The sequence below is a fragment of the Hirundo rustica genome, chromosome 8, assembly GCF_015227805.2.
Source record: "Hirundo rustica isolate bHirRus1 chromosome 8, bHirRus1.pri.v3, whole genome shotgun sequence".
Lineage (NCBI taxonomy): Eukaryota > Metazoa > Chordata > Aves > Passeriformes > Hirundinidae > Hirundo > Hirundo rustica.
The window spans coordinates 1,937,915-2,078,445 of NC_053457.1; the positions used below are offsets into that span (position 1 = coordinate 1,937,915).

Sequence of the window (140,531 nt, forward strand, 5' to 3'; positions counted from 1 at the left end):
AGAAACACCCGCATCGCTGGAGAAACGCGGGCCACGGGGCAAGGCCGAGGACTCGGAAAAGGCCGTGTGTGCCTATCTCTGTGTGCACTCTTATAGTCCTGAACGTGATCTATCTGTGTCGTAGATCAGATAGGCAGAATGAAAGACCTAATAGTATTCCTGCCCCTTCCCCCCTTTCTGGCTGAATTGTGTATTGTTTTCCTACTCTAACAGTCTGCAAAGTGCTCCAAGGCCTCTGTGTGTGGCCGTCAGGCGAAACGCCGTCATTATTTGGGTGATAAAATCATTTAATGTTTTCCCTGCTAGTGCAGCTCCACTCCCGTACCTCCCTCCAGGAGGTATCGTATTGCCCTCGCTATCTGTGTGTACCGTGGGACTGAGGAGGACCACAACACACTCGCTTATCTGCAAAAGTAGCCTTTTTGCAAAAAAATGGCAAAAGAGAACTCAGGGTGGACGTGGGCAAGAAAGGGAGCAAGAAGAGCACGGCAGTCCAGGGAAGCACAGGTGTTACAAAAGTTCACGAAGATGTCCGTGCTGCTGTATTTTCAGAAAGGGGTCACTACAGTGGGTTTTACAGCATTGCCGGTTCCTTTTTCTGGAGACTCAGGATGCTTCTGGTCTTCCAGCCGTGGGGCTGTAGGTTGGGGGTGGGGGGGGTGGGGGTGGGGGGGGGCAGATTTACTACCTCTAGAGAACTAGTGACTTCTTTAGCGGCTTGAATGCTTTTTTTTCCCCTTTGCCTCCACATTATTAGGTTAATCATTGCTTGAACTGGTTGCTATGGTTTTGGCCAACCCATGGAAACTTGATAATGAAGACTGAAAGACTCCTTTTCCATTTATCTTTTCTCTATGTTTAGTGCATGATGGTCTCATTTCTCTTGACGGGGCTGTCCCAGCGCCAGCGCCCGGCTTTTATAACCACGGTGGCTGTAATGGCCTCCGGACTTCTTGATGTGGGAGAAGCAGGTGGCTGCTGGGACCGCGGCCGTTTCAGAGGCTCAGGCTTGTGCCCTCACATACTTGCAGGGGACAGGATGAAAACCAACCTAACCCAGGCCCTGACATATTTTTTGGTTGCTGAAATCCCACGCCAGGTGAACTCAACTTTTATTTTTGCAGCCAGGGGAGAATGCTTCACTACAACCTGATGTTTTCATGCCCACAATATTTAGTTTGAGGACTCCTTCTGTTTAGACAAGACAGCCTAAACATCAGTTGGATCTGATGATTTTAAAGGTCTTTTCCAACCTTAACAATTCCACAGTTCTACGCTTATTTTTGAATAGGTGATATTATCATTTATTACAGAAATAAGGAGGCTTTATACCTGTCTCACTCTGAACCTTCCCTCTCCTCTGTGGCTGCTGAACTCTGGCTTTACAGATATTCAGCAAACTCTGGCTGTGGAGTCTCCTGCAACTGTCTCACCAACGCTCTGTTCCAGTCAAGGTTAAAACGGGGGACTGAGGATAACAAACGGCTGAAAACAGAGGCTTTAAATTATTGGCATGGTTCAGAGAGGCCAGGCTCATTGTCAGGGCCAGGGAATGGGAAACACCCAGGTCCTTTCCTCAGCAACCGACTCATCCCCCTCCTCCTTGCTCCTGGTCGGCTCCCTTGTGTCTGAAGACCGGCAAGAAAATGAAGGTGATTCCCATAATCCCAGGCCAATTCCTTTGACCTCAGGTCTCCATTCCATGCTCTAAATAAGGCTTTAAGTGAGTCGCTTCCTGCCCTCTCACATTGTCTGCCTCTGACACTGCAGTCAGGTTTCTCGGAGGAGGAGGCTGCAAGCTGCTGCCTGTCCCCTCCACGCCACCGGGAACCAGCGGGGGCTCCTGCAAGCAAAGCAGACCCTCTCACCTCTTCCAAAGTGCACGGAGGCACACCAGCATCCCCCAGAAGTGTTCCTGTGCCGGGCCACGCCAGGATGCTTGGCCGCGGCTGCACCGTCCGCACGTTTCGGTGTCGCCGTGCTTGCCGGCAGAGAAAAGGCAAAGAATCAGGATTCTTTCACATGATCAGCCTTCAAAAGTCTGCCTTCCCCCCACCTCCTCCCTGCTATAATGACAATCCAAAGAGTTCCTGATAGGGTTTTAAAAGATGCTTATTCATTCACCGTCCACCAAGCATGAAAATCCAGCTCATTTGTTCATTTGTAGCCATTCTTCACCCAAACGACCCCACAGGGGCTGAAGCCTGTTGCCGAAAACTTGTCACTCACACTTTTAACTTCTTTTTGTTGTACTTCTCTTTATTTCATTCTTCTGGGTCCCCACCTCCGCCACCACCCCACCCTCTCCTCCGGTCACAAAGGCAAGTCTGGGAAGCTCTTTAAAGCCGCAGTGCCCCCTTTTAAAAATCAATACAAAAAAGAGCAATGGCTGAAAGGAGATCCCAAGTTTGTGTAAGGAAGGGGGAAACTCCATCCTGTCTGCACAGCATAGACGGGGAGCGGAGGAGGGGGTGTGGTGCTGGGTGCCAGGACCCCTAAGCCACCTTAAGCCTTGCCTGGGCTTCGCGTGGTGCCCTAGCTGAAAGAGTTGGGCCTTTCTGTGTCAAGGGGAGCACAACCTGAGGGTCTATGGGGCTTTAATGAGAGGCCAAAAGCATCGACCAAGCAGGGATCTCCCCGAGGAGCAGCCGCTGCCGTGGCCTCTCTGCCACAGGGCCCTCCGCTCTGCTCGGAGGCTTTGCAGCCCAGGGCTGATGTGGCAGCATTGCTTTCTAGCAGGGCTGCTCTGCATTGCCCTTTGGGAGCTGTGCCCTTCACAGCGCCCCTGAAAAGGGTGCACCAGTGCCCACTTATATTTTGAACTGTGCCAGACTGTGCTAACTAATCTCTGAGCAGGTGCTGTGTGCTTGTGAATCCAAGTCCTTGGCCAGCTAGGTGGACTCTTCTCAGCTTAGGCTATTTAGTGATGCTCTTCCTTCCTACTAGAGGAGGTGTGTGATAACCCCCCAGCATCTCTGCATTCCTTGGCGACCTTTGGTGGGTTTTATGGCAAAAACTCAGTGTTGCCTTTGCTTGGATCCCTGCCTCCCTAGTTATTCTCTTACCTGGAATGTCCCTAGAAAACCTGTGTCGGGACGAGCAGGAGCGTGAGATTTCCCACGAGGACTTTCTGCCCCTCTGAGCTCCATACCCTCTGCTCCTCCACCCCCGTAGCGGTGTTTGCTGGGCCACAGGCGAGAGCAGAATGCTGGGGATGAGACATTTGGAATCATCTCAGCTGCCCCTTCGTCGCTGGGGATTCTGCATGGTCAAAGCTTCTCTCCCTTCTGTGTGAGGGACAAACAGAAGTTTTGTGCTTAATGGTCCCCACTGATATTTCTGACTGCTTTTAACCCTTGAAGCCAGGGGTTGTGCAGCTGCAGCCATGAAGAATCGCTGGCTTTTGTTTTCATTTCAGCCAGAGCTGTGAGGCTTTACCTCACTTTCCTGGGGCCTCAGATGTGATTTTTCCTGGACTTGGTGCAGCTCTGCCTGGAGCTGGCCCTGGCATGGGGAATCACATCTCCATCTTCAGCCTAGAGGCCGTGGATGAAATGTGGGCGCCCAGGTTCAGCTTGTTATTTCAGATCGAAACTGCAGGGAAATGATCTCTCCCCTCCTCCCTACCCTGTGTTCTAAGTGGAGCTCATTTTCTTTCTTCCTCAAGGCACCACATCCCCAGTCTACAGTACACACATCTCAGCGGAAAAAGTTGCTACCACTATGCCCTGGTATAAAGGTGTTCCCCTGTCTGGGGCAGGAGCAAGAGCACGAGCTGAAGGGGAAAAGAGAAACTTCTCCCTGTCATGTCCCAGGCACCAATCCATCATCCCCAGGTGCCAGGCAGCAGGGCCCAAGCCCTGGGCAGGTTGTTTCAGGCACCGAGACCTCACGCCTGCGGGACAGGGGGAAGATTAATGGGGCAGGTGCTGGTACCCAGAGCTGGCTCTTGCCCTGATAAGGTGGGAGCTGAGATAGCGCTGGGTCAATACTCAGCGGTGGCCACCTGCAGCTGTGGCTGGAGCCACCTGAGGGGCTCCAGGGAGGACAGGGCACAGGGGGTCTCTCCCCCCCACAGCCCAGCTGTGTCCCAGGGCAGACGCAGCTGCCGTACCTCACCGCACCTCCCTGCGCCGTGCTGGTGGAGAGCCCCCACCGCGGCTCCCGGCTGCGCCCCCGGGCCTCCCCCAGCCATCTGTTTCCCCTGCCCGCTCCCACCCTTTGGCTTTCTCCACGCAGCCTGGCTCCTGGGGCAAAGCCAAGGTTTCAGCCTCCCCCACCGTTAATAATTCCCGAGGGATCGCAGCGTTCCCATTTATCACCCTTCCTGCAAACCCCAGCTGTTATTTATGCGCGTGTCCCCCTCGCCTTTCCCAGTGCTCTGCTATGCCCTCGCTGCACCCGTCGATGCCCCAAAGTCCCCACGTTTTGGGAGGGGAGGGGTTCGTGTGTGTGGGGGTCCCACCATCAATCCTCCCCACTTGAGGCACCAGAGCTCGGAGATAAATGGCACTGCTGGCTGCCCGCGTTCAAACCGTGAAAAGGCACCTGTTGCTGGAAAAACTGCAGCCCAGGTTATCCAAAACCTTTTGTGGTTTGAAAAAGCTACTGTGGTAATAAACCCTGAAGCGGTTCATTCTTGCCTGCTCCTGGAACTTGGTTTTGTTGAATATTCGATAGTGGGTGGGTGCCATGGGAGGAGTTTGCCAAACTTTCTTAGTATTTCTTTGAGGAGCAGCATGCTTCTGGCTGAGGGTTATTTACCTCGCCCTGGGAATCCGTAGCTGGGAAATGTCCCTGCCTTGCTCAGCTCGCTTTGGGGCACTTTATCTCAGTGACCCGGGAGTCTGACAGACGGGACCCTGGGGGTGCAAATAGCAACGCTATAAATCCGTTTTCTGAGCGCACTCGCCATCCTGCAGTACGGCCTCTGCACTGTCACAAGCGGAATCTTTTGCAGAGTTTTCTTGTTTTCCCATGGTGCGTCCCTGCTCGCTCGCGGGCTGCCGAGCTGTCCCGGCTGCCCCACGCCGGGCTGCACGGCCGATTAGGGACCCTCTTTGTCCCCTAATTGGATTTTTCTCCCCTTGTTAGCCCGCAATGAAAAAGTCACGGGCTGCAGGGAGGTGCCCATTCATCTCAAATTTAATTCGGTCCCCTCTCGGGCGAGCCGCGCCGCTATTCACCCCCGGGCAGGCAGCTGCCGCTCATCGCCGGGGGATGCAAGCGGGCTCCTGCGGCCGCAGCCAGGGCGGGGCCGGCCGTGGTGCCAGCCAGAGGGGAAGATGCCCGTGCCTGGCAGCGGATTGAGGTCTGCGCGGCCCCGGCTCGCGTCTCCCGGCGATCCCAGGGCCTGCGGGGGGATTTGCGGGCCCGATTTGTGCATGGCGGTGCCTTACCAGGAGGTGGTGCTGGGATCCCGCGCCCTTGCCTCCGGCCGGACGCGGGCCAAGACGCCGGGCTTTGGGCACGCTGCCTTTTTCAGGGAGGCACCGGCTGGAGGGGGCTGCGAGGGGTCGGGAGAGGCGGTGCTGGGTCAAGGCCGGAGAGCGAGGAGCCCTCCACAAGGTCCCGATGGAAAAGCAGGGAGCCATGGTTCGGACAGGGAAGGACCCTTCTCCAGGAGCAACGTGGCGGGGAAGCCTCAGGGACGGACAGAGCACAACTCCTGGCCGGAGAGCAGTATTTTGGGGAGGTTTTTGGTTCCCTGCTGCTCTGACACTGCCTAAGCTCGCTCACGAACCCCCAAACCCCAGGGTTAGGGAAAGGGACCCCAGGGAAACGATGCTGCAGGCAGCATGGGTTCGAGACGGTTTCTGAGCTGAGCACCGAGATGTTTCTTGAGCTCCGGGTTGTGGAAGGGTGTTTCATAAACGGCGATTCCAGAGCTGTCAGCCCCCTAAATGCAGCCTGCAGAGGGGCAGCTCGTCTGTACAACCGCATCTCAGGTCAGGGGGTCCTGGCCACCCGGTGCTGGGGAGCAGGAAAGCGATGAGGTGATGGGAAACGGGCTCTGCCGCGGGGTGGCTCAGCCCAGCTACCTAAGCGCTGCACAATTGCCCCCGGTACGAGATGCTAAATTAAAAACCCCGGTACGAGATGTTAAATAAGAAAGAGCAGGGCTTTTTTTGAATGCGCCGTATGATTAGAGAAGGTGAAATTATTTGTGGCAAACAATGGTGTTGATAACTTTTTCCGTTCCTCGCTTTCCTACAAGTAAACATCTATTCTTACTTTTATAAAAGCCTCCAGCAGCCAGGATTGTTTCTGTCCTGACTGGATGCCTCCCAGCCGGGGAAGGAGCTTTCCTGTTGCCTCCCAAATCCCTCCTCAGTGATCTGCTAAAGCCCAGAGCGCCTTTGCCTTTCCCTGAACCGCGCTTGCACCCGAAAACCTCTGTGACCTAAACTTAGCAGAAAGCAGATGAAAGAGCTCTGGGGCTCCCCAGGAAGAATTAATGATCTGCAAACAGACGGATACTCACAAAATATTTTTTTTTCTTGCTCTCCCCCCCTCTCTGCTGCTGACACAAATATTTGGAGAGACACTTGGAAAAATGTACCCCTGGGTATATGGTCCACAAGAGAGATTTGGGATTTCGCAAGGGTTCACTAGTGCTCGAAGCAAGCGATGGACGGCGAGGGGAAGGAGGAGGAGGAGGGGTCCATGGGAGCATTGGGAAGGGAACGCCTTACTCATTAATTTCCTTACTCAAATGACTTCTGCCGATGCTGCCTGGGAACTGGGATCCTCAAAATCCACCCCATGGACAAGCAAAGCCAAGCGATGGAGGTGATCTCTCCGCTGCCTTGGCTCACAGCATGATTGTGTCACTGGCCAAGCCGTGAAGCCAGAGCTCCTGCTCCAAGATATTTTTATTGCCTGGGAACCAGGCTGAGGAAAGGTGTGGCTTGTTTTTATTTTTACTTTTTTTTCCCTTCCCCATCTTTATTTGACCAAATCCAGGAAAACTCAGGGGATGGATTACATTCTGGAGCAGCTCAGTGGGCTCTGCTTTGCAGACAGCTCCAGACAGTTCACAGGGCCACAGAGATGCTGCTCACAGTCCTCTCTCCCTCAAACTATCATTTTTCCCATGCCTCGGTTGTGTTAAAAGTGAATGCATCAGGTTCCCTGGAGCAGAGTGTGGGGGAGCCCTGGGGAGCCCTGGCTTCCCACTCCCGCAGGAAGGAGCGGCTGCCGGCCGCCTAAAACGGGCTGCTGCGTCACAGCCAGAGGTTTCTTGGCACACACTGGGAGCCCCCGAGTATGCTGCAGGACAATACATCGACGGGTGAAAAAAACCCAACAATACCTCAGGAAGCGGCCCGGGACACTGCAGGGAAGAAGCTGATTTAGACCATTTCCTGGCCTGAAGGTCTGTGCCATGGCATGGCTATGGCTGTCCTGTCCAGGCTGGTTGCTAGAGTGGTTGAATGAGGTGGTTTGCAGCTCCCCACCTTTCTTCATCTACCTGTTTGTCACTTATTTATTATATCACCAAACTGCTCGATTTTTGCGTTTGCGCTATTCCCAAGCAGGCCGGCCTAGGCAAAAATAAGATCTGCTAATGGTGTGTGGAGAAACCTGGGGGAGGTGTCTGAGAGGGGGAAAATATTTATTTCTTATAGCACTGGCCAGTTTTGCCTCCTGTGGCCTGAGTTTGTGCCCTGACAATGCTTGCCACCTCTCCTTCCCCCACTCCTGGCTTTGGTGGGGGGATTCCCGTGGGAGGGCAGCGTGTCTGTCCCCTCCGCCCTCTGGCACTGCTCCTGCTCTCTGCTCCTCCCCATCCCACCTTCCCCCTGGTAAGGCCACAGCAATGACCTGGCTTTGCTGCAGAAGAGGGGATTTGCAGAAAGCAAATTAAAACCCCAAGCAGCTGGGAGGGGAAGGGGCTGTGCTGCCTTTCCCTCTGCTCCCCCTGGACTTTCCACCCCGGCAAGGTCAGCCCTGTAAAACACAGACAGGGGAACCCTGGGGCTCCTTGATTACTGTTGGTGTAACCCCTTCCAGGATAATGTCACCAGTGGAAACAGGGTTTGGTAGAAGCAGGGGTGGGGAGCTGCTAGTTTTTTCTAGAGGGTGTTTTGGAGTAAAGCCCTGCTTTCACCCTCGGTGCCCTGTGCTCCTCCAAGACACCTCTGCCCTGTAGGACACCTTGGAAGGGCATCAGCCAGGTGTGGACTGGCCCAGCATTTTCACACTCTTAGAAGCCAGATATTGTTTTCCCAATTATTTCTATATCTTTACCTGTACAGGTAAGATTTTTAAAGAATAAAATTTAAAAAAAAGCCTTGGCCATGTGACTCATCTCTCCGGAGTCAAACTGCATGACCTCTGTCAGAACAGCCTGATGGGTGTACTTCAACCACTAATGCACAGCAATGTACTTTAATACTGGTATCAAAATAGAAGTTAAAGAGCCCTTTCTCAACACTTATTGCTCTTTATATGGCTTTCATGACTTTATTAACTCCAGTCGGCATTCCTAAGTATATTTTTTCTTACTTTTCAGCTGAAAAACTTTTTTCACCTGGACTAAATGGCCGTGTTCCTGCCCTGTGTGAGTCTGGACGCTTCTAGAGGCTCTGACAAGCTGGAGAGCTGGGTCTGGGGAGGAAGCAGCCCATGGCAGGCGGTCCCAAGCCTCTGCTAAGAGCTCCCCAGCTCACCTCTGCCTCGGGTCTGTGCAGAGAGGCTTCTCCGTGTCCCCCAAAGGCTGGGAAATGTTTATTGTCCAGCCAGAGCTTTTCCTGTCACAGTGAGATGGGATTGGAGCTCCTTTCCCGTGGCAGGGATGCTTCTAGAGAGGCCTTGTGCATTCCAGTAATTCCCCCCAATTACTTTAATTTCCCCGCCCTCCCACTTTCTGTAACTCTGCTCTGCTGTGCGTGATGATGAAAGGTATTTTAACTCCCGAAGAAAAAACAGACCACGGAAATCAAAGTCTCTTTTTAGAGCTTCTCGGAATCCGGGAGGCTGGGGGCTAATAAAACCCCGAGTTACGGAGTGCCTGGGGGCTGAAAGCTCCGGGAACAGGGAGCCATTCATCGCGTGTCCGTGCCCGTGGGACAGCCCGGGGGCAGCCTGCCGATACACGGCGGAAAGGCGAGGAACAGGCTGGGCTTTGGCAGGCGTGCCGCAGCCCGGGCTGGCTGCAGAGGTGGCTTTGCTGATGCTGGCACGGTCCGGGCCTGGCTGGCATCGCCGGGCCGGTGCCGGGGATTCCCGCGGCAGGAAGGGCAGCCAGAGCTTTTCCCTGCGCTCCAGGACTAGGGTCGTGCCCGAGCTGAGTTTCAGAGGCCTGGCAGGGTAAAGAAAGAGGCTTTTTGCCCCGAGGCCCTGCCCTACAGACCGCAGCAGGCTCAGCCGGTGAGGGCTCTGCAGAGCGAGGGTGACTTTAGACTACGCTTTGGGCACGGGCAAAGAAAGTCCGTGAGCACGGATCCCGCACGGGATCCAGCTGTCCGAGGGCGCTGCGTGTAGGATTAAGCAGGGCACAGGGAAACAGTGCAAGGGGTATGCACGGCTTAGGGACACACAGGTCTGCGAGGCCCCCAGGGACGAGCCCCAACAGGGACAGGGCCCCTGGGATAGTTATTAGTTGTGTCAAGTCTCGAGGGCATTAATTTGCATTAATGACCCTGAGCAGCCTCACCTGGACTCTCCCCACACCCATGGTCTGGCTCTATTTAAGCCCGGCCTAGGGGGATTGCTCTTTCTGTTCCTCCAGGTGGTGTCGAAGGGTGCAAATCTGGGGAGAGAGATGAGCTCTGCTCCGTGCAGGTGGGTCAGCTGCTGTACTGAAAGTCTATTTCACGGGTCCCTGTGCCCTGGCTGTTCTGGGGATTAGCACCCCTAATTCCTGGATTGTTGGAACACATCTGATGGAGGAACAGCTTTTTGTTAGGAAGAGGCTGGGTGGGGAAATGTCATCACGGAGTGAGGAAGGAGAGGGTTTCACCCAGCCAATGTGTTCTTGGGACAGGTGAGCTGTGCCCTGTGTGAGCAGGTGGGACTGTTTGGCGGGATGCTCCCCTTCCCACTCCTGGCTGTGACTGCGAAGGCAAACCTTTGTGGAGAGGACACGAGGTCCAGGCTTGCAGAATGGCTTCGTCTCTGCTGGCCTGGCTCAGGGAGGATGCAGTGCAGGTGGAGGGGAAGTGGTTCTTTTATCCAACCCCTGCCATCTGCACAAACACCCAGCAGACATTTCTAACTTCTCCTTCCATTTCCAGTCTGCTCCTGTGGGTCTCGCCCGATGGATGAGGAGTTCTGCTTTGGAGGCAGAGTGTAGAGGTAAACTAAGGTAACATTGCGTCAGCTGGGTCAACATGATGGTTCTTAAGACGCTAAATTACCATGGGCTATGATATCCCACTTAATGCAGGAGATTTACAGCACATTGGTTCTTAAACTGCCTTTCCAGAGCCTACCCCATCCACCTCTTCTTCTCAAACAAATCCATTCCCATATATGCACAGCCACACCCCAGAAAGAGCATATATGGGAAAGGATTTGCTTGGGAAAAATGTTCTGTGCAGTTGAGAGCCCCATGGGGTATTTATTTTACTTCATTTTTTAATTTAAGGTCATGATATTTTTTTCTATATTCTCTTTTTGGTTTTTTTGAAATTTGGCATCGGCCAGGGAACATTGCCTGGCCATGCTTTGCAAGGCTGAGTGTCTCTCTCCTGGCACGGGGCTGCTTTCTACTGTGATGCTAGACAAATCTGTTGAGCAGAAGGTGGTAAAGGAGGAATTAACTTCTAAAACATACAGACAGTGCATATGCAAAATGTTCCTCTCTAATGCAGCACCTGGGATTTGAGCAAATGGCAATAACAGAGTGGTGGGGCTGTGTGGGATGCGTGGCTGGCCTGGGCTGAAGGCAACAAGGGTCCAGCCAAACACAGGCAGCACTGAGGAGCTCCTGGCAGCCACTGAGGAAATGTTGAGAGTTTTTAAACCGTTATTTTTGCTACCGTGTCTCTGTTTTCCTGATGGTTCTCCCTGCCTGGGTACTCTGGGACTGTGCTCCCTTATGGCTGAGAGGAATGTAAGGACTTCACGAGCAGAATGTTTGATTTACCAGTTTTGAAAAAGCTTTCTCACTACGTGTTGCATTAGAAAGTACATATTTTTGGTAGCGAGCGAGGGACCTTGCCTGGCTGAGCAGGCGCTGCTCTATGATATGTCCACGGCCAGCAAAGCCCACCCGGTGAAGAGGGTTGGGGCAAAATTACCTGTTAACACAGGGATGTGCACGCTCCCACCTTGCAGGCGGCTCAGCCCCTGCCACACTGGCAGCACCCACCGGGGACAGTGACTGCAGTGGCATTTGGGACCAGTGACAAGGACGGGAACCCAGGAGCTGCTCTAGCGAGGGGCAGGTGCAGGGAAGAAGCACCATATGTTAAACGGCCTGGAGGGAGCTTTCAAGCCTCCGTTGTAAAAATCCCCCATCTTTCTCCCTGTATTTAATGCATCTTTGTATGGACACTAATTCCTCAAGTATCCACGCCAGGGTTGACTTTTAGTATGTTTGTCCAGGCAGGCTGCCAGCGAGCGGTTCCTACAAGGCTCCCGAGCTCTGACATTTGTTAACGCAGCAGTAAATCACAGCGGCTCTTTGGGCAAGCTTTTTCCTGACAAAACGGCGGAGACGAGCAAAAGAGAAAAGAAGGCACAAAAATGCAAAGGCTTTATTTACACCGGAGAAGAGTAACTGTCCTGAATGAGGCAGATGGGGCACAATGAGGGAAAACTCCATCTCGATCCCCTCCGCTCCCCCCATCTCCCCTGTTCATTGTTGGGCAAGAACTGAGAGGGGAAACAGTCTGAGGCTGATACTGGCGGCTGAGGAAGGGGACGAGGAAAGCTCAGCTGGCCAGGTCAGTCAGGGAGAAACTTACTGAGATGCCGAGGCCTTGGAAGCCTCAGAGTGAGTAGGAGCTTTGGTAATGGTGGGATTATAACCCGAAAATCTCTTGTCCTAAGCTCTTTTGGTTACTTTTGTCCCCCTGCACTGCATTTTGGGGGGAGGACATGTGACACACCCCCCTCACTTGGCAGCTGGCTGTGGTTTTGAGTGAGACGATGGTCTGGGGAGGAAACAACTCAGTGTTATCAAATGGCGGGGGGAACTCACTCCAAAACAGCCCCTTCTGTGCCACCATCTCCACCCCTTCCTCCTGTGCCTACCCCCAGCCCTGCTGCAGCATGGGTATTTATTTATCCCTGCCAGCTTTCTGTCTTCCCTCTTTCTCCTGGCTTATTTATGGCTGTCGCCTTTCAGCTCCCGGCCACTGCAGCCTGAACTTGGCCATTATGTGTGGCTCGTTGCAGAGGCCATCAATCTGCGGGGCCAGCACGCAGCCTGATGGACTTCCCTCATCATCATCAATTTTCCCCATCGTGCTGGTGCATCCCTTTGGATCTGGGGCAGCTGCACATCTGCCCCTGGTGGCCTCTGCACTCCCACCCCTGGACACCCGCTTCGTCCTCACAGAAGCCTTTTGTCCTGGCATGCTCACAGGCATCAGGTGGGCCTGAAGCATCCAAACATTCAAACGTGGCTTGAGGTGGCTTCAAAGAGGTGACAGGAATGCATTGCACAGAAAAAGGGACGTTATTTTGCTCTCCATAAGCACTGTGGAGTCCTGCTTAGCCAGCTGGACTTTTAAGCTCTCTCTAAGTTTAAACTCAAATTCTCTGTATTAAGTAGGCAGCAAAGTTTTCCCTGTGCTATATCCTGGGTGCAGACAGAGGCGGGCTCTGCTGCCTTTGCAGATGAGCCTCTCAAAGAGGCTGCTGAGCTGCAGCTGTTGCCTTTCTTGGCCCTGGGAATGCTCCCAAGGTGTTTTGTCCATCTTGCTGTGTGTGGGTGCTCTTGAAGCATTGCACCTTGATCTGTGAGGAGCCGGGCTGAGAGGGTGGCACTGCTTCAACTGCAAATGGCAAAGCTCCCCCTCGTTTCAGCGGTGTCGGGAGAATTATTTGGGTACCACCAGCAGCAGGGATCTGTTTTGAAGGGGAGGTAGAGTCGCTGCTGGGCTCTGCCTGCTCAGTGCTGGCAATGCGATAGCCCTGGGTTGTGCCAGTTTTTGAGAGGTGCAAATCTCCCAGGGGAACGACAGGGAGATGACACCCTGCTCAGCCCAGGTGTCTAATGTCTCCTCGGATTGTCCCAACCTTCTCTTCCTGTTAGGGGCATGAAAGCAGCTGAAAATGAGAAGGTAATTCTTAGTGACTTGCATGGTTTCATCCCGATTTATCCAGAATAAGTCAGAGCTGTAGTTCAGACTACAGTTCAGTACTGAAGTTCAGTAAAAAAAAAAAAAAAAAAAAAACGACACAAAAAATCAGGAGAGCTGGAGAGCTGCTCCTGTGGTCTACTGGGTGCATGTCTGGGGCTGAGGAATGCTTTTTGTGGCTCTGTTGATGCAAACAGGGCAGCTTGGCTCTGTGTGGGTGCCACTGCCCCATCTCTACTGGGGAGTGGAGGCTGTGGTTTTTGTGGAAGCCAGGGAGGTGCCTGGTATCTTTTGCCAGAGGGATCAAAATTTTTTTGGGCTGAAGCAATGCAGGGCTGACCGCTGGTCAGCCAGGAGCATTGCAGGAGCTTAATTTCATTAGAAGCACAGGTCAGAGTCCCTGGCGTGCCCCGTGGATGCCGAGAGCAGCTTCTGGGATGTTGACTCCTGCCAGTCTGAGTGTGTTACCGTGGCTCTGCTGCTGCCTTGTGGTGGGTGATGCTGGCCTGTCACCGCCCGACCCGTGTGGGGAGGAGCAAAAGCCCAGGCTAGGTCTCGCTCAGCTGCTTCACGTTGCTGCCTCATTTGAAAATAACCCTGTGGCTGCAGTGGGTGAGCGGCCGGTGACATCTCTCCTTCCCGTGGGTATTTTTAGGAGTGGCACTTAGACTTGGCACACGTACAAGCAGCTGGAAAATGCGCGGCATTTCCTCTTCCTGACAGGCAATCCGGGGAGGCTGGACGATGCTCGCAGTCCTGCTGCGCCCGCTGCCCGCAGGTGACGGCTACCAAGAGCAGGGGCACTGAAATAATGTCACCCCTGGCCCCGCTGCTGCCCAAGGGGTTTGGCCGGGCTGGTGCTCCCAGGTCTGGCTGAAATAGAGGCAGGGTGTTGCACAGTGCAGTGCCCCTGTGCAACTGAAACGCTGCTGAGTCCCAGCCTGGGCTATTGCTTCAAACCACCAAAACACTGGCACAAGGAGCTTCTCCGGGGGGCAGCTCCAGCTGCTGCCTGCTGCGATGGGGATTTCTGCTGCTGGTCTGGTACGGGCTGGGAGCGCAGAGCCTGGGCCGGCTTTGTGAGCGCTGTTGAGCCTGGCTGCCATCACGGCTTGAGAGGGAATAGCGGCCTGGCCGCTAGCTGGTCCTTCTGCCCAATGGGCATGCTGTGAGAAGAAAAGCGTGACCTGTGGTCCTGCCCTTACCAATCTCCCCACCTCTCCTTCCCTCCTCCTCTCTCCCTTCACCTGGAAAAAAAATCCACCATTGGAGACCCATCTGGAGAAGTCTTTTAGGAGGGGAAGCCCATAAATTTCCCTCTGGCTCCCCTGACCTTTGGTTTCCCAGGGGAGGTGCGTGGAAGGAGAGGAAGCGTTTTCCCCATGGCAGTGACACAGAGGACCGGGCTCTCCCCTTGCTGAGCCAGATGTTTTATAGATCTGCAGACCCAGGCCGTTGGGGTGGAAAGGTGCCCTGAGCTTTGCCTTGAAGTCTAGGAGAATGACGCTGGTAGGTGGGCTACGAAAGCTTTGCTCTGTCCTGCTGGGGCTGGCGCTGGGGGAGATGAAACCGCCCAGCTTTGTCCAGCAGCAGTGCCCCCAGCACACGTGCAGGAGGGGAGCGGAGGAGGCGAACTCCATCTCGCTATTTCCATTTCATGCGTTCCGAAGCGCATCGCTGTTCCGAAGCGATGCGAGGCTCGGAAGCGCAATTCTCTGGAGCCTGGCGGGGAGGAAACCTGCAGCTCTCTGTCAGCGCCGGCTGTGGCAGCAGCCCGGCCCACAGCACGCGCCTTGGGGCTTCGGCGCAGACGCTCCCGTGGCGTACCTGGGCCCGGGCTGAACAATACCCGCTTTCTTCCCTGGGAGCGGACTGGGGCTGCCCTGCTTTCCAGAGGGGAGATTTATGAGGTGCCCGGCTGCAGGGGACTCTGACACTGATCTCCCCTGCTCCCCCCCTGCTCGGGAAGGAAAAGAGCTCGTTTTCAGTAGAGTCGTTGTCACGGCGGCACCTGGATTTATCCTGCTCCGGAGTAATACGGTATGGGGCAGCACTGGGCAATGTCTCTTCCCGTAAAAGCTGGGCTTCAAAGCTAAACTCAGCTTTGATTTCTGGTAGTGAAGTATTAATGCTGGATGGATTAGTCCAAGGCTTCCTGTGTCCTTCCCATGAAAACCAGGCAAGTTGAAAACCAGGTGCTGCCACTGAATTGTGATTCCCAGGCCAGGCAGGCTCGAGGCACCGGGCTATTGCACTGTTAATCCTGGTACCACCCTTCATCTGTGCTAAGAAAAGCGAGTGTTGGCCAGTCAGCTGTGAACCTGCAGGTATCACCTGGTGCTCTCCCTTGATGTGTTTTTGGCTGCACAGATCTGGGAGCTGTTCCCAAACACAACCCAAATTGTGGCACCGCTGATCTGCTCAGTGAGGGCGCTTGACCCTTGTTTCAGCTGGCTTCAGGCTAAAAAACTACTGGTGTCTTCCAGTTGTCCCTCAATTTTGCCTTGGGAAGGTCTGGGTCAGGTTTATTTCAGGTTAGACAGGGACAACCTGACTGGGGGGAGGGCAATAACCTACCCATCCTGGGCCATGCTTCAATTCCAGTTCCCGGGAGGATGCTGTGGCTTGACTCTGGCTTGTGAAAAGGTATTTCCCTGGAAATTCCTCAAGGAAATGTGCCAACCATCTTCCTTCTAAGGGAGAAGAAGGGTAGCTTTCAGATGATCTCAAATGGGCAGAGCCTGGTCTGTCTCCAGAAGAGTTGTTTTATTCTGAAGGAGACAACTCTGCCTCTCTGCACAGGAATGACTGATTCACCCCAGCAGCTTGCCAGGGACTGCCAGCTGAGAAACACAGTAAGAGGTACAGGCCAAGCCCTAGGTACACCACTAATGGCCTTTCCACCCTGCTCTGAGCATCTCTGAGAGAGCACATCCCCCTAAGACTGCACTCCTGGGGTGGCAGTGGAAGGGCAGCAGTGATTTATTTGCTGAAGAAGCCAGAAAAGATCCCTGTAGGCACTTGGGGGTATCTGCAGCTGACTGTGACCCCTCTGAACTGCTGCATGATCTGAGGCAGGGTGTCCTTGTCACATTAATTGTGTTTAATCTACCCATCAGATCTTTGATATGGGTTGGTGTGTGTCCCCCTCCTGGACTGATTTCATCCACGACTTTGGCACGCAGCAGGGATTTAAAGGGTCCAGCTCTGTCCTCCCTCATGCGTGTGTCTGTGCTGCTGTATGTAACAGCTCAGGGCTTCGGGGGGGTGCTTGCTGGCCACTCTTTCACAGACAGCTCTGCACCTGTTTCTCCCCAATGGCTGAAAGCATAATAAAAGGATATAAATACCACAGTGACGTTTACTGGGGCCGGCTCAGAGCTCCTGGGCATAAGCAGCCCGGTGTTTACTCGGGCCATCAGCCGTGCCTTGGCGGGCGTTGCTCTGCGGGGAAGGCAATTGGAACTCCTCGGTCTCAGCAGCCCCAGGAAGAGATGGCTTAGATTTTTCTCTTTTTAGGGGAAAAAACAAAAGGCCATCCCAGCACTGTTTGCCAGATGTGCTTATGAAAATGCATATCAGTAGCAAAGAAAGGCTTCTGGGACTGCCGGTTATCTCTGTGTGGAGCTGTGGAAGTGGCAGGGTATATTCTGGGCAGCTATGCATAGCCCATGGGGTGCTGCAGGGGGAAGGAGACCCAGGGAGCACAATGATTTCCCCCTCAGCCTTCTGGAGGTGATGGGGTCCTGGTGCCTGGAGTGGGGGAATCTTCTTGTGCTGTTTCCTTTCCTCCAAAGCTCCGATTTTTCTCTCAGGAGGAGGAGAGAAGGAAGCCCTTGTGTGTTATGTTGTGCCTTGAGTCCTGTTTGTGCTGGTTAAAAATTCTCCTGGGAAGGAGCGTGTTCCTGAAGGCTATGCTGACATCAAGGGTGGCCCCAGCCCTTGTCCCCACGGTCCTCACCTGTTCTCTCGGCGGTACAAGCCTGGAATCCTGTTCTCTGACATCTCGCTGGGTCACGGGGCTGAGGTGTGACACGGTGCGGGGGGATCCGGCCATCCCTGGAGCAGCAGGTGCCGGTGGCCGCGGGTCCTCTCTGGCTTGTGTCCCGGCGGTGCCAGAGCGCTCTCGCCACTCTCCAGGGAAGGAGCCTCTTTCCAGGAGATGGCAGCAGCTTTTCGGAGCTGGGGCCGCATTTCCAGCCTGTTTCTGAGGACAGGCAGCTGGGAGGCAGGGTGAATGAATAGGCGGGTGAGAGGAAAGGGGTGCTCAGGAAGCTGCAGCAGTGACTCTCGTGACATCGGGGGCTCCTGGGTTGATGCTCAGTGCTGCCTGTCAGTACTTAAAGGGGGCTTATAAAAAGAGAGAGGGCGACTTTTTACATAGGAAAATAGTGATAGAACAAGGAGGAACATTTTTAAACCAAGAAAGAAGAGATTTCGATAAGATGTTAGAAAGAAATTCTTCCCTGTGAGAGTGGTGAGGCACTGGCCCGAGTTGCCAAGACAAACTGAGAGTGCCCCATCCTGGAAAGTGTTCAAGGTCAGGCTGGATTCAAGGGACTGGGAGCTGATCTAGTGGAAGGTGTCCCTGCCCATGGCTGGGGAGTGCAACTGGATGATACTCAGTGTCCCTGCCAACCCAGACCTTTCAGTGACGACGCTCTGTTCCTGGGCATGGTCACTCTTCCTGTGCGTGTCCCTGCTGCTGCGGTGGGATCATTCATCTCTGGCACCCTATTGCCTTCCTTTCACTTGGGCCACAGCCCCCAGTTTAGCTTCACTCCTGCTCGCTCCCTGTTTTGGCTATTTTGCTCTTCTGTGACAAGCAGGTACCAGCAGGCCTGTTGCTCCCCATGGCTGCCCTCCTCATCCTCCTCTGTCCCCACCAGCTGACTGTGCAATGAGACCCGAGGAGGGAGGGCTCCCCCAGCCCCAGCTGACACTTTCTGGCCTTGTGGCTTTGCAAGCAGCTCCAGAGACAGCTGGAGGCTCCCTGGGGTGCAGAGACATGGGCTGCTCATAAAACTCCCTGTCTGTCAGTCCTGGTGCCTGGCTGCCTGTCTGCTGCCTGACCTGGGGAAAAATGGGGATTAACAGAGCGCGGGGGGGGCTGGTTCCCTGCAGGGTGCACCACGGTCTTTCCCTGGGACACATCCCCGTGGGGTGCTGGGCTCTGATGCCCCTGAAGGCCTCCTCTATGATGGAGACTGTGCCATGAGCCACTGCTGGAGAGAGGGCTTAATGGGAAATTTCTCCGTGCTGAGTCAAATACTGTGTCACAGTCAGTGAACGTGGTCTGGCTTTTTTGGAAGCCCCTGCAGGTGTGAGCAGAACAGGCCTCAAACGCTGACAGTGAGGGACATGAAGGGAGGTGGGTGCTATGTGGATCTGTGGGACAGTCACTGCTCACCTGGTGCTCTTGATGCCTTACAAGCTCAAAGGCTTTGGGATCACGGCTTTTGAGTGTATATGTGCAGTCATTTGATTCCGTCGTGCCCCTGCTTTGCCTTTTATAAAATGAGAATAACGGTACAGAAATTCTTTTAAAAGGACTTTGAGGTCTAAGGCTTTGCAAGCAGGGATGGCTGGAGTTCGTAGTGATGAATTTTATTTAGTGCCCTGCCTTAGGTACACACTTTTACAGCAGGAGGCATCGACTTTTGCATACCAAGAATGAGATGAAGGCAAGGGCTTGGATTTTGGGATCACTGGCAAATTCTTATGCCTTTGACAAAGAAGAGTAAAGCCCTGCCTTTTTGCCTTTTAACCAAACAGCGCCTTGTGATGATCTCTTCTTTTTTTCTTTTAACAAAAACCAGTGAGTGGGAAGGGAGCAGCCCCCCAGGCTGTGGCAGGGGTGCTGCGGGCTGCCAGGAGACAGTTTGCAAAGCGAGGGGAGATAAGACATCCAGTGACAGCCGCTAGTGAGCTGTTTCCAGAGGGCAGGGTATAAATAGACAACAAAGAGATTTGGTGTCAGAGCGGCTCTCGCACCTTTCTGCTGCCCAGCCTGGCAGGCGCGAGTGGGGAAATGCAGCTGGGGAGCCAGTGAAATCTGCTCCGGGGCCGAAGTGCACGTGGATAACGTCATGACAAGACAAGGCATTTATCAGCCTGTTCTGGAGCCCTGTCCATCTGCAGCGGGCTCACTCTGCGGTGCTGACTGGCCATGGCAGGTGCCTGGACAGACCCCCCAGCGGAGCCCAGAGCTGCTGGCTCCTGCCTTGACTGCCCAGACAGCTCCTGCACAAGGATGTCGCTGTCCTAAGAAGGTGCCCTCCTTGTCTCAGCTCTATCCCTTGTAATTTATGGTGATACCTGCCAGGTGCTGCCCAGGTCGAGGCTCATCCAGCCTCACCCACTGCTCTTGCAGAGTGCCTGGGCTCTTTGTGGGGTCCTGGCTTGTCCTCCTGCCCACTGGTTATCCTGGGCAGCCTCACCTAGGTTTTTCATCTCCTGTTTCCCTCTCTGGCTTGGCCGTGCTTCCCCTCAGGTGCTGCTGTCCCCAGATGTTCCATTTCCTACCTGCTCTCAGGGTAGGGAAAACCCCACCGACCTAAAGATGCTTTGATGAGATGTTGCAATGTTTTGCCATAGCAGCGCTGGCAGTCCAAGGGTACTTAAAATACTAAGGGTGGTGTACCAGCAGGCAGCAAGCCCTTGCCAAGCTTGCTGGCTATTCTCAAAACTACCATAGCTTTTCATAATGTTGCCCGTGGCACCACTTTGATGCCTTTCAGGCAGCTTTGTGCTGTTAGGGGTCTGTGTCTGGCTCCCGGCTTTGCTGTCGGACTTGGCAGGCTTTGGCTCCTATGATGAGCATGTCCTGCCCTGAGTAGTTTGCACGGATGCTGTAAAGCACCCCCATAAAGACTACAACGACTTGGTGAAAAGAACAGATTTAGGCTGAAAAAGGAAAAGGAGTGGAAAATCAGCCCGGCCTGTGAGAATAAGAAAAGCCCAAGTTTTTTATGTGCTGGTGTAAATCCATGCTGGCTTTCTCGGCAGCGGGGTATGGGGAGAGGCATCTGCGGGGGCGTGTGGGGCTGCTGGGGCTTGCAGCGAGCTCAGCTGTGGGGATGCTGCGGTGCTGGGCAGGGACGGACGGGCTGACAGTGGTATTCGGGGCACAAAGCAGGGCTGCTCCCCTGTCTCTCAGCCATGCCGAATTCCTGGGATACGGAGGGCCCTTTGTGCGGGGATCAGCTGTCGAATGGCTGCCTATTTTTAGGGTGGCAGATCCCATGCTATGCGAGGAGAAGGCTGATGGTGAGAGAGGTGTGTGCTCCTGCACTCCAGGTAGCGTTTTCTACTGTAGCTCACACCCCCCTGCATCTGGATGTAGGTGCAGAACTGAGCAGAGACTCAGTATTTACACCCAGTTCTGGCTGGTGATGGGTTTGGGCCGCTTATTGCAGAAGTGAAGTGAGCTACGATGGCAGCACTTCTGTGCACAGGTGTCTGACGTGGCTTCCCCGCTGGCTGGCTTCAGCCTGAGCCAAGGGCAGGGAGGGAGGAAACCCCAAGGCTTTGCACTTCTCTCGGGATCTGAATAAAATGGGTGACCTTGTAAAAAGGTTAAAAAAAAGCACAATCTTTCCATGCGCTTGAGGGGAACGCTGTGTGAGTACAACTTGTATCAGACACCAGAGGGGCTAAGCCAGATGTCTGAGGACGTATCATAAACTCCACTGCTGCACAGCTGTGTACAACAGCGTGTATCTTCCTGTGCCGGTGGCTCTGTTCTGCGTAGATGGCCTCGTTCTTTTATGACCAGGTGTTTGCAAGTACATCCATGTGTACAAATACAGATTTTGGGGGTTTGTTCACTCATCTCCAGACACGACCTGAAAGCTTTGCTTAAGTGTAGCCGAGGGCAAGTCATTCATTGGGCAAAACCAGTTTTTGCATAGGTTTGGATTTATTTTTTTCTTTAGCTAATGTATGGAATAATGAAGTTTTTTCCACTGACCCAGCTCATGGATTCATCATCCACAATGGTGTTGCTGAGGGAGAGGAAAAGAGCCCAGAGCTGCTCTCTTTAATAAGAAATCCTTGCAACTGCTCTGACAGAGAAAGAACTTTGCCAACAGCCTGCACACTTTCTTTACATGTGCTAAACTGCTCGAGATGCAGCTGAATTTCTTTAAACAAAAGGCATTTGTTTAAAAACATTCTGACAAAAGTGTTACAAATGTTTTATGTTTGGGGGTTTTTTCCATGGGAATGAATTTATGGAAATATATTTACCTGAAGTAGGGTTTTCAGTTACGTGAAATTTACATGTATATGTTTCTTTCTTTGCCATTTTTCTTACAAAAATGTTTGGTTTTGTTTTGTCATTTCAGAGAAATTAATATTTTCTCTATTTTTCTTGTCTGCCTTCTAGTAGATAAGAAGAGAAAATGAGTACAAATGAAAACCTTGTAGCAATATTCTGGACAAGGGGGAATGGCTTAAGCCGAAGGAAAGTAGACTTAGGTTAGATATTAGAAATAGATTCTTTACTGTGAGGCACTTCTGCAAGTTGCTGAGAAAAGCTGTGGACACCACAATCCTGGAAGAGCTCAAGGCCAGGTGAAGCAATGTGGTCTAGCAGAAGGTGTCTCTGCCTGTGGCAGGGGTTTGGAACACAATGATTAAGGTACCTTCCAACCCAAACCATTCCAGGATTCTATGAACAATTCACCTGCCTCCCAAACTTGCTGCTGAACATTTTGGAAGCCTTTCTGACGGCTCTTTCCCTGTGGAAGGATCCTGCCTTCTGCACTCAGACGTGATTAGAAATTAGTACTCTTGGAAAGGACTTTCCCAAAAGGAAGACAGTTTGCCCTATTTTCTAAAGCTTCTCTAAAAACCCACAAAGGTCTAGGCTGATCAGGGTGTAAATGTACAGCAACATGCTACTGAGGTGTGGTTTGGAGAGCTGCTCAGTGCCACTCTGAGTAAAGACAAGGAACACTGTGATTGCTTTAATTTGCTAATTGCATACCTTGCCTATCAAGGCTGGAAAAATAAATCAGAAATCCTCTGCTCTCAGGCTGCAGTAATGCCTGAAGCAAGGGTGCCCTTGGTTTTTACCTGGTGTAAAGAAAGGGTTGTTTATAAAAGGAATGACAAATGCCTGTACTGCTGGGATGCAGCAGTGTTTTCCTGACTGCCAGAGCTGGGTGGGATGCAGCTCCCTGCCCTCCCACTCCGGGTGGCAGCGCTTGCTGTCAGCGCTCTGTCGTGTTATGGCTCTTTGTGGAAATCCTCTGCGTTTGTGGAAGGGGAGAGGGGGTGTGCTCTCCAAAAGCTGCTCTGTGAGGCTAATGTGTCTGTAGGTGTCCCTGTTCCCAGCTTCTGGGAGAGCAGTGGTGACCATGCAGTGTCTCAGAGGCTCTGAAGCCTCAACCTCCTGTCAGTTTTACTTTCTTGCTGATTTCTGCCCCCATCCTGGAATAAACATCTGCACATGTACAAGCCTTGGAAGGGGAGGCAGAGTCTGTACCTAAACCCTCTCCCGCACTGAGCCAGGAGCTCCTGGCTCACACAATTTTGGGGCACCTTCTACAAGAAACAAGACGGTCTGGGTGTCCCTTCCAAGCAGATGTAAGACAGCAGTAAAGCACAGAGCACTTTGTCAGCCTGCTGCTGAAATCTTGACATATGGGGATGTGATGGTCTTGGATCTTAGATCACCTCTGAATAATGTCAGCAATCAAAAACAATAATGGGGGAATGAGAAATTCAGGTCACCAACTGTTCCTCTTTGAAAAAACTCAAACAACTCAAGGAAAGCAATAGGAAAAAAAAAAAAAAGCCAACCAAAACCAAGAACCAAACAAACCCAAACCTCAGCCTTGGTCTGGGCAAAGAAACAGTGAGGGCTTGCCAGCACCAGTCGCTTGCAGCAAAGTCTCAGTGTTTGCAGAGCAGTGGCCAAGGTGTTACGGTTTTGACTCTAAATGAGGTTAATGAAAGTTGCATGTACTCGAATCCCTGAGCACCACTTTGAAAATGCAGGAGCTAACTGTGGTTATTTATTGATTTCATTTTGTCTCCTTGGCTCATGTGGGAGGTTGGAAGAGAGAGAGAGCAGTGGGCTGTATGTGTATGAGAAGGTGGGGGAGAAAGCGTGTATGGATACAGGGAATGTGGGGCTGGCACCTGAAGTTTGCCATCCCCCGATGTAGGGATTTTTTTTTTTTCTCAAGCACCGGTTCAGATGGTCCACAGGGGGCCCTGCTTTTGTGCCTGTGCCCTCATCCTCAACTAGGCAGCCATCCTGGCCAGCTCGTTCTACCTCGCCTGCAAGCTGCCCAAGGTTGCAAAAACTGGCAGGGCGAGGAGGAGAGGAGACCCACTGGGTAAGCTTCTCTCCACAGCGACACCAGGTCAGAAACCCACGGAAAAAGTAAACTTCAGTCATATTAAAAGGTCAGTTTTAAAAAATATATTTTCCTTTCCCTTCCCTCTCTTTCTAGTTTTTCAGAATTTCAGCCCATAGAACTTGGCAGTCCTTCAGGGTGGAGGAGGGTGACTCTTGGTTTACATGCAGCCGTTGGTACCCCAGCATGCCCAAAACATCTGTCATCGGTGGAAATGAGCATTGCTCTGGCAAGGCTCCTCCTTCTTTGCAGTAAAGAACAAGCAAATTTGCTTATTTGTGGTTAATGCTTCTTCCAGATGGACAGAAATAATACATGACACACAGCCCCAGTGTTGCCCAAACTGTTGAAGCACTGTGGAACATATTTGCATAGACAAGCTGGGGAGATTGTTTAGCTTACTGGTCTCCAGTTCGGAGCAGTCCTTCAGCCACAATATAAATGCAACCTCCCAGCAAGACTAAACTTTCTCATAGAAATGAGCAAAATTCTCAGAGAAGAGCTGCTCTCCTTTGTCCTCCTCCAAAGAGATGGCAACCTCCGTGACACCTTCTCGGTAGCCACTTTCCAGCCAGTGTTCGCTGTGGAAGCAGTTACACACCCCTTGTTTGCCACTGCAGACAGTGGTTTGCCTCTTGTGCTCACGCTGCGAAGAGGGGGCTTGAATGTACTTTGTATGTCACACCAATATGCCACACATCTATAGGAATGTTTGCATGGAACTGATGTTCTTGGTGAAGCTTGACCAATTTTTCCAGCTGTGTCGTTGCTAAAATTTATGAGAATGGGGGTGTCGTACCTTAGTGCCCCAATACTGGTTTAATTTACCATTCCTTTTTGCTAACTTAGGGTGGTTTGGGGTTTTATGGTGCCAAATCTTTTTCTGTGGATTTTATAGGAGTGGAATAGAGGTTTCAAAAGGAGAAAGTCTGACTTTTTGCTCTTCAGTTCACCTGGCAGATCTGCTATGAGGTGAGAGACCTTTTCCTGCACTTGGAACTGTCTTCCTGGCAGCAGTGATGTAGTGCAAGTAGTCTCAGTTGCCGTGTGGGGAGCAGAGAGGCTCTGGATGTGCAGCCCTCCCCTTGCTGTGGAAATGAGTCAGTGGCTTTTCTGGCCCAGTGTTCCCAGTGCAAGTCTCCTCTGTCCTGCCCTGCAAGAAGAGACCAGGAGAAGAGTCAGTTTTCACGTTTCAAAAGGGACTGGGAAGAGAGAAAAAGGGGCAAAGCTAAGTATCATTAGTGCCTTATGCCTGCAGTGTAACAGACATGCATGATAACCCCTGTGATACCCCAGTGTCTGTAAAATGCAACTTGTCTCTGGAGTATCCTTGAATAAAAAAGCACTTTCCTGGTTGATCTTTACCTTCCATGCCCTGGCCCTGCACCCTGCTAACTGGGGGTGATGTCTAGCCCAGGCTTTCAGAAGCCTGCTCCTGACTTCATCTTTTGTGCAGCACCCTTGCAGGCAAAGGGTTACTTGTTAAGGTGCAGCTCTGCCTAATTAAGAGTAACAGCATCTTTCCCTGCAGTGAGGTTTGGGATTTTTTGGAGAATTCATCACTCTGGAGCACGATGCTGAAAGAACTGCCTGGGCTGGACTTGGCCCTGCGTGCATTAACCCTTTGCTCCAGCCTGGCCTCTGGGACCTGCTGTCTTTTTCTCCCAGCTAAGTCCTTCACCATGCTGTGATGCAGAGCACTGCTGGCCGAGAATTGCAGCCGGGATGTCTCAGATGTGCTTGCAGGTTGGAGCAGAAATGAGGCAAAACCTCCATGTGTCTTATGGTTTTGACCCCAAACAATATGCTGGCTGCATAAATTAGGAGCTGGCTCAGGCTCACTTGAAGCTCAGCCCAGGTTTGCTTGAAACTCAGCCTAATTTTTCCTGAAAGCAAAGCTGAGTGGGAGAGAAGTTCTGGGTCAGGGAAAGGGGTGCTTGGCAGGTCACAGCAGCTCGACGAGCTGCAGTTTATCAGCTCACAGCAATTATCAGCCCACAGAAGCACGGCTGCCTGTATTTCTAATTTCTTGCCTATACAGAACCATGCAGATGATGGGCAAAAATGCCTCTGGCATCCTGGAGCAAGCTGGGGATTACTTCTGGCTGCTTGTGGATCATTAACACGGTTAGGTCCCTGAAAATCCACCCTGATCAACCCCCTGGCAAAAAGCTTTATTTCCCCTGTTGCTGCCTTTCCATGCAGGTGCTATGTGTCCTGGCTGATGACTGCACCAGCTCCTGGAGGCAATTCACATCCTCGGCAGTGCTGCGCTGGGAGAGAGGCAGGGAGCTGTGTGGACCCTAATCTCCAGAAACAGAGAGGACAAATGATGGAAAAAGTTTTGAGAGGGGCTTGCTGCTCTCGTGGTTTGCAGTTGAGCCCTCAAACAGGCTGTAATTTGGAGAGCTGGTCTATACTTTCATGACAGGAGCAAGCAGCCAAGCTGGGGGAAAACTTGCAAGCTGAAAAACCAAGTAGAGCTGGTAAGCTTCTTTTGTTTTGGGCTGAACCCAAAGCGGGCACGGTGCTACTGGGCACTGAGCAGCCGCAGCTCCCCAAGATGTGGAAAAATTTTTACTTTTAGGGTTAGAGTTCAGCCTCCAGGTTCCTATTGGGTTGGGGCTTGCGAGTGGAGGTAGAAGGAAATGCGTGGATGGGAAGGCACTTGAGGAAATGGGAGAGCTGATCTCATACTGCTCCAGTGTTGTGTGAAGGGTGCTAGTGGGATCAGGGCTGCTGGGTGTTTGGGGCAGAGGGGTCCAACAGTGCTTTTTTGGCAGCTCTTGCCTCAGTAAAACCCCTTTAGATTCCAAGCAAGCAGTTTCTACATTCTGCTTTCTGCAGTAATTTTGGTTTTATTGCCTAGAGGTGAGGGTTCCTGCAAACAAGTGAAACACAGGCGGGGGTAATAAAAGGTGCAAATTGAACTGGCCTCATGCGGTCCCTGGGAAGCAGCAGTGGATGAAGAGACTTCCAACTCTTTTACAGCTCTCTCTTCTTTGTTGTAAATTGAGCTTGAGGTGTTACTGTAAGGAAAACAATAATTTTTTGATGGCTCCATTACAGTTGTGACCATCCCCTGTGGAGAGCCCTACGGACTGGTGTTTTCTGTTCATTACACCTCACTTTGCCAAGACCTGGTTTCCTGCTGGCAGTCTCATATCCTATATCCTCCATCTTCGTTTTCCTTTATTTCCCTAAAAAAATAGGAAGGTAATTATGTTTTCCTTGCACCTTTGTTTACTTCTCCTTACCAAGGGAGACATGCAAAAGTGGTGTGGGCAGCAAGGAACCCTTGAGCTCTTGCTCTTGGTGTCTATGAGCCCCCTAGATTTAGGCTTTCCCTTTTTTTTTTTTTTTTTTTTTTTTTTTTTTTTTTTTTTTTTTTCCCCTGGGGGAGGATTTTGGAAAAACAGGAGGAAAGGAAGAAGAGGACCCTCTACCCATCCCTACCCAGGAAACTCCAGGGTCTGATGCTGCACCACATCTCTGGCAGGAATTATAATCCTAAAGGGATCTCTATCCCTGCTCGCCTTTGGCTCATCTTCAGCTTCGGGCCCTAGCAGATGCTTTGCAGCCTTTCCACAAATGTTTGGGACAAGAAGCCAAAGTTAGGCTCTTTTGGCAGGGTTTCCACAACAAATCCCTAGCTCCCAGGGAAGATGGATGTCATTAACCCAAGCTGAATCCATGGAGGGGTCCTCAGGCTGGTGCCAGGGGCTGCTGCTGGGGGCTCGCCTCCAGCCGGTGGTGTAAACTGAGGAGGAAATAAAGGCTCTCCTCCATCCTTGCCAGCTCTTGTTCTTCACAAAGAGCTGGAATCCTGGCTGTTCTGACAACCAGACAGAGTAGCAGGAGATCCCTTTCCTTCAGTGCTATTTGCTTTGCATTTAGTGGGATTTAAGGTCCACTGCCTGGCCCTGCTCGCTGTTTGTTTGTCCTTCCATGTTTTGGCAGGGCTCCTTGCTACTTGTTTCTTCTCTTTTAAGGTCTGTGTCCAGCCACAATGACGGGGTCCCGAATTTGGAGTCAAAAACGTTCTTACTGAGCCGTGCAAGGCTGACATGAGACAACAGGGAGGTGACTCAGTCCTTTCAGTACGTTTCCATGTTCCCAGCTGCTGTAGGAAATAAACAGTAAGTGGTTAACATCAATAGTAAGACACATATAGAAGAAAATGTTGTCCTAACAATGTTAAATCTATGGTTTAAATTGGGCAATGGCAGGAAATTTGGAATTAAGGACGGACGCTTGTCTCACGCTTCTCCATTTGCCTTGGGAAATAAAAATAATTCAGGCACAAAGTGAATGAAATGGCACTGGAAATGCCATATTACTGCATTTCCTGGTTTTTATGGCAGGGAACGAAGAAGTAAGACTATATGAGGTCTTTTGTGTCCTTCAGCTCAAAGTGATGGCAACAAAATCCATCCGGGTCTCAGGAGTCAACAGGGACTGAGACCAGTTTTACTCAGTTTTATCACTGTGTTGTGTAGCCATGACACTGGAGAGGTTCTTCCTTTGGGGACAATTATTTTTGTTCTGTTAGCTGAGCAGTTTATTGAAGTTTCTTTTGATTCAGATCCACTGGGACTACTTGGATGCCAGAGGACAAGTCCAGTCCAAAAAAAACCCCCTCACATTTACTGAGGTAGAGAGAGTCCTGAGGAGGAGGAATATTTCCAGGTCAAAAATCAAAGTGAAGCTGTTGCAGTCTATTTGCGAGCACTGTCTTGGCAGAAGGTCTGAAAGTCTTGCACTATCCCAATAGGTCTGTAAGTCCTGTGTGTTCCTACAAAGTCACCTTCTGATGCTCTTGTTGATGGCAAGGGGTGTTTGTTCAATGATCAGCTTCATGGAGGTCAGCAAGAGTGTTGCAGAACATGAACTGCAGGATAGGGGCTGAGAAAGTCAACTGAATGACTGAAAGATTTAGCGGCTTCAATGACCGAATTGTCTGCGTATTTCTGGAAGAAGGTGCTGGTCCAGAGGTGTTAAGAAATCCTGTTGACAAAAATCAAGATTCCATTCTGTAGACTGAAAATGCCTTATTTGCCTTCTGTTCAACAGCTAACCTGGGAGATCTCTACAAACAGCCCATTTCAGGGCATGTTTTAGGGTGGTTCCTAAAACCCAAGACAGGGAAAAATCAAGTTTGAGAAGTATGTTGGCTAGGCCTTGGGTCAGAGATACATGGGGTGAAAAAAGACCATCTCAGCATGGAGTGGTTTGGAACACAGACAGACAGAAGTGCAGGGAAGGCCTTTGGACTGGAAATGTGTTGTGCATGTTACATCCTTTGCTCTTTATCCTCCTTTTTCTGAAGAACTGTCTGTGGACATTTGGAGATTATGCTGTTAGCTGAACAAACAAAAGGGATTAAGACTTGGCTGGTTCATTTTTCCACCCTCCACCCATCTTGGAATTCATTACCATTCATTGCCACTAACCAAAATAACAAGGGGACCAGCCATGCACCGTGCTGCTTCCTCTGTCCCAATTTCTGTGTAGCGGCAGATTTGTCCATGAAGACCACCAAGCAGGCATAGCCATAGGAAAGGAGCTAAACTTCCCCAAAACGGCTTGGTCACGCCACAATCCCAACACAAGGCTAGCTTGCACGCTAATTCCTTTCCACTAGAATCAATAAGGGCTGAGGGATGTTAATTTTATGTTTGCCTGTATGTATTTAAATGTGTGCATGTGCTCACATTTAAATCGCATGTGTCTGTGGGAAAGGTCTAAGCTTGGTCTCATCTGACTTTTGGGCAAAATGTCACTGGAGTTGTTACCTGAGTCTGCCACAGTCCTCAAAACAGCCTTTCTGTGACCTGTTCTTCCTGCCGGGGTCAACTGGAAGAGCCACCCTTGAGGTCCTTTTTTCTGCCTCTACACAGAGGAAGGTATGAGCCTGAATGGGAGCGGATGATCGAAGAGCAGCTGTTACATTTCCAGATGCCAGGAAAGATGAAAGCAAACCTCCTTCCACTCTGCCTTTGTGGGGGGTATTGGATGGGCTGTGACATCTGAGCCTGTGGATGTCTGGTGAAGTAACTCCAGGCAGTGCATGGAGACACTCATCTCCCTGGGAGAACTGTAACCAGTGGGAGAGCAAAGGAGCTGCTCCTGCATGAGGTGAATCGCTCACAAGCTCACCAAGAACCTCGGAGATCCTCAGCATTTAATGTGTAACACCAACTTCCCTCCATGCTGACCCTACCTGCAGGTGAACTGGGTTGTGACCAGAAAGGCAGCGAGGTCCTGGAGAGTAAAACCAGCATCTGGCTCCCATGCTGGCATTCCATGAGAATATGTCACAGCCCCTCCAGTGCCAAGGCCTGAGTGTGTTTCCTGCACCACTCACCAGTGTGGAGATTCTGGTATGCTACTTGAGGTGGTCTGGGAATTTAGCTGCCTCTTGGACGTGGTGTCTGAAGCAGGGGTCCAAAACACTGGTGTGCATGTGCTCTGTGACCACTCAGAAAATGTTGCCGATGGACCCAAATTCCTTCCTCCAACTTGCATGCAAACAAGCCACTAATGTCACTGGCAGTTGAATGTGCATATCTGAGGGCAAAGTTTGGCCAAAAGCCTTTGTGCAGAAGTTTTAGCATAATCACCCAGAAAAAAAAAAAAAAAAAAAGGGTGGGGGGTGTGGGTGAATTGCAAGTAGCATTTTGCAGATAAAGAAGGATAAACAAAATTAGAAATCAAAGTTTTGGAAAGCTTTCCAGTAACAAAACTCTTCTGAGTTCTTTAAACAGCACAATAGCTATTGATGGGTAAAAAATAAAACAGGACAGTATATCCTCTTGAATTTATTCTGGTCCCAACAGGCTGTCCTTGGCATTTTTTTTTTGGAAGAAACCCTTGAGTAAACATGTTGTCCAACATGGAAAGACACTGAGCATGTCATAGAAGTAATTTGTAAAATGTTCTGGGAGACACACCAATGCTGTCAGGGCCAGGGAGCTGCTTAGCTTCACTTTGATTTACAGATAAATACAGTGTGTCTGGGGCTTCCAGTTGCCGGCTGTGCGGGCGAGCTCCTGATTATGTGCTGTGTTCTGGCTCCATGGGATTAATTGGGACCACCAGGAAGCGTGGCAGCAAGAGTAACCTTCCTGGTTGCATGCTGTTGTAAGGACTAAGGGGATGAGTTTGTGTGGCAAGGTGGGGCTCAGCTTCTCCCATCATGGGACTGAGGGCTTAGAAGAAGATGAAAGGTAAAGAGGATGTTGTAAAATTAGGATTTTCTGGGTGTTCCCGTGCAGGTAGAGCTCCGAGTATTGAATGAGGCTGGCTGTGTCTGCCTGTTTTTTAACTGTGAAGGCACACTTTAGTGTATTTGGGGGGGTTCTGCAGGATATTGAAGCGAAGCAAGTGCCCTGTTGAGATATTTTGTTTTTTGTGGCATAATGAAACCTGCATAGGACATTTGCCCTTCAAGCCTGTGGTGAAGCAAAATAAATGCTGGAAAGGGCTGGTTGGGACCTGGTTTTTATGGATGAGGGAATCAATAGAGGAGGGATGGGGCTGTCTGAAAATACAAGTGCAAATGTAACTCGTGCAGAGTGATTAACCGCCAAGGTTCTGATGGTTGTTAATTACCGGACTTCCCTCTGGAAATGGCTACTTCAGCATAGAGATTGGGACAGGGCAGGAGTGTGTTTCAAATGTAAATAAATGTCAGTTTATGGTACAAGGTCCCAGAAAAGCTGGGATTATAGAAAGCACAAGGGAAGCCAGGAAATTATGCCATGAAAAACAGGTTAGCTCAGAGTTGTTTCTTTATTTATTTTTAATAATTCAGCAAGGTTATGAAAAAAAGTACAAGTGGATCAGCTGGAAGTGTTGTAATATTGAAGAGAACCTCACGTACTGCAGAAGGAAAGAGAGGAAAATAAGGGCTCTGTGTGTGTGCATGGGAAGAATAGGGGTGAGGTGAAATCGCCTGCTTCACCGTATTGCTCTTGTGGTGCATGACAGTTCTGCACAGGAGTGTGATGCCATGAGCCCTTGTCCCCAAAGAAGAGCTGTAGAGTTTTTGTCTAGCTCCAAGTGCTCCTTGACACGCAGCAGGTTTGGATCATGATCTTTCACCTTGTAGCCCCTGATTTTTCTAGCCCTGATCTTCAGCTTCCAACGCATGCCTTCAGTGAACAAAGCCAAGACAGCATCTCTTTCTACCCCTTGCTGCCAGCAGGTTCTACACACCTCGTGCAGGAGATTGCCAGCTGGGAAGAGGCATTTCAGGGACACTTCAGGTTTCCGAGGCTTGGGAAGTAGTGTGTGAAAGCACCTCCTCACTCCTAAGACAGCAAACCATCTTTACCATCGTACAGTTTCTTGCACTTGGAGGGATTTGTCTGGAGGGTTCCTATTCCAGACAGGTTTCTGGAAAATTTCTTTACCTCTTATGAAGATCCTCTGATCCCAGCCATGGGAACTCACCTTGGTGCAGCTGCAGCAGGAGCTGTCATTTGCAGGGGAGACTGGATACACAGACTTTGCCATCAGAACCTGAGGTAATGGGGCTGATATTCATTGCCTGCCTTCCCCATGGCTGTCTGTAGCATTACTGACATCAAAAACTGAGTGAAACGCCTTTTTTTTTTTTTTTTTTTTTTTTTTTTTTTTTTTTTTTTTTTTTTTTTTTTTCTTCTTTCTTTCTTTCTTTCTTTCTTCTTCTGGAGAGGCTTGAAGAGTGTGTCCCTTCCACAGGTCTCCTCTCCACCAACTCACCTCCCTCCCTGTCCTCAATTGAAGACAGCTGCCAGGAAATATTTCTGCTGTTTAGCTGAAGTGAAAACACATGGAGGTGGTAGGGGGGAAAGAAGGGCAGTGTTTATAATGTAATTACTGTCATTTTGTGAAACTTGGGTTGAGCTGGGGAGAAGGGTGTGTTGAGCACGGGGATGCATCTGTGCACAGGGTGAGAGCCCCAGAGATGGTGGCTGAAGTGAAGCACTACAGCCCTCAGTGGTCCCCGTGAAGAACAGGCTGCTCCTGGAGCACAGACACCAGTTCATCCCAGGTATCCAGACAACCGAGGCTGAGCAGGTGCCCTCTGCCCAGGGATGGCAGTGGGGCTGAGGTGACAGGCTGGAATGCCCAGGGATGGCAGTGGGGCTGAAGGGTCTCTGAGGGAAGGCAGGAATGTCCAGGGATGGCAGTGGGGCTGAGGGGACGGGCAGGAATGCCCAGGGATGGCAGTGGGGCTGAGGGGACAGGCAGGAATGCCCAGGGATGGCAGTGGGGCTGAGGGGTTTCTGAGGGGACAGGCAGGAATGCCCAGGGATGGCAGTGGGGCTGAAGGGTCTCTGAGGGAAGGCAGGAATGCCCAGGGATGGCAGTGGGGCTGAGGGGTTTCTGAGGGGACAGGCAGGAATGCCCAGGGATGGCAGTGGGGCTGAAGGGTCTCTGAGGGAAGGCAGGAATGCCCAGGGATGGCAGTGGGGCTGAGGGGACGGGCAGGAATGCCCAGGGATGGCAGTGGGGCTGAGGGGACGGGCAGGAATGCCCAGGGATGGCAGTGGGGCTGAGGGGACGGGCAGGAATGCCCAGGGATGGCAGTGGGGCTGAGGGCTCTCCGAGGGGACAGGCAGGAATGCCCAGGGATGGCAGTGGGGCTGAGGGCTCTCTGAGGGGACAGGCAGGAATGTCCGGGGATGGCGAGGGATCGGCGGGAAGGCGGGAACCGCCTCAGTTCCGGCCGGTTCCGGCGGCTCAGCCCAGCCCCTCGGGCCTGCTGGTGTGACACCTTGGGGAAAGTGGAGTAAGGGGGCGGGAAAATGCTGGCAAGTAGAGAGAAATGAGGGGGAAAAAACCACGATGAACAGTAAGCAACAGGGGCATTGAGGAGGAGGTGGAGGTCCTACCCGGCTCCCTGTGGAGATGCCAGGATGGGGCAGGTACCTGCCCCTCCGATTTTCTCATCGTCCTGCTGAGGAGTGCGAATCCCTCTGTGAGTGACAGCTGGCACATCCAACCCGACACAACCTGAGTTTGGGTCACATCATTTATTTGAGGAAAAGGTGGAAAACGAGCCCAGAAACGTGAGTTTCATCTGTATGGCAGTGGGTTCAAGTGATGGACCCTGAGGGTGTCAGCTCAAGCCCTGCAGACCCCACTGCTGGATCCACACAGAGCTTTTTAGTTCTGTTTTCTCATTTCAAGGGAATTATTTGGGTGGGTTTTCAGTTTCAGACTACTGGATGCTCTGATGGCAACACAGGTTTCTCTTACCGTATAAGAAACCCTGTAATGTGTCCATTTTCTGGGGCGAGAATGTGTTTTGTCTAAGAAAGGAGGAAGAGAAGTTGCTTTGGCACTTGCAACTGATAACATGTATTTTGTGAGACAGTCGGTTTTGACTGTAGGATAGATTTGTGCAAAGTTAAATGAAAATAACATGATTTTATTGCAATTGTGATGTAAACTGAGACACAGCTCTGCCAAGAAAGGTATCCCTCCCTCCGGTATATTGCAGAATTGCGTATATATGGTTCATGACTTTGCAGATTAGTTGGCTTAGGGCTAAAAGGGGATTTTGAAGACTACTTCTTTGGATCATTCATTGGGGTTCTGTCCTCATGAGGCTGGGAGCATGAGGCAGCTTGCTGGACTGATTTGCTGTTAGCACAGCTCTGTTTTTTCACCAGAAGCATTATTTAACTGCTTAGTGTCTGGCTTTGAATTGAAAGAGGAGATACCTAGATTAGGAAGAAATTTTTAGTGATGAGGCTCTGGCACAAGTTGTCCAGAGAATCTGTGGCTGCTGCATCCCTGGAAGTGTTCAAAGCCAAGATGTACAGGGCTTGAAGCAACCTGATCTACTGGAAGATGTCTCTGTTCATGGGAGGGGGTTGGAATGAGATGATCTTTAAGGTCCCTTCCAGTCCAAATCCTTCTAGAATTCCTTCTGTGTTTCTATGCACTTTCCAACACCACTCCCCACAACAACCCTTGCTTGGTTCTTTGAAGGGTAGCCCCCAAAAAATCTGCCAGATGAGAGTACTTGGGAAATTGACAGAAGGAGGCTTTGATCCCCAGCAGGTGCTTCTTGGCATGGTAGGTGGGAGTGGAAAAACCTGAAAACTGGCCTCTGTCTAGATGGAGGCAGAGCACGAAGAGGGAGCTGGTGACCCTGGTGTGTGGCAGGAAACAGCTTGGCATTAACAGCTTGATAAATATGCCTGCTGTTGAGACCATACCGTTCTTAGAAACTGCACACAATTTTTATAAATAGCAGGGGTGTGAGCTCCAGGGCCAGAGTGGGATTTTTAATGGCTTTTGCCAGCAGTGGTCGTGAGGACTCTTGTTGATTCTGAGCTACGTCTGACAAAGACACAGCAGTGCAGCCAGCCAATATGCTTTTGTCAAAAAACATATTTAATTTTTCATTATTTCTTTCTGTATTTGGGCTATTCTTTTCATCAAAGCCATCACTGTTTTCTTTCATTTTTCCAAAGGCACCAAACTAACAAGCCTTCAAAGTGAAACAAGCCTGGGTTTTCTTTTCCCTCAGGAAACTTGTTTTCCCTATTTTCAGAAACTAGTTCTTGCAAGTCCCTACTGCTGGGCCTCCCAATCCCGTGCAAGGGGAGCATCAAAGGGGACACGGCCTGGTGGGAGCTGTTTACAACCTGAGAGGTTTTCGTGCTGCAGTCTCCATACTTTCCAATATGCCAGCTTTTGGGGAAAATTGCTGGAATTGGACTTGGATCCTACCGTGTAGCTGCATGGTCCTCCAGACTTTTAATTTTTTTCATCCAGTGGAGCAGTGAGTATCAGCCCTGGAGCTCTCTTGCACACCTGCAGTTATTGCTCATAGTTAAACATGTCAGTTCTTCTGCATATGTTATTTTTTTCACATCTGCTTTTGCACACATTATTTGATTTGCTCCACAGAGGAATCCAAGGACTTGGCCACAGCAGCACAGGAATCATAGGTAGAGCCTGTTAGGACCACAGTGTCCCTTGTGAAGTCAGCCAGGAAAACATTGCATGCCTGCAAATATCCCAGGTGTGGGCGGGGAAGTGAAACCAAAAGAAACTCTTCCTTTCGAGTAATACAGCGGCTTGGTCTTTGCTTGTGTGGACTCTGTGCAATTGTTTGGGCCTGAGCTGAAGTGGCTGTAAAGTGCAACCACTCAGATTTGATGGTGGTTTACACTTCTTTGCTAAATGTGTGTCCCTAGAAGAGGTACTGGGAAATGGAGACTGGGGAGATGTGTGCGTGCTGTTAGGCTGTGCAGTGGAGACCTGGCAGCAGATGTGCTGTCTCTGCTGGGTGTTGCTCAACACCTTGGCTCCCCCACACAACAAACGTGCCTGGCTGAGCCTCTCTTTCCAGGCCAGCCACTGTGGTCACGTTCTTGTGTAACACAGTGCTTGTTACAAGTGAGTCCACCCACTCAGCTGCAGTGTGGGCTTCACTAAAACTTTTCAGGAGTGATCTTGCCCATCCACAGAATGACTGACAATCCTCTGACCTTCTTTGCAAGCTCTGGCTGTCCAGAGATGATGGCCCCGAGAAAGCTTGTTCTTAACCTTTTCCCAAAGAGCTAATTTTGGTGCCGTGCATGCTGCTAGGCTGACAGAGCCCCTGAAAACGTGGAGGAACTTGGGAAGGGCACAGAGTCATTGCAATGGAATGGTTGTTCTTCTGTCAGCTTCAAAGCATTAAGAATGAGAGAAGCTTACTCACTGGTGTCCCTAAGGGCTTCTCGGGTCACTCTCAGCTCCACTCACTGCCTTTCCCTGGATGACACATGGCACATGTGTCTTGGAGCTGTGAGTTGAGCATAAACTGGCTTTTAAGTGATGTCCTGGTTGACAGGAACCTTTCCAGACCGGGAGGAAGATGCCTTTGTGGGCACCATGAGATTCAAGAATTGCAAAGTAAGAGTTTGATAACTTTGCTTTGAAACTCCTTGGGGCTGACTGCTTATTCATCTCTTTTTCCTTTGACCCTTCTCAGCAGTTTATCTTAAGATAAACTTAAACTCTTACTTAGAGTGGCCCTGTTTCCCTGAGGAGAAAAGGGAGGAATACTCCAAGAATGAAAAGCATTCATTGATCACCAAAGGCCATAGAGTGGCAGAGGTGGGAAAAACACCAAGTTGTCTATCCATCAGGCCACAGAGCCCAAGAAACAAAAAGGCTTAAAGAACAAAAAATGTGACAGGGACTGAGAGAAAGCCACAGACTGTCTATCTGAGGCCACCCTCTGCAGATTACACCTGTCTCAGCAGCAGACAATGGGCGTCTTCCAGTGCTATTTCCCGGCAGGTGGTCAGCCGCTGGCGCTGCGCCTGGCTGTGAGATACAGCCTGTGTCTCAGCCTGGGTTGCTGTTCCCACCAGCTCCCCAAGCTGGATGTGTGGAACAGTGCAACTCGGAGACCTGCTCCCAGCCGTGTTTGGGGGCTGCCTCAGGGCCCTTGCCACCTTGCCTCACCAGTCTCTAACAAAGCAAATGGCAGCTCAGGCTTGTTGCTGTCAATGGCAGGATTTTAACCCTTGTGGCTGTCAGCAATGTTAGTGTCCCATGTACAGCGTGCCACTGGCCATACTCTGGCTGTAACCTAAACCAGCCTTGAATGTATCCTTGATTCTGTCCTGGCAGGAGACAAGAGAATCCAAATCCAAAAGCAGCATGGTGTTTGCTTTCTTAGAATTGTTTTTGATCTGGGGTAGTGTTAAACAGGTTGACCAGGCCTAGCAGAGAGAGTCACCCTTGGAAAAGACCACTTGAAAGGACTTTCCTAGGAAGACCAATTCTGAATCTGGCAGTTATAAAGCTGCTGCAGCTGTCAGATAGGCTTCTAGGAAAAATAACAGGACAGTGGGGCAGAGTTGACAGCTGAACTGGTACAGGTGACAAAAAGCAATGCTGCCTCACCAGGGACTGAAGTGACCATTAGCCTCTCATAGGGTGTAAAAAAATCAAATCGCATGCCAGAGCATACTTTGGACAAAGCAGATTTGGGACCTGAGTGCACTGGGATATCTGCTGGTGAATGCAACTGGATTTTCCATCTGGAAGGCATGACTGTCTGGCCTAGAAGCCAATTTAAAGAACAAATTAGATCTGGCTGTTTGTCAGAGTCTCCTCCTCGAAATGCAATACGGACAGGGTGGTTATATAATGTAAACCATTCTTGGCAGTTCAGTGGTCCTGAAACAACAAACAAGCCAAGGAGGGAAAAATTGGTTTGCAGAATTCAAAGCCGAAGGACTTCAGCTGAGGAATTCAGCCCACATGATCCAGCAGAGATGTGTGCTGCTATTCCTGTATGTCTTGAAAGGAAACTGCCACCAGATCCTCTGCTATTTTCTGTCCACAGGGCCCTACTGATAGGCGTGATATTTCAGCCTCTGCACTAAACCCCCGTGCTCCAAGTATGCAGGGACAGTTGTGTGCAGAGCCAAGCAGTGTTCCCCACTGCTGGGGCACCAGTGGGAGGCAGCTCCTTCCTCACCAACACATATCAGAGCCCTCTGGAAAGGCAAACCTCTGTGGATAAACATGGGTTGTGGTGGCTTTGCCCTGATCCATTGCAACATCCAGTGACACAGGCAGGATGGGCAGTTCAGAAAGAATTTCTTTCCTTAGAGGGTTTCCAAGCATTGGAACGAGCTGCCCAGGGAGGTGGTGGAGTCACCGTTCCTGGAGGTTTTCAAGGATTGACTGAGTGTGTCACTTAGTGCTATGTTTTTGTTGACAAAGAGGTGATTGGACAAAGGTTAGACTCCGTAATCTTGGAGGTCTTTTCCAACCTAAATGATTCTGTGATTTGCAAGGTGCGTGGTAGGGAGCAGTCCCTGTAAACGAAAGGTTCCATGCTTTTTCCTTGCTGACCCCTCTTAAAGCAGAGAAGTTTATTTTAATCAGTGTATTGGTAGCAGTATGTGGCCAAATTAAAGAAAAATATTTTTTGAGCCTGAAGGAAGTGAACCACCATTTCAGACTGATGTCCTTCAAGGGCCATTGCAAGGGTCTGTTTACGACTTAATACTGGCCTAGTAATTATATATGCTTTACTTCCCATTGTTTGTGATGACCAACAGGCCTCTCAAACCTGAAGAAGGTATGAAGCATGCACATGAAGTGGACAGCACTGATTTATGGAGGAGAAAGGGGAAGAGGGTTACAATGTATCAAGATGAGGTTTCAGATGCCTGAGGTAAAAAAGGAGTGGCTGGCTTAGCCATGTGGACAGTGAGTTTTGTGGTCAGAGGACCCAGCTCTCCCCTCTTCTCATTGGGATTTGTCACAATGGATTCCCTTTTTCTGGACTGGCATAAATCTAGAGTGACTACGCTGACGTCGAGTTGGCACGAGACCTAAGTGGCAAAGACTAAGGAGGCTAAAAAGAGCTTCTTTTCCATAGACTTTCATGAGTCCCAAATGAGAAGGATTGGACCCTTTCTCTTAAAACAAGTTTGTTTATTGTCACTCAGCTTCTGACGTGCCCTTGGGGTGCCCAGCCTGATGGAGATGCTACATCCTGGAATACTGCAGCCATCGTGTGAACCAGTATTGCCAAGTGCGCCTTTGGGATAGAAAAGCACCTTTCCATAGTCCAAGTGATGCTGCTAAAAGGAGGTACAGCCCCCCAAGTGGCAGTGGAAAATCCAACAACCTGCAAGAGACTCCGTAGATGGCTGGAGGTTTACTGGTAGAGCTGCCAGGGAGGATTTACACCAGGTACTATGCAAGAAACGATGGTGGGAGGGAGAACTCTGCCATGGAGCCATGCTGCTGTGTGACACCATCAGTGTGCCCCCAGGCTCACATCCCTCCTGCTTCGCTTTGCTTTCCTCTCCCTCACACTGGTGTGCAGGAGTGACCCGTGGCGGGGCAGAGGACACGAGTGAGGGCTTTGCACTGCACAGGGGAAACAGTGGCACTGCAGAAGGACATTAGCAGTGCTCCTTGTCTCCTGGCTTTCCTCCATGAGTAATTTCCAGGGAAATTGAACCCGACTCTGCTCCATTAGCCACTAACCTCTTGTCCGCTGGGCCTGTCTTTTGCATTACGGTGGAGCAGAGCTGCCTTGCACGCTGCTGTCAGGGTCTGAATCAGCTTTGATAAAAGACCAAGTGTTGGAATGAGAGGAAGTATTTACCTAGAGTTGTTTTCAATTTCCTGAGCTTGCTATATCCATTCTCCCTCACTTCTGTATTCCAAAACAATCAGTGTTCTGGGGGAGCCTTGCTTCATTCCTTTTGCTTCCCCCAGTGCAGTTGACACTTAGTCTGGGTTTCCCAATCCTCCCGGCTTTGATTCATTAACTTCAAAGTTCATACAAAACTGCTGCGGGTTTCCCGGCTGCTTGCGCAGGGACACACACCTGCCCCAGCCCTGCAGCGTTTGCTTTTCCTAGACAGAGCTGTGACACAGCTCTGCCTCCCTCCACTATGCACGCTGGCCCTGGGCTGGACCCAAGATCCTGGGGTTTCCAGCTCACCCCATAGGGTGTTCACCCTACCTGTGTTGACTGCTTGTCCCGGATTGGTGGCAGCTTGAGCCTGATCTGCACTTGCCAAAGCTGAAGAGAAAGGGTGTTCTTAGCGATGCGTGTGGAAATAGGTAGTGGAGGATTAACAGAAACCCTCTGCCTGTCAGAGTGAGGGGGAGACAGGGGGAGGGTGCGCTTTGGGGTGGGTGGAGTAGCCCAGCTGTGCAGTGAGGCTGGGAGGCGTTCAGCAGTAGCCTTTCACTAAAGTGTTTAATGGTAAATCTAAATGCAAATCAGTGCTCTGGCTTATCAGTCCCACGCGTGCCAATGCACTGTGGCGAACGCCTCAGTGCACAAATAACTAACTGAGCATACGATGCCTGAGCTCGGTTTAAATAGAGGGAGGTTTTCTGCTCAGCGAGGGGCTGAGGGCATTGCTGTTGGGAAGAGAGGAGCTTTTCCTCAGAGCCCCAGCCTTGGGATGGAGAACCTTGTGCCCTGATGGCTTAATGCATGAAAATCTCACCCTTATTTTTCCACCTGGATGAGAAGATTTTGAGTGTTCAGTCTAAGAACCTCTTTGCTACATCTAAAGCTTCGTACTTTTGCCATTGTGCTGAGAGCCTGTAGCAATGCTTTGCACCAGGGATTTCCCAGGTTCACCAAAACAAAGAATTCCCAAAGTAGCTCTCCCGGTGTAGGCACATCTCTGTCATGAGCAAAACCCATCTTCCACAGGCTGCTGCAGGAATCCTTAGCCTTGCAGGATACTGGAGAATAGTGCCACAGCAATGGAGGCTTTTTCTTGTCTTGTTTGTAGCAATGTTGTCCTTCTTAATTTACCTTCTCTTTACCACCCAGGCTCTGCAGGAACTAAGATGAAAGCAAAAAACCAGCTAGCAGAAATTATCATCTCTGCAGACTCTAATGGTACTGAAAATTAAAAATCTGCTCCAAACAAAGAAGAAAAAGCCCAACAACAAACAAAAAACCAAACAACTGCTGCAAAGAAACAAAACTTCTTCCTGTGAGTTGCTTTTTGGCCGTGAAGGGCTTCTGCTGTGAGAAAAAAGTTCCTCCATGAAGAAGGGTGCAGAGCCTGGTTTGCTCAGAGCCATTTTCCTCATCATCTGAACAAAAGGTGAGAGGTCAGTTGAAAACACAAGGACGAGCGTGGGCAGTTTAACTTTGTGTCCACCACTTGTTGTCTCGTGCTCTCCTCTGGCAAAGCCTTAACCCTGCGGGGTGTGCGGGAGAAGGGGTGGCCCCAACTGTGCAAAACCTGTGTTTGCTCCATCCTCCCTTGGACACTCTGACTCAACCTCTGCAGGAGCTGCTGGTGGCCAGGCTCCCACCCTGGAAGCAGGTCAGCTCTGCTTGATTGTTCTCACACAGCTCTGGGGACAGGTTCCCACCGCTGCAGCTGCACAAAGCCACTTTGGCTTTGTTGGGAGGGAGGCAACAATGAGCTCAGGCATTTTAGGGTTATGAAAATATAAAACCCTAACCAGATACTACTAACTTTGCTTCTTGCTTACTTCCTTTGCTGCTACCAGTGCTAGGAGTTCATATTGTGCAGTGAGCCCCTTTGTTTGTAGGAGACCAAGTGATTGAAAACAGCCATGATATTACTATGCATGGACAGTACATTTTTTCCATGTATTTTCATAACCCTTTTCCCAAAGGATCAAATGTGTCTTTATTCTATAACTCCACAATGGGTTAGAGCAGCTCCTCAGGCGGGAATTGTTCTGCTCCATAGGCCACTTAATACTTCCTATAAGCAAATACCAAATTAAGTAGGTAATACTCAATATTCCTGACCCTACTTGCAGAATATGTGTAACCGCATCTCAGAGAGACAAGGATGGAGATACCAGTTGTGAACCTGAGGTTAAAGATGACAAAATACTTGTTATGGGGTTTTGTTTTCTTCTGGTTTAGTTTTTGGAGTTGTTTGTTGGCTTTAGTTTTATTTTAATAAAAAGCAAGGGTATGTGTGTATGTGTAAATCTGCATTTTGCACAAAAGAAATGCAGGGAAGCTTTGATCTCAGACCTCTGTTGTACCTTAGGCATCTCTGGTACCTAAACCAGAGTATATCTAGTTGAGAATGGAGTTTCACAATAATGCCATGGGATATATTTTTATGTATGCATGTGGATGCTTGCTTTTTGTCCCTAGTTAAGACTGTGTAATTTTCAAAATAGTCTAAATTTGAGCTGTAACATCGAGACTCCACATCAGAGCAGGACCCCTTGGTTCTTCAGAGTCCCTGGTATGGGAGGTTTCCACTCTGCTTACCTTTTGAGAACAGGCTGCTTGGGACAGCCAGGATACTGTGGGAGCCCTAGACCTTGCTTACACTATGGGCCCAGTGACAGATGCTGCCAAACTGTTAAGGACACTGTCCCACTACAAGCCTGGCAGCCTCTGGGATATAGAGCAGCTGAGGACTGGGACGGTCCATGACCAGAAAGGGAAAAAAATCCCCTAAATCTGTCTGCTCCAGTATCCCATTTGAGTGAGAGTGTTCTGACCTTTCCTCGCAAGGGCCTTGAAAGTTGATGTGAGTTTTTCTGTTCCCCCATTGCTGTTTCTGTCAGGCAGCCCCACTAAGACATTCTACTCTCACTGCCTTGCCTTGGAGGGACGTGGCTGCGCTTGCCTCAGCCCCTTGCAGTGCTCCATCTGAGCAGCATTTTGCAAAGGGATGGTCTGCAGACCATGTACTTCCACTTGTGAGAGCCTTTCCTACCCCCTTGTTTTGTTACCCTCCTTCCTCCTCTCTTCTCCGCTCAGAAAACATCTGTTTCCAGATGTTGTTCTTGAGTCTAATAAATGCAGCGAAAGGCCTTGAGTTAATATATTTACAATAGCTGGAGATGTCGGCTGCTAGTTAATGGCTCGTTTGAGCACACCAAGACCCCCATGTTTCCTGCAGGGGGTGGGGGGAAGGGGGAGAGCAGAGGAACAGAAAGAGAAATGGGGTGGGGTTTTTCTCCCTATAAATGGTCTGAAAAGGGGAAGGCTAGTGGTGGGATGGAGCCCGTGGCCATATCCAGGCAGTTGGCTTCAACTTTCAGTTAATGACAGGAAGAAACACGTTATTTTTTTAATGGAAGGTTGTCTTTTAAGTGAAGGAAGGTGAGGAAAGCCTGCTGCTGTCATCTATCTCTTTTCAGGTGAAGACTTGTTGTAGATGCCTTGCTGGTTTGAACTGAGCTTGTAGAAGCAAGAATCTCATCCATGCCCAGCTCTATCCATTTCTGGCCGGTGGCAATGGAGTGGCTCATGTCCACAGTTCCTGCCTCGGGTCAAAGAGGCTCATGGTCTATTGCAATGAGACCACATTGTGCCCTGTGAGGATTCCCCACATACTGTGAGCACTGTGTGTCTGTTGCAGAGTGGTGCTGGGAAAACTCTGTGAGGAGCTTTGCCCACGTACGGATGTCCCTGAGAAAGGCAAAGTGCCCGTGCCAGCTCGAGGCTGACCAAGGTGCAGTCTTGCCACACCCGCTTGTAACTGATCAATTGATCCAGTGCCACGTGCTAGATGTGAAACTTTTTCATTGCACAGAGGAGTTTCAGCCGCTTGGGGAGGTTATATACGAGTTCTGTTTGCTCCAGTTCTTTGGATGTTTGTGCTGAAGTCCCTAACCGCCCTGGAAGACCTGTTAGAAGCAACAGGAGTGTGTGGTTACTGTCCTTGCAAAGAATTTCATCATCCTCCCCGAGGAAAGTGGGATACAGCCTCAAGCTCAGGGTATGGAGGGCGTTCTAAGAGTCACCAGCCGGTGAAATCACTCCTGATTGCAAGTGAGTATTTGTTTCTACTCGGCCAACTTTGGGAGTCATGAACTTGCAGGAGGACTGGTTTCAGGCCAGTGCTCACCTCCTCTCAGGCCATTGAGAGAGTTGAGGTCTGAGCTGTGCCCAGCTCAGAGTGCTGAGATGATTCCACGTGCCAGGCCAGTCTCTGGAGGCAGCTTTTTTGTTGAGCAGTGCTGCAGGCTCGACGTGCACAGTTGGCTTAGGTTTATGTCTAAATTAGTCCATCTCTATTGGCATGGGACGACAGGGCTCCTTAATATCGCATGGATAGAAAAATTACCCTCCCGCACATCTGCGGCTAAGGCTTCTGCATGAAACCCATCTGAGTGCAGCCCCCCAGCCTGCAGCAACTATGACATACCCTCTAAATGAGCTGATCAGCTGGAGAGGGGCTGGCGGGGAGGCAGGAAAAGGCACTTATAGAGTCATTCAGGCGGTGCTTCTGTCTGGACAGCAGGATCTGTATCAGAAATCAGCGCAAGAGAACAGAGAGCTCTCCCCAGCCAGTGTGGGGGAAATGAGATGTAGACACCCAGTAGATTTCCATTTTTAGCTCAGAGGGTGCGTTTTTGTGATTCCAGTGCTTAGGTTAGTATAAAGGGGGGGAGACAGAGACGGCCTTAGGTGAAACTTCGTGTAGCACAGGCAGGTAGCTGCAGTCATCAGCAGTTCAACCCCAGTCTTTAGGCAGTGTACTGCAGCACTCCCTAGGACACTCAGCACCAGTTGCTAACTGGTATTTTCCCCGAGAAGATCTCTGCTTCTCCAACACTGTATCATCAGCCTCTAAGCATCTCCCTTTCATCTCTCTCTGTCTTCTTAATTGCTGTGATTGCAGGTGGTATCTAGGGTAACTCCCATGGACTATGGTTTACCTCTGGCAGAGCCAGGGGCTCCAAGACTTCTTTTCCTTTTGTAAAAAAATAGGCTGCTAACACAAGGAGAGACTGGGCAGGGGCTAGGAGACCGGGGTGGCTACACCTCCTAAACGAATAGACACCCTTTGTGCGCCAGGTCTGCGGGTTACACATCTCTGCCCCGCTCATATGAAAAACTGTTGAAAGGCTGCAGCCATCAGAGGGGTGTTTGCCGTGTGTGCCGGAACAGCAAGGCAAATTTGAGCAGCGAGATGACAAGAAAGCCACTAAAAGAAATAAAGAAAGGATTTCCTGCCTTGCAGATGCTAAAACCCCATTTTGGGAAGTGAGTGGCTGTGAAAGGCATGAGGCCATTCAAAGAATTGGGGCTGTGTGCTACCGGGCCCTCCGAGGGTTTGTCTGGTGGAGGAGAAATGGCTCGTGCTTGAGTTAACCTGCTCCCAGAAGGTCTATTTCTTCCAGCCCCCTGAAATAGAGACCAGGCCAGAGATGAATATGGGTTTTCTCTGCCAGTTATTTTCCAGCACAGACTGCACGCAAAATCTTCATTTAAAACATGTAAATGACAGTGAAAGAGCCACCAGGGAGCCAGATTTTAAGAGACCAGTTTGCTGCCTGCGTTTTAATGACTGTGCACCACGGTGAGTTCTGTGCTGTTTGACTGCTGAGCGTGCTCAAGGAGAGGATGAAAGAATGGATGGACAGACAGGCAGGGGCTCAGCAGAGCCTGCGTGTCACCCTGGAGGATAAAATAGTGTATGTTATGCTCAGGAAAACTGGGAGAGGTGCCCTCTCTTGCTCCTGAAGAACAGAAGGAGGCTTTGTTTCCCAGACGCCTGGCTCGGAGCTGCCCTACGGCACGTTTTGGGGAGACTGCTCCCTGCCAAAGGGGGATTGTCTGTCTGGTGCCCTGTGCCTGGTGGGACACAGAGATGAGGGGAAGTTCTGCTTCACTAGAGGGCCTCAGCAGATTAATTCCTCTGACACCCTTGGCAGGCTGTACCCCCAAATCAGGCCCCAGATGTCCCCCCCCTTGAACTGCCGCTTGCCCGCCTGGGGTGTTTCTCCCTGCTGCCCTTCGCTTGTTTCTTGCGGAGCCCTCAGCTGCCAGCTCTCGTTTCCAGATGTTTCCCTCTGCTTCTCACCCTGCCAGACTGCTCTCCTCAGAATATCGGGGTCTAAATCCTACTGCGGGTGCCTCAGGGCTGCCCCAGGATCTGCGTGGGGGACGCGACAGTCCGTTTGTACCATCCCATAAAGTGCTCTCGGCTGCCTGGAGGAAAGGAAGACGCAGGCTGGTGTGAGCCCAGCCTCTGCTTTACAATCTCTTTCCTGCCACTATAAATAACCTCTGCGAGAATCACTTCAAAGGGAAGGGCTGGCGGCGGAGAGGTGGTTTGGGGACTGAGCGGGACAGGGGCGTCCCACTGCCCGATCCCACCCCGGGCGCTTTGCATAAATAAATAAATCATGCAGCAAGGGAGAGGTGGAGAGAGAGGGCGAGCAGAGGAGGTTACTTCGGGAAGCCGCGCAGCTCGCTCGTCCCAGCCCCGTAGTTCGGAGGGAGTGTGTCATGTTACAGGGGAGCCACGATCAGCCAGAGCACAACGTCGCCGGAGCAGCTGAGAATTACCTCTCTCTAATGGGGACTTTCATGTGCGAGCTCCTAGCCAGTCTGCGAAGGAACTGAAACTGACATCTTAGAAAGAATCAAAAAACCTACCAGCAAACCAAAAGACTGAAATACAGGAGGAAAAAAAAAAAAAAAAAAAATCTTGATCAGATTATTTTTTTCCCCCTCACACTCTGCTGCAGTTGGATCCCTTTTTTTCTGCACCCCTTTTATGTGTGTGTGGTTTGTTTTTATTTTTTAAAGACAACCCCCCTCCCCCAATCCACTTTTACCATTATTGCTGTCACTTGTGATTTGCTGGCACTGGGATCCCCTTCGACGTTCTTTTTCTATGCCTTCTGGATTGTGCTTCTTGGAGTAGGAGTGAAGCTTTATTTATTCTATTTATTTATTTATTGTTTCTCAGGACAGGGAGGGAATGTTGGAGGAGAAGAACTGGAAAGGCGTCGATGAAGCAGCTTTTGACAGAGGGTGTGTGGCCCCCCCCAGGACCGGCGATGGGGAGAGATGCTGCCGCCTCCCTCTCCTGCTGGGCTCGGGGCTGCCCGGCATCTCCCTGCTCTCTCTGGTGCTGAGCCTCCTGCTGTACTTTCGGACCTCCGATCTGCAGTCCCGGGTGTCCCACTTGGAAGCGGACAGACCCACACAGCTCCCTGCCTGGCTCTCAGCAGACCAAATGGAGACAGCTATTTTGGGAAGAGTTGACCAACTGCTCAATGAGGTCGGTGTTCTTTAATTTTGCGTGTATAGTTTGCAGTATTATTGATTTTAGGCAAATGCATGTTTGCATAGTCTTGTTACCCAATTTTTCCCCTTCCTTAAAAATGTACCTCTGCACAAGTGATGCTGCTGCTAGGTTGAATTCCCCGTTCCTTTGGGTCCCTCCCACCTCTCAAACTTGCTTGGCGTTTACTTCTCTCTTCTCAGCCCATGCTGTAGCTGAAGCCTGCACTTTGTAAAGAGGAAAATCTCATCCCTGGTCCTGCTGGGGAGGCAAAAACCTCCAGCCCTTCTCTTCAGGAGTCATGCATGCTGAAAGAGTTAGAATTAGGGCTAGAGGTTAAACCTGGGGATTCAGCATGAGTTTGAGCCCCAGGAGAGGGACAGGCTAGCTATGGGAAGAGGTAGTTGCAAAGACACCAGTGTTGTGATGGGCTGGCATTGCTGCTATACCAGCCCTGACCCTTTCCACAGCTCCTGGCTCAGGAAAATGAGACAGGCTGGCAATGCCCGGATGTACCAGGATGGTTTCTGGTACTGCCAGGGTATCAATGCAGAGCATATGGCTGTTTTATACTCACTTGAGTCCCATCCAAACTCCACTCGACCCTGTGGCCTCTCTTCTGATGATGGGGGAATGCCACTACTGGCTTCATCAGGTCAACGAAGAGGGCCCAAAAGTGCAGATTACTGTTGCTGATGCTTTTTACTTTGCTGCGTTGATGCTGCTGGGGGCTGTCTGTGTTCCTCTACTCTGGCTGCGATGAGTATTCCTTGCCTTGTTGGGCTTTGAAGTGGTGTTGGCATGTGTCAGGGAGCAGATGGTGGCTCACGTCTCTGAACTCTCCAGACAGGTCCCCACTGACCTGTTCCCACAGTTCTAGGAGAGGCTTGGGAGTGAAATTCAGGGCTGGAGCCATTTCCACCCACCTCTCCTTTTCTCTGTTTACTCTAGCTTTGGCTTTGAGTCATGCTGGAGAGATCCGTGAGGCTAGCCCAAAAACTATTTGTATCTGAAAAAATCCTTCATGGGCTGCTATTGCCAAATGAGGTGAGGAATGGGATGATCAGAGTGGTGACTACTGGGACCTGCCATGGGTAGTGCTGCCTGGCACCTGGGGTGACCTGGACCCCCTCCTGCTTTCTAGGAGCAGTGAAAGTCTGTGGTGAGGAGTTTAAACCTACAGCTGACAGGCTCCGCTTCTGTTTATGGGTCTTGTGAGAGCAGTCCCTGGATCTGCTGGGGTGTGCAGCCAAAAGCCGTGAACCTTGAGTTAGCGAATACAGCAGGAGCTGAAGGATATGGTTTTGAGTTGCCTCTTTGGATGAGGAATAAGGGAAAAACAGGGTCCATGGGGCAATATCCTACTTTAAAAAGGGGTTTGGAGAGGCAGAAGCATTGCAAGTGATTGGATCTGTGCCCTGCAGTTGCACTCTCATGCAGGGACTCTTTCCCTGCCACCAGGCAGGGGATAAGTGCAGCAGTCCCTCTGTTGCTGCTGGCATGAGTCTGCTGGGAAGTCGAAGTTTATCTCTACCGAGATTTGAGAAGTGCCACAATAGGCCTCCCGGGAGTGGTGCCTGGGGCCGGATGGCCCTGTGTCCTGCTGGCTCTGCTGGCAGCGGCACCTTTACACCTTTTTATAGCTCAGCTTAGCAAGAAAATGGGGGTCTAATGATGCCCGTGTGCCCAGCAGCACCCCTGTTTCCTGAGCAGCCCCTCCTGTGCTCCTGGGGGTGGCCACAGTCCATGCTGCACCCTGTGTGGGGAGCAGCTGTAGGGCAGGAATGACTGCTTGAGGGGCCCGCACTTGCTTCTGAGTATCACCAGGGTTACCAGCTCCACCCTGGGCCACAGCTTCAAAAAGAGCTTGGAGAAAAGTGCTGGAGTCTATGAAGGAGGAGGGATGACTGACCTGTGTCTCCTGTCCGTTTATACCTGTGAAGGTCTGATGCCCATGTGGGAGGAGGGCTCTGTCCCTTGCCAGCTGTGCTGCCCACTTCTGCTAAGCATCTAAACCTCAGCCCTCCACACTCAGCCAGAGGCATCGGCATGGACCGGGGAGCATGAGGTCCAGAGCATGGGGCAGCTTGGTGGACAGATGGTGGGATGCCATATGAGGCTTTTGAATAGGAAAGAAAAATCCTTCCGGTCCTCCTTTTCATTATGTCTGAAGTGGGGCCCTGGACTGACTGGTGAGGGGCAAGGATGGAGAAAAACAGGGTAGATAAAGGGAACAGGGAAAGGATGGGAAAAAAAAAAAAAGGAAAGCAAAGTAAGTTGTGCTGACTGTGACTGGGGGAGAAGGGCTAGGGATGGGCTTGCTGCGACGGACGTGGAAGTGGGATATTCATCTCCCCCTGCTCAGACCCTCGCCGCCTCTCATTGCCACATCCTCACAAGTTTCCCGGTGTTTCAACCCTAATGGGTTTCACAGCTGCCAGCTCAGTGTTATCCATCACAAAATAAAACAGCAAAGCTTTAAAGGAACCCCAGCTTTAGAAAAAGCTGGTCAGAGGTGAGTAGGCAGATGGGAGGGGAGGCACAGCACAGGAGAACATTTCTAGTTCTGGTGGCTGTAAAGATGAGCTGGAGGGATGTGAAGATGTAAAGTCTGTGAGGACTGACGGAGGAGCTCTGAGGTTTATGCTCAAAACCTGCACTGCTCTGAGCTGCAGTGTGTAATGCCCTTCAGTGTGGGCCATGACTGTGCCCAGGATAGCACACATCCTGTGTACAAGGATACCATACAGATTGCACTGAGAAGTGTAAATTGACAGAGTCCTTTTAGAGGCCTTTCTTCTAGACATGCAAAAATAAAGCAAAGTGGCAGGGAGAGGAGCTGGGTTGGTTTGCTTAAGATGTTAATTTTAAGGCAGCTGGTGGGGTTGTTTTCTCTATCTCAGAGCCTGGTTTTCGAGCACCAGTGGCTGGCTGTGGTAGAGTTTCCATCTCAGCTCAGGAGGAGCGAGGAGAGGGCAGCAGATGCTTTCCCAGAAGCAGCCTGACCAGTGCTTCATTTGCTACTGTGTAAACCTCTGCCTGGTGTAGGCGAATACCACAAGGGAATTTCCTACCAGACTCAAACTGACTAGGTTTTCTTGTAAAAACATGTGTGCAGAATGGGCCAGAAGCAGGTAGTACAGGGAAAACTTTAACTCCATGTAGGAATTCAAATTCCTCTGCATTTATGAGACATCATAAAATCATACAAGGAGCACAAATAAACTCACTGCGGGCATTTGCAAGAGAGGCAAAGCTTTCCAAAGAGGAAAACAAGGTCCTTTCCCATGCTGGGTAACATTTGGTGCTGTTTCATTTGCCAAAAACTCATCATGGTAGAGAACAGGATGGATTCAGTGCTGTTGCTAAGAAAAAAAAAAAGTTACAGAAATATGTATATGTGTGATGCAACAGCAGGTAATCCTGTGTACGCTGGGGGAAGATCAGCTGCCCCTCAGCCTTCTCGGGCTTGTTGGAGGTGTTTGTTGTGGCTTTAGTGATTCAGGGGGGATTCAGGAATGTGCCAGTGAATGGGGAGGGAGCACTGATCCTCACTGCTTTCCCAATAGTCCCATTTCCGTGGAAATCTTTCCTTACTTATGCAAGCAAAGGAGGGACACCAGAAAACTCCCTTTCCCTCCTGACTTGAAGTCTTCCCCCCACCCTCCTTTTATTCCATATCTCAGCTGCGCTACCGTTTTCTAGGGTCTGCAAGCTTGCTCTAAGCATCCCCTGCCTACATCTTTCGCTTAGTGCTCTTTGCCCCACTTGCAGGAGATCAATCTTTTTCTTTCAACTTCTCTGGTAGCTAAGTCCCATTTCCTTTCAGCTGCAATCCCTGTACCTAGGTGGTGTTATTTCCAAGCTTTTTACTCCCTCTGGGAGGACTCACTGCTCTCTTTTGCTTTGTGCCACATGGTCCTATAATCCCAGGAGCTGGGCCTTTAAGAAAAAACGGGGAAATTGGAAGGAAAACAATAAGAGTTAACAAAACCACCCACCCCTGAAATTCTCCTGATGGTTGTAATAGATTATCTATTTAAAATGTGTTTCTCTTAGCTGTTGGAGATAGTGGTGGGAAATGATTTCACCTCCCTGGGTGACTGTAAACAACTGGGAATGCTAAAGTGCTATTAATCTGCCCCCTTTGAAGAAGTGTCCTCCCTCTCACCTAATCTCGAGCGCCCATCCAAAATAGACAGGCACCTGCAAGGTTTAGGAGACCACAGCCACGGTCCTTTAATGTCAGAAGTGGTGTTGCTGTCACTGCTCTGTCCACCCATGTCAGCCCTGTCCTATCATGCTTGCGGTGAGTTAACAAAATCCATGGGAAAGCCCGGGCCGACTTCACTGCCCGTTCCCAGCAGGTGTTCCGGCACCACCCTCCTGGCCTTGCCCTCCTGCAGACGGGATTTTCTCTTTCCTCACACTCAGCAATGTGCGCTGGCTCCCTAAATCCACAGAGATGCAGGAGGTGATCAGCTGTGGCTCCAGTGCTGGCAAAGGCTTTTTTCAGCCGCTTGCCCTGGTGTAGCGGGAAGATGCAGCTGTTATGTCACTGGATAACGTGACAGACGAGAGCAAGCCGGCTCTGCTGACAAAGCAGTCCCCTCCATAGGAAGTCTTTTTAACCTTTCTGGAAGGCAGCCTGTTGCTGCTCTTGTTACGTGCTCCAGGTATCCCTCAGGTGAAAAAGCAAACCCTAGATCCCAGGAAGGAGATTGTAAACACTAGATTCCCAGAGCTTACCTTCTTTCTAAATTTTGCTTACAGAAGCCAACCTTGCCCTAAAATTGAATGGTTTTCTGTTGATTGGGAATGAACGTTTTCTCTTGGAAAAGACATTTTTAGAGGGAAGTACATTTGGTTTATCTCCTGAACAAAGCCAGCTTTTTGTGTTGGACCAGGCAATATTTTGCACAGTGAAAATGAGGGAAACAGAAAAGGCTGAGGGAGTTGGGTTTGTTTCACCATCTCCACCCAAAGTTGAACTGAGGTCTCCAAGAGCCAAGGATTTTTTCTGTGGCAGTGTTTGTTTAATAGACTGTGCAGGAGAACGAACACCAGGCGCTCCTAAATCCCTGGTAGGTTTTGCCTCCCACTAAAGGGAAGCAATCCCACAGCACTCCCCAGGGATTGCAGAGCTCTTGGGCTTGAGGGGGACATGAGAGATGGTGGAGAATGTCCAAATGCTGCTAAGTGTGCCATGGCTGCATGGTCACGATGCACAGAGCTGTGCTCCAGCCTGCCCAGCAGCACCCACGCCTCCCTCCTCAGGGGCCCCCGTCCTTGAGAAGGCTATTTCACTTGTCCCAGGTCTTTTCACTACCTTGACCCTGCAGATAAAGCCTCAGGGAAATATTATCGGCCCAGTTCCGTTCCCGGTCATGCTTGAGTCCTGCTAGGTCATCACTTCCCTGTCCAGTTACGCTGCTTCTCTCTTTGAGAGCCTGCACAGCAACCCAACTGAGGCTTCTTGCAAGCACAGCCTAACTTGGCCATTCCCCCTTAGCCCCTCCAGTGCATCTGCACTTGGGGCAGAGATCTCTTCCATGTTTCCTCGCTGATTTGCGTCCTGCAAAGGCCTCGTTGCAGCCAGGGTGTTTGGACCCTTGCTGACTTTCTGCTCCTGCCATTGAAAACATCACCCCTTCCTTGTCTGAGCCTGATTCCCAAACACAGGAACGCTACCCAAATGTGGCAGTCTCACATTGGGACGTTTTGGTTGGCACATGTGTAGATGGGAGTGGGGCTGTGTATGTCCACATACCAGTGTGAGTATCCAAAAAAAGCCTCTGCTGTCCTACTTGTGCCCATGTTTGACCACTAGCAGAAGCCAGGCACTGCTGCAGAGCAGACCTGTGCCATCTGGGGTGGCAGCAGGATGGGAACATGCCCAAATGCAGAGATTCACATATCTGTGCTTTTAACTGAGAAGGTAAACACTGATGAAATGCTCTATGGGAACTGGCAATTTTCCTTGCCTAAAACCTTCTCCTTACCCTATTATCAAATCAACTTCCTATCAAAACACTTCAGTCTACCATGCAAAATAAAGCTCTGAAAATATTTCAATTTCTAGTCAGTCACAACAACCGTTACTCTTTTGACTTGCAATGAGCAAGCCAGTCCTTTCAAAGTGAAAAAATGGAAATGTTCCAGCCAATTCTGCCCTTATTCATCCTAGACAGAAACAAGTTGATTTACTTTTATCCTCTCTAAAAGAATTTTTCCCCAAGCTGATGCCTTCTTGCAGGAAGATGGCCAATTACTTGTGAAAATAAAGCAATTTCTATATGATCTTGGGTATGGGCTTCTGTTGTGCCCTAGATAAGGCTATTTCTTTTGAAATGTTGGCCCACTTGTGAAGTAGTTCAAAAAATCCAAAGGCTCAGCTGGGATGGGAAGTTGGGCTTGAAGGTTAGGAGGGAAGAGAGAGTGAATCCGGAGCTTAGGAACCTCAGCAGATCAGCCTTCTCAAATCATTAACCAAGTGTGGTTTTCAGGCATTAATTAATAACTTATTTGGATTGATTTGCATTTTCTTCACTAAATTTCAGTTATTTTATAAAGTCTGTGAGGGGTGGTGGGGATGCTGTCTCTGAAGCACATTTTGCTCAGGACACGGGTTAATTTTGTTGACCTTCCCAGTGAGGGAAGATGCAGTGACCTCAGCTGGACTTTATCTGCCTTTCAAGAGGTACACAGATGGGCCCAGAGAGCAGGAGACCGACACGCTGGCACCATTAGAAATCCAAACTCATATATGGAATGAGCATTCTGACAAAATTCCGCCTTGTGGAAGCTCCTGATAGGTTTTGTTGTGTTCTGCCCTTGGGGGAAAAATTAAGTTTCACAGCATCTGCAGATTTCAGGGGATGCTGTTGCTGTGGTCAGTTCATCTTCAGCCACAGTCTTGCAGTGGGACCCTTCTGTCCATCCAGGTGTCTCCAAGAACATGAGGAGTCTGCTGCAGGGTGGAAGAGGACCTGCTTCAGCTCTTCATTCTCTGCCCACTGAGTGGGTCTTCTGAGAAATGCGGCTTTGTCACGAGGACATAGTCACCAATTTATTTGCCGCTGCCAGCTCTTGGTTTTGTAATGCCTGTCAGGAGGACCACATTTGGAGGCCATTACGAAACTCTCTCAGCCTGCTTTCAATCAAACGTCGCATTTCTAGTTAAAGACTATGAACTTTTTTGCCTTTCTCCATTCCCGAACTGCTCTACCCTGTCTCTCCCATCTCTGCTTGGGCAGCATCCCCTCCCAGTCCCACTTTTTCAAGAATTTGAGGCTTTCGTTTCAATGGTATAAATTAATCCTTTTTCTGTTTTTCCTCTCTTGGCAGAAATTAAAGTTCCACTTGCCAAGACATCGAGAAGTTCGAGACACGCACCAGCGATGCAACTGCCCGGCAGGTAGGGATCTAGGACAGCTGGCACTTTGGAAGGACCTTTTTTGTCTACATCTCATTGAAGGATTTTTTTAATGCAGTCTCCTGTGTGAATGCAAAGTTATGTGTACTGGCATAACAGTTTGCTCGAGGTATAGGAAATTGATGTGGAGATGTGGGCAGCAAGTCTGGTATGTACATAGATGCCAACATGCGACAGGAGCAACAGGAAAAGTGATAGACATCCAGGTGGATGTCTAGATAGCCAGTAGAGAGAAGGATACATCTGGAGGGCCAATGTTCCCACTGATTTTAGATATCGGTTTTGAAGTGGGCAGAGAAGCTCTTGGGAAGTGCATATTTCTTGCCTGATTTTGGAAGGTTCGAGACATGTAGGCCAGATCCAACACCAAAGCTGAATTTTGGTGAGCCAAAATGCCTCTAGGGTGGGAAGATTTTAATTCCTTGGTGTTCTACAACTATCCAAGGCATCTTGCAGAATTAACTGCCTTCTGCTAGAAGGAGCCATTTAGGAGGGGCTTGAATGAAGTGGTCACTTGAGGTCCCACTCTGTATGTTATTTCTGCAACATACAGAAATACTATGGGATTGCCTAATTGCATTATGGTTTTAATCATGTTGATATCAAAAGTCTCTTTGACACACATCTTCTGAAGTGGTTTCAATACAATAAGTGAGAAATTGCTATGGAAAAAATGTTTGTAAATGGCATTTCGTTCCACGAGCATGAATCATTCAGCCTTCCTCGTCTTTTAATGCATTTGACTAGAAAAAAAATAGAGAAGTGCCAGCTACCACTCACATCCAATGTTGAAGTTCTGGGAGAATTTGCATCTGTATATTCAAACTGGGTGACTGAAGCTTGTTTTGCAAAGAACATGGCAGGGAAAGTAATGAGCACGTGAAAGTAGCATTTCCATTTCCAGCGGTTTCTCTTTTGGTTCTCTTTGGCGTCCAGTGGGACAGTATCTGGTGGTGTGCTTATCAAAGGGTATCTAAATGTCGTTAACAGTTGGAATAAGGGTGGATAAAGTTACAAAGTGACTATCTTTGCTGTAGATAAGGTCTCAAGATCATTGTATTTAGGCTTGTACAGACATAGGTGGTACAGTCTCTTGCCAGACTAAAATGGATTTGCAACGCAGCAGCTTGTAAAAGCAAGACCTAAAGCTGTACAGGTTTGTGGTGGAAAAGAGCTAAAATCCAGGATCCAGAATATTGGAAAAAGCCTGATTTGACTAGTCCACATCAGGATTGTTGGCCTTTCTTTTTAGTCTCAGAAAGAAACAACGGGAGCAATTTTGGTTTAAATTTGAAAGATGGTACAAATGAAATGTTTTCTAAGTATTGTTTCTCAAAAGAACAGAACAAAACTGAGTTCAATCGATTTTAAATACCAACAGTTTCCCCTCAATGGGAGCACAATTCACAGCCCTCCTCCATTTTTAAGTTCTTACCTGGACTTGACAAATAAATGCTATAAAACCACAGGAGTGAATGTCCTCCTGGTGTTTCTGAGCCAGCTTGAAGAAGGAAACTTAGAACTTGAATGCAGAGCAGAGAAGAAAAGAGATTTGCTCCTTTGAGGCCATCTGAATGTCACTCTTACACCATTTGTGTGATAGACGAATTGCCCGAGTATTTCAGCATCGAGATCGTAACACTTGTTTGCAGATACCCACATGCCTTGGGAAGCTTTGGCCGCAGTCTGTGCCAGATTTCTCATAACTCTTAGGTGCCCATTCGGTCCATTAAGCTCATAGTATCGCTGAATACTTTGATTCAGGAGGGCAATAATAATAAATGTCTCCTAAACGTCTCATAAGGGTCGAGGCTTCGTTTTTACCTGTTGAACTTGCTTGTCTTCGTCAGACATTCTATGGATACAGAAACTATATATAAAATTCTCCCCCACCCTGTCAGCTAATCTGTTGAGGGAAATGAAACCATGGTCGAAAGCTGATGTTGTGGCCAGTGAGGTTTTGATTGGCGTGGTGCAGTACAGAAACATAGGCACCTTCAGCCAGCTATTGTCTCCTCCTAAACCTTTTGCTCCAGGGTATTTCCCTTTGGTCTCCAGGCTGGTGCAATGCAGGCCACCTGACCACTTTTCAACATGGTCTCTCTTCCAGCACAAGACCTTGGGAATCCTTTTCCTCTATGCATTTTTTCCCTTGTGTTTAAAATGCCCCAAGGACCAGACAACATGACTTTTGCGGGAGACCAAGGTATTCAGAAGCGTCAAGATGTTGCAAGACTTGGCGCATGCCTGTTGCTTCTCACTGGCCCACTTCACTTCCTATAAACACATCATGCTCCTCAGCAAAAAAAATGTTTATCAGAAGTGACATTTGAGTTCATCCCTAACTGTGAGTCAGGTCCCTTCATGGCAGAGAAGGGGAAAAGGAAGACAAGTTCATTTGCTGACCTGTTCAGTGCGGATGTGGAGGTCCAGGGCCGTGTCACCCATTGCCGTAGAAGAGCTTCGGAACACATGGGGTTGTGAACATAAATGGTTTGGAAAAGCTGGGAATAGCAGAAAAAGAAGATTGTGAAGTGTGTGACTGTGCTGTGGCTATCTGAGACCATGTGATAAGGATTCTAGAAAAAAACATGGTCAGGAAAACAGCACAGCTGTATTTATAGCAAACAATAAGGAAATATAAGCTTCTTTTGACTGGAAAGTGGCTACTTCAGATCACTTGGGCTGGGCGTGACTACCTGTGAGATGTTGCTCCTTGGCATTGTGTTTTCCGAGTTCAGAGGTCACAGTAGGCTTCTCCAGTAGTGTCTCGGTGGGGAGGACATAACCCTCAAGTTTAGCATAGCCTGTCTGGGTAATAAATTACTTTTTTCCCTTCAACAGATAACCTTTGTCATTCCTTCTGTCCCCACTTACTGCTAGACAGATCTGGGACAACTTTGTACAGGTTGGAGAAGAGAAAGCTCAGTGGCAGCAATGGCTGTACCCAGCTATTCTCCAGCCTCAGACCCCGTGCTGGGATGGGGCCAAGTGCGGGCAGGGAGCTCAGCACAGGTTTTGGTCTGAGGTTGTTGCATGCATAGGGAATTTTTCTGGGACTGAGCAGATGCTTTTCCATATGGTGTGTGGATGTGGTCGGGAGCTACCTAAGGCTGGAGGATCCTCTTACAACCAACTGACCTCCCTTAATTTCCTCCATGTAGTAAAAAAATGCTGCGAGGGGAAAGCATTTTGTTTCAAGTTGACAGGGCAAAAAATCTAAGCTTTCCTGGTCTAATCTTGATCCAGTTGCAGATCCAGACTGCGTCTGCCTGGGCAGCCTCAAACAGCCAGGGATTACACCACAATCCCTTCCCACAGCTTTCCTGGCGGAGGTGGGCGCTTGTGTATTTTGTATATTTTGACTCTCTTTATTAGACCTTTCCCATCTTCCTCTCCTCAGCTCTGATTTTCACAGTCCCCATGTGGCTGTTTTTCACTGTGCTGGCTCCCTGCTCTGGTCTTCAATATCTCTTAAAAACAAAAAAAAAGGCTCTGGCTGCTTTCCCTCTGCCTCCACAATGCTTGTTTTGGTCCGGTTTCTCCTTGGTCAGGTTGGGAGCCTGCGGTGCTGGAGGCGGTCAGCCGTGCAAGCAGGGAAGCAGCTCAGAGGGATGCCGAATGATTTTCTATCCCTCCCTGTGGCAGCACGCGGGGGCAGAGGAGGGACCTGGGCTGCAGGAGGAGGCAGCTCCCAGGGACTGGCACTGGCAGTCAGAGGAAGGTTGCACAGCCGTGCCACAAACCACGGTGTCTTCTGCTGTTGCAGGGGCTTGGAGGATGGTGTGGCGCAGCTGCAAGGATTTTGGCAGTGGCCAGGAACTGATGTTTTCTCTGGAATGTCTTTGTGGCTTTGTAAAGGAATGTCCTCTGGGTACTTCTCATGCAAAATTTCACCCACGTTTCCTATCTGCCCCACCATGGGGCACAGAGAAGGCTGCTTGGCCACCCTTCAGCTGCAGTTGGCTTTACAGAAATACCAGCAGGAGATACTGCAACTCAAAATTGTTGCTGCTGTTCCCCTTCTTGCAGGGAAGCTTTCAAGAGCCAAGGTGCAGCAGTGGCCCCAGCTGCATGCAGGGGACATGTGTCACATGGTGCACAGAGTCAGTCCAGGCATTCTGCTTTCTTCCTGGCTACACCCATCCTGTGCTGTCCAGACCCCTTGGCACACTGGCAGCTGCTGGACGAGGCCAGCGAGAAACAGTGTAGGGCTGCAGTGGGGTGTTGGCTTCCACCCAGGATGTGACACCCAGAGCCACCAGGGCCAGCTGATGGGAAGTGGATTTCTCACATCCCAACCTGTTCCTGTCCCCACAGACAGGTGCAGAGGAAAGAAAAAATGCTGGGAAAGGCAGCAGATGAAGGCTTGGTGGGGATGGCTGGAGCAAGGGGCAGCAGTGTGAGCTGAGCCTTGGCCCTGCAGCAGACTGGCAGGATGTTGTATCCAAGTGGATGCATCCATTTCTTACTTGGGATTTGCATCTTCCCCCTAGACATCTCTGTGAAGATGAGCCAAAAAGGGGAACAGTGCCCAAGTCCTACCTTCTCCCCACATCCCAGCTGGGGTACTTCATCTCTTGACAAGTTGTTTTCATGGCTTTTATATTTTGTCACTGTCACGTTTAATGTGATCCTTTTTCAGCTTGCTGGGTGGGTCTGCTTGGATGGATAATAGAATTATAGATTGGTTTGGGTTGGAAGGGACCTTACAACGTTATCTAGTTCCACCCCTCTGCCACAGACAGGGACACCTTCTGTTAAACCAGGTTGCTCCAAGCCCTGTCCAACCTGACCTTGAACATTTCCAGGGGTGGTGCAGCCCCAGCTTCTCTGGGAAACCTATGCCAGCGTCATAATGCTGCTCAAGAGCTCCCATGAGATTAAAAACATGAGCACAGTGGTGAGCCCCGAGAGGTGAAGGAGTGTTTGGGATCCCTGGTGTGGCGTGAGGGTGTGGAAAGGTCAACTCCAGCTATTTAAACACCAGCAGCCACAAGCCATGTCAGTGGCCCTGGCTCAGAGCCATGAGGAGGATGAGGTGGGAGGGTGCAATGGAGCACCCTTGGCCCTATGGCCCTACTGTCAGGAGGTGCATTGAACTGGTTGAAATGCTGTGGTTTTGTATTTCACCCCTTTTGAGGACAGTAAGTCAGCGTGGCTTTCTATGCTGACTGTGCAAAAGGTGTTTTCCGCTTTGAAAGTGGTTCAACGCAGCTTTTTGACAAGCGCTAACAAAAAAGTTGGAAAAGAGGACTTCGGTCTCAAGCAGCTGTTCCTTGCCAAAAGCTTTGAGCTCTCTGAATCGTGTTTTCCTTTGGAAAGACTAAGTCTTCGTGGCAGGGCTGACCGGAGAGCTGGGATCTGCTGCAGCCACAGCAGAACATTGCCATGTCAGAAAATGGGATTCTCTGGCACACCACCCCCATAGCACATCTGGGAGAAAAATTGCAGCATAATCATTTCTTAAATACTACCCTCCTTTTATCCCTTCTTTGTAAGATACCTTCCTGGGAATTCTATTATTCCCTGAAATTTAAATATATTCCCCCATCCACATTTTTGGGCCCTCCAGAGTATATACACACTTCAGCCTGGGCTGAAGTTGCTCATGCGCCCTGGGCTGCTGGCTGTATTTTGGGTTGGGGTTTGTTTGGTTTAGACATACTGTTGTTTCATTTGTTTTGAAGATGCAAACCACACAATGAATTCCATGGATTCTGTGAGCAGTTATGAATAAATGGGGATGAACAATTCAGGAAAAAACCAAACAAATGGTTTGTTTGGTCACTTAACTCTCTTCCTCTGAACATGTAGGCTGCTGTGCTCTTAACTGGAGTGGCTTGAGGAGTCACCCCAACCTTGGCTTTTGTCACCTGTACGTTGTCATATTCATGGCTGAGGGACAGGAAGAGGGAGAAAGGATGTTCCTTAAATCTCTAAGCATCAACTCATCCGGCTTAGTCTGCTTTTGAGATTTAAACCAACTTTATTAAAGAGTATTTAATTGCTTTTAATTAACCTGCTGTTGTTGTCTCAGTGCAGACTTAGGAGGGCTTTCATAAGCCATTAATACACTTGTGAGCGTGTCCAGAGGAGGGCAACGAGGCTGGTGAGGGGCCTGGAGCACAAGCCGTATGAAGAACGACTGAGGGAACTGGGGTTGTTTAGCCTGGAGAAAAGGAGACTCAGAGGTGACCTTATCACTCTCTACAACTTCCCTGAAGGGTGGCTGTGGTCAGCTGGGGGTTGGTCTCTTTCTTCAGGCAACAACGGACAGAACGAGAGGACACAGTCTCAAGCTGTGACAAGGGAAATATAGGCTGGATATTAGGAAAAAGTTTTTCACTGAAAGAGTGATAAAGTACTGGAATGGCTTGCCCAGGGAGGTGGTGAAGTCACCATCCCTAGATGTGTTTAAAAAAAGACTGGATGTGGCACTTGGTGTCATGGTCTAGTTGAGGTATTAGAGATGGGTTGGACTCGATGATCTTGAAAGTCTCTTCCAACCTAAAAATTCTGTGATTCTGTGGCCTGAGCTGCAAAATGGTTGGAGAGGTCAAAGCATCCCTGTGGTGCTACCATCCAATAGAGTTAGGATAGCAAACACCTCAGCCTTTCCCTCTTTATCCAAAATTTGCTTAGAAACAGCCGAAGCATTGAAAAGGGAAGGCACCCTGGAACAGTGGTGCTCTGAAAGAGCGTGGCCTGTTCATTTACACCCATCTACTTGTTCAGATAATTCCCCCTTGCCATGCTCAGGCCTGCCTCCTGTACACCCCAAGGCTCCCCTCTTTGTCTTTTACATGCCTTCTTATTTTAAACTTTTAATTTTTGGCGCTGCTTTTTTTTTTTTTTTTTTTTTTTTAATTTTATTTTTAAACTGTCTGGAAGGTGGGAAGAATTTCCCCCAAAGACATGGAATTGCTGTTTTTCTCTGGAGGCTGAACTCTGCCCAAAGGTGCAAACAGGTGAACGTTTGTGTTCAGGTGTGCACGAGTCCTGGTAACACAAGCATTAACTGTAATGGTGCTTGTATAGTATGGCCCAAATGTTACATCGCAGCCCTGGATAAACCTTGGTTTGATATAGGTGTTCCCCATGCAAAACCAGGGATAAACTAACCTGTTCCTCAGGCAAAGGTATGATGCAGAGAAAGACATTGAGGATTAAATGCATGGGAAAGAGATTTTGGAGCAGATATGAAGTGCTCTGGCCAAAGCACAGATTGAGGCAGGAGAAAAGCATTGTGGCTGTGCTGATTTTTATCAGGCAGTGGTCCCGATGTGACCTTTACTGTCCACGTCCCAATAACAATCCAGTGGCAAACGGCACCCCACTTGCAGACTGGGGCCCGAGGGGTTGCCTGTGGGGCACCGGGGCGCGTCTCGAGGGCTGCAGCAGGGAGCTTCTGCTTGTTTGACGGGTTTGTGTACAGATGTTTGGTAGAAGTGTTTACACCATTGCGTGCCTGTGCTTACAATGTATATGGTACATATGGGCATAAATCAGTGCCTTGACAAAGCAAGGCAAAAACATCCCAGCTGGCTGAGGAAACCCGGAGAGCACGTTGCGCTGCTACTGTATGGCAATGGCTTTGATTCAGCACGAGCGTGCTACCGGGGTAGAGGATTTTTCCCAGGCCTGGGCTGTGTGCACATGGCCGGGCTGGTTTGCGTCAGCCGCTGACGCACGTCCGGGCCCGCGACGCGGGTCTCGCGTGTGCCGCCCGTGCTGGCAGCTCTGCGGCGGCCGGAGGAATGAGGGTGAGCCGTACCGGCCGCCGGGCCCCATGGCCGGGCACGGCGCCCGGCGGCAGCCCGGCCCCTTGCGCAAAGCGTGGGTGCCCGCCAGCCGCTGAGGAGCGCTGAAAATACCCGGGATGGGCCAAAGGAGATGTCGCAGGCGCCAAGCGGCTCACTCCAAAGCTGTTTGCAAGGGGACTTCGCTTCGGTGCCCGTGGTAGATGCTGCCACGTGCCTGAGGGCAACGGGGAGGTAAAAAGTGGGTTGCTGTTCTCGCCAGTGGCTCTGTTTGGTGTCCCTCTGGTGGGTCAGAGAAGGGTTTTACACCGGGATGCAGAGGCCTGTGAGGAGCCGCCCTCTCCAAGGTTTCCGCTTTTGGTGCGATGATACCCGATTCCCTGTTGGCTTTTCCGGGCATCTGCCTACACCTTTGGTCCCCTGTGGGGACCAAGGACCAGGCTGACCCGCCGGTGCCCGAGGGTGTCCCAGGACGCAGATCAACAGGAAGAGGGAAGGGGTGGCTTTCCTTCCCCCGGATCGCCTTTCAGCCCTTGTGCCAGGCTGGGGCTGCAGGTACGCTGATGGTACAGGGGCAGAGTCAGCCTTTAAAAGGGAGAGGTTGCATCATGTGGCGCTGGGCGGGCCTTGGGAGGCAGAAACCTCATCTGTTAAACATATACCGCCCCCCCCTCCGCCGGGGAACATTCAATCCTCTCTTTGATGGACGTCCAAGAAAATACTTCTTCCACATCCTAAACTTGTTAGCACCAGTTAATCATCTTAACCTTCTTCCCCTCCGAACACACACTCCAATGAGTTTCCCATCGCTGGCAGCTGTTAAAGACGCAGCAATGCTTTTTGTGCCAGCCTTCGCAGACGAGCGTACGGCCATTAATTATTAAACCTCCCGGCTGTCCCCCAGGTGGGAGAGCAGCAACCCACATCTTGTGCTGAAGCCTCTTCTAAGTGACTGACCGATGAGTCACTTTGAGGGTGGATGCACTTGATGCAGCTCTCCTCTTCCAGGAGATGTACCAGGTCTGTGTCCCTCTGTGCACGGCCTCTTTGACATTATGAATGTGTTGTGAAGCAGAAGTCCTGGAAAATATTTGTTTGCATTAGAGTGATGCTCAAACATCCCAGATTAGCACTGCAGAATGCCAGCAGCATTAGAGTCAGTGGGGTTGGAGAGATGTGCTCACCTGTGGGGTCTGTGCCATGCACCTGGTGAGAGGAGTGGGCTGTGACATGACACCTGGTGACTGGGTATCTGCCCTTTATTGCATCTGGCTATTTCTCCCCTTTCCAATCTGGAAACCCCCTCATTGCCCATTGCGTGTCTTTGGTTTTCCCCTCAAAACAAGGTTGCGTTTCAGATAGAAGAAGAGTGACACCCTGATGTATCCATCCCCTCTGCAGTGCCCAAGGCTCTGGTGGGGCAGTGATGTGCCCTTTGATGCTATCTACCTCTTGCACATAAGGGATTGAGTGGCAGCCGGCTTGCATGTGCTCCCTGAATTGGACCAATTCAACCCCTCACTCCCGAAACCTGGGCTGGGATGATTCCTGTTCTGCTTGCCCATTCTGTTCTAGCCTGGCTGCTGAGACTCAGTGTCTGTTTCTTCCTCTTGCAATGTCTTGGGCGAGCAGCATCGCAGCCGGGCTGTGCAAGCAGGCGGTAATTAAATCAGTGTATTCCCCGGGGCGGGGGCAGCTGATTAACAGCACATGGGGAGCTGAGGCACACACGGGCAGTATCAATCCATCGCTCGCCTCACTCCTCTCCCTTAGGATGTCTGTTTTTTTCTTTTTGCTTTTCTTTTCTTCCTTTCTTTCAAAGAGAAAATGAAGATTATATCAGCTGAACTGGAATCTGAACTGACAGAGCTTTGTGTGAGGGACTTGTTTATTATGATTTGGTGTTGCTCCGGGCAGTGTGTCCGCCTCACTGGGGACCACCCAGCTGTCCCATCCACGCCAGGCTGCCCTTGCTGGGCGGCTCAGCCACCAGCAGGTAGAGGACCTTTTGGGAGGGCTCTTCCAGAGGCTGAACCTGGTACTAGAATGTGGCACAGGGTGGATGCAGCCAGATCCTGGTGGCTGCTCTTTTCTTGTCCTTCTCCTCTGTCATCTGCTGCTGCTGTCCAAGGGAGGAGATGTTGCTGCAGGCAACAGCAGCTGCTGGGAGTTGTGTGTTGGCCTTGTCCCTAACGGAGCTGAGGAACACAATGGGCTAGGAATTTTTTAATCCTTTTTTTGTTTAGTTTTTAAATATTAGCTCCCTATTAGAGTGATTTTGGTAGCAAAGAGGGAGTAATTATGTCTCCCCAAATGGCAGTCCTTACCTACAGATTAACTTCTCCTTAGACCCTACGATATACAAGTGCCACACACGTGAAAGAGGGGTTGAAACCCCAAAAGCACCCACGGAGCTTAGAGGTCTGTGGCACAGCCTTGGCCACAGAGAGGGAGCCATGTGTCAGCTCTCTGCTCAACAGGGAGTGGTGTACCTCGCTCTGACCCCTCTGAAACCCAGGGAGAAGCTGTGGTATTGTGAGGCTTTTTGCCATACCCTGTGCAACATGATTTAATGTGGTCTTAAAAACAGAAGGAGAGGAGAGGGTGCAAGAAATATGTTTTTGGTTTTTTTTTTCTGAAAGTTGTAGCCTTGTATTTTTTTGTTTACTACCAATTCATGTGTGTGGTGATCTCTTGCTTATGGATGACCTGAGTGCTTATAGAAAATGCTTATTTTCTGGGAAAGCAGGTGGAGGTGGGGGTTAATCAGGTGTGGTTGTGAATATTTCTGTCTCTGAATTCCAAAGCCATCCTGAGTGGATCCCCATGCTCTGCTATTGCACTAAACTGTATCTTAACAGGCAGGATCCAGGGGTTTCTTGGGACGGTGATGAGAAGTGGCTCTAAGGCCCTTTAGGAAGGGAATCTGCAAACATGTGACTCTTGGCTCAAGGGCTGGTGTGGGGCATGCGCTATTCCCAGCCCCACATGGTTTGGCATGCATTCAGCCATTCCCCCCTCCTCCACATGGGTTTTTCTACGTGCCTTTCCCATGCAGCAAACTATTGCAGACCATGGTTCTCATTCCTCGTCTGCTCTCTTCTTTTCTAGAACAGTGAGGGTTTCCTGTTTTGATAGAATTTGTCTCTTTAGCAGTGGCTGAGGAGCCTCAGCCTTTTTTTACCAGGTATACCACACATCCCATGTACTTTGGAGAAACTTCTCTCTAAATATAATGCCCTTTACCCCTTGTGCCCTCACGGCCTTTCCTTTTGTCTGGGATGAAGAGCTTCAGAGTAACTGATGTCTAAACTTGCTTGGTTTTCCTCCAAGTTATTTTTTCTCTGCTCTGGGGAAAAGGAAAGGATTTCTTGTCCATTTTCACTGTGTTCTCTTTTCTTTTCGAGATTATAATGGGATCTCTCACTACCTTAGAAAAGAACCACCTGCATGCCTAAATAAGAAAAAATCTTGCCCTCTCAAACAAGATGGAGGTCCTGACAGAATTTAGCGAACTTACTGAGTCAAATTTGCTATGTTGTGAGGATGAGAGGATACAGGTGCCTTCCAGACGAGGCTCAGCGGGAGGCAGCAGTTGGTTGGGGTTGTTGCTTCTTTGCCTTTCCACTTCGATGGCTCTCGCCATAGTGTGTGCTGTGCATCTGGTGTTGGCACTGGAGGCAGCAGGGAAGGGATCTGCACGCTCAGTTCATTCTAGGTAAGGGAAGCCATGAGTCCTTGATCCCTGTAAGCCAACGCAGGTTGTCTCCATATGTGTGTGCTGCCCCAGCCTGGCTCCCACTGGGCATGGGGTAGCCAAGCCAACATCTCCAGCTTGAGATGTGCTAAAAAGCATTGGCTAGAGTTGGCTGAATGAATACTCTGCTCTTGTGCTCCATAAAACACGCTGAGTAAAACCCACTTAGGCTCATAAACTCCATTGCATTTTTCCTTTTGAAAGGACTAGCATCAGCCCTGCTCTCCTCCACATGCTCTGTTTGGAAACAAGGCGATGCATCAGGAAGAGCCTGAAGGAAGAATTTATGGTGTCTCTAATTAGTCAGTTTGTTCCACCCTTGAAGGAGAGGATAACGAGCGACAGGGATGCATTGCTGGCCTCTGGAGGAAGAGCACTGTGGCTAGGCTCATGTCCAACTGCTGATAGGGTAATTAGTGGTAACTGGGAGCTATCAATCATCTGGGGTGGAAAAATGTCTGGACTAAAGGAAAGACCCTCCCAAACATTTTCATAACTCAAAAGGGTGTGAGACAGGGTCTGGAAGACAGTACTGGCAGTCCGCGAGGTATTTGAGGAAGGAGTCTATTAAAAGATAAATTGGACACAATGGTCTTTTGTTCATCCCTGGGTAGGTGACAGAATTTGCTGTTTTAAAAGTTGCAAAGTATTTTGGAAGGAGGAAGGAAGAAGAAAAGAGTTAGCAGATGGAAAAGAGAGAAGAATAACAAAAATTAAGGGGGAGAAAAAAGTAACAGTGCACTAGTTATTAAAATCAGCTGCTAATCGCAAAAAATACATAGGATTTAAATTAATTTTGCAATTTGCCAAGTGAATAAAGCGTGCCATTTGTATTTGAAGTGCATGAGTAGGTAATTTATTAAAATAATTATTAGCTACAGTAAGGTCCAACTTTCTACTTTTCCCAGGCAACCACATTATGAGAATGATTGTAATTTTCAACAGGAAGTAAAAATGCCATGGATTTTGGTTTTTGCTTCACCCAGCCATGATTTACTGTGGCCATTTTTTCCTTGTGGTTCCTTCCTAATTCTGCAGCTCCCTGAGGAACAGGGCTTGTGCAGGGCTTGGCTGAGTGCTGAAGAAGCGGCCAGCTCCTCTGTGCGGAAATGAGACTCCTCTTGACCAACCAGATGCAATTTTCAGACTGGTTTGGATTTCTCCAGAGCTTTCAAATACCACCTTCTTATTCCTGGCATGGAAGAGGATGTGTTAGGGGATGTAGGGTGGGTGTTCCAGAGGGATTATCAAACATCTGCCACAGGGTGGGGTTTGTTGGAGTGGCACCTTATTGAATTGGCATGTGCGTCTTCAGACTAAGAGTTGTGAGGTGCTTCTGGTGCTCAGGTGTCTGAGGTGGATTTCAAAAACACAGAAGGAGTTGGGGAATTGGTGGGGTAGTGCCCCTGGAGAGCAGGAACTGGGGAAGAAGTTGAGGAAACTCAGCAGCCTAACAGAGAAACTGTTGAAGGCACGAGTTGAAGTTGTCCCAGTGCAAAGGAGCTACAGGAAGAGATCAGCTAAAGAAAATCATAAAGTCCTCAGCAAGTTGAAGTTCAAGACAGGAGGAAAGCTGTAAGGTTTTAAAATGAATGGGTAAGCAAGATGAAAATCTGAGAGCCTAGGGTGAGGTGGGACTCTCAAGGACACCAAGAAAGGCTGAAGTTGTTCCTCATGAGTGAGGAGGAGACCTTCCTCCTCACTGGAACATGAATGCCAGTCACACCCAACAGCAAGGACATCAGCTTCTTAGGAAAAGAGCCTTTGAGGGCTCATGGAGAGCAAGTGACATGTCAGAACATAGGGACAAGGCAGAGGTGGTGACAGGGAGGAACTCATTTTCCCTCTGTGAATAAGACCCTGTGGATAAGGTAAATGGACACCATGTCTTCTGCCTTCGCCAAGTTGTCTGCCATTGACTCATGCAGTGAGCTGGAGAGGTGGTTTCTGTTTGAGAGTTACATTTCAAGAGGCAAAAAGCCCACTGAGGAGGAGCAATGAGAGCAACCAGAGGTCCAGAAAACATGGCCTCTGCGGAGAGACTGGAAGAATTAGGTTTTGTTTAGTCTAAAGGCAAGAGAAGACTGAGGAACAGGACAGCAGACATCAAATACATGAGGTAACCGCAAAAAGGAGAGAAATAAAAAAATCTCTTCTTTGAATTTGCTGTGCATCAGAGGTCGTTGACTGACTTAAACAACAACACTGGAAATTTTGAGTAGTCTCTAAGAAAGATAATAAATATGAATCAGGGCTTGGGTATTTTCTGGACTGTGTCACTAGGGAAGCATGTGGTGTTGCTACCCCCAGAGGACATCAACAGGTTAGAGAAATATTTGCCCAAATGGGCTAGGTACAGACTTTTTATTCCTTTGGTTGCTTTGAAGATGTTCCCTCCTCAGTTTCATGTCACTCTCATTTCACAGGAATCCTTTAATCTCTGTTTGGTTTGCTCATGGGAGGCAGAAGGGAAGAGAAAGGGGGATAGTCAAGAACAGTGGTTTGGGGCTGGTGGTTTGCTGGAGCCTGGGGGCACGCTGCCTCTTTGGCAGAAGGTGGTGGAGTGGAATGAGCCTGCCACCATAAGGTTTCCATTTACCATCCAGGGGTCCGCACTACTACTGGAAAATGTTGGGGGGGGGGCCTTCAAGCATGAAAACCCACTGGGTGAGCTGACCCTGGGAGTCCTTCCCAGCCCAAATTTCTCTGCTTTCTGTGGTGCTAAGTGCTTCAGCATGGCAGGGACAAATGCGATTGTTTGCTGCTTGGGAAGAGCTTGCTTGACCCATGGATGCCTGCCCAAAATGAACATTGTGCTGCCCAGCGTTGGCCATCCCACATCTCTCCCCTGGAAGTGCCAGAGGTGCTCTGTTTGTCCTGGGTGTAGCCAGCACTGTGTGGGCCATCTGATCTTGACCCTTTCCTGCCCTTTGTTTCTGCAAGGGGCTCTCCCAAATGTTTGTCAGAATATTTCTGCTTGTTTATTGTTGAGCACTCTAATTTGCCTAACGGGCTGGCTGTGGTTATGCCAAAGGCCCCATCTACCCTTATCAGATTCTTCTGGCTTTGGAGGCTGACTGGCTCCTGTTGTCCTTGTTTTGAAACAAGCAGAGATGTTTGGAGATGCACTTGGAATCTGTGATTAAACTCCACTCTCAGACTCCCTCTTTTATTTTTGAGACTTATGCTTTATCACGTTCATTTTTCTGTGAGGCTTCACCTTGGTGTCTACTTTGATCATAGCATCCTTTGGACTTTTTTTGGTGCTGTGCTTGTTGCCTTCTGCCTGGCTTGGGCTGGTGGTGGTGGTGGTGCACTGGGATGCTCAGAGTGCCTGAGCAGTGACTTTTATCCTCAACAGCTGCTGATATTAACTGCCGAGTCTCGGTGATGTCATGGGTTTGATTTTGGGGGCGAGCTTGAATGACTGGCATAACCTGGTGCCTCAGCTTAGCATTGGTCAGATTTTTTGGCAGTGAAATCCTGATGGTCATTTCACTGTCCCACATTTCTGCAATCCTTTGAAGAACCTCTTACCACTCTGCACGGGCATAGCCAAGAAGAGAATGTTTTAGAGGTGGAGGAACCTGGCCTTTTGCAAAGGCCTTCTGCTCTCTGGAGTGAGTTATCCACACAGATTGTCTGACACTGCTGAAAAAACCTGAAGCAAAATTACTGGAGATTGTGCTTTGGGTAGTCAGTGCTTAAAACTTTGCTTATTATTTTCAAGATTTTTTTGTCTTTAATTCCACCTGCAGCTAATAATAATGAATTATGGCAAGGCACACGGCACTTTTGCCTTTTCATTTGAAGTTCTCTGAGTTAATGTTCCCTCTGCCTTTCCTTGTATCATCCGTCCCCTGATGGAAGTAGGGATGTTGGCTCTAGAAAAATATGAGTACTCTGGACCTGTTGTGTGAAAACTGCATCACGGCCGGTGTTTAAAATAGGCCAAACCCATTGTTTGTGTTCCATGCACCCAGCTGGGTATGCCTGCTCTGAAATGGGGTCAGTCTGCGCTGAATGCCCGCAGAACCATGAATTAGGGGTTCCATGCCACCGTGGGTAAGGTCATGCTCAGGCCGCTGACATTTTAATCAGCATTTCATAACTAATTGCTTGGCCACAGCTATCTTGTTATCAATTAACTTAGCCCTGAATGTCAGGAAGTAACTGTATCTCTGTAACTCCCTAAGGCTGGCTTCTGGGTCTGTGAAATGGATTTCCTCACAGGGATGGATTACATGTTTACATCTTCCCTGCTGCCAGAGTGTGTAGTGAGGATGACCCAAGTAAGCAACAACAACCTCTTCCTGTTCCCTCTCTCTCCTCCTTGTCTTATGTATGGTACACAAGAGAAAAAAAACAAAACAGAACCCTCGTATGTGAGCTCTTGGAGCAGGCTGGAAGAAACGTGCATTGCGTATTGTACTGCCTGAATCCAAGAAATTAGAGGGGAAAAAAAGTAAACAATAGCATTTGAGAACTTTTTGAGAATGGACACTCTTCCAGACTTCAGGAAATGTCCGTAAGTGGATGGGATCATTTCAATCATCTTCTCGTCCCAGAGAGCACTGCTATCTCAAGGTGGAGAATATCTCTGTCATCAGCAGAAGGCCTCTCACCAAACCTTCTCCTCTATGTCCAGCTTTTAACATCTGATAGTCTGGAACATGAGACTTTCCAGATTAGGATAAATTTGACCTGCTTGCAAAACTAAGCCTCTCCTTTTCTGAGGCCAGAGAGGCTACAGCATGGAGGGATGGCATTTTATCTCTTAGTGGGTGAGAGAGAAGGAATTATTGCAGTTCTGTTGGGGTCAGTCACTGGTTGAACGGGCCATGAGGAAGATCAAGTGAGCAGAGGGCTCTGTGGCACGGCCTTGTTGCTCACCCCAAGTGTGTTCTTTCTGCATGTGCAATAAGGTGGACCTACCCTTAGGTGGCTGCTCATTTGCTCACTTGGGCTACGGAAGGGCATAGCTTCTATAAGGAAGTTTTCTGTCTGCGTAAAAACCAGAGCAGCTGAGAAGGGACAGTGCAGATGGTGCTTATTTCCAGCAGCCGTATGTTTGGAGGGACTTTGGGTACTTCTACAAGAATTCTTTGTTTTCTCAACGTTCAGTTTCAAAGGTACTCTGGAGGTCTCCTCTTTGCAGGAGACTACTGCTTCCTCCCACTTGTCCACTCCTGACACGTTTTGTCCTTCCCCTCCTCCATCCCCTGCTGCTCCACAAGCCTCGCAGCTGGATAAACAGTGCTTGCAGTCACTTACAGCCCTCCAGTGCCTTCCAGCAAGGCGCCGGCACGGAGAGATGCTTCCTGAGCAGCCCATCGTGGGCGGACGGTCGTGCTGCAGCCCGCATGCCAGCGCCGGCATCGCTCCGGTCCCAGCAAGATCAGGTTCAAAACACACAGGGTCTGGAGGTGCTAATTACAACTGTGGGTTCTCTGTCCGTGCAAGGATGAGGAATTTGGTGATCTGGAAGCTCTGGGTCTGTCTGCTGGCTGGGCTTTGCTGTGGAATGGGCTTGGAAACATTCACAGCAGCTTTTATCACTTCTCTGTTGACTCACCCTTTCTCTGTTGACTGTTTATATGGAAAGGGGATCTAACTTATCTCCTATGCAGCACTACGTCTGTCTCACCCAAAAAGAGCTTGCTGTAAGGAGAAGAGGAACCCCAATAGGTGCGATTTGTACTTGTGGCTGTAATGATCGTTGACTCCTGGTTGTTTGTGGAGCTCTTTGGAGTTCATCGCCAAGACCTGGCTCACGTGGGGGCCTGTTTCCACACGGTTGTCCCAAACTGGCTGGGCCTGCAAGAGACATGTGACATGGGGTCTACATGCAGTGGTGGTGTGGGGACACTGCTGCAGTTCAGGTGGCTTTTGTAAAGGGTCCCATGCAGCCTGGTCAACTTGAGGGTTTGTTCCCTTGGCTTGCAGGGTTGTCAGCATCCCTGTCCGGGCCAGAGCAGCTCTCCCAGAGCTTTGTCCAGGGCCAAGTTCACTGCACTTCTGAAGGCTGGAGCTGCTGAGAGTAGAGGCTCAAGAATCTCTGTCCTCCTTTACCCACTCTTTCCTCTTATGTGCATTAATTTACTACTTGTATTAAGGATCGAGCCACTTTAGAACCTCTGCTCCACCTTGCCATTTATCACTGTGACAGAATATGACCAAAGCATTTTGCTGAAGCTTTATTTTGCTTCGTAAAATCCACTATGCTTTGCAACAGCTTATCCAGCAGCACCTCCTCCCTTCCTGCTGTCTTTAGGACATCTTTCCTCCTCCTCCTTCTCCTCCTCCAGCCCATGCAAGATGATGTTGCTTTTGGAAATGACTCTGTCTGAAGGCTTTGCTTTCTCCTGGGTCACACGGATGATCCCAGCATCTGAAGCCCAGTCCCTGGATGGTCTCTCCTGATTGACTTATTGCAGCCAAGACTGTGTCCCTGCAGCTCTCTGATGAGTGTTTACACAAGGCTGTGCAGTCCCCTTCACATAACCATTAATTTTATAGGGAGCGCATAACAGAGATGGGCCTCCACTATTCCTCCTGCCTTTGATCTGTGTGGGGTGTGTGGCCCAGAGCTGCCGGCATTGCTGATTTACTCTGCTTGTGGACGGAGCTTCTGGAGCGAAGAAGAGCTTATGTTTGCTCTCAGTGGTATGGTAATACCATTACAGGCTGTGTTGCTGGCTGGTTGTGTTTGGGCTGGAAGGGCAGGGATAGCTCATGTCCTTAAGTTTTTCTTTTAATATTAGCTCAACAGTTCAGTGCCCCAAGTCCACGCAGAGAGGTAGGTGGGTCATTAAGGGTCTGAGTGTTGCTAATGGAAATAGAGTCCGTGTATTGGCAAGCTATAAGCACTGACCTTGTGACAGGGTACTCAGTGTGAAACAAAATCTCTCCAAAGCAGTTCTCTCACAGAACTTTATTGTCATCCAAGCCAGACTCAGAAAACTCTCTTTTTGTTTTTTCTTTCTTTTCTCCCAGTCTGGCATAAATTAGGATTCCAGCATCGGTCTGACCTTGCCCCTCCTAAGTGAACTGTCTGATTAGAAGCCCTTTTGTTGCTTAGATTTGGTGTACCAAGTAGGACAGTGACATCAGCATCAACACCGTTTGTGGGTGATTGCCAGGCCAACCAAATCTGGGTCACCCCTGAGCTCCTGTCCTAAATTTGATTGGAGTTGTTTTGAGTTGTTGAGCTTTCCAGATGCAAGTGCTGGCTTTAGCTCTGTCAGCCGTCATGAAGGTGGTTATTATTTTTTGTATTTTAACCAAAAGTTACTTTCTAGAGGTAACCTCTTCTGTTCAACCACAATGAAAGCTGTGTCTAACAGTGGCATTTGACAGGGCAATTTCAGGTCAATAAACCTGGTATGAGAGAGTCATGCTAAGTGAGAGGTTTCCAATGTGGAAAACATTTGTGCATCCAAAGTCTCCAGTTTCTTTTGTGGACTTTCAGCCAGGGGCATTTTCAGGATGACGACGTATTCCGCAGGTGCTCACCATGACATCCACCTCCCATGCAAAGAGGAGGCTGCTGCCTGTTATCTGTCAGCTCGCCTGTTTTACTGCTTAGCCTTACTTCTTGGCACTCTGTGTGAAGAAAAAAAAAAAGAAAACAGAATGTCTATAAAGTATGGAAAATATAGAAACCCCCGACAGTTGTATGGTGTGTCTTGCTTCTCCCACAGAGAGGAAACCACAAAATAGTGAGTCCAGGGGTTTCTTTCCACACACACAATATCTGTCAGGATTTTGAGGAATTTTCTGGGAACCGATGAAAGAAATGTGCTGTTTAAGCCCTGATGTATATTGTACAACCATTCTGTATGAGGAAGATGCAGTGCTCCACACTGGCAGGTTCCAAAAAACATTTCCAAAATAAAAGAAACCCAAAGGATTTGAGGGAATTTCTTCCAAGAGCGCTTCTGTGGGATCAGAGGCAGAAGAAAAAGGGAAAATGTACTTGTATTAAAGAGAAAAGGTGCCTGATGTCTTTAATAGCTCTAGTTTGCTCGTTGACCATTTCACACCTCCGCAAGATTAGCGATGCTGGTGAGAAATGAGCAGGAATTTTAGCAGCCAAGGGGCTCTTGCCTCCTCAAATTCAGCTTTCTCAGCCTGCAGAGGTGGGCAGGATGTGAGGAAGAGTGATATAAATAACAAGTTCTCCACTCTCATGTGTGCTGAAGGACCAAAACTGAGTTTGACAGTGTCAAGAGCCTGACTTACGTGGCCTTCCCAACACGGGGCTCTGACAGGGTTGTCAGAAGCTGCCCTGCACTCATGGTGGTTATTAGCAGCTGCTTATTATGGGGATATCTTAATTAACAAGCAGAGAGCTGGTGAAAGTGCATCAGCAAATGGGAGCAGCCTGAGGATTATGCCCAAAAGATGGTGCAATGTTTTTTTCTAGCTCTTCTTGTTAGGATTTATTGCATTAAAAAATTAATTCTTGTTTATTGTTTTTCTCTCTTTCAGGTCCACCTGTAAGTACCAAACCTCTATGGTTTTAGAAGCTGTTGGCACGGGGTCTGTGGGGCATGAACTCACAGCCTCCTGTCTGTGATGTCCGGTGTGGGAGCCACCTTTGCAGCCCTGGCAGCCTGAGCTGTCCCAAACAGCAAGTACTGCGGGAGCTCAGGACTGGATTGGGGTGGGATTGCTCTTGGCTGCAGCTCAGCCTCCGAGGGGGAGCTGGAGGGAGCGCAGGGATGGGGACACGGCAGATTCACGTGGTGCAGAGATCTATGTGTTACCAGCTGGCCCCACAGCCTCTGGGGGAACCGCCTGTATGTGCTTCACATGCATGGGATGCCACGTGCTGAATGAGATGTGTTTGCAGAAAAGGGAAAGATAGATCACAAACACATGGCAGGAGCTGAGCTGGAGGGATTTGTTCCCTGCTACTCACCCAGGCTGGCTGAACTGCTGGGCCTTCAAGTATAGCTGCACAACTATCAATTTCAGAGGAAAAATTGTGTTGACAGCTTCCTTTTCAAATGTTAGCTAATGTAAAACCTCAGCGTAGACAATTTAGGCTTCAGGAAAATAGCTAGGTTATTGCAGAAATTTTCTCGCAGCTATTACGAGACCCACAGTGAACCAGAAGCAGCGATGCAAGGACTGAAGCCATGTATTGATAGCTCTCAGCATTATAAAGAAATGGTGCATTGTCTCTAGCACGGTCCTTCCAGAGGAAATGGTTTATATTCGTGTACAATAGAGGGACTATTCAGGGTTTCTGTGAAGGAACATGAGAAGTTAAACATACGGTAGTCATCTTTTGTCTGTTCACGCAAAAATGTCTTAAACAGTTTGCAGATGACGTTCTGAGTAGTAGTTGCTGCACAACCTATTTTCTTTCCCCTTTCATCAGGCTGAAATGCTATAGACTGAACTCCCACAGATATATGAGCACAGACCTATTTAATGACAGCAATCTTCCAAAAAGTTGCACCTTCTAGGCCAAAAGGTCTGAAAGCATTTCACAGCTGGAAGCCCTGATCCACACAAAACTTCAGCGATAGCTTATCCCAGGGGCTTTCAGGTCTGGCTGCTGAAGTGGATGTATTTCAGCATTAGCTGTGGCTTTTTGGGAGGAGAGCACATCTCTACAGGTGGCTGCAACTGGAGTCCCTCTATGGCTGTCCCTGCCACTTCTGTCTGGGCAGCCCATATGTTGGCACTAAAGAGATGAGGTGGGCACAAAATCGTTAGCGATGTTGGCATTTCTATTGTTGCTGTGAGAAATTTGAGAGAAATCACTAGATCAACACAGGCGTCTTCTAAAGAGCAGTCAGTGCCTTTGTGGGGTGGGGAAGACACATGCTCCAGGCTTCCTCTGCATCAGTAAGGGTTAGAAACCTAATATTGTAATGAGAGATTGAAGCCTGGCAGAAGCACATGAGACCACCGGAGAAGTGCTGACATTATATGCTACTGTATCCTGGCTTTTTGCGACCCCTGAACCTGTCTCTGCAAGCAGCCTTCTAGGACGCTACAGCCAATGGAAATAACAAGAGGAAGTTGGGCAGACTGAGTGTTCTTAGCCAAAGTGGAATTTGTCTTGGACTAGTAGGACCCTCATCTCATTCAGGACCTCTTGGGTTTCTGATCAGCTGGTGAGTGAGATGGGCTCAGTCACTGTGAGCAAAAGTTCACCTCTGAAGAGCTGAGTGAGCCCTACATGTCACCATAAGCAATACTCACCCACCCCTCCATATCTCTCGTGATTAAAACGGGAATGGGGTTATGAGCAACAACCTGGGCCCCTGCCTGGCTGACTGTCATACACATTGCTCTGGTTAGTGACCCCAAAGCAGTGACCACCCCACATCTCTCTCCCATTTTTGTTTCCCAGTTTGCAAAAGACAACACACTGTGTGACAGGACTTAGCTCCCAGTGCTGGTATTGGCTTGAGTGTGGAGATGGGCAGAAATACTCACTAGAAATGCACCGAGCCCTGCTTGCAGTCTAGGACAACAAGGACAAAAGCCAGGGCAATGGATGCGCAACACCACAGCAGCAAAAGGGAACTTCATGTTCTCCTCTTGCCCAACCAACACATCCACCCTTATTCCTGAAGTCAATCAAGGCTTTGGTGAAGGCAAGGACAACCCGCAGTCATGTAAGATATTTGATGAGATTGGGACTAAAAGGGGCGAAGGAAGGAAGTGATGAAATCGTGCAACAGTCCTTTTGCTGTCTGGACCACATCCGAAGCAAATGATCCTCTCACGGACATTTTCTCTCCCATTTCTGATCATGCAACATTTCTGTGGCAACTGCAGCAATTCCATACATGAAAAAATAATATTTAGCAGATGGAAACTAAGGAAGAAAGTCAAAGCCCTGTAATTAGCTTGTTCTCCGTGGACTTGCAGATACCTTCAGAGCTTGTGTGGAGAGCTGTGGGTAGAGTCGTGCCAAAAGGAGAGAAAACTTCACAAGCAAGAGATTAGGAAACCAAAGCAATCAAAGCTGATGGTCAAGGAGCTGTGGAGAGTTTTTTTAACCATTCTGTTTCCTAAACCCTTCCATGTGATTCTATGTCTTTATCAAGCCCTCCTTTCAGAGTTTGAGGCCAGCTTTTGCTGCTTCAGTGTATTTTGTTCCAGGGCCTCACAGAAAGGCCACAGCTCCTGGTAAATACTTCATGATTTCTGTTTCATCCCCTCATTCTTTCTGTCTAGCGGTACTTTGATCAGGAGGACCCCAGCGTTCCTAAGGTGTTAGAAAGTAGACTTGCAATAAAAAATGTGACATGGAATAGAATATTGCAAACAGGACATGGCCCATACAGAGTAGGGACCACAGGAGCTTTTTAGGTCCAGACTTGAAGGGTAGCATAATCCTCATGGACCCTCCTGTGTGTGGGAAACATTACTTTTGAAGATGTCTTTGAGGGTCTGGTTGAAGAGGCAGCTGGTTGCAGCAGGATTTAGTAGGTCTAAGCCACCTTGGGACAAATGCAAAAATCCATAATAACAGTATCTGCATCTGAGTTAGTCATGACTGAAGAAGGAGCGTGGGCTTTGGAATTACAGCAGTGTGACTTCCTGGTGATGTTTCCCTGTTCCCCAGACTGTGGGTCACCTGGAGACTGCACGAGCCATAACAGGCAGTTTCCCAGTGAAGGAAATGTAAACTCTGCTGCTGGCCCTCCCCTGACTCAGGGCAGGAGCTGCTGGTTGCCATTCATGCTCTTTTAACTCTGATGTGGGAGCTTCAGGCAGCTTTTCATGACTTTGTAACCAACCTGCATGGTATCATCCACCCACGAGTGCTCTTTCCTGGCTCCCTGTCACAGACAACCTTTCCTTATAAACATCTGGCATTTATTTGCTGTCCTACCGGGAGCTCCCCCTTTGCTGCTATTGCTTGGAGGGCTGTAACTCTGCACAGTCACATACCAGACACGGAGCCGTCATGTACCACTCCACGTACTCACGGGAGACCTGACACAGCTCAGCCCCGTCCTTGGGCTCTTCCTGCTTGGACACCAGCCACAGCAGAGACAGAAGATGCAAATTCAGCTTTTACTTCAAAAAACACGAGGGAAATCAGCCTGGGCTCAGCTCTGGAGGAAAGCAGCATTTAAGGGACTAAAAGCAAAGGTATTATGTTTTCCAGCAGCCACAAAGTAATCCCAGGGCCAGAAGCCGACACCAGGAGCTCTGCTCACTGCTGGTACACAGAGATAGACAAATATTAGCAGGACTGAGAACCCACCTAAAACCCTAGAAGAAAGCAGTTTCCCATAATATATCCTCAACAAAACTTAAAATCAAGCAGCTCTTCAGGGTTTCATCCATCTGACAGGGGTTCTTTTGCAAAGTGTATATGGCTCTTCAGTTTATCACAACATCTACTGCATGGAAAGGAATGTCCCCTCATACCGGACAGCTCCCCAGCTCCCCTGCAGAGGGAAGTGGCTAAACTTCCACCAGGGAATAGTTTCATCCCAAGCAATAATGTTTGAGTTTGGGATACACAGCACTTGTGTACACCCAGAAGAACAAACAGAGCTAAGTGCCTTCCCCTTCCAGAGATTTCAGATTATGTTCACACATGCCGGGACTGAACGCATGGGGAGGCATGAAGAGGTGGCACCAATGGGGCTGGTGTCTCCAGCTGCAGAAACCAGAAAACCAGGTTTCTGTCTACAGACACAGTCAGCCAGGGGCAGGAACATTCTGTTTTACATAAGGAAACCCCAAACATCGCTGGAAACAGGGATTATTATCACGTCATTTTTGCAAAATATAGAGCAAAAGCTCCATGACTGCTGAAGCCATAATCATCAAGATCCTGTAACAGTGAGCTGCTATCTTTCAGATCTGCACAGCCTTCAGTTTTGGCAGCCAGGAATACAGAGGGGGTATTTATTTTTTTTTAAATTGCACAGTACAATTTAGCTGTAAGAGACAGCCATCTGCCTTGTAGGTAAGTGAGTGAAGAAAATTGTCACTGGTCCTATGTTCATGTGTTTACGAGGCTCTGTCCAGTGTCACCTGACCCAAAGTCATTCCCAAAACCACTGTCAGGATCACTCACATGCTGACAGTGCACTGGGAAGTATCTCAAAGGGGTAGAGGACACTGAAAACAGCTGCTCATATGTCTTCTTCCAGACGTGCTTTTTCCTGTGTCAGCTTGCGTTCTCACATTTTTCTCTTGCTTCTGGACAGGATAGTATTTTCAAATCGAAGAGAATTGTGTTTTAAAGTGATAACTCTATAAATAAATAGCTAACACCCAGATGACTTTGGTCAAAAAAGAGAAAAACATGACAGTTGGCCACTGCAGGAAGCCAGTTCCCAGGACCTGGATTTTATGAAGTGTTGGAAATAGGGATTGTACTTTGTTTGACTGGAGACTCCTGTCCTCCTTTTGCTGCCTAAATTGCTGCATGTAATTTCTGTTGTTAGATGTGTGGGTTTGTCACACATGGAAATGAACTGGTGGCTCATGCATCCTAAAGACAGGTTTGGGTACACGCAAACGCACTTTACTCTTTAACTTTCTTTCTCTCCCTCTCAAAATTCCTGGGCACTTACACCACAGCGTGAAGCTGCTGCTGTGTCTCAGTTCAGTTGTTCTGTTTTATAACCTTACTTTTGGCCAGTTACCAATTCCCTCTGATTTTTGCCTTAATTGCCAGGGGGACAAAGGTGCGATGGGAATCCCTGGGCGGCCGGTAAGTCAAAGCCTCTTTTGTGTGCCTTATCCTTCCCGTTCTCTTCCAGCCCCCAGGATTTGGGGGTCGGGGGGGTGCCTTTCAGAATAATCCTTGTCAGTTTGGGCAAAACTACTCTCCCTGAGTCCCACACCTGAGGGGCTCCCCTGGTCTCAGCAGGGTGAGCAGCCGTGCAAGCCACATACATGCTGGGGAGGTACTGCTGTACTATCCAGGCCCTCCTCTGGTTCAGCATCCCCCTGTTTGGGTGTCTCCCGCTGCCGCCTCGTGCGCCCGCTGGGCTTGCTAACCCTGGGTTTCCTAACACGCACCCCTGCTTGCCACTGGCAGCTGCCCCTTCCGAATAACTCTGCCCTGAGCAAAGGGGGCCATCCCCTGCCTGGCTGAGTGCTGTATTTTGGAGCTGCTCCTTGTTCGGGCATCCCATGGTGAAGACGGGGAAGAGGAGCGGGGCAGGGGCGGAGGCCACCCTGCTCGTCCCAGCCCCATAGCCGGGATTGCGGGGCGGGAGAGCGTGCCTTTGCCGCTGACGCCTTTGTTTGTCTCTCTCCCTTTCTCTCTCTCTTCCCTGCGCCCTCTCGCTTGTGGCTGTGACGGCTGCCGCTGACCCAGGGACTAAAAGGGCAGTCCGGAGAGAAGGTGAGTCAGCTCCCTGCAGCCTGTAGCACCCCCAAACTGTCCTCTTCTAGGGTCAGCTCAAGCTCCCTGTCACAGTCGTAGCCACTGCAGCCAGCTTTGGGCTTCCGCACCCCTGGGCCGCCCCATCTTCCGTGTCAGTGCAAGTATATTTCCCAAATTCCTTCCAGGCCAGTCAGCCTCCAAAGATGCTGTGCTTCTTGTTTATGACAATTTACTAACAGCATAAGAGCCAGTGGGCACATGCAGGGCTTCCCTCAAGGCTTCCTGGATTTTAACCATTGATTTTCTCCCCTCTGGCAGCTCTGCTTGCCCCAACCAACCTGCAGCTCCCCTCTACCTCCCAGGTTAGCCTGATCCCCGGTGCAGGTGGGAGCAAGGAATACAAGTGGCACAGCTCGCTCCTATTTTTGACACAGTGGGACCTCTTCCTCTTGATGGTGCACCATCTCACAGACTGTTTGCCGTGCAGTGAGTTGTGATTTGTACCCACAAAGGAGTGCTGGTTTACAAAGTGATCCTGTTGGCCCCTGTTTTGAAGTGTTTGGTATTCCAGTCTAAGTATGCTTTCCCCAGAGCTGTGAGCACCTGCCACCCGTGAGAGCAGGGATATGGAGGTGTTTGGGATTTGTGAATAACAATATGTAGAAATTTAGAAAGGCATGGATATTTACCTGAAAAGGAGGGTCATCTATGCAGTACCCATACCAGACCCATTTGCTCTTCTTCATAATAGAGAGAAAAACACAACAAGGAAGGGTGAAGTAGGATAGAGATTCTTCATCCTTGCATTCACTGTTCGCTCACTGGAGCCAACCAACGTTATCCAACAGACCAGAATTTCCCACCTGAAGCCATTCTGCTTTTTTCTCTGCACATCCTTGCATTTGTTTCTGCTCAAAGTTTTCATGAAGGGACAGCAGATAGATAAAAACAAACAATGGAAAAAAATCACTCCTAATTGCTCCTGCTTCCTTAAAGCCCTCCATGAGATCCCTGAGTCTTTGGCAGTCCATAGCTTTGTTTTGCAGAGTGCTTTGCTTTCTTTGCAGGCTGCTTGGCTTTATGGGATGCTCCACCCCAAAGCTCCTCAGCCCTGGGCACTTCTGGAGCTGCCTCTCAGGAATACACCATGTTTCCAAATGTCCTGCCCGTCACACGCTGTGGGTGGCTAGGAGTTGGAGAGGCAGCTGTTTCCTTTTCGAGCAAGCTCTTAGCTTTGCTTTCATCCACATCTCAACTGAGTTTGAGAAGTACACAAGCGAGGCATTTCTGGAGGCAACCAAAATAAGCTGCCCACAGCTCCCATTTCCCTGGAGCCCAGCACGTCCCTCTTTTCCTTTCTTCTGCAGGACACAATCCTCCTGGAACTCACAGGAAGGAAACAGAAAGAGTTTCAGGCCATCTTTCACACTTTCAATGGGGCAGAACCTCTGTTCTGCCAGAAAGTGTTTTATATGTTTATACTTCTCCTTGCTGTGCAGTTTCCATTTTCTGGCACATCTGAGCAGCTCTCAAGGACACCTTTTCCCCCAAAGTGTCAGGCAGGAGCTGGGGGAGGCCAGAACAGCAGCTGTCCCATAAGCCCTGAGGTTGACACCTAAGACACCCTCATTTAACCCCAGTCTTGAGAGGAATACAGTTGTCTTGGTGTTTTCCTCTCCTATTCTCACTCCTTTTCCTGTGCTTTGTCTCTCTGCAGGGTGCTCCAGGAGAAGCAGGCATGTCTATCATCGGGCCCCGCGGTCCACCCGTAAGTGGCTTTTCTCTCTATTTTTGTCTGATGCAGGATGTGGGCAGGTCACTGGGAAAGACTTAGAAGGGGCATTAAGACTCTGCATCAGCTGGAAAGAGCAAAAACCCCTGTATAATGTGGTTCACATGCTGAGCCAGTCTTGCTTTTATACTGCTATTATATACTATATATAATGAAATTATAGCTCATATTGTAGAACAAATGAGGAAGCCTTCCCTCAGCAAGGAAACCAAATTCCTGCATTTAAAAGGATGAAGCGTATTTCCTTTTTGCAACAGGGCTGCTATCACTTTTGAAGAAAATTTGCCCTTTGCCTGTCTGATTTCAGCCTTTGGCCTAATCAGCAGGGAACAAGCCCCCTGATTTTACCGAAGAGCAGGATCAGAGCTAAGCCAGTGACTGGGGACCTCACAAAGACAGTGCATAGGTCTTTGCCATGTACCCAAAATCTTGGAAGCTCTATGTCACCATGGTTACCGCTTATCTGGTGTAGAAAAGGCAGGATTTTTCACCCTCTTCCAGTAAAAGTGTCTCTACAAGGTGCAACAAGTCAGCCAGACAAAACTTTTTGCGAGGACAGGGTCATAAAAAAGACCGAGATGAAGGGTTGGAGAGTTTACGTGCCCTAAATGCTGGATGCTTCTTGCACTGCGGTTCAGCCATCAAGCCTCTGCTTTTGTGCGGGTGCAGCCAGACCTCTCCACTCCATCCCTGCACAGCCTTCACCGGAGATTTCCATTAAAAAAGACCCGGAGATTGAACTCTCCCTCCCAGTGGAGGGCACTTCCGATTTTGATTAACCTGTGAAGAGCACCGTCCTTGACCTGCGGAGAGGATGGGCTGCTGGCAACCTTTGTTTCACAGCGGAGGTCAAGTGAGAGAGACCTAGGCAGTGCAAACACTTGGCTACATCTGGTATTCCAATTAACTTCCCAAAAGCCCCATGCCAAGTGTTTCTAATAGAAAACAGCTTTGCTGGTCCCCAGGCCCACCTGCCGGGGATGCCGGAGTTTGAGAAGCGACAGAACCAAAGCCGAGGACCCAAATGGGTCTCCCCAAGTGTTTTATGCCTAGCACGTGTCCAGGCAAGGAAGAAGGGCTGGCAATTCTCTCAAGCCAGGGTCTGTGCAAGACCACCCTGCTCCACAAACAAGAGATTTTGGAGGGTAAGTGCCTCATTGCTTTTGCTGTTTCTCACAAGCTCTGGCTCTCAGCCTTATGAACCGTGGAATTATAGTAATCAGAGAGAAAAGCCATCAGTTCCTGCCCATGTAGGTTCTGCAAAGGAGACAGTTGTCTTGAAGGACACCTGCCTGGGCTGCAGGACAGTTTTGTCTGCTTTGGTGCTGCTGCCTTTGCTGCTGTTTGGGAAAGTGCAGAACACGATGCATCTTTAAAGCAGCAGAAAAATGAGATGGCAAATGGTATCTGAAAGGGGGTTTTGCCTACACCAATCAAAGCCCTGGGGTGCCAGGACTGGCCTAACTCCACGCTTTCCCCCTGCAAAGCCTACTTGTGAAGATGATCCAGTTTCCTGGGGAGCTGGTGATAGGTCAAAAGGATGGCTGAGCACTGAAGACAAACACGGAAACCCTGGCCAAGGGGCCACTCGGAAAGATGTGGGATGACAAATAGTTTCCAGATTTTTGTTTGGAGGTTAAAGTTTTTGCTTGAGCTCAGAGCTGCTTAACTCCGGGCCAGAGAGGGACAGTACGCCGATAGTGGCAGAAACAGACGGTCTCCACGATTTGGCAGTTCCCGGGATTACATACTTCATACAATCAGCATTTTAAAAAGGAGACAAGGAAAACCAGCCACCCAACAAAAACAGTCTCTTGGATTCGCTCGCTGCTGAACTGTTGTCTTGGCGTGATACTGTGCAAATCATTCTGCTGTCCTCCAAGGAGAAAGAGGCAACAGTCTGTAGTCTACAGAAAAAGCCAAATTGCACCATTTCCAGGTTTTTCTCCCTAATTCTTTTTTTAGCACTTTTTGTCAGGGAGGTGTCCAACAGGCAACCAAAATTAATGAATTCTGGCTAGGCTCTTCTTGCTTCTTGCCTTTTCAGAAGCCAGCAGTGGACAGATCCTTTAATTTATAGCCTATCTTCCCTTCTGGTCACCGGCCAACAGGGCCAGGTGGTTTTGTGTGTATCTTGCAAAGCAAAGCTGACCAAGTTCAGCTCTGCAGAACTAAAGAAACAGTGCAAATGTGATCGGGTCCTGTTAGTATTGTGAACAAAACCAGCGCTCTTCAGTGCGACGTGAGGGATTTTGAGGTGGGGGCATCCCTCAAACCTTGCCAAGAGGCTATTTGGGCCCATCCTCTGCAGGGATAAACCTTCACTGAGTCTCTCTGCAGACAAAAGGTGGCTGGAGATGTTACCTGAAGGCAAAGGTTTTCCCTATCAGTGTAGCTCTGAGGTCTCCCAAAGGATTGTTGTTGCTTCACTGTGGCAAACCTCAACCTCACAGCCCAGGAGGCCCATCCCCTCCTTCCCCTTCCCTTCCTTCAGCAACACACGTGATCACTCTAGTTAAAGCAGAGATGCACCCTGTTTATGCCCAGCTCTTTCCTGGGAAACCCGTGTGGGACTCCAACAGTCCAGCCGTGGTAGCTCAAATTGCTGAAGAAAGAATTTTTTTTTCCCCAAAATGAGAGAACACATGAGGAAGCTGGGCATTTTGGCATCATAGCATGGCTTTTAAGGTCAGCAAAATACCAGAGTGGTCACTTGATGAGAGTGGCACAGGATTTACCTCATCCGGCTCTTTCTATCTACATGAGTGTGCTTCAAGATCTGCTGAAGTCTGGGCCTAATGGACCATATGCTTCCTGACCTGGCTCATGCTTTTTTTGGGAAACAGACTGCAAAACTCTTAAGTGAAGTGGTATCTTTCCTGGATACCAACAAAGCTGTGGTAACTGTGACCTGGGATGTCACAGGCCCCCAGAATTGAAGAACTATGAAAAATTAACAGCTGGGACATTTTCTCTTTTCTTGATGTTAAGTAGGGGATGAAGAAGCTGCCAGTGTTTGCTGTACTTGATCCCAAGCTGGTAGCCATAGCTAGCTAGCCAGGAAGGGGCCAGGGAAAGGCCTTGGTACTCATGTTCCTCTCATCACACAGCCTAACTCTCCCTTTTGTCTTAGCTCTGAGAGGACAAAAAAACCCCAAACAACAAAACCCACAACCCCTCGCCCCAAACAAAACAAAAAAAAACCACCAAAAAAACCCCCAAGCAGAAGAGGGAAAAAAAAAAAATCACCCCCAGAATTATTTGTGAGAAAAATGAATGAGCAGGGACATAAGATGAGGGGAGGAGGAGGAGAGGGATGGTTGTATTTAGGCATCAGTGACCTGCAGGGCTTGTCTAGCACAGAACAGCACCCTGCATTAAACATCTCAGGTTTATGGCAGCAAGAATTGCCATAAAATGAGCTCAGCCTCTGGAATATACTCCAAAAGCCTAACATATGGGCTAGGGACACCCATTTAATTAATGTAGGAACTTCAAGGAAACTGCTTGCAATCCAAACTGGAGCTGCTCCAGCATTTTCTTGGCCCTGTGCAAATTGCAGTGGGGAGGAGAGATTTCCCCTCCTTCCCAAGACACTTTCCCCTTGGAGGGGAATTGGGTATCTCTTAAGAGAGCTGTAGTATAATTGGTCAGAGGCAGGAGGAAACGCTCTGTAGAGAGAACTTAGGATCCATCAAAATTCATTTCAGTTCCTCTAAATTGCTGTCTGTGTTTCATCCTTCCCAGGGACAGCCTGGAACAAGAGGTTTTCCTGGATTCCCGGTAAGTGTAACTCTTAATTTATGAGGTATGGATGTGTGATGTTACTAGGAAGCCTCATAAGTGCTTGCTGTATCTCATCATTTCTTCCTGAAACCAATGACCTGATCTGATATCATTGGAAAAAAGCAAGTTTTTCTTCATTTGTTTTTCTGCCCTTTTTTTTTTTTTTTTTTAAACTTTTAAACGATACTTAGGGAGAAAAAACCCACAAAATCCCAACAATCCAAACCACACAACTCTGAAAGGAAATTAATTAAAAAAAAAAAAAGGCCCCAAGTGTTAAAATAACATCGTTAAAGCCAGATCTGTTCAGTAAAAGAAAACCATCCTAAGAAATAACCCCTATCCCAAACAAAGAAACAATCCTTAGGTAGGGGAAATTCCAACTTTAATTGAGCTTTTGGGTGATATTCCAATACCAGCATATGCCTCGGATCCAAAAAGGGCTCTGCCTGTTGAGGGTCAGCTGGGGATTGTTCAGCTAGGCTGAGCACCCTGGTCATGCCAAAGGGAAAGGAGTAAGACAGGAGAGGGAATTCTCCTCCAGCACAGTTGTGAGGGATAATGCCCAGGAGAGGACAAAGCAAATTTCCTTTCAATCCTGCAGTTGCTGGCGGCACTCTCTGAAGCACTGAGGCTGCTGAAGAACTCCAACAGTTGCTATTTATTCGTATGCATTTACCCCGGACAGCTAGGAAGCCTGAGGCAAACACCAACATCCCCCCATCCCCGCTCCCACCAGGCAGCTCAGCTGCCCTCCAGGACGCTGCATGTGCCGGAGCAGGTCTGCGGGGAGACTCCGGCCTGCAAAGTGGGAGGAGCTGTCTGAGCGGGCTGCACGGCTCTGCCCGCTGTGAAAAGGGAGGCTGTGAGCTCCCCTGGGCTGAGGAGAAGCAGATCCCTCCAGGCCCTTGTGGTCTTTGGCTTTTGGAGCAGCAGAAAACAGATCGGCCCAGCTCATGAGAAAGTGCTGGGTGGGACAGCTCTGCGGAGCCTGTTCCTCATCAAGCAGTACCTTCAGCACGTGCTGAGCTGTGTGCCACCTCTTCCCTGGGACACTTTTATTATTCTGTCATTTGCAAAATCCTTTTCCCCCAAAGGTGGGTGTCCTTTTAAATCAAAGTCTTGAGAAAACTGCTGATATTCAACTAGTTTACCAAACACTGTAAAACTTCTGAGCTGTTGGGGTTTTTTTGGTTTTGTTTTTTTTTGTTTGTTTTTGTTTTGTTTTGTTTTGTTTTTTTTGCAAATTGCTTGCAAATCCCTCCTTGCTTCTATTCCTGCATCCAGCATTGCTGCTGAAACGTGCTGACAGCGAGCAGGTCCCTGCTGAAGCAGTTTGAAATCTGGGCTGGTACTCTGTGGGCCAGGGACCTGCCGGGACTCGACAGGAGGGTGGGGAGTCACCTCACGTCACCCCAGCCCACGCAGTCTCGTGGCACAAAGTGCTCCCTGGGGCAGATGGGCAGACACCCTGGGGAAAGCGTTTCTCATCATTTTTCATCTTTCATTTCAGGGCCCTATTGGCTTGGACGGCAAACCGGTAAGCAAAGAACTTCTCTGCAGGCTTCCTGCCCTGCCTCCTGCCACGTCCCACCGTGCTGCCAGCCTGTCTTACACCGTATGTTTTAAGGGGATTATTTTGCAATGCTGTGCACATGCATGGATTAAAAGAAAATCAGGAGGTTGGCAGACAGGAGGATGCCACAGATGCTTTGGGGGAAGATGCGGGAATCAGGAGATTAAGGAAGGCAGAGCATGGCCTATTCCTTTCTAGGTAAATCTATAAAATAGCAGTTCACAAGTGCGGCAGCCTGGCTGGTGCAGGGAGGGCCTTAGCAGGCACTCCCACCCAGAATCAGACAGGCAGAGCAGACCCCCAAGGTATCAGCCCTCTGCTTTAGCCAACAGCTTCCTGCTCTTTGCTGCTGTGCCAAAAAGAGCTGCAGTACAGGAGAGAAGGATCCTAAAGACCTCTGTGAGACCTCCATACCGTCCTTAGGGATTTGCAGTAGAAACCCAAGTTCTTCCCATCCTTCAGAGAGTTGGACACAAATGAGCTACTTCTCCATGAACCCAGTGGACATGAAACCCAGAGCTCCATGTAGCAGCCATGTAGCCAGGTTCCCCACCACACTCCTCCAGTGCTGTAATGCAGAAGGAGCTGGTAGCAGGTACTTCTGGCTTCTAATTTCCTGCAGCAGGATCCTGGTTTTGCCATGAGGAACTTCAGCCCCAAGAGAGGTGCAGCAGCACCTTTCTTGTACTGCTCTGGGGACACACACTTCAGTCAGCAGAGGCTTTTAAATCAACATCATCTAGAGTCTGCAGTGGCCAAAGCTGATATGTGTTTCCTTTCTTTGGCAGGGCCATCCTGGACAGAAGGGAGAGATGGTAAAAATACGTATGTTTGTCTGCGGGTGGTGGGTTGGTTTGAAATGATGTTGTGCCTCAGCTGGAAACAAGCTCACGGGCAGGGCAGCAATCTTACCTCAGCTGATGCACTAGCTGCATCCCTAATTCTGTAACTTCATAATAGCAGTGCTGGGGTGCCTGTCTGTAATTTTTGCATTATGCCTATCACATCCATCATGTCACAACAGCAGCTCTCTAGTTACGCATGGGATGTGTTTTCCTTGCAGTTAGCAATTATGTTCTTTAAATATACTCTGGGAGCTGACATTTTTTGTGGTTGGCCTCGTAGGACAAGTAAAAGTTGATGGAAAGATTTCTGAAAACCAATCTGGCAGCTTTCAACTTATCTAACAACAACCAAAAAAAGCATATTTTTTGTATTAAATGCGGTGTCCCGTCCCTGTCCCCCCGTTCCCCCCCCCCCCCCATGTTTCATATGTGCCTCATACTAAAATGCTTTTGGTTGAAAATTATGAACTTAGACTGCACTTTATGGAAGCCCAAATGCTGTCTTGTTCCTCTTGACATCTCTGATGATGAAATCCCAAATATGAGTATGTCAAGAGCGAGGCTCTGTAGTCACCTTCGCTCGTTAAAGTGTTGAAAGTTTTCTTCTGCTCATGTTTGTTGAGCCTGAGTGTCAGTATAGCCCTGTGGCAAGCACATGTTGAAGATCCCCCTCCCCACTCCCCTGTTGCGCAATCCCAGCTCAGGCTTCGGTCCTGGCTGCTTCTGGTTCCTTCCCAGTGCGTGGTCGGCCGAGGAGACGCGCTGTCAGCTGAGTCCTGGGAACAATAAGGGGGTGTTTTCCTGATGATTTTCCCCCCTCTCCTTTTAATATTCCTCCCCCCCCCCCGTGGTGCAGCCACAGCATGTGTGCATTTTCACTCCCCCAGAGTAACAAAGGGAATCCGGATCTCTCTTGGGAATTTTCTTCACAATCGTTTTTAAAAGCTCGGTATTTCACCTACTCCATGCGCTGTCTTTTTTGTCACTGTAAATGGAAAACCATCCCATGTTCAAATCTGTGTTTCTTTAAAGGGTGCTGCAGGTCCCAGGGGAGAACCGGTAAGTATCTCATCCCTATCCCATCTCTCCCCCTAATCCTTTTCCCCTTGCATTCACTGAACTCCTTCATTTACTGAGGCCTTTTTTGATCACTTTTCTTTTATAGGGACTCCCAGGACAAAAAGGAGAGAAGGTAATTTCAATGGGGGCCTTGTTAAAAATTAAAAGAGAAGAGAGGAAGGGATTTGGTGGACCCAATGCTGCTTGATCTGACTGAGTGAGGAGTACCAAGAGCAGAGGGCTCAGGGGATCGGGGACAGGAGGCGGGGTGCTTATCGGCTGCAAATTGGCATAACTGCATTGAGTTTGATACAGTCACAATGATTTACACCTTCTGGATCGGACCCTGCGTGCCTATTTTGGTCGCCTCTGTTTGTGGTTTAAACTCTTTCCTTTTTAATCCTCTTCTTTCACAGGGTCAATGTGCAGAGTACCCGCACAGGGTAAGTCATTAGCGTTATTATCCTCTGTCCCGTGCCTTCCTGCATGTTAATCCTCCTTCGTTTGAATGGCTTTTTGTTGGAAGTAGAGATCGTTTCACTAACAAGATGCGTCATCTGGGCCCCCAGGGCAGTGCTTGGCTGATGGATGTGTTTCGCAGAAAAGCAGCAGATAAGGTTTTCCAGGAGGGATGTTGGTTCTCCGGTCTGTTCCTGCCCAGCAGAGCTGACCCCTAGATAGCCGCTGTCAATTCTGCTTCCTGGAGATCCTCCTGTGCTTTGTGCCGGAGAGGGGAAGGTCCACGTCCTCACACCAAAACCCAGTGAAACCTGGGGGTTCTGGAGAGTCGAGGTCACCCACTCCCGTCTTGAGCTGCTGCGCTGGCTCCGTCCCGCTTCCACAGCCCCTGCTCTGGTTGTGTGGGCGGGAGCAGTGTGGGGTTTGAAGACCTAGGGAAAACTCTTATCATCCCTCCTCCCTTTTTCTTCTCCCTCATGTTGGTGTCATCCCTGCATAGAGACAAGGAGACGGGTTATGCTCCCTGCCTGAGGGTAACCCTGCACCCCCTGGCCATGGTGGTCCCCGAGCCTGGTGGACTTTCTGCCTGCAAGGAAGAGGCTGAGTGGGAGGGTCGGTGCCAGCAACTGTTTCATGAAAGCCAGGATGTTGCCCCACCTGCCCCTTCATCTTGGCCTGGCCAGCATGTGCTGCAGCCAAGAGTGGAGAGAAAACATCATGGGGTTTGAGGGGATTTAACCAGTTCTAAAAACAACCAGAGCACTGAAAATCCACTGGAAATGCATTGGAACGACATCATATGAAGGGGCTGGAATTTGTAATCTGGGTGTACAGGGAGACAAGCTTAAGGGCTTTCTGTTTATTTTTGATGGGCCTCTGGATAATCAGCTGGGCTCTGGTCCCTGGCCCGGAGGGAGCAGGGTTGGAGCTGCAGAGCCACTGGAGAGAGAGCTCGGCTGGCAGCAAGGGAGAAGGGGGCCGTGGGTAAGTGCCAGTCCCCGTGCAAAAACAGCTGGTCAGCTGTGTTTATTTAGTGGGCCGGCTCACTAGATTGTTATGTTAAAAAGAAGCCAACAACACCGGTCACCCGAGCAGTGTCCTGAGTTCCTGTTACAGCCCTTGGCTCTGACTGTCCCCAGTGCTCAAGGTGAAAAGCAGTGGGGCAGGACCCAAAGCAACACTGGGAAGGCAGCTGGTGCATCCCTGGAAATAGCCTGGGCTCAGGCCTGGGGGCAGAGCCACTCTGGTTTGGTGGGTCAGGGTTGGAGGGTGACCGAGGAGCTGCAGGGCTGTGACAACGGGAGAAGGGTGGCTACAAAGCCTCACATCCTGACAGTGTTTCCAAGATACTTTTGGTCTCATGAAGCACCAAGCTCAACACTGTAAGAAGCCCATGAGTTGTTCAAGGCTGAGACATGCTCATGGGAAGGGTGACTGACCTCAGATCAACTCGAGGACAGGCTGTCCTGAACTGCAAGTTCAGGGAGTCAAGAGGCACAGACCAGCCAGCAGAGGTGCAGTTCTCTTTCTAACTCCCCGAATGAAACTTAGGATGGGCCTTGTTGCAAAAATGCGACACTGCTGACTGAATTGCAATTTATTCTTGCTTTTCTGTTTGATAAGATTCTTTGTCAGATGTTCTGGGTGAGGAAGTGAAAACCAGCATCCTGACAAACTGGGGATGTTGTTTCAGTTTTGTTTCAAATTCGTTTTCTTAGGAAGGAAATACAAGGTTAGGATATGCGCCTTGGCTCTTGTTGTAGTTTCCTATTTTTCTGTCTGTATGAGTCTGTGTGGCCTGTGCTGCTGTGAGGGATGAGCCCATGCATTGGGGCTGCCCATTCAGGGTGAGAGGGCCACTCAAGCTGCTGCAAAGTGCCGCTCAGGAAACGGGGGGACCAGCCATGCTGCGTTTGCTCTCAGAAGTGCCGTTTGTCTAACTGACCCCGTTTGTCTCCTGTGTTCACTGTTCCCCAGGAATACCTAAGTACCACACTTGCAGCCCTGCGCTCTAACCAGATCCTTACACTGAAGGTTTGTGGGTAGTAGTCTGAAGGGACCCAGTTCTGATGCAAAGGCTCGAGGGTGCAGAGCCAATATTGCACGCTGCCTTCTGGAAAAAAATTCCCATTGCCTCATAGAGGGGGCAGGACAGGAGCTGGGTGGAGGTGCCTTCAGATTTCTTCTCTAAATTCTCCCACTTGCACCTGAATCCATTGCAGGGTCTTGTCTTGCCTGTTTTCAGGACTGGTTCTCTCCATTTTCCTCCTTACCCATTCCAGCATCCTCCCTCAGCTTCCCTGTAAGCTGTATAATGTTTCAGATACCCTTCAGCACTTGAGCAGCCAGGCAAAGCCAGCTTATCTGGCTCTCCTGAGCTAAAGGGCCTCCTGCACTGTCTTTTAGAAAGGGGAGGTTTGCCTTTGGATAAAATCAGCCCAGCTGAATTTCCAGCAGCACTGCTTTTGGAGTGATAGCTTGTGGCTGTCTGGATCAGTGCATTTGAGCACAACCACCTGATCATGATGCTGCAAAATTGGATTACCACTTTTCTTTGCAACAGGACTGGATCCTTGCTTTCACTGCACACATGAAGGACAATGTTTAAAGGGAATAAAATGTGCTGCTTGGAAGTGTGTGGTTTCTGTGGTGGGACACCTGTGGGCGCACCTCTGGGATCTGAGCGCACAGCTCACGTGGGGAAATGTCACACATGGGCATATTTTTGTGACCAGGAACAGAAAGGCTCTCTCAATTCTCCCTATGTAAATCAAGAGCAGCTTCAATGGAAAACTGATAGGAACAGGAAAGTGGATCAGGCCAGAGCAGCATTCCTGGGCCTGGAGCCGGCATGGTGGGTGCCAGGGTGACAGCAGCGTGCATGCAAGTGGAAACTGGATACAGCAAAAGGATGAACAAATGCTGCTGAGCTTTAGTGCATTTGATTTCTGCGTGTCCGGGTCAGCTTTGTGCCCTAAGGCAGCGTTCCTGGCTATAAGCAGTCAGAAGGTGATGATACTGTTGAGCAAGGAAAAACAAAGCGCAGGCTGCCAAGGCAATGCCCTGCTTAGGCGTCCAGCTCCAGGGCCTGGTCTTCTCTCCTGGCCATGGTGGTTGTGTCTGCCAAGTTAAGCGAACCAGGCCAGGACCTCTGTGCGGACCCCAGCTAGCCTTTCTCCACTCCCTTCCATACCTGGAGGAAGGGTGAGACCTGGAGATATGCTGAGTTTCTTGTAAGAGAACTAGAAAACTGCACTTGGAAAATTTGAAGAAAATTTTAATTCTGATAGTTGCTCCAAGTCTGATGATGATGATAAGTTAAGAGAAACAGTCCCATCACTGGACACTCTAGCAGAGCCAGTGAGGGGATGTCTTGCAGTGAGCACTTCCGAAGGAGCTCAGTAGAGCTGAGTCAAAAATGCCCTGGGCAAGTTGTATTTCCGAGCAGAGGAAGCTGTGAAAGCAAGCCCTGTGCAGTGGGAGCATTGAGATGGCGAGTGGGCACCCCACACCTGCCAGGCTGGCACCTGGTGGGTGCCCCTGTGAGCAGCACGGAGGAGCTCAGAGGTCTGCCGGCAGGTACCTGCGCCGCTCTCGTGCCGGGCTTTGTTTTCACAGCAGTCTCTCTGTTCCCTTCTTCTCTGTTCTCTCCCCTGGCTGCTCTCTGACTCTCGGTGCCCTAATGGCCTCCTTTGCCCTGCGACCTTCTGGTTTGATCTTCTTCAGCTGTTGCCTCTCCTCAATTCAGTGCGGCTGGCTCCACCTCCGGTCATAAAGAGACGCACTTTCCAGGTAGACTTCTTCTCGTTGCCTGTTTCTGAGCTTATCCCAATGCTTGCAGTTAATCAGCTTGCTACCTGTCTTTCTTTGCCTACAGAGGGCTTTCCAAGAGTTTCAGGCAGAGCCGAGGGACTTTCTTTAAAGCAGAGGAAATCTTTGATGTGATAATGTTGCTAAAAAGAAATGCAGCGAAGCCAGTTTTTGGAGCTAAAAGAAATGGGCCATGAAACTGTTCTTGGGGCTGTCGACAAGCAGCCTTCTCCCTTAAGGAGTCAGTTCCTGCGTATTCAATCTCCAGAAGAGGTTGGAAGCCTCTTGCTGAAATACATCTAATGTCTGTGAAATTTAACTGAGATGAATGAATAGGCAAACGCTTCTTCTAAGGGCTAGTCTAGTCTGAGGCACTTAGGGAAATGTGTTTAAATAAGCTCTTAGAATGGTTTCATTAAATTGCATTAAATCTTTGTGTAAACACATTTATTTTGGTTTCCAGAGCCATAATTCATGTTTAGTTTATTTTGGGAATGAATTCATAAAGTGAATTATGGACATATGAATAGTGAATAAGAGTGTCCATAGTCAGAGTTCATGTGGCTTTTAATGAGCCCACTTTATGCTCCCTCATTCCATCAACTGGGATTAGCTTTCCTGTGTGGACAAACTGCTGCAATTACCCTGCTGAAGTGTGCTGGGCACTCTCTATTAAGTAGCTGGGTTTGGTCACCCTGCTGCCTGTCTAGACAGTCGGATGCTAGCAGGGAACTGCAGGATGCAAGAGACCTTTAGCATGAGGTGCCTGGTCCCTGCCCAGCACTGGACAAATCCTGACCGTACCACTTGAGCCCTTGGTTTTAGTTCGGTTTCTATCAATTCAGCATTTGCACCACGCAGAGCCCCATGGATTGTGCTGTTTGCCCTTCAAAGTGACAGTCTGGAGAGCCAGGCCAAGGACTGACCTCTTGGGAAGGCTTTGAAAGCTGAAGTTCCTCTCCAGGATGAAGTGGGAAACTTGAATAGCTGCCCTACATCCTGTCGTCAGCCAGGGCTGCAAATTCCCTCTGTCCGCAGAGGAAAACTTCACCGGAGAGTTTTGCCATGATCCGTTTTGCCTTTGCTGTATTCATTCTCTAAATGCAACAGGGTGTGGTCTGCTCCTACAGATCTGCCAGCACCAGGCAATTCCAGGAGCCCAACATATGAATACTAAGAAAAAAAGTGAGGCTGCAAAACAGATTTTAGCACCAGCGCCTGGACGAGAGGAAAATCCTGCTGCTCACTGAGCACATCAGCAGGAGTGCTTTGCCCAGGGACTGGGGCTTAGGCGAGGCATGGGCTGAGTGGGGTCCTCCGTGGGGAGGCTGAGCAAGCATTGCATTGCTGGGGTGTAGTCAGGGTGGCTGGCTGATGTTTAAAAGAACTGAAAAATAGTTCCAGTCGACAGCTAAAAATATAGAATGACAACTGAGGAAAATGACACCTGATCTCCCACTTGCTGCATCTATTTACTGTATCGACTTACTGTCCATTTAGCTCTGTGGGGGTCCTTTTGTGCTGAACACATTAATGAGACTATAATGATGTGGTAATAACACTTGGTGTGTTTAGGGATCTGCAAGGATGGGCACTTGCCTAGACAAAGCCTGCTGTGCCCAAGACAGCAAAGTGAGGGTGATGCAAACGGGACTTTGGGTGAGCTCCTTCCAGCCACTCTCTGTGCTGGGGCAGGGCTCCTGCTCTGCCCAGCTCCCTGTCCCCTACCAGCACCATGCTGCACTTTAGTGCCCTAAATTTGGAGTGTGGACTGGGCTGGCAGAGAGCAGCTGAGGTGGGAATAGAGGAGGGAGAGCCAGTGAGATGGACAAAGCCCCCTTTGCCTTCCCATTGTGCACCCATGCTGGGGGTGTTGTAAGATGCAGTGGGAGGAAAGTCTGAAGCTGGAAGGAGAGGTCAAGGTCAGAGGAAATCTATAAGTATATTCCAGTGTCCTCCCAACATCTTCATTGGATCCAAATTACCTGCCATATTGTAAAGCTATGAGACCATTTACCAGGCAGTTGAATAGCACTGAGTACGGAGGATAAGGAAGCTTAGAAAAGAATCTGCATTCCCTTGCAAGGGCCACAGGATGAATGAAGATCCACTTTAAAAATGAGGAGAAGCAAGGGCACCCCTCCTGCCTGGCCCTGCAGGCTTCCCAGCGTGGGCTGCGGGCTGGGCCGTGAGGCACAGGAAAAGGGCTGTTGCTCCACACATGACCGAGCTTCTCGTGAGCCTGGCCCAAGTGTTGGAAATTTTCTTTTAAATAGAGCTCATGGCAGAAAGGATGAAATTTGCAGCTTATTACTTTCATTTATCATTCTAAATAAAGCAAACATCCCTGTATCTGCATGTTTTACTAAAGGCAGCCAGGATAAACAGCGTGCTTGGTCGGAACACAGGGGACAGATTTCATACATTTTCCTCCAGTGTATAAGGCTGTAGAGAGGATAAATACAGCAGAGACCCAACTGCACAACCATTGACTTTTAATTGAGAAACAACCGTGTTTGGTTTCCAGCTTCCCATGGATCCACCAAGGAAAGTTTTTCAGATTTAAATTGGATCCCTAGCAATAGGCTCTCGTGGTGGTTTATCTAGGAAGTTGAGCCTAATAAACGAACAGCTTAGCATGGGTGCCACAGTGCCCTAGGAGCTCGCTGGATTCATCAATTATAGATCAGCAGTCTGGTATTCAAACGTGCTGCTTCCAACCCACTGTCTCCTCAGTGCCGCTTGATGCCACGTCCAGGTCCTTTGGGCCAGATGACATTGCTGAGGCATGAGCCACAGCCACCGAATGGCTACTGAGGGGCCCGGGGAGGAACTGGCTCAAACGGCCCCATTCAGAGCGCTGAAAATGGCAGGTGGCTCAGCATGCACTGCCTTGTTAAATCTCAGAAAAACAGGCTCTGCCTGGTGTACATGGGCCTGCCTTGGCTGGGCTCCAGGAATGCCATGATGATCGTGTTATTTTCTTTTGGGTTTGTGGCGTTTCTACTTTTGGTCCTTGGCAAAACAGAGGGAGCATTGTCCAACAAATATAGTGTGGGGGAAAAACAGGCTGAGGTAAGACACTGTGGCTCTGCCTGGAAGTGCCAGTGTCGTCACGGGACGCTTTGCTTCACATGTGACTGTCAAGTGCTTTGGAAAGCCTCCTCAGAGACTCAAGGGATGTTGGTCTTTGACACATGAATTTTACTTGACTGGCTCAACGAAGTAAAAGGTCTCTTTGGACTGCTCTGTCGTCACTAGATCCCTTTAGAAGGGAGCTCTGACCAGGTGACCTCAGATGTCTTTGCAAGCCGTTGGGTGCTGCTGCTTCCCAGGTAGCCGAGCTGTTCTCGGCAGGGCTCTCCATCACTCTTGGAAACTTCTCCTGGCAGTAACCTGGGACTTGCTTCTCTCTCCTCTGCTTCAATCAGGCTGGCCTGCCTTGGGCCTTTAGGGTGGTGGTGTGAAGAGTTTGCTCTGCCTGCTGGTAACTCTTGTTTTACAAACTGCAGGGTGAACAAGGACAAGCAGGGATCCAAGGTCCCCCAGGGCCCCCTGGTCCCCCAGGGCCTGCTGGACCCGAAGGAATCCCAGGACGTCCTGGGCCAACTGGACCCCCTGTAAGTCCTTACCAAAACCCAAATTCTTCTGCTTCCCCGTCCCCTAGGGCACTGTTCCCCATCTCTCCGGCCTCTGTTGCTTCTAGTGAAGCTGAGATAACCACGGACAGGAGGCTTGAAGAGAATGTGAGCATGCGGAGAGGAAGAAGTTCCAGGGAAGGAGGGGAGTGAGAAGGAAGGCAGAGATGTGAACTGGGTGCTGCTGCTATCTGGACACACAGTGGGTGACACCAGGCTCATTTCCTCCTCCTCAGCCCCTGCAGATGGCCCCGGGGGGGAAGTAACACGTGGGGTGTAATTGTCATGCATCCTGCCACCCCTTTGAAGTCCTGTCCCTGTCCTAGCTAGCAGCCGAGGAGGGTGGGAACAGAAGCACCATTTATAAAATAACACCATTGCTGAGAGGCAGGGCAGAGGATGGAAAATGCTGCTAACGTACCTCTCTCTTGAACAGGGCAGAGCGGGAGAACCTGGAAAGCCTGGCAGAGATGGAAAGGTGGGTACCAGAAACCCTCTCTGTTCCAGGGGCAAATGTGGCATGCTGGTCCTGTAGCCACTGTGTAGATTCCATCCCAAAGAGTTTTCAAGGCTTGCTAGCAGGACAAGCAAGTCTCATTGCTGGAGGCAAATGCACCTCTCCACACACAACTCAGGGGTCAGGGATCCTGTAAGCATCCTCATTTCTCTCTCAGATCTTCATCTCTCTCTGAGGAGGCAAGGACAGGCTGGCTAAACACCTGAATTGCCAAAGCAGGCAACATCAAGGGTGGTATAGGCATCAGAGCATATCTAGAGTAGTTTTCCTTTCCTGCTTCCTCACAGGCAGCTCCTGCATAGATATTTTGTTTATTTATATTTACACACACATATGTCTGGTATGCCTCATGGTTCATATCAGGTAAATTGTTTGGTTATTTCTCATTTAAAGACACAAGTGGTTTGTTTGTTAATATATTCTCTCTGTTTAGTTTGCCGGAGGAAGCTGCAAATGCTTGATTTACTGCAGAGCTGCAGTGGGCTGGGAACAAGTTTCCCAAGCAGGCCAGAGAAGCAGAACAGATTCTGGAGCATAATGCATAGGGCAAAGCAGCTTTTTAGTCTTCAAACTCAGCAAGAACAAACCTGGGGGGTGGAGCAGTACGGGCATGAATTTATTTGGGTGTGTGGACTGCATGAAGAATAGATTGGGGATGTTTGATCTCACCAGTGCAAATCTCTAAGGGGTGCTTCAAATCAAACCAGCCAGCATCCCCACATCATCCTGCTGTCCACGTAATGTATACACTTTCCAACCCCAGTGTCTGTTTTGATTTTATCCACAGGGCTTACCTGGGCCTCCTGGACCAAAGGTGAGACATCTCACCTCACTTAGAGGTGTAGAAAGATGATGAACAGAGATGGGCTCTCTTGACGAGGACAGATGTGTACATTTTGGTGGATGGAGGAGGGGTAAAAGAGGTTACATCAAATGGCTGAGAAAGATTTCTAACCCAGCTCAGCATTGCCTCTGGGGCCCAGCCCGTGTGCTGACTCATGGGTTTCATCCAGGCGACACGTCTGAGTTGCATCTCAACTGAGCCAGGCACGCCTCATCAGCCCATCTTGCAAAATTGTTTGCCACACACAGCTTTATTGGCTTCTTCCATTCTCAAAGCGTTTCCCAGTGCTTCAGGAATGGATTTTGCAATGCTATTGTTAACTCTGCCACGGTTTCCCACTTATTCACTTGCCAAAGCGCGAGGGAGGGGGTGGTTGTTGTTTTTCAGCTGCAGCCACCCAACCTAATTTGTTTTTATCTGAGATATGTAGCCAGGGTGAGGAGATAGGAACCGTGGAGTTGGGGCACAGAGCTGACACCCGTTACCTGTCTGCCAGGGCTTTCCTGCCGGGCTCGGCCCAGTGCGGGTAGTGCTGACCTGAAGGGACAGGAGCTTAGTGGAATCACTCTGAGCAAAAGGCAAATTCACCCCATGGAATGCTCTCCCGTCTCAGCAATATCCCAGGGAAAAGGGCAGAGATTTGTCCCTCTCAGGCCAAGCCTCTCCTTTGTCTTTTTGCCTTTTGCAGGGAGACGCTGGGATTCAGGGATACCCTGGCAGAAAGGTAAGGAGGGAAGCTCCAATGCTGTTAGATTAATTAAGTCCACTGATGCTTTGTGGAATCCTGGCTGAAAATCTGTGGACTATGCAGGAGCCTCCTGTGGAGCTCTGCTCCTGCTGGGTTTGCAGCAGGCCCACAGATTCCCTGCTGTCACCTGTGTAAAGAGAGCCTGGGCCCAGAGTTATCTTTTACTCTCCAGGAGCTATGGAACAAATATCTCCCTGCGTGTGTGTGCCTCTCTACACCCATTTCCAGGCTGAAATGCATTTCTTTTGCATCCAGACCCATATGGGAGGCTGAAAAGGGCTATTGCTCTCTGGGATACAGGAAAGAGTCAATCCTGCTCTGGGTTAAAAGGCAGTAACTGGCAATGCCCAAATGCTTTCAGCAGCAGGTGATTAACAGCAGGGTTGTCAAGCCCAGAGGGGGTAATGAGGAGACAGAAGGAGAGACAGGGGAAAGACACAAAGGAAGATCAAATGGGAGAGAGGGAATGAAGAGATACTGCTAAAGAGATGTCAGCTGGAGAAGGGAAGGTGAATGTTCCCAGCAGGAAGGAATCCTGTGTACCCTGTTATCTCCATGGGTTTTTTTTATGGGTGCTCTGCAAGCAAAATGGCAAGGCCTGAGAGCTTTTTAATTAGCTCTGTATAAACTGAGAAGTTTTTGTTATGTCAGGAAGTGGAAATTATAGCCCCTGCAGACCACAGCCCACTCCTGCAGACAGACACAATTTATTGCCCCTTCTCCCAGTGATCCGTTGGATTTTCCATTAGGAGCCCATCCTGTTCTGTGTGCGGAGGGCTCTCGGCAGCGACCTCACAGTGAGGGCCTCTCCTACCAGCTCCTCTTACATGAAACAACTTGTCTGGCTAATTCACTTCCGAGCAAAGAGCCCGCACTGATCTTGGAAGGATGAGCCCAAGGCCGTGACCTTTCTCTGGGAAAGCTGGAAGGAAGGAAGGAATGAAGGAATGAATGAATGAATGAATGAATGAATGAATGAATGAATGAATGAATGTATGTAGGGGACCAAATCCTAATGGGAAGAGAAAAGAAGGCTAAATGTTGAGGAAAGTTGTTAACTCAGATATGACGTAGGATATGGGACCGTTCCCTGTGCTCCATACATTTCACATACTGAATATACTTCTTGATGCAGAGTGGTGCTCCTCTCCCAGATACCCAAGGGTAGGTTGGTGTGTGTGGGACACCTCGGTGTGGGACATCCCTCTTACACCTCTGCTGACCTTTCTGGCAACCCACAGCTCCTTTTCTTGCTGCTGTGTTTGCTTCTTCTGCTATTTTCTTTCTTCTCTTCCTCAGGGTGAGGTGGGCGAGTCAGGCCTGCCCGGTGCCCATGGCCTCCCTGGAGCCTCTGGCCCCAAGGTAACCCTTTAAACCTGAGTCAGTGGGGGCACCTCTCAGGGACAGATAAGTGGCACAAGCCTGTCCTAAAGGAATATCAAAGGCCAGGGGCTGGAGACAGTTCCCTAGAGCCTGGAATGAGCCCCTTAGCCAGGGACCCTTGCTCCTGTGTGAAGAATCTGGGCCATTGTTGGCCAAGGTGATCCATGCTGTCCTGAACCAGGACCTACACAGTCCCCCATTGAAGAATAAAACCGACACAGCCTTTAGAGGCATTTCACCAGGGCTGCACAAATGACGGTGCTCTGGACCATGAAATATTTTAATGGTTTCTACACCCTTATAATGAGAAAAGTGTTAGTATATGCTACCTCCACACCCACTCCAAGAACCTAAACTGCCTTTGCACTCCCTGGGAGGGGCGGCCTGCAACCAGTGCTTGACTGGTACATGTTGCTGTGAGGAGAACCGGAGTGCTGGGGTTCCGTTTATCACACCCCAATTTTGGCTACTTTCTTTGTCTCTTGCTGTTAAAATTGAACGGCTTGCGTGCTTTCCCTTTGTGTTCACTGTCCCTCTCTGTTTCCCCCTTTCTCTCTCCTTTGCTGGGCAGGGTGAAAAAGGGGATGCTGGCACAAAGGTAGGCATGACAAATATGTTTTTCTAACGCACAGTAGATCACCTGGGAGATACTGCTCCTCGGGCTGATGGATTGTAAGGGGAAGTTGGGTCCAAGGCAGCTCTGTGGGGTATTTGATGGAGTACACATCTGTGCTCTGATTAACCACAGACAGGCACTCTGAGCTCAGGCAATAAACGCAGCCTTTATCCGTTCGGTGGAATTCGATTCTTACCAAACGCATTTCTCTGACTATGAAGCTTGCTGGTGATTTGTTACATCTCTCTATTTGATGGGCTAGGTTGGGGTTTCCCCATAAAATCTGGTTAGCTGACGCATCAAATCCACTCAAACTCCGCGATTCAGGCTGAGGTTTGGCACCAGCTTTTCTGTCTGTTTCTGGACACTTTTTACAGGCTCATATGGTCTCTGCCCAGATGTTATCTATTTGACTGAAATTTACTGTACCCATATATTTAAAGTATATTACTCAATGCAGACCGTGCTTAAAACATTACAACATTGGCAAGTGTTCATGGCAGTCAGAGCACACTGTGTCATGCCATACATCTTAGACATCGTGAGGAAAGACTGGTCCTGTAATATTTGGAAAGGCATTAACTGTGACACGTACATTTCAAGTATTTAGTGTGTGGCATGCAGCTCATTTTTTGTGCAGCACATACACTTTCAATATCTTTTCCATCTGGGTGGATTACTGTTTGAAGAGAGAAAAGGCCCCTTCAGAGCTTACCAAGGATGCGTTACTAGGAGTTTAAAGAAATGTTCCTTGGGAATGTAGGCTCTGGGTTCATAGCTGAATAGAGCAGCAGTGATTGTCTTCCCACAAGAAAACATTACCTCCTCAGAAATACTATAGTGCATGTAGAGTCCGAAGGATCCCTGTGTCCACCTCGACATCAGTGTAATCCCATCAAGCATCCTGTTCATGCCAGTGTGAATGAAGATGGAATTGCACCCAGAACTAATGTGTTTTGAGGGCTTGGAGTTTGCCTCTCTCTCGACAGCAGGTCTCCCATTAAACTGAACTAAAAGACTGAAGTCAGAGCATGGTCTGGGAGGGAGAAAAGGCTGAAAGGAGAAGCTGTGTTGTGTCCTTGGTTAAACCCCCACGTTTCACTGCTAGCATTGGAACACCTGCTTTGCTCATGCCCATGTACAAGGATTAGCCAGCTCTTCATGTGGGTTCTGGCAAAGGGGAAATCTCCAGGTATTGCAATCAAGTCTCAGGGCTGTCCAGAGGGTGAGAGCCTTCCTTGACTCGGGGCTACGCTGGAGACACGGTCTTGATACTTGGCCCTTCATTTATCTCTAACTCACTGCACTTCAGGAAGAGCGGAGATAAAACCCACCACAATTTTTGTGATACCAAATTGCAGCCCCAGTGCAGCAGCTTCTTTCACACACAATCATTTGTTACTGCCAAGTTCACTTTTCTCTTGACTTCCTTTCTTCTTGCTCAGAGGAATTGAAAAGGAAGTGCAGGCACATTCTTAAATCAGCAGCCAGGCTTCACCCAGTAGCAGCTCCTGAGCATCCAACAGCAAGTGCATTTGTTGTCTTTGGAAATTGCTCCTTTCTGTTGTCCTCCCACCTAGGAGGATTGATTGTGACTCTGGAAGACTTTCAAATCCTCCAGCTTTGGATCCAATTACCTAGACTAGATTTTACCTTCTCTTTGCCTTGAAGAGCCCTGGACAAACACTATGATTCATAGGTTAGCTTTAGTGGCCAATTTTGCATGGAATGTCACTGCTTTGGCTGGCAGTGAAGAATATCTCTGGCCTGAAGTTGTTTCCTAATATCACACAGACCCCTTGTTCATTTAACCACCTCTCCCTACCCTGTAGCAGGTGCAGCACATAGATTGTCTCTCAGCTGTGGTGTTTGTTTGTTTGTTTGTTGGTGTATTTTTTTTTCCCCCGTGGCCACCGTTTGTACTTTGATCATGTAAGGACCTAAATCTGTGTCTCCTGAAGGTCATTAGGCAGTGAGGGTGATCACCGGGGCAACCTGAATGAGCATTTGACTCAGTGCCCCTAGCTTGTCACATTCAGCTTCACTGATGTTCTCTTACTATTTTTTTCTGAGAGATCCTTAGGATAAGGCTTTTTCTCATGCTCTGAGGAAGGAGCCATAAGGTGCCCACAGCCTTTCTCAATAAACCCCTGACGATTTGTCTGTCACAGCAAAGAGCAAAAAGGAAGCAAGGGTGTCTGCTTTAACTGGCAGCTGATGAGCAGCTCAGCGTGAGGCATCATTGGCACCCCGCGGGGATAAAGCTGCTCACCCCAGGTCGAGGAGAGTGGGAGGTTTCTGCGTGAGGGGAAGAAGGGTAGCCGAACTCTTCCAGAGACACCGGGAAGATGCTTCCTAAATCGTCGTGAAGCTCAGGAGAGCTGGGAGATGCTACTGGTTGCCTTCCTGAAGCCCCCTGGGGAGCTGTGTTGGGTGTTTTGCCTTTTGTGCACAGCTCCTGGTTTGGCTGCGCCGTTCCAGGGCTGCTTTCGGTGGGCGGCTGCTGCTGCCTGGCTACGGCACCGTGTGCAGCTCCGAGGGCACCGGGGGATCACAAAGGGAGCTGCCCAGCGGGTACTCGCTCTGCTGCAATGGCTTTCAAACACTTAAAGGTTTAAAGATGTTCTGGAGAGTTGTTTTCCCTGCTTTTTCTGCGGCGCTGGGTTTCTTTCCTCTCTCCAGTGGCGCAGTGTCACGTTTGTTGCTGCCCCCTCTAATTAGCGCAGTGCCTGTGCGGTCCCGCCCGTGCCGGGGGCTGTGCCAGCGTCACCAGCGAACACAGCCTAGCGTGGTTGCTCTGAGCTGCCCCTGTGGGGGTTATCGTGCTCCTTTCACCCGGCGGGCTTGGCTTTTGCAGGGTGAAATGGTTAAACAGCTCTTCAGGCGGGCAGTTCTTCCAGGAAAGCCTCTGGGAAGGGGAATTACTGTCGCGGGCTGGGCTGCCCCATGAGGATGGTCTCTGCAAGCAGGGTGGGTGTCTCCCAGCAGAAAGCGTCGGTCTTCCTTGCTGGGTCTCACTTAAAATTAAGACAGGGAGCATAATTGGGAAGGAGAGAGACACCGATCAACGTTCTCTAGCACCAAGTATTCCTAATTATTGCTTTGCTTTTCTTACTGCTGAAAATAGGGTAGTTAAGTAGGCTGTGGAGGGCAGGAAGTACCTGGACTAGGTCGTGTATATTATGATATTAGAAAGCGTTTTACAAAATACGCTTTACAGGATGCTGTAATTACAAAAAGTTCCTTTTTTAAAAAGCACATACAAATATCCCTGCTAAATAGCCCTTCTAAGTAAGGACTAAACACCCAGAACAAAATGACAGCAGCAGCGTGCAGATTGCCTGCAGATGTCTTATTTTCCAGTTATCAGCAGACAAAATTCAGGCTAACAGCACAAAATCCAGGCTAACCCTTGGATTCTCTGTCTCTCCAGATAGGTTTGTTCACCCCAGAGTTAGGGCAGGCCGAATGCCTCCCTGTGCCCTGCAGCATGCTGTGACATGGGATGGGGTAGCAGGGTACAGAGGCTGTGGCACTCCAGTGGGGTCAGTCCTGCTGTAGGGGTTCAGAGGTGACACCGATGGGAAATGGCCCCAGCTAAGGCAGTCAGCTTGGTGACAGTTGGGTGGGGAAAACCGTGCCTCACCTCGCTCAGGAGGGTTTCTTGTCACCTGTGCCCCGGACTCTCCTCATGGAGCCCTGGGAGGACTCATCTCCTGTCTCTTGCTGTCTTTCTCTGTGTGTCTTGCTCTGCTTCCAGGGGGAGAGAGGCATGCCAGGGCTGCCAGGAAGACATGGCTCTAAGGTACCTTGTAACCAGAGGAGTGACGCTTGTCTGCCTGATCTCACCCGTAGCGCTCGACTGCCCCTGATGCACAGGCATTTGTGTGTGTGTCTGTGAGTCAGTGACTGTCCTCAGCTGAATTATTTATGCTTCCAAATTGCAAAATACAGGGCCTAATTTATGAGGGCCGTGGTGGGGGAAGAAGTGTTTTACAGAGCAAAAGGCATGCCCAGTCTGATGCTGACTTGCACCATCAGTATCTCAACGCTTTATGCCAGTGAGAGCAGCCAGTTGCTGATGTTTGCAGGGAATTGGCATTTTGTAAATTGGGTTCCCAGGTGACCGCTGCAGGTGTGTGTTAGCCCAGCTGGGATAAGCAGGGCTGCCCAAGTGGGAACCTGGACTAATGCAGCGATGAATGTCTGGGGATTGAAATTTAAGGGCAAATACTAGAAAATAACATGATCCGCATTTACTGCTTCTCGAAGGCTGAAAAATGAGGAACAGGCATCCCAAGGCTCTGCAGAGGCCTAACCAAAGCCACTTACTGCACGTTGTCTCTTTCATGGCTCTAGCCTGTATTCGCTAAAACCTACTGACCCCGAGACAATCTGGAATGCTTTTTTCCCCCATTTATTGCATAGAATCCCTGATCTCCATCTTCTGTCCTTGTGTTTTTTAGCTTTTGTCCCCGATTTCTGTTTCAGAAAGCTGAGAGGTATGATCCTGCTGCTCTCTGGCTCCCCTCTTCTCCTTGTTTGAACTTTTCCAAGCTTTTTTTCACTTTGAACTTGACTCCCAGTCCCCCTCACTGCCTCATGTGCTACATTCCAACCCCTCATATTTCCCAGCTTCTAACACCACTTCACTCCCTCCCCTCTCCTTAGTTATCCCTCATATTTGCTCTTTTAACTGGACCTTTTCTAACCAGGACCTAACTAATGCTAACACAGGGGATACAGAGATTTCAGAGCGGATGGTTGACAGAGCCAACCTGCTTTTTGCCTCAGCACTGTGGAGGGAAATGTGACAGTCCCTGTGGGAGCAGCTGTCTCCTGAGGCTCCTGTCTCGGATGGCAGGGCAGCCTGCACTCCACGGTCCTGTGGTGATGCCCTGCACTGCAGAAAGACACCTGAATTGCAGTGCTTGGAAGTCTGGTTTTTCCCCTAAGGTGTCTGGCTTCAGAGCTCTCATGGAGACATTTTACTGCAGGGTTCATCTTCTGTGATGAAAACAGACTGAGGGGGAATGGCAAGGCCAAGGCTCTGGGGGATGAGCCAGCCTTTCTCAGGATGCTTGAACTGAGGTATCTGGGCTCGAGCCTTGAAGTGGGGGTTTGGTCCTTGGTCTGTCTTTGCATTCCTCAGTTACTTGACACGGTTCTGCTTGTTGGCCTTTGCTTCACTTGCAGGACTAAAACCAGGGGGGGTGAGGGCAGAAATCCTTTTGTCTTGATTGGGTTTTGCTCATGGTGCCTGCCTTTGGAAGAGCTCTCTGGAGCCCAGAGCCACTGCCGTGGGTGAACGGCCACTCAGGGAATGAGGACGCGTGCTGTGTGGTGTTCCAGCGCTACTTCTGAGCTGTGGAAAGGAAAATATGTGGATTTTTGCATTTTTAGTTTCACCTGACTGATACGGTTTCGGTTTAAAGCCTGTATGTCCGATTCATTTCAAACAAGGTGTTGCTGTCTCTCCTCTCTCTGCCAGGGCGCTCCCGGGACGGCCGCCGCAGGGATGAAGGTGAGTTTTGCCCCGCAGTGCCCTGGGCTGGAGCTGGGAGAGCGCAAGGCGCTAGAAAATGGTCGGACAGCTCCCACTGATGGGGAATATCAGAACTGCCGTGCCTGTGGCAGAGGTACCAGACCTGTCTGCAGCCTCGCCCCTGCTACCCGAGTCTGGTGAACTCTATGAGCACAGCCTCCCTCAGCTACACCCGCAGCCTTGCTCTTCTCCTGTGAAAACAGAGCAACGAGCAGCAAATTCCTTTGTGCCAGCGCATGAGTTTTGTCTTGCTCTGCGCTTTTGTATCTGGTAAACATCTGCAAGTACTGCAAGGTGGTTACTCCATTCTCTGGAAGCCACGAGTCTGAGGTTTGGTGCTTTCTTATGGAAGCCTGGGAGCTGGCTGATGAAGATAAAGGAAGTTCCAGGCATGAAAATACACAGCTGGAGCACTCTCATGCCTGCCCTTACCAGCTCAAGGCCCCCCATAGATGAATGTTCTTTCCCCCACTCTGATAGCTCTAGGAGGATTTGTATTCTCTCCTCCTGGTTTATCACTGTATTTTCCTGTCTCTTTCTCACCAGGGCGAGCCTGGGACTCCAGGAGAAAAGGTATTCTCAGAAGGTTTCACTCTGAGCCTGCACTACTGGTTGGTTTGTGTATTTTTGCCCTCCCTGAGCAGCTGAGGGAGCTAAGGAATGTCTGTGTACTTCCCAATCCAGGCCCTAATGGCACCTGCCACTCTAAGCAAAATGGTAGTAGGATACAGTGATCCCAACAGAGAGAGGGACCATACTGCAGCTATTTCCATCCTCCCGCTCCTGTCTGTGTCACCGGGAATGCCTTCCAGCTGCCTTCCTCCCCAATCCACAAGAGGCACAGGGCACACCTTGCTTAGGGAGCAGGGTCCCTCTGCCCCTTCCTTCCCTTGTCTCCTGGCTGCCTCCCAACACTTCTGTGCCGCCAGAGGCGTTCCCATGTCCCTGCAGAGGGCTGTCCCCGTCTCAGTGCAGTGTGACCTGCTGGGAGTTCCCGAGGCAGGCACTAGTGTCCCATCCTCTGCATCCCGGAGCAGCTGGCTCCTGTTGTTTGAGGCTCGCTGGCTTGTGTTACGGCATGTGACAGCCGTGTAACAGACACGTTCTCTGTCTCTTTTCTTCCCCACGAAGGGAGATCCTGGAGTCCCAGGGAGGATGGGCCCCCCAGGTTTGCCAGGGAAGAGGGGGCAGCGGGTAGGACATTGCGCGTTTGGGCTGGGTGTCCTGGCAGCGCTGCGCTGGGTTCCTGCGAGCGGGAGCTGCCGGGAGCCTGCCGTGTGCTGCATTATCGTGCTTGCGGGGGATTATGTGTCCTTTGCTGGCTCTTGCCCCCTTGGTGAAGTGTGTTTGCGCGTTCCCGCTTGCAGGGGCTGGGGGCAGGCGGGGCAGCATGAGATGCCTGGGATGCAGTATTGTCCAGGGAACGATTAAGGACAGCGCCGCATCTCTTGACTCCAGAAATAACACCCTAAACAGGGTTTCAGTAATCTGACCTCCTTCCTCAAGAGATCCACTGCTTTGCACCCTAGTTCTGGCAGCACAGGATGTTTTCAGTAGTCCTTATGGACACGGGTATTCAAAACAGTCCTTGAATGAAAAGTGGGATACCAAGGCGGATTCGGGGATTCACAGAGTCCTGGGGACAGGATTAGGAATTATAATTTTACAAAAACCTCCAATGCCAAACCTTTTCCTTGGGTATGAGGTCCTGAAAATGTTTTCCCTCTTTCCAGGGAGAGAAGCATTAATTTAGCAATGTGCATGCTCTGGCAGGGATAGAAAGCTGGGGGAGATGGGGCGGGGCTTACAGGTGGCTGGAAGCCAAATTACCTTGGAGAAAGGGGTCACTGCACTCTAGAATTGCCTGACAAAAAGATTGCTGCTAGTAGATTATTTTCTAGGGAGCCACCAGTGCATGTCTGTTCCTAGAGCATTGATGCAAGTCCTCTGCATGTCAGATGTGTGCCCTTGTGCTCTGATGAGCAGCACCAGCATCTGCTGGTCAGCAGCACGGCTGCAGGAGAGAGCTGGGCACCTGTTGGGGGAAAGAGGGTTTGAGTTGTTCTGTATAATCTGTACATGTTGCTGGGTCTTGGAGGAGATGGTGTGTAAGAGCACACCTTGCCCTGGTGATGCATTTGAAGCATTTCTTCAGGGTAACAGAAACCTCCAATATCTCCCTGTGTCCTGGCAAAATGCAGACTCCCAAACAGGACACTGTACCTGGAAACCACGGGTTTAGCAGCTGGATGGAATGGTCTGAAGAGAACTGAACTTCAACACAGAGACCAGTAATTGAGCTCCACTATTCAGAATATGGCCCAGGTGTCATGGTGAACTGAGCAAAGCCACTTCACCAAGGGAATGCTGGATGCTCACTGTCTGTGGCATCCTCCATGGAGCCTCACAAAGCTCAGCCTGCAGCTCTCCAGGCATCATCTTACACCATCAGCTGCTGTCTTTGCCATTTTTGCCACTCCTGTCTTCACTGCTTACATGACCAGTGCGTGTCCCAGAGCTTGGCTGCCGGCTGAGATGCTGCACTGCTTGGGGCTTTTCTGAGAGCACGATGAATCTGGGATTTGGAGCTAGGGAGAAGGAGCAGGGCATGGAGAAAGTCCTGCACTCCAACTAAAATTCACTCTGGGCAACAGCTTCTAGGGGCATATGGATCATGGAAAGCCTGTGCAGAAGAAGTGACAGGGGAAAGTGTTTAGCAGACCAGAGGGCTGAGGAGGATACCCAGGGGGGACCCTGGATCCCTTTCCCACTCACCTTCCTCTGTAGACAAATGGCAGTGATGTGCAGAGGTAGCCAAAAGGATGGGCAAAACATGTAATGTCTTGAGCTGGTACTGCTCAAGGAGGATGCCTTGTCTGTGCCCCAAATAAAATCCCTAGGGAAGGGAAAAAGGGTATGAAACCAGGAGCAGCTCACCCTATTGCTGCTCCTCCAGGAGGGAGAGCCTGCAGAGTCAGCCTTGACCACGTCTGTTTTGCCAACAGGGTGAGAAGGGACGAGCTGGTGACCCTGGGCCTCCTGGACTCCCTGGCCCAAAGGTTTGTCTCTTTCCTGAATTTCCTTTTATTTTATTTTAATTGCTGGGGCCACTCTCACCCCTTTTCCTCCATCCCTTCGGTGCACAGCTCACACATCCTTAGCTGACTGGCAGCGTGTTCTGCTCTGCTCAGCTGAATGTCATCTTCAGACAAGGATGTGAGGGAGGCAGGTGAAAGATGCCTTTTTGTAGGAATTGCATACCCTCATGCAGTGAGGGGGGGTTGTGGTCCTGGGAGCAGGACCACAGAATCGTGTTCCAGTGATTCCCCTTTAAAAGCATGACCTCAGATGTAACATGGCATTTCAGCCTCCCTCCTGATCCAAGATCCATGGATGATGAGGAGATGGGCTTTTGGGGAGCTGCACTGCTGTGCTCTGAGTTGGAGGAGTAGCTTTGTGCTCAGAGTGGCCCAGGGCAGGTCAGATAAAGCTGAGCCCTGAAAATGGCTTTTCCTCTGTGCTCTGAGATTTTCAGAGAGAAATCACACCTTTAAAATCAGGGTGCTTTTTCTTTGGGAAAGGGGACGGTGCAGTGAATGCCAGTAGCCATTTCAGGAAGGGATGAGGGCGTAATGGCAAAGCTTTCCCGTTACTGCCTTATTATCTGCCCTGTGCAGAGGACATGGTGTGCAGGGCTGAGTGGCTGACAACTACAGCTCCAGAGGGAGACGTTCCAAAAGAAGCCGTCATCAGGTGGTTTAATCAGCTCAGTTTCAGCAGCAGAAGAACGCAGTGTTCAGAGGGAGGCTGGGGGATGAGGCCTGTCCAAAGGCAGCCGAAGGGATGAGGGTGGCTGTGGCTGCTGGCAGGGCTCCACAAGGACCTTCAGGCAGCATCGTGCTGTCCTGGTTCCTGGGCAGCTGCTGCCTCTGGAGCAGTGCTCCTCTGGGCTATCCAGAGTCCAGGTGATGGACCTCGTCTTGGCCGTGTCTCTCTAAGCCAGTATTTTGGCAAGTGGAATTAACAGAGGTGCAGATCTGAACTGAGACACGTGGCTTGTTCTTCTTTGCAAACAGGGAGAGAAGGGAATTGTTGAGAATGCCTTGGTGGGAGCTAAAGGAGAGCCTGGCCCTCCAGGTCTGCCTGGACCCCCTGGACCAAAGGTCAGTGATTTTTCCTTCATGGAGTTGTGTGTTGTGAGGGACTGCACCCAGCACAAGGTGTGTAGGAAGGAGAAAAGTTGTATTCATCTGTGCCCACCTTTGATTACCTGCTGGAGGGATATCACATTCTACAGAGTGTTTTAGTACTGTTGTTCTATATGCTGAAGGTGAGAGAGTTTGTGAACTGTTTTGGAAGGAAAATACCTCTCTAGATTCTGTGAGAAACCAGTCTGAACACTCCCTCTGCACTGGGTGGAACAGAAGGTGCCTGGTGGGCAGCTGTGGCAGGAGATTTGAGCTACCTGAGGAGAAGGGAGCATAGGAGGGGTGCTTGACTGGTGCAGTTCTGCAGTTCTTCCTCCTGGAAAGGCAAAGCCAGCAGTGGAGTTGCACCCTCTCAACACAGCACAAACCCATCCCTTTCCCTTTCTCTTCCTGTCAGGGAGAAGCTGGTGACATTGGTCAGCCTGGTGCTGCAGGATCACAGGGAGAAAAGGTACAGAGTGCTTTTGCACAACCCAGCTCCGGGTTCTGAGGTTCTGAGTAGCTGCAGATTTGTTCCTGTGTGTACAAAACTTAGCTGAAAAGGAGAATTTTAAATCAAGCTGTCTAGCCCAGACTGTTCCAGAGAACCAGCAGAGCTTGATTCCTGGAGTTCAAAAAAGTGAAGGGCTTTGCTAAAACTGTAATCTTCCTGTTGCAGGGGGAACGTGGTTCACCGGGAGACCAGGGACCCATGGGCCCAAGGGTAGGTGTTCCTTCCCTAACAAAGAATTTGGGCCCTCTAGGGGGGTCTAAGGATAGTGGGACCATACTGATAGCCCAGATCGGGTCTTGCTGGCACTAAAAGTCCTCATAGATGGGCAGTGGCTAAGTTTGAGATGGACTGTTTCTCCACTCTGTACCCTCACCCCTATGTTAGAGGAAAAAATTCTCCCAGGCCATCTCAGGGTGGGTCATTCGTAGAAGGAGGTGGGTTTGGACACCCCAGTCTGGACTCAGGCCCTTGACCTACCAGAAAAGGGCAGTAAGAGGGCGGGTGCATGCCCACATCTAACAATTGGTCAAACAATCCACTTCCTGGATTCTGGCCTCAACTTCACCTCTCCCCAGACTGCCAGCTTTGATGGTCATGACAGGCTGATCTGAGCTGGGCTGGCTACAATTCTGTAGAGTGTCCTGCACTGCAGAGGCTTTCTTTAATAAATGAAAAACCGGACACTGGTGAAATGGGCCCCTCTGAGCCCCGTTTCTCAGAGTGAACCACAGCGCTGAGGGATGGGCAATCCCAGCCCCTGGCTGAAGACCTGGTATTTTGCAGGGCCCCAAAGGAGAGCCTGGGAAGGACGAAGTGATAGACTATGGTGGGAACATCAGTGAAGCTCTGCAGGTGAGCAGCTGCCCTCCTCTCCTGTGAGGTGACTGCTGGGTGCTTTACTGTTTCCCAAGGGATACAGACAGGGCACAGTGTAGATCTGCTTCCTGGGCAGTAGCAGCAAGGGGAAGCACTCGGTTGTGCCACAGTCCCCTTCATCCCAGAGCTCACTGCGTGCAGCGTTTCGGTAAATACCTCTGCACCTGGCTGGGCTGGGGTCCTGACGCCCTTGGGAGTGGCCCACAGCGTGGGATGGGTGATGAATAAAGTCACCAAAGCTTCCTCACGTGTGTGTGCAGGTGAAGTGCAGCGAGCAAGTGGCTGTGCCCAGCTCTGGGCTGGCCTGGGTTCCACTGGGAAAATTTTAGAAATACACTGAGAAATTTTAGAATAACAATTCTGTGGGACTTGGAGTGAGTTTTTAGTTTGGGTTTTGTTTTGATATTTTTTCCCCTCATTAATTTTGTAAGGTCCTTACTCATTTGGGCCAGTGTTACATTAGTGGAGAATAAGCCAGCCCCAGGAAAAAGCTTAGTTTTCTAACTGCTGTTTTCTTTTAAAATTTTAATTTTTTTTTCACTTTTTTTTCCCTAGGAAATACGAACTTTGGCCTTGATGGTGAGTTCTTGTCTATGCTGTGGGGTTTTACACACGTGGCCATATGTCCATCATGAGCAGATGGCCTGACAGTTTAGGTGCAGCTAAAACACTTGGCTTTCGCCATTGGGAGCTAAAGCTGGGGCAGCTGACAGCTGATAGAAGAGTTCATCTTGCCTTCTGATCTTGGCACTTGAATTCTAATCAGGACTTTCATCCCTCTGCTTTGAGAAGAATCCCTGCTGCTCAGAACAGGGAGTGCTCAGAAGTATTGAGGTTCCTCGCTCCCGGGGTCAAATCTTGGCTAGCTCGAGACCCCGGTGCGTTACCCCGATAATGGACTCCAGGTCAAAGACAGAAGTGTTCTTTTTCTTCCTTGGACCACGGTCCCACAGGTTTATTGTAAAACTCACAGCCCAGGAGGAAAAGAAAGAGGAGGAGATTTTTTTCCCGGGGAGTTTTAAACCTGGGGGGGAAAGAGGCAGGGAGAGGAACCACAACCAATGGGAAACAACTTGGGGGGGAGCATAGGGAGGGACCCACCAGAGGATACCAACACCACAACTTAGAGGGGGTATAGAACGTACCATGTGCAAAATATAACAAAATTATTTTTGTGTGCAAATATGATAAACCACCCAGCGCAATCTAATAATAAAAATGGAATAACTATTTAGTGCGCTACAACACAGAAGGAGCAGGGAAGAGCAACTCTCAGGGTTCTCCATTACTCATCTTCCCAACAAAATTTGATTTTAGAAATCCCTTGGAATATTCCTCTGCGATTTCCCCCTAAACTTAGGAGAGGTATTTGGCTTCAAAACGCAAAAATGCCAACCCTGTTGATAACGTGAAAATTATTTTTTTCTTTCTCTAGGGACCCCCAGGACGTCCAGGTGTGGCTGGACCTCCAGGGCCACCGGGACAGAAGGTATTGTCTCAGTTCAGCACTTGCAGACCTCAGGGAAGCACAGGCGTGGCCCAGGCAGAATTCCCACCCACAACTCTTCCCAGTGCTCCTGTATTTCCTGTCCAGCACTATCAGACTGTCCTGCTGTCCTCTGCCACTCCTCCTCACACACAGTATCCTGAAAAATCTCTTTTCCCACAATGATAATGCCTAATCTGAAAGATGAAAGATCCTTTCTACTTGTCCTTCCCTTCAGCAAGCAGCCTGTGGGAACCAAACTGCGGGATTGTGTTGGTTGGGGACTACGTGACTGCACTGGGACTGTGAGCTGGCAGTCAGGATCAACAAGATTGGGAAAATTCTCAGGCAGTCGCATAATGCAGTGTTTCAAGAGAGGTTTTATTTTTTGTTTATTTTTTTTAATTTTTTTTTTTTTTAAATTCTATGACTGCAGAAAAACCCAGGGGTTTGGTTTCCGTGCTTTATTTTTTTTTTTGTGATTACAGGAAAAAACCTGGGTTTTTCATGCTTTTTTTTTTTCCTCTGAGTAGTCCACACAGGCTATTTCTGCAATGCCTGCCCTTTCCCATCACAGTGCCCCACAGAAGGAGTCAGAATAGCTGCTTTCAAACTGCCAAAGTAACAATTCTGTGTTTCAGGGTGAAATTGGCTTGCCGGGTCCTCCAGGCCACGATGGAGAAAAGGTAAGGCACAATGCTCTTCCCTTCAGAGGTCTTACCTGGAGTCATCTCTGTCACTGACATCACACAGTTGCTTTTCCCATGACAGAAAAATGTATTTTGTTGCACAAAAAGGAATGTTAATGGTTTGTCAACGTCCTAACATTTGTCATGGCCATGCTGCTTTGTCCTGTCTCCAAAGGGCATAGCCGTGGGGGAAGGGATGAGCAGCACAGGAGGCTCTGGGCCAGGCAGGAGTAGCCTTTCTCTATCTATAAGTGTTTCACTTTATGTCCTGCAAATTTCATTTAGGGACCACGTGGCAAGGCCGGAGAAATGGGGCCTCCTGGCCCTCAGGGTCTGCCAGGAAAGGATGGACCTCCTGGAAAAAAGGGGGAGCCAGGCCACGTCGGGGTCAGAGGAGAGAAGGGCGATAAGGGAGAGCCGGGCCAAGCGGGCTCACCGGTGAGTAAATCAGAGCCTCTCCAAGTTCTGGTGCTGACCCAGCTTATGGGGCAAGGCCTCACGACCCCGTGGATGCCTCAGAGCCCCTGCAAGGTTGCTGCTGCTGTGTGAAATGCCATGGTACGGGAGATCCTGGCTTCCTGGCACGTGTGCTGGCCTCTTGCTGGAGTGGCTGTCCCCAGGTGCCTGCCCTGCTCTCTGGGCACCGTGTCCCTTCCTCAGCTTGCTGCCTGCTGTCTTGCTGGCACTGAAACGCTGCTGAAAGCGAGCAGGTCTGAGCGTGAGCCAGGAGGCTGAGGCACCAGCACAACCCCTCCAGAGAGGGCAGCTGCATGGGGTAACCCCTCACAGCCCAGCCATTAACTGGGGCAGGGTGCCCGGCCTCCCAGCTTCAGCCTGTCACAGCCTCTGTGTCCCCAGCACTGCTCAGGGCAGCTGTGCGACGACTTCCTGCCTCCCGACGGGATTACCGGGATGAAACTCCTGCTCCCCAACAGCTGGCTGCGGGGAGGGATTCCTAGCACGGACTCCAGCAAACTGCATAACCCTGAGCAGAACTTGGAGGCAGGAAAGCACTTCCCATGCCTGCTCTGGGGACCGGTACATCCACTGTGGCAGGAGCATGTTCAGCCATTAGCCCCTCCACTTTCAATACTAGTGAAGCCCCACATTTCCCTGGATACTTGGTGGATGTCCAGGGTTTTCAGAGTACTCTTGGGATGACCAGAGCCAGTCTTGGCTCTTGCACTGATATCTTGTATGTCTGCCTGACTTAGTCATGCAAAACTCCACAAATCTTTCTTGATCTATAGGGTCTAGATGGCCCCACTGGAGAGAAAGGCGAACGAGGTGACCAAGGGATGCCAGGACCATCAGGATTGCCAGGGCCCATTGGACTTCCAGGATTGACAGTAAGAATGGGAGAGAAAAGGCTGCTCTTTCCTGCTTGGTAACGAGAAAGTAGAGCAGCACACGAGGGCCCATTTCCCAAAGTGCTGAGTATCAAAATTTTGAGGGAGCCTCAAAGCCCTAGCCCTTTGTTAGGTGTCACAGAATATCCGTCAGGCCTCCGGCAGCAGACAGGGAATGTGAAACACGTGGTCTGTTCCCACTTTTGGGGGAGCTGCTGCTTGCCAGCACGTGGGTGGTTCCCAGGCAGCTTCAGAGGAGGGAGATTCCAGAGCACAGCCGGTGGTGATGGGCTCTGCTCCTCTGCTCTTGTGTGCAGGGAGAGAAGGGTGAGCCTGGGGAGCATGGAGACAAAGGAAACCCAGGAGAATCGGTAGGTTCCTGTTCCCGTGTTCCTTGGTGATCTCGGCAGTAGGGGAGGGATGATCTGGCAGCAGTGCTGCTGGAAACTAGCACAGCCCCCTCTGACTCCCCTTCGCTGAGGACAGCCAGCCTCGTGCTTGGGGCTGCATAACCAGCTGCCTCTGGCTCCTGATGCCCTCCTTTCCCTGACACAAGAACAATCTATCTCACCAATCAGTAAGGGGAAGAACAGATCTTGGAGAGCATAACAAATACTTTCCTTGATATTTGCAGTAAATGGATTTCCTGGCAATTATTGGCATGTGTATATATACACATGCATTTTCTTTTTTTTTTTTTTTTTTTTTCTTTTTTTCCAAAAGATTTTGATGTTCTTGAATTTGCCTGTTCTCCCCTCAAAGCTCACCGGTAGCTTTGGAGTGCCCTGCAGCAGAGTGCCGCAGGCTATTGACACATGTGGAGCCAGACACCACCTTTCCTGTCTTTTATTCTTTGACCCCATGCCTCCTTGTAGGAATGGTGGTGGAGTAGTGGAAGTGGACCTTTCTTTGGAAAAATCCTCACTGCTTTCCCTCCTCTTAAATATTGGCAACTTTTGCATGACCCTCCCCTGAGTCCTGCTGCTGCTTCCCAGCCACTCAGTCCTGGATTGCTGCTGCTTCCTAACGCAGTCCTTAGGGAGTGTCCAGGTTTCCCAGCCTGGTAGAGGAGCTCTGCTGCTCCCTGTGTCCTGTCTCCCCTCTGAGCAGCCCCACTTTGCCCCTGAGGGCAGCACATTGATGGTGACTTCTCTTGCTTTGCTTTCCAGATATCTGGGCCCCCTGGACCCCAAGGCCCTCCAGGACCTCCAGTAAGTTTGGGTGATTCACCTGAGGAGCAAGGCACAGGGAATGGGGTTAGAGCAGGCGTGGCTGGGGAGGAGTCTGTGTGCAGAAGACAGCCAGAACCACTGCAGTGAAAAATGGGAACATGCTTAGTATCACTTCCAAAGCCACCCCCAGGGTAGGTCAGAGCTAGAGTGGGCTGGGAGGGCAAAGAAAGAAGGTTATGTTAGTCTGAAATGAAAGGGAAGACAGTAGTGAGATGGGATGGATGGGATTAAAGGGATCAACTGCAGAAATTGTCTTAATAGCACACCTGGCCCCCTGCCAGGATGTGCTTGGCAAGAGGCTCCTCATTAAAGATGAGAACAGTACACAAAGTGCCCATTCCACAAATAAAGAGCCCTTTGGCTGAGGGTTCACACCCCAGAAAGCGAAACCTTTGTACCACCTGCTTAACTGGGATACCTGGAGCTTAAAGCCCATCCTGAGACATGACTTTTATCTTGTCTCTCATCTCAAATACAGGGTCTTCAGGGCATTCCCGGACCCAAGGTAAGAGTACAAAATATTACATACTGAAATGTAACAAAAGTTGTCCCAGGAGCTAGAATTCCCTTTAGTAACAGCTTCCTAGTGTTCAGGTGGTACTTTTCTTCCATCTTGGTAATAGGATAAATCCTTCTGGATATTTTCTTGAAGGAAATGGATTAGCAGCTCTCATTTTAGGACCCAGAAAAATGGGTCATTCCCTCCAGTTTTCACCCAGAGAAGCAGTAATTCACTGGTCCATGGAATTCTGCCCATGAGAACACAGTTGAAATCTTTGTCTGGAGGGTGGAGTCTATACAGTGGGTTGAATAGTCTGCCACACAGTCCTAAGGAACTGAGCTCTAGCTAAAAATTAATCTTAAAATTACCCTGTGCGTTCTGATGTAAAGCACCCAAGAACTTCACTGTCCTTGGTGGTGAGAATTTCTAATCTCCATCGAAAGGCTCAGCCTGCACCATTGGCTTGCTTGCTGTAAAACAGCCCTACAAGAAAAATAGCGGAGTGGAAGTGTTCAAGGAAAGCTGCATCTTTCTGGTGGTATTCTGGGCAAAGATTGGAAAATGTGCAAAGTGTCTTAATTCTTCTGATTATCCCTAGTATTTGGCCACCAGCATTGTTTGGGCACTGAAAGGGATGGCTGTGTTCTAAAAAGCCTTATGAACATGAATGAGGAAGAAAAAAGTTTTGGGTTACATTTTGAATTTAAGAAAAAGGAGTATTTTTTAAAAATATTGCTTTATAGTTTATAATACAGAATTTTAAAAATACAGTTGGACAAAGAATGCTGAATTTTTTTTTTTCCAAAATGGTGAAACTGGTGCCTTAGCATTTACAGAAGTCTTTCCAAACGTTATTTCTGTGTGATTTTTCTTCAAGGGTTGTAGACATCTGTCATTCACTTCCAGTGGATCCACATCTTAAAATGTAAACCCGCCATATCAGATAACTCCTGGTTATTTATATTTATGTGTAAATATATATACAGCAACAACAGCAGGGAGAGCAGCACCAAAGTGAGCTCAGTTCTCCTCTGAACATTTTTACCCACAAGGCCTGAGTCTCCTCTTATTGCCACTGAGTTAAAGCAGGTGCTCACACAGAGGTAATTTGAATGACAGTGGTTTTCTTCAAATTAGGCTGGGAATTAGGCTAAAGCATTATTCTGCTGCCTCTTGTATTCCCACTGCTATCCAGTGCTTTGTGAAGGGAGGAATGTTTGTTATATAAGTATGTTATGGTGGGTTTATTTTCTGCTCCATCCTTCCTTTAGGGGGAAGCAGGGATTGATGGAGTGAAAGGAGAGAAGGGTGCCCAGGGTGAAAAAGGAGACAGAGGGCCACTGGGATTACCCGTAAGTATCCAGGAAGCAAGCAGCACTTTGCAAGCCAAACTAATATCAGCGGTAAAAAGATCCCTCAATAGGAGACGCACGTGGGGAATCGGTATGTGAAGTCAGAGAAAGAGATGGTCTATAAATAACAGTGCCTTTGCTTTTTAAACCCAAAGCCTCAGTTTCTCTACTGAGCCTTCAACTTCTAGATCTGTTGAACAGATCAGCAATCACTTTATTTCCTCCTGCTTCTGGCAGGACTGGGAAAAAACAAGAAATAGCTTTCCTGGGGGTTCTCTGCACTTCAGGGCAAGACCAGAGACATAAGTCAGAGATGTGGAAATGCCTTCCCCAGCCATTTGTCTCCTGGGCTAAGCTTTGTGCAAAGCATGGTGGTTCTTAATGCAACCAGCTTCTTCGAGAGCTGAAACATTCCTGTCCCTTGTGCCATGGAATCAGTGCTCCCCCTGACCTCGCATGTCCCTGCCGTGTGTGAACTCGGTCCCATTAGCCTGGTGTTAGAGCACTGCTTGGCTTAGCGACAGGAATTGGGGCACAATGTATTACAGAGAAGTTGCAGGAGCTTTAGATACAAGCTGATGATGAGTTGGTTCTAACTTAGTCCCACCCAGTTGTTCCACCAGCCCTCCAAGTTCTCTCATCATAAAAAGCACTGGTGGCACAGTAGATCTTTCCCTTCTCCCCAGACGTTCTGCCTGGAACGAACACCGCAGAGCGCATCTCATGTACTGTGTGGCTTTGTTGTCCTGTGTTCGACCACCCAGACCCTTGTCCCTCACTTTGGCTGAAATGTGCGTGTCTTTGTTTGTAAAATGTTTTCCTCCTTCAGTTGTGCTGAACAGTAGTTCCTTTCTAGAGCTTGAATGAATCCCCTCTAACTGCAGGTGCTCAAATGAGCCCAGCAGGAGAGCATTCCCTGGGGCTCCAGGCAGAGCCAGTGGGGAGAAAGGGCTGCTTTTGGAAGGCTCAAAGGCAAGAGATCGTGCCTCAGAGAAGCAGTGAGAGGTCAGAGCCCAGTCCCCTGAGAAATGCAATGGAACTTTTCTGTGTACATGGTTGTTCCCTCAAGCCTGTGGGGTATCCGGATGGGCGAAGGCGGTCCTTGTGACAGGCCGAGCAGAAGATGCCTTAGCAATTATCCCAACAACAACTCGTCTTTGTGGCAGGGAATGTGCTAGCTGCAGCAGCGAGCCCCATGCATTCAGAGGTCCCTTGGCTTTTCCCATCACTCTTCCATGAGCTGTGGAGGTGGGAAGTCTGGCTCAGAAGGGTCCTCTTAGGACCAGCAATATTGGCTGGCCAACCAGGAAGCACAGCTTGTAAGATCAGATATTGTGGAACTCATGTCCTTCTTCAAAGCCACTGAACTCTCCTCATAAACTTTTCCATGCCCTGATCCAGTGTGTCCTCAGCCTGTCAAACTAAATGCAGTGCCAAGCAGGTTCTGAAATATTTCAGACTGTAAAATCCTGCAGCTAGATCTGCTTCCTTTTTCTCTGACTTGGGGCTTGACATCATACTAGAATTCCAGTCCTGATCGTTTGCAGTAGCCTTGGGCTTCTCCGTGGCTGACAGGATGAGGAGTTTGTAATGCTCAAGTGGAGGAAAACTCATTATTTGGTACTACGTCCTACCACAGCTTTCCCTCCCTACCACTGCCTCTTAGACAAGCCACTGGGCTTGATGGGCCTTGTGCAGAACCTCTGTTAGGTCTTATGGATGAGGAGGAAATTCAGGGCAAGAGTCGAGCAGGCAGCACAGTGCCCCTTGATCTCAGTCTGGTGTAAATCTGCACTGGTGACGCAGGGAGATGAGCCACCTGTTTCATAAACCCCCAAACAACTGCATGTGGAGTGGAGCAAGCCTGCAGCTGACCTAGTGGGCACCACAAGCCCTGGGTTTCTTGATAGCAACTAGAACAGCTGATGGTTCTGCATTGCCTGTAAATGCCTCGGGGACCATTGGCCTCTGAGCCTTGTGTCTCACCTGTGTTGCCCAGCCTGCCACAAAGGCAGTGCAGATTCCAGCTCCACTGCACATTGTCCTTTTCACCACCTGTCACAGAACAGCTGCTTCCTCAGGAGTTTTCCTGGTGGCATTGAGAGAGGGAAATTAATTTGCCCTCTTAAGAGGATCTGAAAGCTGTAGGTCAACGTGATATGTATTCGATGTTTCTATGTTTTTTGTTGGTTTACTTGTAAGTGCCATCACCTGTCCTTGAGATCTTAATTTTTGTTAATTGCAAGCATATGTTTGTGTCAAGTCATTGCTTTACTCACCTCTCCCCTCCCCTCCTTTCCCCTCACCCTCCTCCCCTCTCCTCTGCCTTGTTTTTGTGAACCCTCCCCACCTGTTCAGGGTGCTTCAGGTTTAGACGGCAGGCCTGGACCACCGGTGAGTTCCATTTCTCTGTTATCCCACGTTCGTCCTCCCCAGGATCGTGGCTCATTTTGTGTCTTCCACACGAGTCTTGTTTACAGCAGGAATAAACTTATTTTTACCAAAGCAGGCTTGGGAGGGGGTTAAACTTAAAATGAGGAGTGATGTCACACACTTGTCTTCTTTGACACGACCAGTCTGGATCCTGGGATCACAGCCTTCTTGTTCCACTCTGTCTCAGTAACTAGAGGAATGAAACCTCTGCATGGTTCCATGATGCTCTGTTCTCCTGTCCTCTTTGTCCTGAGGGGTTTCCAACCTGTTGTTCTTCATGAGATGGGAGAGGGACTCATCATCAGGAATTGTAGTCACAGGACAAGGGGGAATGGTTTCAAAGTGAAAGACTGAGTAGGTTTAGATTTGTTATTAGGAAAAAATTATTTACTGTGAGGCCCTGACACAGGGGGCCCAGAGAAGCTGTGTCTGCCCCTCCCCTGGCAGTGTTCAAGGCCAGATTGGACAAGGCTTGGAGCAACCTGGGATAATGGAAGGTGTCCCTGCCCATTGTGTGGGTTGGAACGAGGTGATCCTTAAGGGCCCTGCTGACCCCAAACCATTCTATGATTAAATAATGCCAACCTGGTTCTGCAAACCACTCTGCTATTCTTGGAGAACAGCTGTTAAATAACAGCCAAATATTTTTAATCCCTCTTGGGAAATCACAGATCACCCATGTACAATCCATTTGGCTATTTAAAAACAAAAAGCAATTTCTCTTCCTCAGTGTAGCTGAGAATAATTTCAGCTGCTCTGACTTCTGAAGAGAATCTGAGTGGCAGCTTATACAGTCACTTGCTTGGTGCAGCTGTAGATACAATTTTATAGATGTGCAGGGGAGATTTCAATGTATTTCATGGCACTAAATGATGCATAAGTGAAGGCAGTTAAGATTTCCACAACTGCACGAATCTAAGGACAGCTTGATTTTTCTCTCTTCCTTCGCCACGCTCAAGCTGTGTGCTGCATGAGCTACTCCTCCTCTTGTATTCTGCAGGTCTCGACTTCTCTGAAAAGCTCTCCTGATCCACACGAGCCGTCCTGCTTGCATCAGAGGGGGTTACTTTAGTGACTAAGGATTGCAGACTGACATTAAAAAGTGCAAAACCCTTTGCTTTAAGGCTCTTAGGAAAAGACTCATTTGGGAAGCTTGCTTCTGGGTTCTTCCTAGGAGTCAGATAATGTGCCTCAAAAGTATCCCTTTATCGAGGCTCTATGAGGGAATTGTAGATCCATACCTGCGGTTCAAAGAGTCGGAGTTGGAGGTGCTGGAATCCTGTTCTTAGAGGGACTATTACTGAACCACTGTGTTGTCGCTAGAGGACACAAAGAGAAATGATACTCACACTCCAACTCCAAGGCAAAAGAAGGATAACTTTATTTAGATTACTTTGTTTACATAGATTCTGGACAGTGACCAGGGACTGGAGAACAAGGTTACCACCTCTCCATCCCACTGGCCAGGCTGGAAGTCAATCAGTTGTCTCTCATCAGAGAGGAATGTGAAAAACAACTCTTGTTTATGTTACAAGCGTGAGAAGACTCTACTACAAAATGTAGACATTCACAGAAAGCTAATAGAATATGACAACACCATGTTGCCAACATTAAAGATCACTTTGATTAATTTCCCCAGAGGCCAGGCGAGTCTCAGGAGCACCAGCAAGGAAGTTTGGGGTGCTGGTGGGATTAAAACACTCTGTTTTCCTGTCAGTGTGACTGGGAGCCTGGTGGAGTGACGGGAAGGGCAAAGAGGGAGCAGAGGGACTGGATGATACCCCTCCTAGCTCACATCTGTGCCTGCACACACCTGCGTTCAGTGCTGCAGCTCGGGGTCTGTCAGCTTGCATGAACCACTGACCCAACGCTTCCCATCTCACTCAACTACGCTGACCCCGGGAGGGCGGCAAAAGGAAATAAGCAAAAAGAAAAGTGAATTGCTTATCGTGTGTGTAAATGGCCTTTACTCTGCTACAGCTTTCAGCCTTGTCTGGTATAAACTAGCGAGAAAGAATTCCAGTTTGTGGAGCTGGTAGAAATGCCTGCTGAAATAATTGTCAAGAGAGAGCTTCAGAATTGAAAATGAGGCTCTGTGCAGAGGGCTGGTATGAGCTAACATAGCAGTTCCCATGTTCTTCAAGTTGCCTTACCAACTGCTTCAAATCCATCTCCACCAACACTGAAAGCTGTAGTGGTGCTAGGTGCCTTCCACCACCAGCCTGTCCTTCCAAGCTGTGCTTTTACTAAGGGAGCAGCAGCGTCTCCTGGCTTTAAAGAGGCCCTGGAATAAAAGCTTCCTGATGTGTTTTCCTTCCTACAACTGCAGGGTATTCCAGGACCAACTGGGGTTTCAGGACCAGCAGGACCAAAAGGAGAAAGGGTGAGTTTGCTTCAGAACTGACGGATGCTCTGTAACTTCTCGGAAGGTATAACAGCTCTGAGTGATAGAGGTGCTCTAGGATTTTCCAAAGCTGGAATTGCCCTCTCCTTGTGCATATGAGACCCTCAGCTGGGCCTTTTTGGTGCTTGAGTAGCTCATCCTTGGGGGTTTTCAGGTGCTTTGAAATGCATCCTTTTTCTCCTGTGGTGCTCTGCTGCCTGTTTGTACTGAATAGGAGCGTGAACAGTTTCTACTCTTTTGTATCCATTTCAGGGCAGTAAAGGAGATCCTGGAGTTGCAGGACCAATGGGGCCAGCAGGGCTTCCTGTAAGTATGGGAATCCTAGGGATTTATCTCCAGAGCCTGTTTCCTTGCTGTGGTTGACAGCTGAAGATGCTGCTGTAACACAGTGTTTGCAGTCACAGCTGACCTAGGCATAACTTAAGTTACAATATTTTGTTCACTATGGGAGTGACAGAAAAAGCGAGGCGCTTCAGAACAGCCTCAGAGTGATGTGGAAGAGGCTGAAAGGGAACTGTTAATTCACCTTTGTCCTTGAACTACCCAAAGAAGCTGTGTGGGGCTCCCAGGGTGTGTTTCTTAGTCCAAAACGCTGCCTTTGAGCAGCTCCCTTTACCTTTCACAGCTCAACGCTTCAACGCTGCCTTTGAGCAGCTCACTTTACCTTTCTCCTGCCTGTCTGAGAGAGCCCTGTCTTGTCATTGCAGGGACAAAAGCTGTCGTCAGTGAGATTTATTCCTCTGTCTGGGATTGCTTTTTGCAAAATGGGGCCAGCATTGGTACTGTGGTCTAATGCAGTCATGGAGCCGCTCTGTTGTTTAACACCAAAAAGAAAGTTTGCATTGTCATAACTGATTTGTTTCTTATCTGAGGAGTCCATAGGGTAGGTAGCAGTGGTGTTACCACCTGCGTGGTCTGATGGAGGTGAAGAGGAGGTTGCGTGCTGGAAAAGTTTTGTTTATTTTTGACATAGCCATTGGTACAAATGGAGAAAAAAAAACCCCAAAATCCTGAGCACACATTCCCCTCTTTAGTGAGAATGTGGTGAAATCTGCTTGTTTTCGACTATTTCTTCTGTGTTGATGCATTTCAGGGTTTACAAGGTCTACCTGGTGACAAGGGAGTCCGGGTAAGTTACCAGAAAACCTCCTTGTGTTTAATTGCTAACACCTGTACACAGTGACAGCCCAGTAATCTCCTGAGCACCTGTTGCAGCCTGCATGTGTTTGTGTGCCAGACCTTCATCCAAGTAACTTTACACACCTGTGTTTTAGAAGGTGATACTCGTAGATTGTTCCATCACCTGGAGCGTTGTGCTGCATCTCTCTGAAGGCTGTTGGAGGGATTTTCTGATGTGTTCATTGTGGTCACACCACTGTTCTAACTGAAGCACACGGCTTGAGTTAGGCCAACATGGTGTGCTTTAGGAAATCCTGCTTATCTAGTTACTGATGTGTGTAGGGATTCCTGGGAGGATTAGCTGAGGTGCAGCCAGCAAATCTTATTTTGGTACTTCTAAATTGTCCCTGAAGCATGAGAAAGAAGGTTGTCTTCTAGCAAACAATCCTGCAGAGAATTTGAAAGATGAAAATTTTGAAAAGATAAATTAAATTTGCCTGTCTTGAAGAATCTGGCCTGAAGTCTCCTCAGGCATTGTCCTGAGTGAATGTGATAGTGAAGAGCTGGGTCAAACCCAGTAACGGGAACGGCATCGTACCCACCCCCTGAGTTATTGAAAGATAAACTTTGCTTAGAAGTGCACGTTGAGAAGCTCCTTCTTTTTCATCAGGTTTTCTTGCCTGTTCAGGCTTTGAATCTGAATCTTTCTGATAAAAACATTTAGGAGCTATGGTTGGATATAATTTATATTTAGAAATATAAATTACTTTTAGATTTGAGTCTGTAATTTTACAATTGTATAAATGTCAAGCAGTTCAATACAGTACAATCGTATGTAGTCACACCTTTTATTCATAAGAGTCTGGCAACACCCAGATTTATCTGGAGGTGTAAGTTTTTATAGTGCATGTGCCCATGTGATGATTTCATTATATGGATTTGCTTTTGATGTATAGTGGGTGTTCTCTGTCCTCTATCTGCAATGGATTTCTGACCTTACTCTGCACAGAAGGGGCAGTTTTGGACAGCACTAGCCAACTGGCATCTTAAACTAGGGGAGAAAGGTTCAAATTTCATGGAAGCACCAAAGTTCTCCCCTTTTTTAATCATTGCATTTCTGGCTTTGCTTCTTAACTTTCTCTTCACTTCTGTTTTGCTTGTGTGGCTTCTAAAAAAAATGTCATTTTTAATTCCTAGACTTTTTCAGTTGGTTTTTGAACTGTCTTAGTTAAAAGAAGGATCTTTCATTAGATGGGATTTCTCTGAGCTCTGGCATAAAAGCAAGTGAAAACAGGGAGAAATTGCACCTCCACGTAGAGGATGAGCTGGAAAGCACGAGAGGGGGGTTTTGCCTGGCCCCTTGAAGCGTGCGCGCACTCTGCCTCACTGCAGCCCATGGTTTGCAGTGGACAAGTGCGAGAAACTTAGGAGTGTAAATGAGCAAGTGCAATATCTTAGGGGACCCTAGAAAATACCCCTTTTGCCACTGAGCCTTTGTACAGGGATTTTCCCTTACTCTGAAGTCCCAGTTTGCCAAAATCCTCTCTTTTCCTCTGTGCTTTTTAAATCCCAGAAATGCTCCTGCTGCTCTGTGCTTGGAGCAGGAGATCAGCCATAGTTGTGCCTGGCGTTGTGGCACTAATGGCAGTGGGAACAAGCAGCATTTTATGTAATCCAGCTGAAAAAGTGTGAACCCTGAACTTGTCCTGCTATTATTTTAATGCCGGGGGGAGGTTGGGTGGGTTGTATGTGTTTGTGCATCTTCCTCGCTCCTACAGGTCCCCTTTATCCCTTCCTCCTCTTCCACCTCTCTTCCTGGTTCCTTCCTCCAGAGCAATCCATGCTGCATTTTTCCTGGATTATCCTCTCCATTCCAGTGCTTGGTTCTGGGTGACTTCTCATTGCCTCTCCTTTCCCATCCATTTCACTTGCCAGCTTTGGGTTTAACACTTTTTTTTTTTTTCTTTTTTTAAAGAAGAAGCAGCAGCCTGTGCTGATTTTATCCCTTAATTCCTTTAACACGCCCCATGAGGACCCTAAGTTCAGTTCCCTGTGCGGCAGCCCCTTCCCCCTGTTTCGTGCTCAGCAGCTTTGAGAATTTCCTGTTACACAGAAGGATTTGGTATGGCTGTAACTGGCAAATACCACACTATGCCCTGCCCTGTGCTGCCAGTTAAGGATCAGGGACCAGTCGCTGCCCTGTGACGGTGCTGCCTGGGACTGCTCTCTAGTCTAACAGGTTTTTTGGGAGGGCACTACTCAGAGCATCCCAAAGGACAAGCCAGACTGTGCAGACTCAGGGTTGAGTGCTTCCTTCATTCCCTGGCTGACAGTTCCCTGAATAAGACTTTCTTTAAGAATGGGAATTCAGAAAGGTAAAAAAGCATCTCAGTGCTATCCCAGAGCTCCAGTGGCAGAGAGACTTTCCCAGCCAGCTGGAGACTGAGATAAGGTGGCACACCGCTGGCCAGAGAGGTGGTTTCCCACCCTGTGTGTCTGGGGTCAGCCAGCTCCCCAAGGTGCCCGTCTCTGATGTATGGGCAGCCATGAGGAGTGGTGTGATGATCCCTTTGATGCCAAACCCACGCTGTCTGTCACTGTGGGAGTGCAGCCACAGTGTTTATGTAGCTCAGTTACAGCTCAGCAGCTCCATACGTTGATCTTCACTTAACATCTCAGAGGGAGATTTATTTTAAAATGTTTACTAAATGTTTATCCTTTTTTAAACTATCGCTGACATTTGTTTGAAATGGATGATCCTAAAGCTTTTGTGTATTCTTTTTTTCTTGGACTAAACTATTATTTACAGGGGGAGAGGGGCAAGAAAGGCTCTAGAGGGTCTAAAGGGGATAAGGGAGACCAAGGAGCACCTGGATTAGATGCACCCTGTCCGTTGGTATGTCCTGTTTCATCAAATGTATTGTTTTAAGATGTGTTGATGGGGAAGACAGAAGGAAATCATAACATAAGTAATGGTCCTGCAAAAGTGCAACATTTGGATAACGCCCAGCTGCGTTCCCACTGCGGCCTGTGGCAAAGCTGTGGGACCAGCTGATCTTCTGAGAGATCAGGCGGCTGAGTGACCGTGGTTATGTTCCTTCCTCTTCCAGACCTCACAGTTTGGGTACATGGGGTGTGCCATGTGCTGGGAGCTCAGGGCTTTCTCCACTGCGGATAGAGCCCCGTCTCCTTTGCTGCTGGTTATGGCTCTTCTCTGGAGATGCTCCATGGGATCAAATCTATGTGACAGCAAAACTGGAATGCTGGTTTCCTTGCCTTGGAATAACAGCCAGCTGATGTGTTGGCCTGAGAGCACACAGGGCACTTGAGCTGCACTACCCAGAGGGAGAACAAGTCTCAGTTATCCTAAATGGGATGTGTTTCTGTCAAAACAGATTGCCTATAAGTCTAGGGAAATTAATAAATACAGAAATATGACTATGTTTTTATCTAAATTCATATGCTGCAGCAAATGCTGCCAAAAATCTGATAGCAGTCCCACAAATTCCAGGAGTACCTGGGGATCGTGCTTTGAGAAATCCAGCTGCTGGGTTTCTTTCGTGAGGATTGGAGGAATGGATGATTTTGGAATGGAGGAAACGCCATTCCATCCTCTCAGCTTTAACTCAGAGAAGCATCTCCTGGCTGGCAGATGGCAGAAAACCAGAAAGGAAACTGCTCCTGCTGCTGATGCAGACACAGCTCACTGTGCAGACAGGGGTCTGTGCTGGGAGTGCAGCTGAGTGCCCTGTGCCAGTCCCAGCAGGGACTTGGCCTCTCCTCCTGGGACATGGAGCTGGCTGGCACTGACTGAAATAACGACAGTGGTTGATTTCATAAACAGGGTCTCCGAGGTTTTAAAGGCGAGAAGGGTGAGCCGGGGTTACCTGGGCTGGACGGCCTGGATGCCCCATGCCCATTGGTATGGTGTACCTTCCCTTTCCTGCATGCTCGTTTGCTTTTTGGCTCTTGGTGCTGTATTCTGATGCCCCCAAATAGCTGCATGCCCTAGAAACATCCAGCAGTTCCTTCCTTACCTGTCTCCATTCTCCCTTCCTCTCATAGCTGCTGTCAGACCCAGGCCCTTCCCTTCGTTCTGATTCCCAGCTGCTGTCAGCAGTGCTTTGTGGCATGAGAAAAAATAAGAGCTGGAATGTAGTTTTATTTACAACTGCTTCACTTCTTCCTTTGCCTTTGCTTTGACAATTTCCAGTAAACCAACGTATGCAGACCCAGCTCTGCTTGGCTTCCTCACAAGGAGCTGCAGTGCTTGTGTCCTTCATTAACTCTATTTTTAAGTGCTTGTTCAGCACAGCCTGACATGGTTCCACATGACCTCAGTCACCCCATACATGAAGATGACTGAAAATAATAGTTATCCCTTTAGCAAGCCCATGTGAAACATATTAATGGGGACACTTAACCTCCCTGCTGAATAATTCCTATTTATGACTCTCCCAAAAAGTCCAAATTGTACCCCTAGCATCCAAAAAACTTGAATTTAGAATTACCTGTTTCCCAATATGCATCTTATTCAAGTAATAAAATGATTATTATATTAGTGCCTGATCTAGCCCAACTGTTGTAGGAAAAAGTATTCAGAAACACTTAACCCCAGGTGATTTCTTAGTGTTGCAATAAAGGTCACCAATTTATTCATTTTCTCTGAGTTTTCTGGAGATGCAGCTTTCAGGTGACATTTTTTTCTCCCTGGGACAATCTCAACATCTCCATAATACCAAGAAACTTGTACTTCCCTGCCCATCCAGCCCTGCTTGGTATGACAAGGTTTGCTTGAGGATGGTCCTTCCAAGCTTTACCCTCACTTAAGGATGTTTGATGCCATCTGCAAGGGATGGGATATTGGTTCAACTAGCTGGGAAAATGCATCCCAAAGCAAAAAGCCACATTTAGTTTGAAATGCTTTCCTAGTTTCTTGAGGGAAAAAAAAAAAAAAAAGCCATGAAATTGCCATTAAAAGTCTTTGTTATTTGGGCTTTGTGAAGAGCTAACCTAATTTTCCTTCCAGTGTTCTCTCCTTTGGGTGCTGCCATTGCCTCTTTGGGGCAGTGACCGCTGGTAAAGTCTCAGTTGCTGCTCTGTAAATGCTGGGTAGAAGAAATGTCTTCCAGTCCCACAGGTGACACCATGCCTTTCCTAGAACAGTGCAAAAAGGAGGCAGACCACAGAGCCTTGTGTTTTGTCTCCCAGCGGTCATAGCCAGGTTTCGATGGAGTAACCTCTGGCTGAGTAAGGCACCTGATTTCACAGTGCAAGAGTTCCCACCAGTGCCCTGGCAGACAACCTTTCTGGTTTGGTCACTGCTCCCAGTGAGGATTCACCCCACATGGCCATATTAGAACTCATACTTCTTTCCAAACTTATTTTCATTAAGGGAAACTTGCCAGAAAATCTGATAAAATATGGATGCTGTTATTTTTTATACATGGTATTCTGGCATGCAAGCTAGCTTGAGAACGTGAATAAGCATGTTTTTTGATCCAGCTAGGTTAAAAGCTGAGCATCCAGCTGACATGTCCATGTGTGTAGCTTATGGAGGCTGTGAATTAATTCTTTGCACATCTGAGATATGTGGAAGGAGATCCTTGGCACTAATAAGCATGTCATGTTTCCGTTCTCAGCACATTTGCCCACAACAAACACTTCCTTGTGACCCTGGTCTTCCTTTGATCCCTAAGCTGTGACTCCCTGGCCTCCCATTCCTTCATACACCTAACTTCCCATCTCCTCCTGCCATGCACTATACCAGTCATTCCTATCACCACCAGTGTACCAATGGGAATACCACAATTTACTCAGTAAATAACTTGTAGTTCCGAATTTCCACATACTTGGGGGAAGGGGAGGAAACAGCACAAGGAGACCAAAGTCCAAAAAAGGCATTTGAAAAGCAATACTGTTATAACATCGCAGCAAAGTTCAGTTCATCAGCCCCCTGGAAGTGCATCTCCAGTAAATAGTTCATTTCTCAGTATATTACTGTGCATTTGCTTTTCTGTTTGTATTTTTTTGGGGGTTCCTGGGGAATAGTGATAGACCATGAATCTGCCACATGCACACAGCACAAGAATTTGACTTTTTGTGTCAGAGATGTATTTCCTTACACCTGACTTTATCTGCTGCTCCAGAGCACCTTAGCACTGGTGTCATATCTAGCCCATCAAAGAGGGCTGCACAGGGTTGAAATGAACGGCAGTCATTTACAAAAGCACTTCCCAGCCATGGAGCCCAAGACCTCCTGGTTGCAGAAGTGCCAGGGGATTTTCACAGAAATCCCACTGATGTTATTGAAACCAAAGTCCCTTTCCAGGGAGTCAGCTGAGATATCCTGAACCAGCAGAGGGGCTGCCCAGCTGCTTGCCGTCCTAATTTCCCTGGAGCAGGATCTCCCCTGAGGCAAGAGGGGATAACTGGACAGTGTCTCACATGACAAAGCAAACCCTTTAACAGACAAGGCAGAAAGGAAATGGAGATTTTTTCCAGACCCTCCTCAGGGTCTGAGGTTAGTGCTGACTCTGGGACTGGCTTTTAGGCTCAATGTTACAGAGCCTGAGGACACAGAGCTGCCACCTCTCACTTTCCACTGCCAGCCCGTGACAGCGTTTATCTGGCTGAGTTGGACCTCCTGTGTTCCTTCTCTTCTTCTTTCAAGGAAGCCCGAATAGACTTTCTTAAGAGAGAGTGGTTCTCGGGTACATAAGTCCCTCATGCAGCCTGCAGGCATTTCCCCTCTTCACCCCACCCTGCTTCAGGCTGCACTGGTTCTGCCAGCCAGAAGTCTGGGTCATCCGAAGGGTGAGGAATAGCTCTCAGACTATTCCTCCAGCCCTGGTTCAAACTGTTTGTTGCAGTAACAGTTAACCCGTGCCTTCCTTTCTCCAACTCTGTGCTACTTTCTGTGTCCTAAACTGCTATTTCATCCATCTTTTTCGCAGGGGGAAGATGGCCTTCCAGTTCAAGGCTGCTGGAATAAGGTAAAGTAATCTTGGAAATCTTGCTGTGCTGAGTTGGCAGTGCCACAGGTGCTGCTGATGTTTTTCCATGAATGTGCCTAAGGGCAGAAGAGGTGTGGATGCATGGATGGAATTTCCAGGACTGTATCCCAGAAAAGTGGCAACCAAAACTCCTTATTTGTATATCACGGTTCAGCTCTATGGGCTATAAAGGAGAGAACTGTATCTGTGGCCTTTGAGCTGCCTGGCCCCAAAGCACTCTAATCCTTGCACAAAGATGAGATTTCCACTTGGATTCCCTCAGACAGCCCCCTGGGGTCTGGCCCACCTTCAGTGCCGCTGTGGGTGTCAATGCCACAGTGGGAGGAAGAGGGTGGAGGCAGAGTCAGCCCGGGATGAATCTCCCACCCTCACTTTGCTGCCTGGAGAGGTGCAAAGGGTCCCTGCTGGGATCCATCACCGTTGCTTTTCCTCCTGGAGAACCCAGAGCCAGCTTCCCTGACAGTGTCCTTCCCCGCGTGGCGTGGTCCTTCCCCCTGCAAACTGTCACTAACACGTGTTTATGTTTTCTTTTGCAGTGATGATTCTAACCCTGGACTGACCTGTGTGTGTTACTGTACATAGAATATTTATTTTTATATGGTGTTCTTCTCTGAAATGCCGAAAGTTATGCATTTTTACAAATTATCAAAAAGTGGCATATTTTTTTGTACAGAAAATACTAAATCTCCCTTTTCTCCCATTTGTCAGTTCTCTGTATGATTCTATGTCTGCATTACGCTTGTTTTGTCATGGAGTACAGCTGTAATATTTACATGGTATTTGTGTACTCATGATGAATATAGGAACTTGATAAATTATTGCATTAAAAGTGCCCAAAGGAACTGCCCTGTATAGATTTAAAGGTCATTTTCATTTTTTATTCAAGAGTATTTCAAAATATTATGTATTTTGTATTAAAGTGAAATATTAACACTTCTGTTGTGATGAATTAAAGTGTTGCTGAAAAACCTCATAGTAGTCCTTGTGCACTGGGAATGTACAGACACCATGATTTATAATTACCCTCCCATGAGCTGGAATAACCCTCATGAAAATGAGCCCTGTTTGGCAAGAAAATCTAATCCCTTTCTAAATTGTAGGCCTTCAAGCATCTTAATTAAAGCCTTTTTTAAAATTAAGCATAACGCAGCATACCTTGATATCCTAACAAATGTGTGTTTGTGAAATCAATCCACGTGGCTTTTTAAAATGTTTACCAGAGGTCGCATGCAAATTTGCAGTGTGTAATTATCATTTGCATATGCACATCTTAATTATCCTTCCTGACCTACCTTTGTTGATGTCTCAAGTCTAAACTACTTAGAGAGGGAAACACTACCAGACTAAAGTGAACACAACAGTGTGCTTTCCTTAGAAAATGAGGGGGAAAGTGGAAGCCTAAATCAATTCCCTAAAACCCACCCACTTGCCTTGGCCCTTCACATAGGGGGCAAAGGCAGTGGGCAGTGCAGGACTATCAGGGGGAAGCTACCAGTATTTAATGATCCCAAAGGAGATACACGAGTGGCGTTTATTAGTGAGACTGATCCACTCAAGCCCTGCTCTGCATGATGCTGCCACTACAACAGGAATTCGGTTCTTCCTGGCTATAGCTGTGCCATTGGAAGGAGTCACCACCATGATCCCCCCTATACTCAACTATTCATCTGTTCACAAACTATTAATCAGTTATTTTTCCAGAGGATTGCATGCAGCCTTTTAGCACCATCAAAACAAAGTGACAGAGTAAGGGACGTAGTTCCCTTGTACACAGGGAAAGGCCTGCTGGGGACTGCTCAAGGAGCCCAGCACAGCCTCTGACTGCTGCAATCCATCTGTAACCTCGACCTTTAAGAAATCTATTGAATTTCTTCTAAAAACCAGTGAGGTTTCCACTGCCCTGTGTCCTTTCCCTCCCCACCCTGCAGGCTGTTCCGACTCCAGTGATCTTGCAGTTAGGAAACTCCTTGCAACTTTCAACCTAAACTAATTCATAGTATTTACAACCATTTGTTCTCGTGCCAGCATTGTCCTTGGGATGAAAGGTTTCCATGCATGATGTTTTCATGAGATGCTTGGTGTACTGGAGCTGAAATGGCACAGAAAGAGAATGAACCACAGAGCACTGAGGAACTCTCCTGGTTCTCTCAGTAATAGATGTCAATATAAACCCCAGCTCCCTGTTAAAAGGCTTTGCAGCTGTGAAGCTGAGCTAATTGGAACAGCTAATGTTCCAATTGTGTTTTAGTGGCACACTTGTTAAAACAGTTACTAAAGACCCAGCCAGGTGTACTACTCTGCATTGGGTTTGGAAGGTTGTAGTAGTAGCAGTGAGTTCCTGCTCTGATCTCGAGGCATTCAGCTGCAAGGTAGGATGTCTGAATGCTTCCGTCCCTTCTAAAAGTCCTGGGAATTCTTAATCCTTAAAAACATAGAGACCCCTAAGAGAACCTGCCAATGCTTCCTGTTCCCTTTGGTCTGTGTAGTGTGGTTTTTGTGTAGCTGGTTTTTGTGATTGCACTGTATGGGATTGCTGTTTGTTTGGTTTTTTTTTAATCTGATCCAAGAGCAAAGCAAGTGCACATCTGTTACCTTGTCCTAACACAGCTCCTGAAAGTTTCTGAGGTGATGCTGTACCTGTTTTATTTATTGGGCTGTTTTTTGACTATATTTGTGAGGATATATTTTGGCTATATTTGTGAGAAAGTTTTTGCCTGAGGTGTACGGGACCTTGAAGTGAAATTGCCAGAACTCTTGAAAGTACTTGACTTGGCTCAACAAAGACTTACCTGCTACTGGGAAAATGTGTAGGGTATCCACTCATTTAAAGGTTGGAAAAATGTTGATAAATGTTCCCTGTGGCTGTGGCAGATTATAGCCTGGGATTTTAATTGAAGTACCAGATAATAATTTTGGATTGCTGTCCTATAGCCCCAATACCGGTACAATCTCATCAGCTGCTGGGGGTAGACAAGAGGGTTCAAGTCAGTGATAACCACGCTGCCCTGCTGCACTTCCCAAACTTAAGCTCCTTGCATGTCAAAAGAAACCCAAGCAGGGCAGCCAGGTTTGTACCACCCCAAGTCTGGCAATTTAGTTTCAGGCTCTGTCCCTACTGAGACCTGTAGCTAGGCTGCTGTTGCTGTGGTTTCCCGTCATTTCTGCCTGTCTGTTTTCACGTGAAACCTTTTGTCTGCTACTTCAAGGGCCAAACTCCTTGGCTGATAGCCAGAAAATGAGTCTGAGGGTGGAGAAGCTTGGGAAATAGCAGCAGAGTGAAAGGAGAAGACCTTCCTGAAGATTTGCTGGAGATGTTTTGCAAGTTCCTTCCCTAGAGCTTGGGAAGAGTTCCTCAGCAGTGCACCAGGAATGTGTGCCCAGATGCTGGGGCTGTGAGTGCTCAGCGTGCCAGCGCTTTCTGCTTTGCTTTCTGTTTTCTCCCAGAGGCCAGTGGCAAGGGTTGAGAATGGCACCATTTATATTCTTTTTCTTTGGTCATTTTCACTTCATTCTACTATTGTGGTCAGACTCTTCAGATGAAGAATTAGGCTCATTTTTCAGCAGCAGCTACATAAATGAGTGCAAGACTTAGACAATATTTCTGGGAGGGGATCCTTTGATCCAAGAAAGAAACGCTTCTTGAACAATTCTCTTCAGAAAAGCAGAGAAACCCCCGTGTTCAGTTCAGAGTGCTGCTCAGAGAGGCTGCGATAACACTTTTTGCTACCATTTCTGGTTACCAGGTGACAAACTTCCACCTGTATCATTGATGATTCCATCTTTAACCTTTTTGTCACAAACTTTCTTCTCCTGTTTAATTATAAGGAAATTACGTTGGTTTGTTTGGGTTTTTTTAAAGCATACTGGATTCTGAAGGCTTGAAGTGTTGTCAGAAGAGGAAAATGTGGAAAAAGTCTGGTTTCACTGATGAATTCCTTTGCTTCCTGTACTTGTGCTTTGGTCTCCACTGCACCCTCTGGATGTACTTTGTCTGGAGCCCTCCAGAAATGTTTTCTGCTGGCCCATTAAGGCCTTTCTGTGGGAACATATCCACAGATGTACATCCTGATGGAAAAGAAGGATCACAAAGGTTCAATTCCACTGTTGTATGTTTTAATATGTTCCCTAAAGGGAAATAAAGATTTGGCAAAGTGGTGAGGGGTTCAGAGGACGTTTCCTAGCTGCTTGAAGGGCAGAATATACAAGCCTGGATACTTCATACCAGCTGCCATGCAAACCTGGCATCCTTTACTCAGCCCCACTGATGAAGGTTAACATGTAAACTCAAGTGTCTTTCCACCACAGCTCTTGCAATTTATTAAAAAAAAAAAAAAAAAACCACAAATTTAAAATAAGTATGTTTCTTTTGAACATGATAAAACATCTCTACTTCCCTGAGTGCATTGGGAATCCAGCTTGCCCAAGTACTAAACCACATATTTACTTTGAGGGAGTGATTCCCGCTGGCTTAAGTGATTCATTTGCATATTGAAATACTTTGAGCCAGGGCCATTGTTGTTAAAGCTAATGAATGATACTATCTCAATCATTAGACAATCCAAGTGCTAAGCAATTCACATTACAGTTGGGGAGAAAGTGCTGATTTCAAGCTCCAAGGGATGCCATTAACCCAGAGCAATCCCAGATTCACTCTTTGTCAGCACAGGTGGAATCATTCTGATCTGAGAAGGACACCTGTACCTGACACTCGGATCCTCTCTCTAATGCACAGAGGATCTAACGTTAAAATAAGTCCAGGTTTGCAAAGATTGGAGGAAAAGTCCTACTTTCGGGTTCATCTGAAGAATTGCAGAATTTTTTTTCTTAAGGTTTCTAACAGATGTGTTCAGGAAATAGAGTAGCAGGGGAAGAAATTTTTTCAGTTGGGAACCAGGCTGGTGGAAGTACTAATTTATTTTATTTGTATTTTTTTTTTTTGGTAAATTTTTACTTTTGGGGGTGGGCAGAGGGAGAACCTGACCAGAACTGCAGGCGGTAGGTGTGCATTTTTCCTTCTTTTTTAATGAAAACCATTATATATATAGTTTGATAATGTTACTTTTACTTTTTGTTAATGATTTTTGGGGGCAATTTGTTTGCTCTATTCTGTTTTCTTGTGTTTTCTTTTAGATGTATTTTTAATGGGCTTTTGGAATAAGTGCGTAAAAGTTCCTCACCCAAAATGTCCTAAGGACATTCCTGTTGTGTTTCTTTCTCCCTAAATTCAGTAGTGAAAAGGTGCTTTCTATCGGCAAACCCATTTTTAGTGGGGATAAACATATCCCCAAAGCCACACCTAGGGACCAGGTGGCAGTGACCTCTCCCAGACAAAACGCTCCCTCCACAACTCTTCATTTACATTTTCAAAGATCAAAAGGGCTACGTCAGGGACCAGCCGATTGGACATGGTCTCTTCCCACCATAGGTGGTCTGTCTGAAAGCAGTGAAGTCTGGCAAGAGTCGCTGTGTCCTCTTCAGCATAGTTCTACAGCCTGAAATCACAGGCTTGGCTAGAAGGAGCTGAAAAATTAAATTAGGACGTTGATTTGAAAATGAGAAGTTCTGGGAGGGTATCTGCTCAAGTATTATAATCGGTTGCTATTGTTTCCCCTCCTCTGAATCCAGCAGCACACACAGGTTCAAGCTTAGCTTTAGGCTGTGCTTCACTCTGAGCCTATGGGCAAATGCTTTGCTGGATGAAGGTCTCCCTTTCTTTGACACTTGGGGTTTTTTCTTCCCTTTCCCTCTTTTTGTCCAAATGTCTTTGATCAAGACAAAACAACTGCTTTCTTTTCTGTGTTTTCAGAAAAACTCTGTTGGTCACGTTTTGATCATTTTCCACTCACCGTTATTATCTACCCTTCCTGCTATCCTTCCTCCCTCCTTGTAGGCCTGCTTTGGTAAACATTTTGGTCTGATGAGCACATTGTGACAAAACATGAATTAAGATTGTAGACGCTTGTGATTTATTTTAGAGTTGACTCTAAAGCTTTTACTGTTTGAAAGGCAGCAAGGGCAGTGTAGTTTTGTAGCTCTCTTACAATTTTTTTTTGTTCTTTTAAACTGAGTTAGAATATAGCAGATTTTTTTCCAAGAAAAACCTGCTAAACTTTTGTTTTTCCTGCAATACCTGAGTTTGTTGAACTGCTATTTCAAAGCTTAGTAAGTTAGATCCTAATGGCAGGTACGAGAGAACTGATTGTGGAGCTTGTGGAGTGCAACTTACACTATTGCTTTCCATGGTATGCTGTTTGTCAGTCTCTTGTCTCCGGTGGGGGTTTTCTGGGAGTGTGAAATTCCACTTTGTGATAATTCCATTGTTTTTTCACAGCCATGTTTCAAAATGTTGCTTCAGTAAATCGTCCCTTTTGCTCTCCTGCAGAGACTTGCTTTTACCCTGATGCTGCACCCTACCAGCAGTGCCACAGACCGAGCAGTTTCCCCCTTTTTTTGAGCCTTCCAAAGGAAGACTGTTAGCTCCTTAAATTCCACAGTCTTTTCTGGGTGATGTCAGTGAAAAGGACAGGGAGACACTTGGCAGCAAGACTGTGCAGGCCACCATAAACAGACTCCTTCTCAGAGACTAGTCCCTCAACATTCATTCATGGCCTGTCCCATTCCCACTCGCTTGGCTCTGCTATTCCTTGTTCTCACTCACCATTACATTTAAAGATGGGCAAACTGCGGCAGAGCGTTCATTGTTGAGTTCACCCCACCCCAAAAGGGCTGAGATTTTTTTCCCTCCCCCGATGCAGGGAGGAACGGCCTGAGCCCACACACCACACATGGCTTTAGTGATGCAGAATGATCTGCAGATGTTGGGCAGGGCAGCAATGGGAGGGAGTTCCTGATTTATGGGGACAGCCTGCGAGTGTCACGGGCTCTCCACGCTTCCATCACCAGTGGGTGCAGTGAGTGGCTGTGGGGAGGGGTTTCTTTCCATGCTCTGGCTTGGAGGAGGGTGGGCCATCCTCCATTCAGGTGGCTTAGTTCCTCCAAAAAGTCACTTTGATCCCCCCCTTGGCAGAGTTCTCAGAACAACAGGAAACACATCCCTGATGGCCTTCCCCACACCTGGAATGCTTGTGTCATTGGTACTGCTCCCGTTCCTCATATTTCTGTCACTTGGACACCAAATTCTTTGGTACTGGGACACTTTCTGTCCAAGATCGGCTCATCAGCCAACACCAGACAAACAGTAATGACCTGCAGGAGAGTGATTTCTGAAGCAACTCTGTCCTTACATATCTGGTTTCCTTGTATTTTACAAGAGAGATTTTTCCCCTTTGATGGCATAGGATGTAGAATATTTATTGTAGCTGTAGTAAAGTGAAGAATTGTGAGTAGACCTTGACAGGGCATTGTTTCTTTGTTTCTCTTGCAGACACTGATTGATTGAGATGTTTAAATTGGAATACATTTTGTACACTTTTTTCACATTGAGCTTTTTAGCCTGTATGCTGAATATCCAATATTATTATTTATTATGGTTATTTGGCATTGATTCATGTATGTGCTGTGTATACTTTTGTGTTACCAGTAATTTTTACTGTCATTGTGCTGTTTCTAAGACATTATTTCAACTCCTTTTGACATAGTTTAGATACTTGGAATTTTTGGACTTCTACAAAAATCCACACTAAATAATTGCTAGAATGAAGAGAACAAAGGGCTGTTCTTTCCCACAAGTTTTTCAACCTCAGTAGGAGCTTCTTCAGCCAAAATGAGCATTAGAGTTTTGTTTTCCACTTTTTTCTTGTTAATACAATAGTGCTGATTTGTCTGGTTTTTAATCCTGGGAATTCTGAATTCCATGTTGACCATTCCTAGCAATATTTTACAAAAGCAGAAACAGTTGTGCCATAAGGAGTTATACTGATCATAACAGAATTGAAATATTGTAATTATAAATGTGTGTCTTTATAAGTATTTTTCCACTATTAAGTTTTTAAGCAAATCTTTCCTCAGTGTGATATAAGATTAAAAAGAGACTAAAGGACTAAACCCTCAACACGTACAAGGAAAGGGATTTAGGTAAATTATTTCCATCTGTATAAGTGAAAAATAGCTTAGGAATTTTTATGTCAGAACAAAAGCTGAGTTTCAGTTACACATTTCCTGAGTCCATTAATTAACCAATGATTTCAATGAAACCATCCCTGTCCTGGAAACCAGAGATACACTTAATGAACCCCTCAATCCCTTGGTAAATAAAGCTGAGTTTTGTACAAGTCAAGTGTTGCTTAAATATAGCACCTTCACAGCATTTCTGTCTTCTTGTGAAAGATG

The 140,531-nt window shown here is 48.9% G+C and overlaps 1 protein-coding gene and 3 long non-coding RNA genes across 13 annotated transcripts; all 4 read left to right on the forward strand.

Moving 5' to 3' along the window:
- The first annotated feature begins 9,735 nt into the window (after positions 1-9,735).
- Positions 9,736-13,971, forward strand: LOC131378590 (uncharacterized). Its single transcript, XR_009208067.1, has 3 exons — positions 9,736-9,789; positions 10,242-10,312; positions 11,557-13,971. It is a non-coding gene; the product is annotated as an uncharacterized LOC131378590 (long non-coding RNA).
- An 11,864-nt stretch (positions 13,972-25,835) lies between these two features.
- Positions 25,836-30,259, forward strand: LOC131378592 (uncharacterized). 2 transcript variants are annotated; one of them, XR_009208070.1, is made up of 4 exons: positions 25,836-26,118; positions 26,702-26,848; positions 27,625-27,771; positions 28,218-30,259. It is a non-coding gene; the product is annotated as an uncharacterized LOC131378592 (long non-coding RNA). The 2 variants fall into 2 exon arrangements; XR_009208071.1 differs by having other exon boundaries at positions 28,407-30,259.
- Positions 30,260-31,847: 1,588 nt separating this feature from the next.
- On the forward strand, positions 31,848-54,669 carry LOC131378591 (uncharacterized). Of its 2 annotated transcripts, XR_009208069.1 has the most exons (6): positions 31,848-32,163; positions 32,334-32,672; positions 40,968-41,247; positions 43,292-43,925; positions 46,858-47,172; positions 54,523-54,669. It is a non-coding gene; the product is annotated as an uncharacterized LOC131378591 (long non-coding RNA). The 2 variants fall into 2 exon arrangements; XR_009208068.1 differs by lacking the exons at positions 31,848-32,163; positions 32,334-32,672 and adding an exon at positions 38,724-39,352.
- A 25,145-nt stretch (positions 54,670-79,814) lies between these two features.
- Positions 79,815-136,507, forward strand: COL13A1 (collagen type XIII alpha 1 chain). Of its 8 annotated transcripts, XM_040070903.2 has the most exons (41): positions 79,815-79,844; positions 80,457-80,483; positions 82,183-82,233; positions 86,005-86,040; positions 87,557-87,583; positions 88,408-88,434; positions 89,497-89,523; positions 89,630-89,656; positions 89,940-89,966; positions 93,709-93,774; positions 97,305-97,412; positions 97,867-97,908; positions 98,735-98,761; positions 99,480-99,515; positions 100,839-100,901; positions 101,494-101,520; positions 105,299-105,343; positions 107,030-107,062; positions 107,630-107,656; positions 108,215-108,277; positions 110,089-110,142; positions 111,160-111,246; positions 111,689-111,742; positions 111,950-111,994; positions 112,568-112,636; positions 113,216-113,239; positions 114,096-114,149; positions 114,788-114,832; positions 115,121-115,273; positions 116,086-116,184; positions 116,502-116,555; positions 117,354-117,395; positions 117,895-117,921; positions 119,190-119,270; positions 121,629-121,664; positions 124,033-124,086; positions 124,360-124,413; positions 125,201-125,236; positions 128,036-128,122; positions 132,183-132,221; positions 132,779-133,123. In XM_040070903.2, exons 1-41 carry the CDS (start codon positions 79,824-79,826, stop codon positions 132,779-132,781), a joined length of 2,004 nt encoding a protein of 667 aa, XP_039926837.2. In that variant the 5' UTR covers positions 79,815-79,823; the 3' UTR covers positions 132,782-133,123. The 8 variants fall into 8 exon arrangements, with proteins under 8 accessions (XP_039926837.2, XP_058277479.1, XP_058277480.1 ...); XM_058421496.1 differs by lacking the exons at positions 128,036-128,122; positions 132,183-132,221; positions 132,779-133,123 and adding an exon at positions 127,992-128,027; XM_058421497.1 differs by lacking the exons at positions 108,215-108,277; positions 116,086-116,184; positions 116,502-116,555; ... (1 more) ...; positions 128,036-128,122; positions 132,779-133,123 and adding exons at positions 129,071-129,148; positions 135,449-136,507.
- The last annotated feature ends 4,024 nt before the right edge of the window (positions 136,508-140,531 follow it).

What these genes read in the sequence shown, in the direction of transcription:
- COL13A1 (XM_040070903.2), top strand. Translation starts at nt 79,824, where the DNA reads ATGGGAATCCCTGGGCGGCCG. An exon ending in CAGGCCACGATGGAGAAAAG is followed by an intron (nt 114,833 to 115,120) that starts GTAAGGCACAAT and finishes AATTTCATTTAG; the next exon opens with GGACCACGTGGCAAGGCCGG. An exon ending in TAGATGCACCCTGTCCGTTG is followed by an intron (nt 128,123 to 132,182) that starts GTATGTCCTGTT and finishes TCTTTTTCGCAG; the next exon opens with GGGGAAGATGGCCTTCCAGT.